The sequence below is a fragment of the Sminthopsis crassicaudata genome, chromosome 3, assembly GCF_048593235.1.
Source record: "Sminthopsis crassicaudata isolate SCR6 chromosome 3, ASM4859323v1, whole genome shotgun sequence".
In the NCBI taxonomy this organism is placed as follows: domain Eukaryota; kingdom Metazoa; phylum Chordata; class Mammalia; order Dasyuromorphia; family Dasyuridae; genus Sminthopsis; species Sminthopsis crassicaudata.
The window spans coordinates 501,757,446-501,901,624 of NC_133619.1; the positions used below are offsets into that span (position 1 = coordinate 501,757,446).

A 144,179-nucleotide genomic window follows, 5' to 3' on the forward strand; every position below is an offset into this window, starting at 1 on the left:
TTCTTTGAAATTGATCTTTGATACTGGTTCTTATATGTTAAATTTTCTAGTTAGTTCAGATTTGAGTGATAGAAACTGCTGAAAATCTGAAAATTCATTGAATGTCCATTTTTTTCTCATTATAGATAATTTTGCTAAATATGATGTTTTTGGCTGCAGTTGATTGTTGATAGATATGATTCCAGGATCTACAGTCTTTTATTGTGTCTGCTGACAAGTCCTGTACGATTCCAATTGTAGCTGCAATGTATTTGAATTGTTTTTTTCTTATTTCTTGCAAAATTTTCTCTTTGATCTGGGGATCTCAAAATTTGGCAATAATATTTCTTTATATTTTCTAGAGAGGATCTCTTAGAGGTGGCGATTGATGGGTTTTTTTTGATTTCCTCTTTCCCATTTGTTCTATCACTCTAGGAAAATTCTTGGATTATTTCTTGAATTATTGCGTCAAGGTTTTGTTTTTTTCGTCACAACTTTCAGGCAGTCCAAATATTCTTATGTTTCCTCTTCTTATCTGTTCTCCAGCTTATGCCCCATATTCTGTTCTATTTCTTCATTCTTTATAATCTGTTTTGCTATTTTCTTAGTCACAAATAGCTTTCTGGCTTCTCACAGCCCAATTCTGATTTCCAAAGCCTGTTTTCATCTTTGTAACTATCTCCTTTTCTAGTTAGTGGACTTTTTTTTCATAATCTTGTTTCTCTTGGATGGTTTGTTTATTTATTTTTAGTTTTTCCTCAATGTCTCTCATTTGATTTCTCAATTCTTTTTTGAATTCTATAAATTCTCTCTGGGTAGGGAGTCCTTTTGAATGAGATGAGGTGAGATCTTTCAAGACAGTTGTGAAAATCGAGTGGGGCTTCATCTACTTCAGAGTTCGAGTAGGCCTGAAGGACTCTGAAGGGCATTGCCTTCCCCTCCTATGATATCTCCCTATTTCATCCAAATATGGGCAACTATGTACTTATTGGTCAAGTTCAATTTCATGGGTAGATCTCGCGTTTAGAATGTAAGACTCTCAGCCAATGAGGATGAGGGTCAGTGGTGGGAGGGGGCGTTTTGCGTTAGGGATTAAAGGTGCTGTCCTGCCCACAGGAGGCACTTCCTCTCTTCGATAGTCTACTCGAAGAGTGGGACGCCCTTCTCGCGAGAATGTACAATAAACTTTGCTTTTCTCTAGAGCTCTCTCCAGCTTTTTTATTAAATGGTGTTCCCTCACCATTTCCGTACCACACAGTTTGGGGGCTCGTCCGGGATCCTTTACTCGGTGAGTAAGTGAACTCCTGGGTGCTAGTGGGGTGGCGCCCTGCCTTGATTTAGGCAGCCCGCCAGCGTCCAGGGGCTTCTCTTTGCTCCCTGACGTAGAGTGGACCCGAAGTGGAGAAACTCAGAGAAAAGCAACGGAAACTCCGCGGTGAAAATCCCAACCGGTTGGTGGAGGACAGATCAGTCAAGAAATTTGCTGCGCAGCAACCCAGTGGAGGTAAGCGTCCTGTGAAGCCCCTTGAGTCTAGTTATAGATTCTGGAGGGGGCTGTAGACGGTAGACAGGAAGAGAGCTAGGCCTTCCTGGGTGACTGAGTTAACTGGTGACAGTTAGCGTGTTTGGGCGTTTAGGAGTCTGTTAAACTCCTTCCAAATTCAATGGGTGTGGCCTAGTCCCAGCCAGCCCTCGCGGAGAGAAATGAGAAAAATGATCATAAGATACCGGTAGATATTCCCTTGGGAGATAAATTAAGTAATTGGAACAAACTGCCAAAATATGAGGAAAAATAAAAAGCAAGAAAAAGATGATAAGGTATTGTTGTTTTGTTGCAGACTGGTGGTACCAAAGGATTAAATGGTACCTGAAAGGAAGGACCTGAGAGGATTTAATTCCATTAGCCCTTCCAGGGGCCTTCGGGCGGGGAGGAGAACTAGGTCTTTTGAAGCAGGGTTCATTTCAGCTGACCAGAAATAGCTGTTAGTAAATCCCATTTGGGATCAGAAACCCTGTACACGGGGAAGTTTGTGGGATTGAGCGAGTGAAGATGGTGGCTTCCTTCCTCTTCCTCCCACATGTCCTGACTGCAGCAGGGCCACATGGGCCGGGGGAAAGAAACCTTTAAGTTTTATGAAATTTGGGTCAGTTACGTGCAAACATTGAAGTGTAAAGTTTAAAAATATATACATATATATTTACTTAAAGGCGGGACAGGAAAGATTGATTTGTAAAAGTAATTAATAGTTTAAATGGAGCTATGATATATTGGGTCGGGAAGCATGGTGGTGTGGGGGAAGGGTGACCACGTGGAGAGGTCCCTCCCATTAAGTATAGTGGGGTTTTTTGTTTTTAATAACTGCACCTCCTTGCTGATTTAGATATTAATTATTTCTACTGTTTAAAGGAAAAGCCTACATTTATATGGTGTTGATAACTGAATGTTTTATTTTTATTTTTCAAGTCTATAACTGTTCTAAGGAGTTGGAACTGAAGTTTTCTGAAAACAAGTTATTCAATATTTATTTACATGCGTGATAGTCTCCTTGTTTAAAGATTATTTTAATCTGATCTGATAATTTGATAGGGTTATTTGCAAAAATTTTAATCCTGCTTCCTTTTTGTCCCCTGGAGAACAGAACTATTGCTATGTTTTGGGAAATTTACTAGTCTGTTGTGTATAATATGATAATTTCTGTAAACAGGGGGGGGAGGGAAACTGAGATTTCAACTGGTCAGAAAATTGGGAAAAACTGATGTCTTATTTCAGTTCAGGCCTAATTGGAAACTACTTACTCTTTGCTTACCTCATCATTTTGGTTCCCTGATGAAGGACCTCGAAAATAGACATAATTTGGGTACTGAATGGAACTCTGGAAAAGGTAAAAGATTTTTTTTCTTTTTTTGCACCGGACATCCAGGCTGCTTTTGGCCTGGATCGTTGTTAGAGCTCTATGCTCAGCACAATTCTTTTAAGAATTGCTGCGATTGACAAAAGGTCTCCTTTTGTCTCGCTCTCTTGTCTCTACAGATAAGGGAGAGGCTGCAAAAAGTTGAAAAAGCTCTTTACCTGTCCACTAGCTAGACACACCTGATTTTAGCAGATGCGGGGTTTGGAGAAGGCTGCAGAGACAAAAGGCCTTTACAGGGGACTCTAGCTGAAAATTTGCTAGACTATGATTGGCTAGCTTATGTTTTAATTTTGAATTATTGAGCTGACTCAGTCCTGCCTCAGTTTCCTTGCCTCTTAGTTCTGCAAACCCCCCCCCCCCTGCCTCTATCAGAATACTTGATAAGACCTTATGTTTCAGAATAGCAGAATGTCTCTCCCATTACAAGTTAATGGGAATCTATTATCAAAACTTCTTGAATTCTCTTGTGTGGAATTAGACATTCTGTATATGATTGTATTTGCATTGGATGTTTTTAAAAACAAACTGATTTGTATGAATAATGTTCACTTATGAAAGATCTACTTGGATATAAACTCATTGGGACAAATTCCTTATTGTTATCAACACAAGGTTATGATAAATATTTGTTTAGAATTTATGTATGGTTCTTCTAGGATGGTAAATGGGAAAAGAAATGGGTTTGTTAGAACTTACACTGTTACCAAGGGCAGTCTACCTGCCCATTGGTCTGCTCAAACTTGTGAATTGCTGTGAATTGTATGCTTTAAATCAAGCGTTAAAATTAATGTGTGACCAAGATGGGAATATATATACTGATTCTAAATATGCCTGGGGTGTGGTGCATGGATTTGGGAGGAAAGAGGATATGTAAACAGTAAAGGTAAAGAACTGGTTCATCATACACTAGTCAGAGAGATACTAGAAAATATTCTGACTCCTAGGAATATAGCAGTAATACATGTAAAGGGACATCAGATGGGAAATTCTTTTGAGGTAAGGGGAAATAGATTAGCAGACCGGGAGGCCAAGGGAGCCGGAGATCAGGAAATCTCTCATATAATGGCTTTGATACCTGTACTTCCCCCTAGTCTACCCTCTCCTAGTTTTACTCAGGAGGAAAAAGAGAAAGCCTCAACTCTCGGAGCAGTTGAGAACTCGGAAGGACGATGGCTCTTACCTGACAGCAGAGAGGTACTGACCAAAGCAAGTATGAGGCAAGTCCTTCAGCAACTGCACCAGGGCAGTCACTGGGATGTCCAAAACCTGTGTGATGCTATACTGACAAGGTATGTTTCCCCCGGCCTATATACTATGGCTCGACAACTGGTGGACGGTTGTCTTGTTTGTCGAAGGACTAACAGGGCTGCCCAACGCCAGCTTCCAAAAGGGGGACGACCTCCTGGAATCAGACTATTCCAAAGCATCCAGGTGGACTTTACTGAGCTGCCACCAGTGGGTCGAGTTCTTGCTGGTCATAGTGGACCATCTGACCTCATGGGTGGAGGCATTCCCGTCAGGCCGAGCAACTGCCTCGACAGTAAGTAAGGTCTTATTAGAACAAATTATTCCTAGATATGGAATGGTGGAGAGGATAGACTCGGGTCAGGGAACACATTTTTCTGCCCAGGTATTGCAGAATCTGATTAGGGCCTTAGAAATCACTTGGGTTCTTCACACCCCTTGGCATCCTCCCTCTTCTGGGAAAGTAGAAAGGATGAACCAAGAAATAAAACGGCAGCTGACTAAGTTATCTTTAGAGACCCAATTACCTTGGACGAAATGCCTTCCTCTCGCTCTGGTTAGAATCAGGACCAAGCTGCGTAGAGATATTGGGCTTTCACCTTATGAATTATTGTATGGTCATCCTTTCCAGGCTTATCCTAAGGGAGACTGGGACCCTATTTTAGAAACTAAGGATTTGTTTGTTAAGAGATATGTTAAATCATTGCTGGAACATTTGCAAGGACTTCAACAAAAAGGGCTAATAGCTCAGACTCCTCCTCTAGGTTTCCCTGTTCATAGAATTCAGGTTGGTGATTGGGTGCTGATCCGTTCCTGGAAGGACGAGAAGCTGACTCCGTGCTGGGACGGACCCTACCAAGTGATACTGACTTCAGATACTGCGATTCGCACCCAGGAACGAGGCTGGACACACCACACCAGGACAAAAGGACCTGTGGCGCCACCTTTATCAGAGTGGACAGTTGAAGACAGGGGAGACCTCCAATTACATAAGAGGAGGGGACCTCCACTGAATGGGAACACTGATTCTGAATCCAGTGCATTGTAACTGTATGACTTCTCTTTTCTTACTTTGGGTCTCTTTGCCTGTTTGTGATTTGATATATTTTCCTTTGGGAAGTTCACCTTAACTTCACGGTGTTATAATAGTTGAACATTATGAGGCTCTCCCTAAGCTTTGGGTTTATCTATTTCCTTATGACCTTCTAGAGATGAGAACCAATTTCTCCTGCTCATGCAGAATATAGGGAGCACATTTAACTTATCAAATTGTTGGACCTGTGGTGGATCCCAACAATTGAACCAATGGCCATGGGTACCTGTCCCCCTAAGCCCAGCCTGGATCCTTAGCAACAGATCCCAAATTCATAATGGGACCGGTTTCTGGAATTTAGAAGAGAAACATCAGTGGTCATTGACCAAAGATAGGAAAGGGAAATGCTGCTTAAATCAGACAGGACGAGGTTTGAAGCTGGGAAATAGTGTTTGTGAGTGGACCTATTCGAGAACAGACCTGAGGCCAAAGACAATTGACTGTACAAAAATGTCTAAATATTGGCGGGATACGGGGAGGAATCCTCAATTGAAGTGTGGGAAGGACTAGAAAGACTGTACCTTGGATGTTCTCCCAGAAATAGGAGAGCAGGGATATTGCTATCAACAAGTCACTACTGCTGAGTGTAGTGAAGTAGAATGGGATGTATTGAGATGTATAAAAGAGAATAAGAGGAAAAGGAACATATACATTGGGTACAGTTACCAATGGGGTTGGTATAATGTCACCCCAGGGACACCCGGGCAACATGGGACTCTGTTTTCCACATTTTGGAGTACCTCTAATCTAACAGGCCAGTGGCCAGTTGCCAATTGTAGTTGGAGAAAAGAGCAAGGTTTATGGAAATGCCAGTATGACCCCTTTGTGGGGGAAGCCCCCTAGGGACGAGAGACCAACAATATTACCCTTTTACAAGGAATAGCTCAGACATATTTCCAAGGGAACAACCTGCTCTAAAGGGTCATTATTGGATCTGTGGTTTAACTGCCTATACTCATCTGCCTCTTAATTGGACAGGGAATTGTTATATTGGACTAATAAGGCCAAAAGTTTTCTTTCTTCCCGAACAGGCAAACCAATATTTAGGGATTCAGTTGTATGATAATTTGGGAAGGGAGAAACTGAGTTTAGATAACTCCATCACTTGGACTGGAGATGCAAATGGTTGGGGTGAGGCCTGGCCTCCAGAAAGAATAGTCAAAGAGTATGGGCCAGCGACCTGGGCTCAAGATGGAAGTTGGGGATATAGAACTCCAATATACATGTTGAACAGGATAATTAGGCTTCAGGCAGTTGTAGAGATTATCACCAATCAGACAGCTGAGGCATTACATCTTTTGGCTGATGAAGCTACTCAAACCAGAGAGGCTATTTTACAACATAGACTTGTGCTGGATTATTTGTTGGCTGAGGAAGGGAGAGTTTGTGCTAAAACATTAGGAAACTTGCTCATGTTCCTGTACAAACTTGGACCTCACTGTTCAATACTTCTAGATGGTCCTGGTTTGGGAAGCTGGTGGAAGCAGCTCCTTTGGTTTGGCCTTATAGCTCTTAGTGGTGTTATATTATTCCCTATCTACATCCCTTGTTTGATCAGATTAATAACCAGAATTGTCCAAAACTCATCATCTGGAATGATCAGGTTGGAAGAGAAAGCTGAAGGGTCTGTTAAATAGATGCTATTAAAAGGGTAAGGGTGGAGCTGGTGGCCCAAGGCCAACAGGAATCAGAAGGAAGTGAGGAATTAATAGGGAATGTGAAATTATGTTAAAAAAAATTTGAAGAGATCTCAGTGTACAAAATAAGAGGAGGGACTGAATGAGATGAGGTGAGATCTTTCAAGACAGTTGTGAAAATCGAGTGGGGCTTCATCTACTTCAGAGTTCGAGTAGGCCTGAAGGACTCTGAAGGGCATTGCCTTCCCCTCCTATGATATCTCCCTATTTCATCCAAATATGGGCAACTATGTACTTATTGGTCAAGTTCAATTTCATGGGTAGATCTCGCGTTTAGAATGTAAGACTCTCAGCCAATGAGGATGAGGGTCAGTGGTGGGAGGGGGCGTTTTGCGTTAGGGATTAAAGGTGCTGTCCTGCCCACAGGAGGCACTTCCTCTCTTCGATAGTCTACTCGAAGAGTGGGACGCCCTTCTCGCGAGAATGTACAATAAACTTTGCTTTTCTCTAGAGCTCTCTCCAGCTTTTTTATTAAATGGTGTTCCCTCACCATTTCCGTACCACACACTTTCGCATTACTCTGTGGGGTAGGAGGAGGTTTTTCTGTTTGTTTTGTTTTTTTAAATTTCAGTTTCCTCCTCTGAAGATGAACCCGGATCTTCCGGGTTCCCATGGAAAGTTTCTGTGGTTAGCTTCTTTCTTAGATGGTTAATTTTTTTAATGAGATGTATTAGTGTAAGTACCTTTAATTGTGGGGGAGGGGGATGGCTGCCTCTAGCTTCACTTGCCATTCCCCTCTGACCTGGAAGCTCAAACAGAAAGCCCCTCCCATCGACAAGGGCCAGCTGTCGGCAGCTTTCCTGCTCGCATTGCCTCAGCACTCCCCAAGGCTGCTTCTTCTCTCCTCAGTCTGCGTTTCTGCACAGCCGGACCTGGCTGCGTTCCCACACAGTCAGTCCTCCCCACTCAGGCCTCCAGCCCCACCCACAGTGTGGGAGGTGACAGTTCCAGCGGCTCCTTCTGGGGCTGCCGAGGAGCCCAGGGTTCCCTCGGGTGATTCTGGGGGGCCAGCCCAGAGGCGTTTGCACTTCCCCAGCTGGGGTCTATTTTCGGTCTCCTTGGGCTATACCCGGAGGACCTAGGTTCTTCATTTTTCACCCGTCTATGCCTGCCCTGCGGCGATGTATTTGTAGGGGAATAGGGAGAGCTTGAAATTAACCTCCTCCGCCATCTTCCCAGAATCCTCCCCGACCCGCATTTATTGTTTCCGGTGTCCGCTAGTACTACACGAACTAAGAGCTAAACTCCGGAGATATCAAGAAAGGTTAAACTACTCCCTGCCCTCGAGAAGCTCCCACTTTGGTGGGAGGGACATCACACAAATAACCGCACAAACAAAATCTAAGGTGTCGATAATTACGGGGAAGGCATTGATTTTTAAAGGGGACTAGAAAGGGCTTCTTGAGACTTGACTGCAATTGAAGGAAGCCTCGACTCTGTTTCAGCAGAGACCAGGAGGGAGGACACTCCCAACTTCCGGGAATAATCCGCCCGGATCCGGCCCGCGGGGCTCTGCAGGAAAGGGCATCGGGCTCCTCATCACTCAGGAAGCCCCTCGGCCTGAAGCTCTGAGCGTCTTATCTGTATACTTTTGTCCAAAAGCTAGAAAGGACATGAAAAAAATTTAATTAAAAAAAACCCTGGAAAGCAGTGTAGAGGGTCCTTCGTTTTACAGATGGGAAAACTGAGGCCGAGGCCCGGTGACGATGTTTGATTCGCTGACAGGGCTGCAGAGGAGTGCCTGAAAAAGACGTCCAGTGCAGATCTGCGCGGCTTTTCCTTCGGCTCCGGGCCTTGGAAAAACATTTCCACCCCTATGAGACTCCGCTTTGTAATATGTAAGATGAAATAAGTGGCTGGCATAGAGGAGAGGGCACGTCGCCACACCTACCATCAGGAACAAGTCCCTTCTCAGTCTCAGTGTGTGACTGGGCTTTTCCCTTAACCGCTCAGTAAAATGAGGGGGCTAAGCCCCTCCGGGTCTCTTCCGCCTCTAAATATTAGATTCTAGAACTCATCTTAAATGTACCTTCTAGTTCAAAATCTTACATCCTAAGAAATGAGTGAAATAAAATCCTGGTGACAGTTAAAATGAGAAGTTTAGGTCTGAAGTAGCTGAACCCCAAAGATGGAAGGAGAATTAAAATGGTTTCTTAAAAATTAACGAGAGGGTGAAAGCAAAAGGCCAAGACTGATTGTTTTTGTTTTCGCTTTCACTCTTCACTTTTAGCAGCCAGAAGCTTATTAAGGCCCGATAGCCTAGCATTTTGCAGAGCCACTTAGGCATCCGAAGCAAGCAGGGGGGATGTTTAGCCCATCAGGGGGCTCTAAATGAAGTGAAATGTGACTTCCAAATTTATTGTGTGATCTAAGATGGTCTAAGTTGGGGGTCAGACAGTTGAAGGAAAAACAGATGCTTGGACATGCTATCTCAGAGAGGGGAGGGTGGGGGAGCGGGCTTGGTACTCGGTAATTTTCTTAGGGAGACAAAGAGACTGGATATATTAACATATTTACATATTAACATTATCCTCACAATGAGATGCCTATTTGTACCCCACATCAGGCCAAACAATAGACTTGGGCAAGCGCCAGACCTTTGTGTGTCTCAGATTTGGAGGAGGGAAAACTGGGGTGGGCAAGGTTTGGGTTCAGATTCCTCTGGCAAAATGAGGTCAATCACTCAAGATTCAACCTCCCATCCTTCTTTGTCCCCTTCTACCTCTGGGGGGGGGGCGGTTAGAACTGATTGGTCCCTTTTTCTCTTTGGTAGGCATGATTCTACCCTTGGGAATGCAGCAGCCCTTGCTCAGTTACTATGGGAACCCTATTGCCATGGCAACAAGGCTGCCATGTGAGAAGCAGAAGCAGTGTGAGCAGTGAGGTGGGGGGGGAGGGTTGGGAGAGCAGCAGAGTGGAGGAGGGAAGCTGCCATCCAGCTGAGGGAAAAGGAAGAGGAGAGATGGCCAGCTGGTCCCTTATCTCTCTGGATGGCCCCTTTGAGGAGCCCTGGTGAGTTCAACTCTGTGAAAATCTCTCCCAGCTCTTTCCCCCAGGATGTAAGCAGCCCAGGGCAGGACCAGTAGTTGCTTTTGTTTCCCCCTTGTCCCGAGCCACTGGGAAGGGTACAGCCACAGTGGAAAAGCTTTGTTAGGGTAGCAACAGAAGCTTGGGGACAGGAGTGAAAAAGAACTGAAGAAATGTGGGTGGATTTTGACATTAAGTTTAAATTATCATCCAAACCAGATAACTTAATTTTTTTGAAACCGATATCTAGGGCTCAGAATGAGATGCCCATATATAAAGTGGGAAATACTGAAACAAAAAAGCAAATCTCTAAAGCAGGGAAGAATGAGGTAGGAGGAGGAGCCAGAGATTCTGGAGGAGAAGCCATCCAGGGTAGCTGAAGAAGAAACATGAGTGATTAGGAAATCAGGTAGCGGCATTCTCCTTCATGTCTGCTAGAATTTATATAATGACTCAATTCTTCTGGGAACCAGGAGGTAAGAAAGTAATTGCCCTCATGTGCTCATTGGAAGGCTGTGCTGGAAATGGATAGCTGTATAATATCATAGAATATTAGAACTAAACAGGAACTTACGGATCATTTTGACTTAACAGATGAGAAGAAATGAGGGGTCAGAAATCTTGATCTGCCCAAGATTACACAGTAGCAGAAGATATGGGCAAGCCTTCCTGTCCTGGCTCCCAGTTTATTGATTTTTCCATTCTGCCTTTGTTTCTTGGGGCACATCAAAGACTAGAATTTGGAAGTGTAGAATCCAGGGGAAGAGGTTCTCTGCCGAGTCATAGGTTTCTTTATAATGTAGTTGGTTAAAGGGATGCAACATGATGAAGTTAAAACTGTACTAATCAAAGGCCTTAGGCTCAAATCTTTCTCTGCCACATATTATCTGCATGATTTGGATGAAGTCCCTTCAGGCTTCTAGGCCTCAGACAAAGCTCAGCTTTTAAAATGATGGCATTGGCTAGGCATCGTCAGAGGTCCCTTCCAGCTCTGAATCTTTGACTCCAAGGAGTGACAAATATCAAAAAGATTAATAATAAGATTCAAATATAAGCAAGTCCTAGGTTCTTAGTCAGAAAGTATACCAGATGGACTACAGTAAGTTCTTGAGAACTTTTTTATGGAAATGTATTGTCACCTTGATGTATGTGATGCAATCTGCTAAGAGTAAAGATATGCCGGCTTTGTGGATTGACTTACTTTTTGATTTTTATAACAGCTTGTATATGTATGTATGTGTGTGTGTGTGTGTGTCTGTGGGTGGATACTAGGCCTTTAATTTCATTGCTTTAAGAAAGTCCCTCTACTATTGTAGATAAGTATTTGCTCTGCAACTTAAAGTTTTAAAAAATCACTTAAACCACAGAGGCTAATTGACTGACCCAGGGTCATATAGACAGTATATGTTAGAAATAGGAATGAAGTCTTCTCCACTATCCCATACTTATTTTTGAAAATTTTTTTTTCCTTAATGAACACTTATTATCTCTCTCACACATCATCTTCCATCCCTGTATTCCCAAGTAGGAAAACACAAACTTTGTAACCAGTATAAAATAGTCAAATGAAACATCCCCACATTAGCTATGTCTAAAAATAAGTATCTCATTCTGCAGTATATCACTTTTCCTGAAGTAGGAAGTTTGCTTCTTCATTGGTCCTCTGGATTTATGGTTATCTATTGCATTGATTAGCATTCTTAAGTCTTTCAAAGATTCACCTTCACATTCTGGTTTCACTCACTTCACTCTGCATCTGTTCATACAAGCCTTCCAGGTTTCACTGAACCCGTCCTTTTCATTATTTCTAATGCAACTCTATTACTCTATTACTATTTCTGATGCACTCTTATCATATTTATATGCAATAATTTGTTCATCCTTTCTTCAGTTTAAGGCTACTCCTTTATTTTCCAATTCTTTGCCATTTATATTTTGCCAAAAACATAAATATTTTTTGTATATGTGGGTCCTTTTCCTCTTTCTTTGGCCTTTTTGGTGTATAAGCTTATAACTGGGAAAAAGGTACACAGTTTAATGATTTTGGAGGCAAAGTTCCAAGTTGATTTTCATCATGGCTCGATGATTCATACCTTTATCAATAATGCATTAAGTTACCTCGTTTCTTACAGCCCTTCCAGTGTTTATCATTTTCTCTTTGGTCATCTTTGTCAATCCACTGAGTGTGTGATAGAGCCTTAGAGTTGTTTTAATTTGCAGTTCTCAAATTATTAATAATTTGGAGCATTTTAAAAGATACAGCTGTTGATAACCTAGATTTCTTCCTTCAAAAACTGTTTGTTTATATTTTTTGAATATCACTTAGGGAATGGCTCTTATTCTATAAATTTGAATCAATTCCTTATATATCTTGTATTTTTACTAGAGAAACTTCATGCGTATTCCCATTTTCCCATACTCCCTCCAAAATTGATTATTCCCAATTTTTTGTCATCCTACCAATTGATTGAAAACTCAGTTATTTTGATTTGCATTTTTCTTTTTATTAGTGAATTGAAACCTTCTACCAGATGGTTAATAGCTTGCAATTCTTTTGAAAACCATTCCTATCCTTTGAACACATGTATTGAGAAATGGCTTTTAATCTTCTATATTTTTATTACTTGTCTGTAGATGTTAGATATCAGTCCCTTATCAGAGATATTTTTACAAAGATTTTTATATACAAAGATTTTTTTTTCCCAGCTACCTCTTTTATTCTTATCCTTGTTGCATTAATTTTGTTCATGCAAAAGTTCTATACCTCACTCAGATTAAAAGCAAGCAAACCTTTCTTTTCAAAATCTTCTTATGATTATATTGAGGTTGGGAAAGGGTGTCCCAGATTGGTGTCTCGAGGTGTCACAATCAAATTTGCAGGCTTGAACCCATCTCCTTAGCCAAAGGAAAAAGTTTTATTATAATTGCAATGCCATTACAGAATTGTAAGGAAATTCAGCAGAGAAACAGAAGCAAGGAGAGACATTTATCCAGCTCTACCATTGATATGCTAATTCTGTGGCTCATAAAGTAGGAAGGAATTTGGTTCTCCTTGACCAGATTATTAATGATCAGATTATTAGTCTGCAATGAATTGAGGAATGGCCTTATTCACCATTATCTCAGGAGTTTGATCTATGGGCCTATCCTGAGGCCAGAAACTATCTGACTAAGGAGTAGTCAGAACAATAACATTCCAAGGGGGGAGGGGGGGAGACACTCAAAGCCAGAGGACTTTGAAATCAGATAAATTGCTAAAACAGAAGCCCCCCTAAAATCAGGGGACCACAAAATCATATTACATTAATTAGACCTTCTTTGAAATGTTCATACATGTATTTTGAACTAGGTTCATCTCCAAATCTATTACAAAGCACACCATCTTTTATTCAGTGAAGAACTAGAATTACTTCTGAAAAACTAGAATTACTTCTAAGAGATAATTGGTTCTTGGTAAAAACAAATAAAAAAATTGATCATTCTCCTGAGGACCACAAAAATTTGAGTTTTCCTGTTAAAGTAAGTCTTGGCTGTTAACAACCATGTGCAAGAAACTCCTTTGCTTTTATAGCATGCGGGCTCTAAATTCACTCTCCCAATTCCTCACTCAGAGCTCAGTTGGCTGCATTTCTCCTCAAGATTCTACGGGTACTCCTGGATATGTGGGAATAAGTTGTGTAGGACTGTTGCTTCTCCTTCTGTCCGTTGTTTTCCTAATATAATTCACCAATTAATAATATCTCTCCAGTGTCATTTAACCAAATGATTATTCTTCATTTTCGATTAACCATTTAGCATCATTTAGCTTTTTACAAAGGGATATTTACTCAGTTTAATACAAACTGACGTACTGCCATCTCATTTTCAGGAGCGAGTGGACAACTTAAAAGTGATAATTATTAATCATTCAAGCTACCAAGTTTACTTCTGGGCAAAGCATAGATAGGGAGTAGTGGTTTCCTTGGTAGCAGAATTCATGTCTCAGTTGCTGCATTAGTTTTTTGTTGAACTGTATCTAGTAGGTTTTTCCTCAGGGGTGTCTCATCATTTGATTCAGCTACAGTAATGACTGGGAGACTCCAATATAGATTCCAGTTGTTGGACCTCTGATGATTCTTTTGATCTTTCAAAGCTTTTAAGGTCAAGTTGGTCTCTAATACCTTTGTATCTAATTTATCTCAATATTTATTCACTAAATATTAAGGAAGAACACAATAATCAATCAACAAACATTTATTAAGCAACAACTGTGTGCCAGGCACTGTGTTAAGTGCTAGACAGGGGTAGAAAAGAGTTGGCAGCATGTATTCATGGCTATATGGTGCCTGGAATGGGGGATCTGCCAGCTGCTGTAGCAGATCACTGTAGTCACCACCATTACATTTTCCCTTCTCTCCCTGCCCTCCCCAATAAGACCCCAGCAAAATCATAGGGAGGGACAATTGACAGAAAAGGGCCAGAATTAGTGTCCAAGCTACGCCTCCAGGAAGGCAGAAGGATTGACTCCTTAAATGAACCTTTTGTTCTTAAGTGGACCTTTTGTTCCTTCTGAAATCCTTGCATTGACCCTATACTTACTGTATCCAATCAAAAGACCAAGTTATGATATCAACCCCTGGTTATTTTTCTCCTATGAAATAAGCTATCCATACCCCAATTCTTTGTGGGTTCATTAGGAACGACCCATCTTGTGGCAGCAAGTCCTGTAGGAATTTGCCCTGACTTAAGGTGGTTTTCCCCTTGTTGATGACTAAAACTTCTTTCTGGAAATTAGCCTGCTGTCAGCAGCATAATAAAATTTTTGCCTCTTAGTTTGGAAATGATCTAAACCTATAAATTGCGAGATATCTTGCAACACTTCCCCAAAATCCTAATGTATTTTGAGGGTTTAGTCCCCACTGACCACCATCTTCACCCACATGCTTATAACATTTTTTTCTCCTTACTTGAAAGCTAATTAGAAGGAAGATAATCTTTCTCTTTGTTCAAGTCTTTTTTAATTATGCATAGTCAATTCCAGTACTCATACCCAGTTTAAAAGACTTTTTATCACAATGTAGTAAATTAGCAAGAAGCAAAGCATCTGAGGATACCTGTGTATCCTCTCTGTCTGGGAAGGGAAGGATCTCTCTATCACACACTTGTAGAAGTAGATTCAGCTTCCAGGTAGATGTTCAGCACAAAGAGACTATAGTACATGCTGGGCTCCTCATTGGCCAATCCCTCCATTATTTCTAAATTAGACACTGTGGTTGATAAGAGAGAATTATCTCTCCTATCTCACTCTCATTGACTTGGTTGTTGATAGATTTATTCAAAGTTGGAGACAGTGTATCCTTTAAGGAGCAGTCATATACTCTACAATTAGACACAGATATAGAGAAGCAGTATTTAAGTAGTTTCAAGGAATAGGACCTTACAACAAAGAGAACTGGTATAAATTGAAGAGAAAGTTAGCTATGGTATTTGAAAGTAAAGTAGGAGAGAGGTGCAAACCTAGTTGGGCAAATTTCTCAGCAGTGACTTCAGTACAAGAGAAAGGATAATGAGATCCTGCAGTACCAGAAACCTAAATTGCTTTAGCCCATAAGTTTCCTGTACTTGTACTTAATCACCATTAAGTCCATCATTGGGCTCAAAATATATTTCCACTTTTCCACTGATTTATGGTTTATGGGGGAAATGTTTTAGATCTATTTTTCATACTGTAACTATCTTCATAAATACCTTTGTTTTTAGTTAATCATGTCCTCTTACTGACTGGTAAAGGAAGCATATCAGATGGGAGTTTGTGAACTATAGTGTTAGGAATTCAGTAGTTTCCTGAACCTGGGAATATTAGTTGTTCTTTGGGGACCTACCTAGTGAGCATAAGGGCAAATTGAATGAGTGGCCCAGAAATAGGGATACATCTATTTATATGAGGCAAAATTAAAAGGTATTAAATTTTTTTAGAAATTTTCAAATCTTCTAAATCTTTTAAGTTTAGCTGTGTTTTTTGACTTTTTTCACTATGGCTATTTCTAAAACAGCTATGGTATCTTATGAAACCTCATTTTTTCCTCACATATTTCAGAGATCTGATTAATCTCTCATCTCTAATAGTTTCTGTTCTTTCAATTCTCAGAAACACCAACAAAATAACATCAGCAAAAAGAGCAACAGCAGCAACAACAAGAATAGCTCATTTATAGACGTAGCTTCTTAGTTTACAAAGCACTTCCATTTCTCAGTGGAAAGTAGTAGAAAGAGTTCTAGGGAGAGATTCTTAACTTTTTCTGTCTTTGGAATTTTTGGTAGCCCAGTGGAGTTATGAATCCCTTCTTAGAATAAGATTTTTGAATGCATAAAATAAAATATGTAGAATTACAAAGGAAAACTGTTCTAGTGAAATATAATTATCAAAGTATTTTTAAAAACAAGTTCCTAGACCCTAGGTTAGGAATCTCTATAAAAACCTAGGTTTGTACTTCGATTTTGATGTTTATCAGTAGTGTGATCTTAAGCAAATCACCCTAATCTCTGAGGATCAGTTTTTTATCTGTAAAATGAGAATAATAATACCTTTATTACTTATTTATTAGGATTATTATGAAGAAATTTCAGTAGAGTGAAGGGGCATGAAAATAAACATAATTTAAAGAATTTTTGTGCCATATATCATATATAGGATACCATTCAGTAAATTAGTTTAGGAGATTATGGTGGAAAAAGAGGAACTAATCCCAAAGCAGTGTCTAAATTCAGTGCCCAAAGAAAAAGTTCTGATCTCCTTGCCCAGGTTATGGCTCTGTTTAACATTTTAATTTTCAGAGTAGAAAAGCTGAAATGACCCAGGATGCCTTTCATGAAGAGAATGAAAAGAAGAACTCAAGTTCAAATACCCCATTATCTATGTCTTCTGGATTTAGGGGTTTTTGACAACAATGGCTTTTTTCAGGCTAGAAGAGCATAATGAAGTGAAAACTAACTTCTTCCCATTTCTGACTCATCAAATCTATATAAATTAGTCCCCAAAAGGGCAAAAAAGTAAGGGGCTTAGAGAAAAAAAATCAGTAATTTCATTGGCAAATGGTGTAGCCATGTGAATTTACTATTCCAAGATGAACAAAAACATAACCCAGAAATGAACTAAACATTACATAAGTGTCATGTGCTCCCTTCTCACTTAGCTACCTTTATTCTTCCTTTTGAAAGCACTGATCTAGTCACTCTGGAGATTTTTTGAAATGTTATTTGCTTGAAGACTTGGGAATGACAAGATATGACAACTACCTCTTCATATTAGACTTTTTCTTGCTAACAACCATACTCTGAATCCATCCATGTAAGATAGTGCAGGTTAACAATTCATTTGGTACTATGTTCTAACCTCTTGATTCCTCCATATTTATTTCCCAAAACCTACTTCTCCAATTCCAACTCAGCAATACATAGAATGACTTTACACATGATTTTTTCATCAACCCCAACTGTTTGACACTCATGCTCATGAACACTAAAATTCCTTTATCTGCTCATAATCTGTTATCATTCCATCTCTTTCTCTGCCTTTCATCATTTAAACCTGTTCATCTTCACCAAGACCTCCATTTCCTTCAAACTTGAATTCTTTCCCCAGTCAGTATCTGTGCACAGGATATATACTCTATTCCCTTACAACTTTTGACTCCTTGGGGGACCAGTTTTCAATTCTACACTATTCTCTCCTTTAGAGAATCTTGCTACCTTATTCTATTGTTGATTTTGTTGTATCAAGCCTCTAGCTTGGATTACTCTCACCATCTAATTACTTTTTCTTCTGGGTCATCTTTGATCATCCTAATATGTATCTTACTTCTAGTCCCAGGGGGCTCTGAAGGAGAGAGTGAGTCTGAGGACTTTCCACAACTTTCCCTCACTTAAATCCAATTCCCTTGCAAGTCATGACATCACTTTCTGATGTAGTGATTCTCTTTGAGAACTAAGAACAGTTTATGAGTAGTAATAGTTGTCCCACTGGGGACCCAACTGGTCAATTCCAGTTAAGCAAAGCAGCTCTCCCTCTTTCCCTCCCTTCCTTCTTCTTTTTTTCCTCCCTCCCTCCCTCTCTCTCTCCCTCCCTTCCTTCTCCCTTCTTTCTTCACTCCTTCCCTCACTTCCTTCCTTTCCTATTTTCTCTCTGTTCTTCCCATCTTGTCTCTCCTTCCTCTCCCTTTATCCATGTAGTGTATCATATCCTTACCTTAGGGTGCTCTATCCAAAGGAATATAAATTTAGATCACTGAAACTTCACAAAATATCTTGGGTTTTATTGCTACTTTTAGTCCATAAATTCTACTGTAAGTAGTAAGTAGTAAGTAGTAAGTAGTAAGTTTAATCCTTAAGTCCTCTGGAATTGTTGTTGATCACTGTGCTAATCAATTTCTCAGTCTTTAAAAGTTAACTATCTCTAAAATATTATTGTTATTGTATAAATAGTTCTCCTGATTCTGCATATATCACTTAGCATCAATTCATACAGATTTTTCTGAAACCATCATTTTTGTCATTTTTTTTATAGTATAATAGTATTCCATCAAATTTATATATCATAATTTATTCAGCCATTCTCCAATGGATGGACATTCCTTCAGTTTCTAATTCTTTGCCACCACCAAAAGAATTACTTTTATATACATACATACATACATATTGTGTGCATGTATATATGTATGCATGCATATATATATACGTGCACACACACATATATGGTGGATATATGGGTTCTTCTCTCCCTTCCCATTGCTTTTTTTACATCTCTTAGGAATATTAATCTAGTAATGGTATCTCTGGATCAAAAAATATGCAGTTTTATAATTTTTTGGACATAGTTCCAATTGCTTTCCAGAATGATTGATCTAGTTCACAATTCCAGCAACAGTACATTAGTGTGCCTGTTTCACAATCCTTCCAGCATTCAGCATTTTTATTATTATTATTATTATTTTTGTCATCCTAGCTAATATGATGGGTATGTATTGGTACCTCAGAATTGTTTTAATATGTGTTTATAATTATTAGGATTCAGAAAATTTTTAAAAATATAACTATTGACAGTAGGGTTTTTTTCTTCTGAAAACTGCCTATTCATATCTTTTGATCATTTATTAATTGGAGAATGACTTTTATTCTTGTAAATTTGATTAATTTCCCTATGAGGTGAGTATCCCAGACCTTACAATTACTTCAGACTATGAAGGACTGATTTATGGTCAACTCTTATGAAGTTGCATGTTTCCTGCTGTGGTAACAGAAATTCATTCACATTACTGCTGGAAATGCTCTCAGGTATGAAATAATTACCTATAAGCTAGTTAGATGACGGCAAAGATGTTTCAAATCTCATGGAATTTGCTGTTTTCCCTTTGGAAAGAATTCAGTGAATTTGCTGTTTCCCCTTTGGAAAGAATTCAGTGAGGCTAATCAACCCTAGAGTTTAGAGATGGAAAGGAATATAGATATGAATTAAATGTTGGTTTGTTTGAAGAGTAGTGGCAGAAAAAAAAAATCTATGGCAGTCTTTACCTCTTATATAACAGATACTGGGTATTTAAGTACTACACAGGATATAACAAAGGTGCTCAATAAATTTGCATAATCTCACACTGAACTCTAAGATTTTGTTAAAGTTTTATTAATGCTTCTAGCTTTTTATAGCAGTCATTTCTTGATATATATTTCTACCTCCCTCTGCCACTGAATCTTCTTTTTGTAACCAAGAAAAGCAATCATATACCACACAATAGCCATTCCCTAATTGATGCACATCACCTCAATTTCCAATTCTTTGCCATCACAAAAAAAGAGATGGTAACGAATTTTTTTTGTACAAGTAGTGTAATCCCTTTCCCCATCTTTTAAAGAAACTCTTTGGTATACAGAGCTAGTATTGATATTGCTGAATTAAAGGGTTATGTATAAATTTAGAGCCCCTGGGAATAGTTTCAAATTGTCTCTAGAATGGTTGGATCAGTTTACAACTCAACCAACAATGCATTAGTGTTCCAATTTTCCCATAATCCCTCCAACATTTAATTTTCCTTTTCTGTCATATTAGCCAGACTGATAGGTTATTAGCTCAGAATTGAATATATTATTATAGATAGCTTTAATGACTTTGTCTGAAAATTGCCTGTTCATATCATTTGACTATTTATTAATTGGGTAATGACAAGTATTCTTATAAATTTGATTCAGTTCTCTATGTATTTAAGAAATGAAGCCTTTATCAGAGACATTTGCTGTAAGTTTTTTCTGCCTACTTTCTGTAGTTCAGAAGCCAATCTAATCTTGGCCACACAGATTTTGTTTGTGCAAAACATTTTTAATTTATGTAGCTAAAATTATCCATTTTATATGCTGTACTGCATCTGTTTCTATGTGATTATAATTTTTTCCCTTATTTATAGGTTTGACAGATAAACTATTCCATGCTCTCCTAATTTGCTTGTGGTATCACCCTTTATATCTAAATTATATATTTATTTTGACTTTATCTTGGTATATGGTATAAGAAGTTGGTCTCTACCTAGTTTCTGTCATCCTGTTTTCAAGTTTTTTAGTAATTTTTATCAAATAGTGAGTTCTTGTCCCAAAAGCTTTATGTCTTTAGATTCATCAAACACTGGATTACTATGGTTATTTACTATATGTATTGTGTACCCAATCTATTCTACTGGATCTACCACTCCATTTCTTAACCAGTACCAGATAGTTCTGATGATTATTACTTTAAAATATACTTTAAGATCTAGTACTATTAAGTTACCTTCCTTCACTTTTTCTTTGTTATTCTCAACATTTTGTTCTTATTTTTTCTAACTCTATAAAATAATTTTATGGTTTTGATTGGTGTGGAACTGAATAAGTCAATTAATTTAGGTAGAATTGTCCTTTTTATTTTGTTGACTTGGTCTACACATGAGCAATTCATATTTTTCCAATTATTTAAAACTGACTTTAATTGTAAAGTTTTATAATCAGGTTATATAGTTCTCAGATTGGCCAATAGACTCCCAAGTATTTTATATTGTTTGCAGTTACTGTAATGAGAATAAGCTGCTTGCCCCAATGGATAATGTCCATTTGCCAGAGGGCATTAGGATGGTCACCACGGGATTCTGTGGAAAGGGAACTGAAGGAGGGGGGCAGAAGGAAGCACATATAATACACTGGTGAATTAATGTGGCTGCCTCTCTCTGCTAAGACCATACAATATTCGCAGGGATCTAGCAGATAAATGGTACTTCTCATGAGTGGCCTGAGCTGAAGAAAGAGAAATATTTTCTACTGAAGAAGAATATAGCAGAGTGTCTGCTGCTCAGTTGCCTGAAAAAATGGGACCAAGACCATCAGTATGAGATTGAACATGCATGATAAACACAGGAGAGGTTCGGGCAAGGAGTGTTGTCGGAGCTGTTTGAAGCAAGGAAGATATATTAGTATTTCTATCTTCAATGAAGGCAGAAAGCAGATGATGAAGAGCCTTTACAGCATAGGCACTGTCCAAAACATGCCTGAGGGAAGAATTCTAGGGCTTTAATTATAGCAAACAGTTCATTCTGTTGAGTAGACTCATAAGAGGTGTAGAGAACCCATTGTTGATTAGTACTAGGACATGCTATCACAGCTTTCCCTGATTTGGTGGCCTCAGTGAACACTGTTGGGCCCATGACTGGTTCTGTAGATATTATCTTAGGAAGGCCCCATAAGGGGGCCTGGTCATCTGATACAGACTATTATGGGTAGGTTTAAAGCTTACAACAGACATCATGGAGGCCCACAACAAATTGTCCTGTACAATAGCTAAAATGTGTTGTTCTGGTATGGGAGAATGCACAGTTGGGTAGGTCCCATTAAGCCATAGTGTCCTTTGTATGCAGAACCAAAGAAATTCAGCCAGCAAATCTGTCCAAGATACTATGACCTTCGTGATTCTTCGAGGGTACAACCACTTGATAGGGTCCTGTCCTTGATGGAGCATCGCATATATGGGGGCATCTTTTTGTATTGTTAACTCAATTGGAAGGATGATCTATACATGTGAGTCATTTAGACCATAATTGTTGAATAGAGTGAAGTCTATCCCTGGCTGCTGGAGTCCACTGACATGGGGACAATAGTGAAGGATCACCAGGGCTTCATTAGGGAAGGTGGAATAAGAACTACTTACCTCATCCATTGTATCAGCCCAATCACTTTTTGAAAATCATTCAAAGTTTTTACCTTGGTCATATCTAATTGAGGAGGTCGTAAGGAAACATACACTCTGTTCACTACATAACCTAGGTAGGAAAAGGGGGGCTGAGTGAGTTTTATCAGTGTCAGGCCATTGAGCTGCAGTGCAGTGAGGATTGCTTGATGCACATGTTGTAACTGAGTTTCATTGATAGATGCCAGAAGCAGATCATCCATATAGTGAACAATCAAAGCATTGGGAAATTCCTGCCTAACAGGTTGTATTGCTCTGTTAACATACCACTGACACAAGGTTGGACTGTTTTGCATGCCCTGGAGACTGACAGGATGAATAATCATGCTCATTGAAATTGTACAACCCTGGGGGGAGTTTTAACTGATGCTTGCTGTAAGAAAGCTGCAAGGTTCCAAGCCTGTCTATCTCATCTGTTCCTCCTGCTCCCTTATGCTTGGGCCCTCTAGTTTCTGTAGAAATCTTTGGGATGCTGGGAGTGGGATACTCATATCTTGGCATCGATGGATACAATCGTGCCAGTGGGGGAGGAAAAGGTGGAGGTGGAGGCAAGGTTTGTAACTCTGGCTCTGCCACAGCTTCTTCCCCACTCAGGGATCTTCCAGGGTGGCATTGTGTACTCAGAGTGAGGGGACAACGGGTGGGGTCTTTAAGAGCTGCTCTGACTGTCCCAAAGATCATAAAATCTGTGTCTTCTAAGACACCAGGAGCTGTGTCCTCATAAGAAGTTATTTGGTACCCTATGGTGTCAATTTTGTCAGGGTCAAGTCTCGTGTATTCCAACCATGGGATCACTGTCAGGAGGGTTTTTACAAACTTTCTGCATTGTTTAAGATGTACCATGATGTGTTTCTGTTTAGCCAATTTATATTCCTGTTTACTGTACACATCAACAATCAAGGGTGTCATTAAAGAGAAACTGAAATGAGACCTCATACAGGAAGGCTTATAGTACTTCCCCCAGCCTCTATCGCCCCACTTAGCTTAGGCTAATCGACTACTCTGTCTCTGGTGCTCAAAACCTGGATTCCCCTAACTTCAGTCCCTGTTCGGGTGCCAGTTGTCGGGGTCCTCAGCTAGTGCAGACCTGCTGACACCAGCTGGAGTCTGAGCACTTACCCACATCACCTCTATGACCTTCGGACATCTCCATCTACAGAGTAGACAGACACCACTTATGCAGTTACAGAAGCTTTATTGCTTAGTTACATCATCTTGTCCCTGTCTTCTCTCTCTCCCTCTGCTGTCCTGTACTTATACCCTTCTCATCTGCTCTTGCCCATGTGCCTCAGTAACAAGTATGTGTTTAGCTTGTGTATTCAGGAGCCCAACTCCTGAGATGGTGGGGGGCGATCTCGGTCTGGTGTGAGCTCAATGCCTGTCCTGGCATGTCCACAGGATATGCCCCCGACCTGTAGACAGTCAGGCAGAACATACATCTGAGGTCTCAACATCCATTCCCAAGAGTGAGCTGACTGAGATCCACAGACCACAAGGGTCAGGTTTGCACAAGACTTGTTTTTGCACAGAGTTGTTGCTTACGCAAATGGGGCATTGTGTGCAAGGTACAAAATGAAGGGTTGCAAGATTAATGCAGACTCTTGTTATTCTGTTCCCTAGCACTCTTGTTGCTAGGTTCCCTAGCAGGACTCCATTGCTTATTTTTTCTAGATAATTAATATAGTGTTAGAATTTATTAATTTTTAAATGTTTAATAGAATTTACTTGTGAATCCATCTGGCCCTAAGAATTTTTTTTTTTTAGGGAGTTCATTGATGTCTTGTTCAATTTCTTTTTCTAAGATGGGACATTTAGGTATTCTATTTTCTATTCCATTAATCTGGGCAATTTGCTTTTTTTTTCTTTTTTTTTTTTGGTATCTGTTTCATTTAGATTGTCTGATCATAATGATTGCTTTAATTTCATCTTCATTGGTGATGAGTTCCCCTTTTCATTTTAAAAAATATTGGTAATTTGGTTTTCTTCTTTCTGTTTTTAAATCAAATTACTCAGTGGTTTATCTATTTTATTTTTTTCTTCAAAAAACTATCTCCTAGTTTTATTTATTAATTCAAAGGCTTTCTTACTTTCAATGTTAGTAATCTCTCCTTTGGTTTTTAGAATTTACATTTTAGTGTTTGGAGATTTTAAATTTGTTCTTTTTCTAGTATTTTAAAATTGATAATTCATTGATCCACTTTTTTTCTATTTATTGATGTAAGCATCTAAAGATATAAGTTTTCCCCTAAGTACTCCTTTGGCTATGTCTTATATATTTTGGTATGTTTTCTCATTGTTGTCATTTTCAACAATAATGAAATTATTATTTGTTTCTATGATTTCTTCTTTGACCCACTCTTTCTTTAGAGTAAATTTATTTAGTTTCTAATTAATTAGTTTTCCATGGACCTTTATGGGTCCGTGCATGATAAACGCAGGAGAGGTTCGGGCGAGGAATATTGATTGAGCTGTTTGAAGCAAGAAAGATATATTAGTATTTCTATCTTCAATGAAGGCAGAAGGCAGATAATGAAGAGTCTTTACAGCATAGGCACTGTCAGAAACAATGTTACATGCCTAAGGAAAGAATTCTAAAACTTTAATTATAGCAAACATTTGGGATGTAATTTTTGTTGTATTGTGAACTTAATTTCTGCTTTTCTTCATTTAACGACCAGTTTTTCTGTAGGTATAATGTAGCACTGAAAAAAGGTTCTCTTCAGATGTCTATCATATCTAACTTTTCTAAAATTCTATTTACCTCCGTAACTTCTTTCTTATATTTTGTAGTTAGATTTATTTTGTTCTGAGAGGGAAAAGTTGAGGTCCCCCACTAGTATGGTTTTACTATCTATTTTTATCTTTAACTCATTTAACTTCTCCATTAGAAATTTAGTTATTGTGCCATTAGCTACATGTATATTTAGTATTGATATTACTTTATTGTCTATGGCCTAGCTTCTTAAACTATCAATCATGATCCATATGGGGTTTTGTAACTGAATAGAAAGGGGTCACAAATTGTGATTTATTATCAGTAAATGCTTGATTTGTATACCTATTTTAAAAACTTATTTAACCAAAATCATATAAAAATTTCTCAGGCAAAAAGAGGTCATTAGTGCAAAAAAGTTAAAGAAGCCCTGGTCTATGATACCTTTTAGTGAGATGTATCTTCCACCCTTGTATTTTTTATTAACCTCATTTTGGTTTTTGTTTCATCTGAGTTCATAATTGCCCCTCCTGGTTTTGTTTTCTGTTATTACTTATCTGTATTTATTCAAACATAATGGAATCTGATTCATCCCCTTATTTTTATTTTATATGTCTTTTTTTGCTTCAGATGTGTTCCTTTCTTCCTTCTTCTTCCTCCCTCCCTTCCTTTGTCTCTCCTTCTCTTCCTTCCTTCCTTCTTTCTTTTTAAAAAAGAAAACAAAGCGAAATAGACAAAATAAAACAAAACAGAACTGTTGAGGGCGGTAGCCCCTTGATATTCCTTGTTTGATCTCCAACTCCATTTGGGACTTGGACTTTGATGTGGTCAAACTAGTTTGGGCTATCTGAGCTGGTTGGAGTTTTACAGCCCCCCATTCTAATCTGCTCAAACAGACCAAATGCCATCAGGAAATTCCTTTTTGGGAAGAGACTTCTGTCTGTCCCCAAAAGATAACAAGAGAGTCCTTATCTTATTTACATCACTCTCAGGCTGAATGATTGTGCTCTGGTATAAAAGAGAGAACTCAAAAATCTACTCTTTGCAAAAATGGCCTTGTACCATGCAGCCATTTTGCCTACCGGCTCTCCGGTGTTTCCATTCTAATCAATAAAGACTATGTTTCCATATGGCATTAAGTAGCAAATTCCTTTGCTGCCGAACCCACCCTTGGTTACTTTGGGGAAGGAAGGAGAGAGAGAGAGAAAAGGAACTGACCCATCTTGGTTTAGAACCACAATTTACTCCTCCTCATTTACTCCTCATCAAGAACAGAATATTGCCATGTGCCCAGCAAAACAGTGAGGATTCAAAATACGTAACAATGAATTACCAGTTCAAAAAAGGATATATAATAGTAAAAAAAAAATTATATTCACAAGTACCCATCTTTTCTTTACTTCATTATAGGTGGTTCTTTTGTTCTCTGATGCACACTTTTTTCTTTACTTTTCCCACCTTTCATCCCCTCACCTCCCCCAAGCAGGCTATAGTTAAATAGGGATATATTTATGTATGTATATATACATACACACACACACACATACCCTCCCCACAATAACAAATGTCTCTCCTATCTTTGTTTACTCTTTGTTTTAATTCTGATCCTTAATTTATCTTGCTATTACTTAACCTCCACCCACCCATAGATTCCCTCCCTTGTCTTCTTCCCCACCCTTTGTTTTCCCCCTTCTCTCATCCCTCCCCCCTTATTTCTTTATAGATTTTGGAGGGTATTATAGATATATATGTACAGTTGCCTAGTTTCCTGATTTGAGTAGGTTTTCAGATCTACAAGTCTTCATCCTCAATCTCATTAATGCTTCATTGTCTTTTCTTTCTCTGCACCAAATATGTTTAACATAATTATTATTTTTTTCCTTAACTCTGCTTCAATCTTTCTTTTGAGCTACTCTATCACTGATGTTAATCTTAAACATATGGTATATATTTATCCTATCAAACATTAAGAGGGATTGATTATAACCTGAGGCGGAGTAACTGAATAGGACAATTAGGAAAACTGGGTCAGGACATTAAAAGAGAACTGTGGCACAACATGATAAGTCCTATACAATTCTAATTGTAGCTTCAGTGTATTTGCATTGCTTCTTATTTCTTGCAAAATTTTCTTTTTGATCTGGGCTTTTTGAAATTTGGCAATAATATTCCTATGTATTTTCCACAAAGGATCTCTTTGAGATGGTGATTTTTCTATTCTATTTCTATTTTTTCCTATTTTTCTATTTTTCTATTTCTACTTTCCCCTTCTGTTCTATCACTCTAGAACAATTTTCTTGAATTATTTCTTTCATTATTGTATCAAGATCCTTTTTTTGGTCATAGCTTTCAGATAGTCCAATTATTCTTATATTTTCTTTTCTTAATCTGTTATCCAGATCTATAAGATGATTTCACATTCCATTCTAATTTTTCATTGTTTACATTCTGTTTTGTTATTTCTTGATCTCTCATAGCTTCACTTATTTCTCCTTGCCCAATTCTAATTTTCAGACTTATTTTCATCTTTGAGACTATCCTTTTCTAGTTGGTTAATTTTTTTTTCATAATCTTGTTTTTCTTGGATGATTTTTGTTTTTGTCTTTTTATTTTTCCTCAATGTCTCTCAATTGATTTCTAAATTGTTTTTTGAGTTCTTCTATAAATTCACTCTGGACAGAGAGAGTCATTTAATATTACTCTTTGGGACAAAAAAAGCTTTTTTCCTTCTTTTAAAATGAACTCCCATCTTTTCCTATTGCCACAGTAAGTTTCTGTGATTGGATTTTTTCTTCTTGGCTGGTTCACTTAAAAAAAACCAAAAAAACAAACAAAAAAAAAAAACCTCTAAGTGTGGGATGAGATGGGGAGATGGCTCCTCTTGCTTCACTTCAGCTCTCCCCTTTGACCTGGAACTCCAAACCAAGACCTCTACCCTCATGCAAGTGCCCACAGCCAGCAGCATTCCTGCCTCACTGCCTCTGCTTTCACTCATGGGCTGTTTCCTTCTTGCCCAGGGCCACATCCTTGCAGCACTGCTAGGCCTGGCATTCCCAATCAACCAAGGTTCACTCAGTCTTCCCAGACTCAGACCTCTCTCCACACATAGTCTGGGAGATGAAAGTTCATTGTTCCTGCTGAGGCTTCAGCAGCCAAATCCCAGCCCCAGAGGTTTCCACTTGGTGTTTCTGTGGAACTGGCCTGGAGGTGTTTGCACTTCATAGGGGTTAATCCCCAACCTAGGGTCTTTCTAATCCCCTTCCCCTACTACATTTCTGTACTGTAAAATAGATTTCTATATTTAACTGAAATTTTATGGATATTCTCTCTTTGAGCCAATTCCAATTAAAGTTCAAGAACTTCCTATTTTCTCCATTTCCCCCTCCATTGTAAAAATTCTTTTGTCTCTTTCATGTAAGATAATTTATCCCATCCTGTGTCTCCCTTCTCCATTTTCTCTGTGCATCCTTCTTTCTCACCCCTTAATGTTTTTACATCATCCCATCATATTCAATTCATACTTATGAACTCTTACCTATGTATCCTTCTAATTGCCCTAAAAATGAGAAAATTCTAGGCATTATAAGTAATTCTTCCCATGAAGGAGTATAAATAGTTTAACCTTATTGAATACCTCATGATGTTTCTTTCCTTTTTATGCTTCTCTCAAGTCTTGTATTTAAAAGTCAAATTTTCTGTTCAGCTCTGGTCTTTTCATCAGGAATAATTGAAAGTCTTCTGTCCATTTTTTCCCCTTATCCTGCCCTCTCCATCTGACAGATAAACTTTACCTTATTGGGTAAAGTGGTACATGAATGTAATCTTAACTCCTTTGTACTTTCAAAATGTCATATTCCAAGTCTTTTGATCCTCTAAGGTAGATGCTGCTAAATTTCTTTAAGATGTGGCTACATAGTGCTTCAATTGTGGCTCCACAATATTGGAATTATTTCTTTCTGGTTGCTTGCAATATTTTCTCCTTGACTTGAGAGCTCTAGAATTTAGCTACAATATTCTTAGGAGTTTTCATTTGGGGATCTTTTTCAAGAGATGATCTGTATATTCTTTCAGTTTCAGAATGGTTTCAGAATTCAATATCAGAATGCTTTTCCTTGATAATTTCTAGAAATGTAATGTCAAAGCTCTTTTTTTATTATGATTTTCAGGTAGTCCATTAATCTTTAAATTATCTCTTCTTGATCTATTTTCCAGATCAACTGTTTTTCTAATGAGATATTTTTTTCTCTTTTGATTTTGCTTCATTTCTTTCTTTCTTTCTTTCTTTTTTTTTTTTTTTTTTTTTTTTTTGAGGCTGGAGTTAAGTGATTTGCCCAGGGTCACACAGCTAGGAAGTATTAAGTGTCTGAGACCAGATTTGAAATCTGGTCCTCCTGAATTCAAGGCTGGTGCTCTATCCACTGCGCCACCTAGCTGCCCCTGCTTCATTTCTTCTTGATGTTTTATGGAGTCACTAGCTTCCACTTGCCCAATTCTTATTTTTAAAGAATTATTTTCTTCACTGAATTTTTTATCTCTTTTACCATTTGATCTATTCTGTTTTTTAAGATATTTTTTCTTTAGTTTTTTTTGTGTGTGTGTGTGCTTCCTTTACAAAGATATTGACTTTTTTTCATGATTTTCTTGCATCACCATAATATTTTAAACCTATTTTCTTTCTACCTGTCTTATTTGGTTTTTAAAATTTTTTTTGAGCTCTTTCTGGAAATCTTTTTGGCTTTAAGACCAATTTATATTCTTCTTTGAGACATTGGATATAAGTTTTGACTTTGTGGTCTTCTTCTGAGTTATCTTAATTTGAGTTGATCTTCCCTTTCACAATAGCAACTTTCTATGGTCAGGATCTTTTTTGTTTGTTTGTTTTTTTTTACTCATTTTTTTCAGCCTATTTCTTGACTTTTAGCTTTATATTAAAGTTAAACTCTGCTACCAGGGTGGAAGAGTTAACTGTCCCAAGCTTCAGGTTTTTTTAATGAAGCTTTCAGTTTTTCCAAGTTGGAATGATTCAAGAAGTGTGTTTACTATTCTCCTGACCTGTTCTCTAGTCGATGAATGACCACAACCACTCTTTTCTGCCCTGGAATTCTGACTAAAATCTCCACTCCCCTATGGCTGCAAGCTCTGGTGTGATGGTGCTTTCTTCATCTTGGGACTGCTACCTTAGAACTTTGACCAAGATCTGAGTATAGGTAATGCAACAGAACTCTGTTCTGCACCTGCTGCCAGAAAAAGGACCCTTGCAATATCCTTCTGATTAATTCTCTAGCCTTCTTATCAACTGTGGGCTGAAAATTCTGGAGGCAATTGCTGCAGCTGCTGATTCAGTCACTCTAAAAGTCTGCATTTAGTTTCCTATGATAAGGCAAATAATGGTACAGCCTGTGCTGTTCTGCATTCTACTCTTACCCTGTTATGATAGACCTTTCCTGATGACCTTCTAAATTGTCTAAAGTTGAGAAATTATTTCACATTGTCTCTTTGCAAATTCTTTTATTCTAGAATATTTTGAGGCATTATTTAAAGTTGTTTTGAGGGGAACTTGGGGGAGTTCAGGTGAATCCTTGCCTTTTTTCTCTGCCATTTTAGCTCCATTCCCCACCCCTATTCCTGGTTTATTGTTTCTTTATATTTCATGGAGTCATTGGCTTTCGCTTGCCCTATTCTAATTTTTAAAGAATTATTTTCTTCAGTGTGTTTTTGTACATATTTTTACATTTTTCATGCTTTTTTTTTTTTTTACCAAGTTGTTGACCCTTTTTTCATGATTCTTTTGCATCATTCTCATTTCTTTTCTTCTATGAAGCATTTACCAAGGACAGAGAAGAGGAGGGCAAAGATCCATATATGTAGTTTGAAATAACGAATTAGGGAACCAAATATCTGACTATAGGTAGCTCCTTTGGTTATATGCATAAAGAAAACAAAATCCAGGATTTTTTTTTTTTTTTTTAGAAGTGGATGTGATTGGCTTATTATTTTTTTTCTGCATTTATTTATTTTTTTAAATTTTTAAAATTTTAATTTTAATTTTTTATTATATCTTTATTTACAAGATATATGCATGGGTAATTTTTCAGCATTGACAATTGCAAAACCTTTTATTCCAACTTTTCCCCCCTTTCCCCCCACCCCTTCCTCCTGATGGCAGGTTGACCAATACATGTTAAATATGCTAAAGTATAAGTTAAATACAATATATGTATACTTGTCTATAAGGGTTAAAAAGCCTCTGGGAGCAAGGAATGTGGCTCACAGCATGTGGGAGGACCTGAGGGATGAGAGGTTCTGAGGCGCTGGGAGTCAGTACTACGTGGAGGTGGGGCATAGCGCCAGCCAATCCCATTATGCCAGGTTCCCAGAGGACCCTCCTTTTCTCCCATATCATCAGTGGGGTATAAACATATGCTATCTAAGAATAAAGCTCTCTTTCGCTTCACCCCTACCTCTTGGTGATCTGTCTCTGTGGGATCTGGGTTGGTGCTGGAAGACCAGTAAGTGTGGCCTAGCTGTGCTGTCGATGGACAGGCATTAAGAGTAGCTCAAAGGGGAGCTACCAGGTTAGAGTAGTCCATAGGGGCGTAACACTTGTCCATACAGTTATTTTGCTGTACCAAAAAAAAAAAAAAAATGGACTTTGAAATAGTGTACAATTAACTTGTGAAGGAAAACAAAAATGCAGGCGGACAGAAAGAGGGATTGAGAATTTTATGTAGTGGTTCATAGTCATCTCCCAGAGTTCTTTCACTGGGTGTAGCTGGTTCAGTTCATTACTGCTCTATTGGAATTGATTTGGTTTATCTCATTGTTGAAGATGACCACATCCCTCAGAATTGATCATCATATGGTATTGTTGAAGTGTATAATGATCTCATCCTGCTCATATCACTCAGCATCAGTTCATGTAAGTCTCTTCAAGCCTTTCTGAAATCATCCTGCTGGTTATTTTTTACAGAACAGTAATATTCCATAATATTCATATTCCATAACTTATTCAGCCATTCTCCAACTGATGGGCATCCACTCAGTTTCCAGTTTTGGACCACTACAAAGAGGACTGCCACAAACACAAAATCCAGGATATTAAGATCCAGCTCAGGTAGATGCTACTCCTTATGCCGACACATAGTAGCTGCTCCAGGAAATGAAAGTTTACATAACCTTGTCTTGTTTCACCTAGGGACTTTTTCTCAGAATGCATTTTTTAAATGTGTAAAATGAAATATATAAAATTACAAAGGAAAAAATTACAATAAAGTGCAGTTATTATTTTGTGTGTGTGTGTATGTGTGTGTGTGTATGTGTGTGTTCATGGATGTCAGGTTAAAAGCTTCTGTTCTAGAGGAACTTTTATGGAAAATCTAAGAGGGTATGGAACTATTGTATGATACTATTATCCAAGTATCTTGAGAAACATAAAGACAAGACAAGGTTATGTAAACTCTCATTTCCTGGAGCAGCTACTAAATGTCTGCATAAGGAATAGCATCTACCTGAGTTGGATCTTCTTATTTTGGATTTTGTTTTCTTTAAACATATAACCAAAGGAGCTACCTATAGTTAGATATTTGGTTTCCTAACTCATTGTTTCAAATTACATATCTGGATCTTTGATTTACCCTCCTCTTTTCTATCCTTGGTAAATGTTCCCCAGTTTCTGTAGTTGGGAGATGAGAAGACTTTGAATGAAATGCTAGAGGGTTCAGAATGTAGGTAGTTCCTTATTAGTTAAAATAAAAAATACTCTGACATGTTCATATTATTCAATTTCACAATGAATATTTACATTGAGTTGGAACCAATGACTTTATTTTATATAATTATAACATCAAATATCTTAAATTTAAATACATATGACCACTTCAGGAGATTAGTAACTCTTAATAATTAGTACCTAATTATAAATTCTTATTTTTATTTTTTTTAAAGTCTTTTTCCATAAAACTATCCTCTACAACCTACACTTAGGCAACTGCACCTTAGGAACCACTATCCTGGGGGCTGAGTCCATAAAATTTTAAGTCAGTGAAATGTTTGTTTTCAATACCTTTCTTCTCATACCCTTTCCATTGCCTTTTGTGCCCAATGCCTTTGTGCTATTCAACTGCCCATTTCCTCTCTTCTATGTATTTTTGGGTCTGATAGATTTTCAGCTCCAGTTTGAGACCTATCTATTTGAGACCTATAATATATACATACACACAAACACCCCATCAGTATTTATCCAGCTTAAGTCATCCTCTCAACTAATTTTTCCCTTAGGTGAATTGGTTGAGAATCAGCCATAGAATTATATATTCCTGTACTTTGTATAGAAGTCCTTATCCCAATTTCAAACCTACAAGAACTCTTTTTTTTCCCTTAGTCTGTGCTGGCCAGCATGGCTTCAGAAAGAGCTGAGGAACAGTCATTATGGTGTTTGCTACCTGGAGAAACTCCAGGAGAAATGCCAGAAGCAGAACCAAAAGTTTGTGTATGTTTGTTGATCTGACCAAGGTTTTGATAATGTAAGTCATGAGGGTCTGTGGAAGATCAAGGCAAAATTTGGTTATTTGGAGTTTTCATGAGTATTGTACGCCAGTTCCAATAGATAATGGATGATACTCTTCTGCTTTCCCAGTCACCAGAGGAGTGAAGCAGGGCTATATGTTTTTCCTCATGTATTTTATTTATTTTTTCCAACAAGCATTTATTTATTAAGCATGTGAGATGTTAGAAATCAAAAAGGAAAGATTAAGTAATCCTTTGTCCTAGCCCTTAAGGAAATTACATTTATCTGGGAATGCAATAGAAATCAATAACTATATGGAAAGAAAGAGTATTGACAACTGAGTTAATCAGAAAGGGCTTTTATAAAAGATGGCTCTCCCATGCTTTTAGCATAGTGTTTTTGCAATGTTTTCAGATGCCTTTAATGAGGATAAAAAATGCATCAAGGTCAGCTACTGAATTGATGATAAATTATTTAACTTGAAAAGGCTAAAGCTAAGACTAAAGTGGAGAAAGAGTTGTTATGTAATTTTTTGTTTGCACAAGATTGCACTCAGTTATTCACTCAGTGCAGCCTCTGAAGCTGATATCAACAGAATATGGATCCATTTTGTGCTGTTTGTGCTAATTTTATCCTGACAATTAAAACCAAGAAAACAAAGGTTTTTCACAAAGAAGTACCACACTATATATGTAGAATCATTTTAAAAAATTAAAATACACATTTCTTTATGAATCATGTTGGAAGAGAAAAAAATTAAAACAAAAGGGAAAAATCATGAGAGGGAAAAAAAAAAACCAAGAAAAAAGGGAAAAATGAACATAGCATGTATTGATTTACATTTACTCTCCAGAGTTTTCTCTCTGGATGCAGATAGCATTTTCTGTCCAAAGTTATTGGAATTGCTTTGGATCACTGAACTATTGAGAAGAATAAAGTTTTTCATACATGATCACTGCACAATTTTGATTTACTGTGTACAATGTATTCCTGGTTTTACTTGTTTTGCTCAGCATCAGTTCATGTAAGTCTTTCTAGGTCTTTCTAAAATCAGCTTGTTTATAATTTTTTAGAATAATATTCCATTACTTTCATATACCATGACTTGTTCAGCCATTCCCCATTTGATGGACATCTACTCACTTTCCAATTCTTTGCTACTACAAAAAAAGGCTGCTACAAACATTTTTGCACATGTCGGTCCTTCTCCCTTCTTTATGATTTCCTTGGGTTACAGACCCAGTAGTACTACTGGATCAAAGGACATGCATAATTTTATAGCTCTTTGGGCATAGTTGCAGATTGCTCTCCAGAATGGTTGGATATTTTCACAACTCCACCAACAATGCATTAGTGTCCCAGTTTTCCCACATTCCCTCCAACATTTATCATATGGAACCATTTGTTATAGTAAATGGAGAAATTTTTTAAATTGCGGATAAGTTCAATTATCTTGGCTCTATACTTTCCAGGCACATACACATAGATGATAAGGCTGATACACATATTGTCAGAGCTTGTTTATTGTTTGGGAGGAAAGTGTGGAAAGGAATAAGAGTTAGGCTGCCTACTAAACTAAAGGTCTACAAAAGTCTACAGAGCTATCATACCTCATAGTTGCTTGCCTATGGAACCTAGACAATATACCAACACCATGCCAAAAAACTGAATAGCTTCCATTTGATTTATCTTGGGAAGATTCTGAAGATAACTTGGCCAGATAAGGTACTAGACACTAGCTTATTCCTCAAGCTGAACTGCCAAGCATTCAAGTTCTACTGCAGAGAGTACAGTTTCAATTGACTGGCCACGATGTTCAAAAGCTAAACATATGTTTGGCTAAAAGACTATTTTATGGAGAATTCACACAAGGCAAGTGCTCACACTGATGCCAGAAAATTGGTACAAGGACACTCTCAAGGTTTTTGTGAAGAACATTGGAATCAATATGGAATCAAAGACACACAGGACCATCCAGCATGATCTTCTTTAGCTTTTTCCTTTCCTTTTCCTTTCAAGGGAAACTGATTCCTGTCAGGAAGGGAATAAAAGAATGGGACAATGAGACAGTTATTCTGCTCTCTTCAGAAAGAAATTACTTAACTAGAAATATAGCTATCTGTCCCTCTTAAATGTTGTATTCTAAAGGAAATAATTTTAGGTTCAAACTGTGCTTCTGATTGTTTTCCTTAAATGGAAAAAAAATGCCCCCAGAAAAGCCTAAGACTTGGCTCTCTTTCCACCAAATGCCAGTTATACAAAGACCACATATAGTTATGAAATGAATCCATTTATCAAAGCCAATAAGAAACAGAAATCAGAGAAATTATACAGATGAGAATATACCATACACAACACAATGTGAATTAACTTTCTCACTGGGAGAGATACCTCAAGCTTGGCTAAAACAAAGTTCCATATCTCACCCATGGGAGATTCCCCAAAGTCATTAGAATGGTAAGCTAGAAATATTCAAGTTCTAGCTGATATGAGGATTTGCTGAGCACTTTTCAAGGCTGCCATCTATTTTTGGTGTCTACCTGACATTCAGTGCTCACCTGTGGCTCCAAGAAGCTGGTAAAAACATTTCAGCAGATGGAATGAACCAGGTGGAGGATAAGTGACAGACCTAGGGAGTGTATATCCCAAGCATATGAAGATAGGTGAAGGCAGAGGAGAACAGTTTGTTCCAAAAGCCATGAAGGTGGCTGAAGCAGGTTCTATGGTCAGTCTTCAAAGATACCAAGGTGATCCAGTGCCTCCTGCATAATCATCTTTCATTCTGACTTTTATCTTGCCACTAGACTCTCTGAAAGAGAGACTGTGACTGGATTTTGTGCAACCCTGCCTTACTTTAATCCAATTTATGGGTAAATAAAGACATCACTCTGTGACATCATTGGTCCTCTTTGAAAATGGACAAAAAACAATCCACTGTTAGCATCTAGCTATATGAAGGATAAATTGCAAATAATCTCAGGGGGGAAGCACTAAAATTAGGAAGAATCAGAAGAGCCTTATTTTAGCTGAGATTTGAAAGATAATGGGAACATTATGAGTAGGAGATAAGAAAAAAAAGAATTCCAGGCATGGGGGACAGCCAGTGAAAATGCGCAATTGAAAGATGAAAAATGTTCAAAGAACAGCAAAAAAGCTAGAATCTCTGAATCTCAATTTACATTGGACTATCTGAAATTAACAATATTGTATCTGTTTCTGTCACACACACATACTCTTTTTTCTCTCTGTCTCTCGCATTCTCAATTTTTTATACATTAGTGTATACATGAGGGCAAAAACCAAAATTTATTTTAAATTGGACACAGTCTTATTGCTAAACATGGGCAGCACTGGTTGATTCCTGCTCTTGGTGAGTATTTGTAGAACAGTCATGAAGATATTGCAGTTATATGCCAACTATATTGCAGAGTATTTAAAGGTAGAAAAATTCTTTACAAGAATTTTTACAAATTTTACAAGACATTTTGAATAAGGCAAGACACTAAAAGAATAAAAAAAACCATGAATCATATCATCTTAATGAAACAATTGAGAGAATAACAAGTCCTGATCCATATTCTTACTTTTTAAAAATAAATTTTGTTCTGATACCAATATTGCATAACCCCCCCCCAAAAAAACTTATAATTAAAGTTCCTCTGATGTGCAGTATTTATGTGGTTGGGAGATCTTTCATCAGAATTTTGCTATGGATTTCTTTGGTTTCTTTTTAGTCTAAAACCATCATTCCCCCATACTTGCCAACTTCTTAAATGCCACTTTAATTTACTTGTATAGTACATGAAGAACTGCAGTGTTGGGGTCCAAATCTGATGGTTTCACTATCACTGATGATTAAAATAGATAGTTATAAAAATATATACAGATTTGCTCCACTTTCCCTCAAGATTTTGTTCTCTTGCCAGTTTCATCTATGAATGCTCTAGGATAATGTGGCTCATTTGGATCTTATGCCAAGCTTGCTGTGGACATATTTTTACTTCAACTACTTTTTTACTGTTTTATGAAATGATAATGGTTATAATTTTCTGCAGTCCTCCTCTGCAATGTTTTCCAAGTAAGTTTGTACGCTAAACTGATGTTGCCCTTGACTATTGTTTTTTTTCTCTCTAACAAAAAGATTAAGTGGTTGAAAAAAAGATTTATGGTTGAAGAAGGTTACTGGCTATTTTGGTTTCTTGTGATAGGGATTCCTTTGTACCAGTTCAACTGTTGCAGGAAATGGGGATAATCAAGATCAACCTCTTTGCTTTTTTTCCAGAACGGTTGGATCAATTCACAGCTCCACCAACAACATATTATTCTGCCAGTTTTCCCACATCGCTCCAACGTTTATCATTATCTTTTCCAGTCATCTTAGCCAATCTGAGAAGTGGTATCTCAGGGTTGTTTTCATCAGTATTTCTCCAATCAATAGTGATTTAGAGCATTTTTTTTATATCACTAGCAATGGGTTTAATTTCTTCATTTTACTATTGTCTATTCATATCCTTGACTATTTAGGGAATGGCTTGTATTCTTATAAATTAGAGTCAATTCTCTATATAATTTAGAATTGATCCAACCGTTCTGTAGAGCAACCTGCAACTATGCCCCAAAAGCTATCAGATTGTACATACCTTTGATGCAGCAGCGTCTCTACTGAGTCTGTATCCCAAAGAGATCATAAAAGAGGGAAAAGAAGCCACATGTGCAAAAATATTTGTAGCAGTTCTTTTTGTAGTGGCAAGGAACTGGAAAGTGAGTAGATGCCCATCAGTTGGGGAATGGCTGAATAAGTTATGATATATAAATGTAATGGAATATTATTGTTCTATAAGAAGTGATGAGCAGGTTGATTTCAGAAAAGCATGGAAAGACTTTCATGAACTGATGCAAACTAAAGTGAGTAGAACCAAGAGAACATTGTACACAGTAACAAGATTATGCAATGATCCACTTAGCTCTTCTCAACCATAAGGTAATACAGGGCAATCAATTCCAATAGAGGAGTGATGGAAAGAGCCATCTGCATTCAGAGAAAGAACTATGGAGACTAAGTGCAGATCAAAGTAATTTCACCTTTTTTGTTTGCTTGCTTGTTTTTTCTCTTTCTTGTGTTTTTCAAATCTTTTGATTTGATTTTTCTTGTACAGCATGATAATATGGAAATATGTTTAGAAGAATTGCATGTGTTTAACCTATATCGGATTATTTCCTATCTAGGGGAAGGGAGAGAGGGTAAGGTCAGTGTTGAAAACTATCTTTGCATGTATTTTGGAAAAATAAAAAAACTATTATTAAAAAAGGATATTATCTTTACATGTATTTGAAAAAAATACTATTGAGGAAAAAGAAGTTCTTTCCCTCAAAGAGTTTACATTATTATTATGTTTAAAAAATATATTATGTTATTTTTTGTTTTTATATTGATTCAAATTCCCTTTGTAGGCCTCCTCTAGACTAGATGGGGGTCAAAAAATTTTATTGTCCTGATTTCAAATCTTGCCTCAGACACTTACTAGATATGTGATCTGGGGCAAGTCACTTAACCCTCTTTGCCTCAATTTCTTCATCTATAAAATTAGTAGGAGAAGGAAAGGACAAGCCACTCCAATCTCTCTGCCAAAAATGTCACAAAGAGTCAAACATCACTGAAAAAATTATTAAACAACAACAGTCCCTTTCCTGACCTCTCTCTGAGGACCATCCCTTATTACAAAAAGAATTTTTAACAAGAGAAAAAAATTGGCAAATTGATCAATAAAATTTTAAAAAGTCTAACATTACATGCAATGACCCATATCTATGGATTTTGCATCTCTACAAAAAAGCAGAGGAAGTTGCATTTCTTCTTTAAGGATAATTTTGTTTATAATTTCATAGCATTCATTTTTGAATGGTTTGTGGTTCTTGTTTTTCTTTTAATTTAGATTGAAGTTGCCATTGCGTATTATCTTCCTGTTCTGCTTACTTCATTTTACAACAATACATTTAAATCTTTTTATGCATCTTTCTATAATGTTCATTTCTTAAAGCACAGTAATAAAATATTCCATTCATATACAATGATTTGTTTGATCATTTCCAAACAATGGGCAACTACTTGGTTTTTATTTCTTTTCTACCACAAAAAAGTACTGCTTCATATATTTTGGTGTCTATGCAAGCAAAATCTATGTACTTACAAGATATATATGACATAAAGCAATAAAAGAGGAGAAGGCATTGGGGTTGGGGACATGGGCTGGATGAAGCAGGACCAGAAAAGGTCTCCTTCAAGGAGGTAAGATTTGAGTTGTCTTAAAGAAAACCATGGAAACTAAGAGGCAGAAGGGAAGGCAGGAGTAGAACATTTGCAGATGTGGAGATTAGCCAATGAAGGGCACAGAGATAAGAAGTAGAGTGTCATGTTTGAGAAACTGCCAATATTAGTGGGTCATGGAATACACATGTTTAAGAAGACTGAAAAGGTAGAAAGGGGGACAGGTTATGAAGACCCTTTAAATACCTAAGAATGAAGTTCATATTTGCTCCTAGAAGTCATAGGGGTTAACTCACTGAGCAGTGAGTGACCTATTCAGGTTTTTATGTTAGAAAAAATCAACCTGGTGAAGGTGAGTGGATGGACTGGAGAAAACAGAGATTGGACTATTGCTTGATGACAAGAGCTTGAACGAAGAGGCTGTGTCTGTATGACTGTAGAGATGGGGATATTAAGGCAGAAATAACAAAATATGATAACAGCTTGCTGATACAGAGTAATAGAGGTAGGAGTTGAGCACACCAAAATTGCTGGTTTGAGTTACTGGAAGGATGATAATACCTTTAACAGGATAGATAGAAAGAGTGAAGGGTGGAAAGATTTGGGAAGGCAAAATAATGGAGTTGTTTGGTACATGTTGAGTTTCAAATATATACAAAATATCTAGTTTGAAATGAGTAATAGACAATTGATGATGTATGATTATATCAGTAGAGAGAATAGAACTGGCTTAATAATAATAATAATTGACTCAGTGTGCTTGTAAATTTTTAAAAGCTGGTGGCAAGACACAGTTTAAAGTTCAATCTGCATTGGTTACACTTTATTACTTTCTTAAATGTAAACAATCAACAAAATAATAAATCGAGCCTTGATTTGTAACTCTGGGGTATTAATACTCCCACTGAAAATGTAACATTCAACTCTCCGGCATGCCCTGGCTAGAATCATTTGCACAGAAGTAATTGAATCCATGGTAACTGATAAGATTACCATCTGAGGTCAGAGTGAAAAAAGATGGCCCTAGGCAAAGCTCTGGGTGACAGTTAATGGACTTGGAGTGGGTGAAAATTCAAAAAAGGAGAATGAACAAGAATGGTCAGATAGTAGTAGAACCAGGAAAAAACAGTATTATGAAAATAAGAGGGGAAAATATGAAGGAGGAGATGTCAAATGCTGCAGAGAAGTTTAAAAGAATTGGAACTGAGAAAAAGCCATTAGATTTTGGCTATAATATGTATATATATTATTTTATATATATTATATATGTATAGTATATAATATATAAATGTATATGTAAATATATAAAATACATATTTATTTATATATTTATATATTGTTTTATATATATTATTTATATTTTTTATATATAATATAATATAAAATTTTTTTTTTAAAAGACAGGTTTTTTGATTTAGGTCTGGATTTAGAAGCAAATGAGAAGAAAGGAAGTAGAAGTGACAAGTATAGGTGGATATCTCTAGATGGTTAGCCAGGATGATAACTAATGGGCATACTGGAAAGCTTCTTTTCTTTTTTTTAAAGAATGCATGGAATATGGGCATATTTCTATAATTATAGCTCATGGAGGGAGGGAGTTGATGGAGACTGAAGATGAGGGGAAGAGAGGAGGAGAGAAATAATTAGGGGAGAGAGACTCAGAAAGAGAGACAGAGAGAAAGATAGAGATAGACATAGACACAGACAGAGAGACAGAGAGAGAATTCAAGGATGATTCACTGAAGATGCTGGGAAAGAGGGAGAGCAAGAGTGCACATAAGAGAGTCTGGCTTTGGCAAGAAGAAGAAAGATGGGAGAAGTCAGGTGTGAAATAAGCAGAAAGGAAATAAAGGGGGGAACTTTCCATGTATAGCCTAATTTTTAAATTTAATTCAATTTTTTTAATGAAGTATGAAATGATATCATTGGTTGAGAAGCAGGGATAGGATATAAAATGGAAGGATTCAGGAGAGATGAGAAGGTTTAGAACATCTGTTGTAGGAAGGGGGAATAGAGAACTCATTAATGAGGAATAAAATGTTTGCCTTGCTGTGGTGAGAGCCTAGTTGAGATTATATAACATATATTTATAGTGAAATCAATGATAATTTAGTAATATCTTCTACTTCTATTTAGCAGCATGTGAATAAGCATGTAAATAATGATTAATAATCCACAGTTATATTTTGTCAAGGCATTTTTTGGTGATAGAACCAGGGGGCAAAGGATTCAAGACTGGGAGGCTCAAGAGTAATAGAATAAAATTGAGTTAGTTTCTCAGGTTGAGACAGGGGAGGGAAGAGAGCATTACCTGTGCAGTAGTAATGACCTGAGAAAGAACAGAGGAATGGAAGGAATGGATATCACAGTGAGGACAAAGAATAGAGCTGGGGATTATATGATAGAGAGAAAGAGGGAATGATAAAATATTGTGATCAGATAAAAGACTTTTGTAGTTTCCAAAAGGAAGTGGAATCTTTGTAAGTGATGAAAAGATCAAAGCTATAACCATCTATTTATATGTGTAGCTGAGATCAAATGGAAACTGCACAAGATCAAAATATTTTTTTTTCTTTGTTTCACAGATTGCCAAGACCACATATTTCATCTCTTTCTACTTACCAGTCTACTGGTGATGAAATGCCTATCCTTAGTAAAGAGAAAGGAATAAGCAATTATATAGCATCTTCTAGGTACCAGGCACTGTGCTAAGTGCTTTACAAATATTCTCCCATTTGATCTTTGAAACAATCCTGACAGATAGGTGCTGTTATTAACTCCTTTTTACAATTGAGGAAACTGAGGCAAATGTGGTTAAGTCCCAGAGTTCTATTTATTGCATCACCTGCTGTCCTACTTTAAAAAGTTGGTTTTCAGACAGAGACATATAAAGCCTTTCTTAAATGGCAGAACCTGCCAGAGCTGGGGCTCCACTGGCTTATTGATGGATAACACAGGGTCACCTTCAAAGCACAACAAAGCTTTGGCTAGGATATTGTGAAGATGGTAGTATAAAGAGCTCTAGGTATAGAGCCAGAAATCCTGGCTTTGATATTCTCTGTGTAATCTTGACCAAATCACTTTACTTGTTTCCTTGTTTGTAAAATAAGGAAAATAACAACTATATCACCTTTACACAGTGTTATGTGGAAAACATTTTGTGAATCTTTAAAGTATTGGTTATTATCACAACTATTATTATTGTGGTGTCCTTAGCTATACAGCTGACTCTTGCTGTAGTTGATGGGTCTTTAATTTGGGGTTTGTGAACTCTTTAAAAAATGTTTTGATAACTCCCTCAGTTTCCTTTATATGTTTTATTTTTTATATTGAAAAACATGATTCTAAGAAGGGTCCTCAAGCTTCATTAACTAAAGGATTCCGTGACAAAGATTAAGAATATCGGCTCTCCTTGTTTAACATATCATAGCCAGGCTGATCTGTCCTTGGGGATATCTCCCTTCATTGTCTTCTTGAATCTCCTTATATTATCTCCAATCTTCCTTCTCAGATTTCCTTTTTTTGACCTGAAGGTTTAGATTTTAAGGTCTGGATCTTTAACTTGAATTCTTCTTTGTGCTTCAGGGTGGCCAAAATCAACTTGACTTAGCCTTTACCTACTGAATAACTTTTGACCTTATTTGAGACAGAGACAAAGAGAGACAGGTAGAGAGACAGAGAAAGATAAACAGAAAGAGACACACAGAGAAACAGAGAGACTTACAGCACACAGAATCATCGGTTCAGTTTAATTTTTTTATTGGACCAAGGAGATAGAGATGAACATTGGAGGTTCATTGGGCAGTTGCTCCCAATTTTTTTTTTTCCCCAAGGAGCAGAAGAGGTGAATTACCTGTTATTAAACTAAAACTTGGATTTTGTGTAAATGCTAAATATGCACTAGCGAAGCTGAGTTTCCAACTGAGAGGGAAAGCGGGGCTCCGGAAAGTTGATAAATATTAATAATGAGGCAGCCCGGGGCCAGGCCGGGTTGGAACGTAATTGCGCGCTCCTGAGAAGCCGGCGCCTGCTAAGGAGAGGGGCTGGGGCCGGCCCAAGCTCGCGCGCGCGTTCCTGGAAGCCGAGTGCGCGCTGAGGGCGGGGAGGGGGAGAGAAGGGAAAGGAGGGGGAAAGAAGGAAGGGAGGGGGAGAGGAGCTACTGGTGCAGCTGGGGGGAAGCGCTCGCTCCGCTTGTCACCACCGCTTCGGCCGCCGCGGCCCCCGTGGATGGAGGTATCCGGCTGAGCCCCGGGATCCGCCTCCCTCCGCCAGGAGCCTCACAGGTGCCGTCGCCAGTGGGGCCGCCTGGAGTTGGGACCCCAAGCTGAGTTCAGGGATGGGTGGGAAGAGGGGGCGTTGGGGAAGCCGAGTGGGAAGCTGAGCCTGGAGGGGGGGGGCTGTCTCGGGTAGGACCGGCCGGGCCCAGCATCTGCGCTTCCCCCGGCATTCTGGGTTCGCTTGGGAGGCAGTGGTACCCTCCTCTCCCCCCTCCTCGGGACGCGCTTCTTGAGGGTCTCTGTCCCAAGAGATGCGCCAGGGGGCGGCTCCCAGGGCTTCGGATATCCCCAGCGCGCCCGTTATGCATGTGCGTGCATGTGTGTGCGTGCATGTATAGTGTGTGTGTGTGTGTGTATGTGTGTGTGTGTGTGTGTGTGTGCGCGCGCGCGCGCGCGCTTGGGGACAGGGGGAGGGGAAGACAAGGATAAGGGGAATGTCACCCTAAGCAGGGGTGATTTGGGGAGAATGGTAGGGAAGCAAATCCGGTACCTTTATCTCTTTCCACTTAACACACACCACAAGGTTCCATCTTTGCTCTCTGGTCCTCCAAAATTCCTTCGCCCACTCATTCTTATGGCTGGCGGAGCATCCCCCGATACCATACATTCCTACAATGTCAGAACCCGCAGCAGCTGCAGCGGCCGCGGGGGTAGCGGTTGCTAGTAGCGAGTATTCAAAAACTAAAACATGTTAAGGAAAGGTCCGAGGATGTTTAGGAGGGGACTGGTTGCCAGGACCTCCGACTGGTGAGCCAGGGACCATGCTTGCACTGGCCAGAGAGACCCAGCTTTGCAAATTTTACACTCTAGTATTCCCTTTCCTTTTTCCCCTCATCCTGTCCTCCACCCTCTAGTCTCCACCTTCTCATTTTTAGTTGCTTCTGTCATATTTGGCAAAGGGGACAGTTGAAGCTGTATAGCTTATGCAGAATCATGCTGTATCTATTTGGAGCTCCAGCCATTGTGCTGCTGCTGGAAAGGGACTGTACTCTAACCAGACTGAAGCAGAATAGGAGATGGGGAGGGAAGCAAACTGGGAGAGAGAAGGGGAGGTCAAAGGAGGAAGAAAAAGAGAGAAACAGAACCAGGGAGGGGTTGTTTTGCTCATTGACAATGAAATGCTCTCTTCTGGTCAAAATGTGTAGCTGTCAGATGTGAAGTAAGGCTGCTAAATACTACATGAGCTTTAGTGAGGAGCCCTGGGAAATTTGGGGTTGGAGGGGATGAAGGCAGATTTTAGAGAGGGATTGAGAGTGATGGACATAGGCCCAGGGTCAGGGGTGCTGAGGATCTTGGAGGCAGTGAAAGAACTTAGTGGAGCTCCATAGGCTTAGCAAGAAACTGCTCAGCCATGCTCCATTCTGGGGAAAAGGGCTCATAATTGGTGCTACAGCTCCAATGTGCAATGCATTGTCAAGAGTGCAGAGAAAAGCCCACATTTTTCTTGCTTGCTCTCTGAAGAACTCTGTTTAACACTTTGTGTCTTGGGTTCATGAGGAAGTGAATCAATGAATCTTTTTTTAAGACTCACTAGTTCTCCTCCTTCCTTCAATAGATTACAAAGTGTTTGACAGGTAATCTGTATTGCTTATGATTACATTGCAAAATATATTTTTTATTTATATTTCCCCACTAGGTAGAGAGTAAGACAGTCTTCCTCTTCTTCTACCCCAAGACCATATTGAGGATAGGAAGGTGGGGACAAATGAGTGACAGAAGGGACAGAAGGGGGAAAAAAAGCCTAAATCAGTTTTATAGAGCATAACCCAAAGCACAATTTTGCTAGTTATTTGATCTTTCTAAGAGGTGGGGGTTAGGGAGAGAGGAAGATGGCCATCTTTCTTCTAGTTATTCATCATTTATTTTTGTTTGTGGGAAATATAGGGAAGAAGGAAGCTCTGTCACTTATTAACTTTAATTTGGGTAAGGGGAGAGCTTTAAGGTGAGCTCTGAATCCAGAGGAAGTAAATCTTAACAGATCAAAAGTGGGAAGTTGATCCTGGTATTTTAGATAACACAAAAACACTGAAGCTGGGGGTGCAGTGGGAGGTGGGGGTGATTTAATTGAAAATAAAGCAAAGATGGCTGAGGAAAAGGTTGGTTGGTGAGAATGAAGGGTATTCTGCATGACAGGCTAGCATGAGAACCCAAAGGTCTAGTAATGAAGCTGTGACAGAGAGAGAAATGGAAACATGAATCTTTGCTTTCTGCCTTGGTTCCAAGGACCTCCTGAAAGCATTAGTTTGTGTACTGAGAGGTTGTGTGGCATGGTGGAAAGAGGTATGGGGAGAGCCTGGATTTGGAGCCAGGAGACCCAGATTTGAATGTAAAGCTGGGCCCTTTGCCATTTAACATTTTTTATTAATGACTTGGAGAAAGGCAGAGATGATGAGCTTATCAGATTTGCAAGTGGCAAAACTAACACACTGGATATGTTAAAATTCTAAAATGTCTTGCTAAATAAGCATGTTGAACCAAATCTAAAAATTTTGGGGATTCTAGAAATCTACCTCACAAGTACAAGATGAGGGAGGTGTAGTTAAACAGAAATAATTAAAGAAGGAAGATACCAGATGGTAGGCTAGAAACTCCTTCCCCACCCTCTTCTGCTCACTCCCACTACTTCTCAGCAGTCTCCCTAGTAGTAGCCCTTGTGGAGGGGTTTCTGTGTCTCTTCCTCAGCAGCAGTTAGGCCACTTGCTCTAGGCATATTTTGTGTTGCTTGCCCTAAGCACAAAAAATTCCTAGTTACTAAACTAAGATTGAATTTGAAGAGAGATTAGATTATTTTTTTTTTTTTAGTTGCAGGGGTCAGAACGAGGCATAGAAGTTAGAGAGATAGATTTGATATGAAGACTTCCTAGAAATCAGAAGAATGATTATTGAAAAGAGGGATGAGTTATGAAGACAAAATGAGATTATATTTGTAAAGTGCTTTGTAAACCGTAACGTTATTATAATTACTGTTATTATTATAAAGGAATATCTGGCTCCAAACTGGTCATTCACTAAGTGTTGATTGGCTCCTATATAATGAGTTCACTAAAACAATAAAAATATATTATAGTTTAAGTTAATTAAAGCAGTTATAGATAACACTGCTTTTTAAAATCCAGGGTATTGGGATAGATTTCTTCTTCATTCATAATTTTACAGATGAGCTAATTTTTCTCGTCTGGAACTTCTTGAAATTAAATCCCAGACCTGGATGTTAGGTAGTTGGCCTTTTGTGGTGTCACTAATATTTTGGATAGTGTACAAGAAATCCCTTTTTGATTCTGGCTTTTTCCCTAATACAGACTTAAAGAAAGTATGAATACCTTGTTAACTTTTTGAATGGTTCTAAAATAGACTGGTTTTTGACTGGTTCTAAAATAGAATCAGTGATCTACAGGGAACTGACTAAAGGAATTTAAAAGAATGGGAGCTTCTTAATGAAAAAAAAGTCAACATTAATTTGGCATTAATTAATTCAATAAATCTTTTATGAAATGTAATTGTGTGTCTTGCATGAATAATAAAGTATCAATCTAAATGGAAGCTGCCCCTTGTTCAGGAATTCATTCCTCTCTAATTGCCTGTCCAAAGCCTATCCATTCCTCAAGGATGTAGCTTTTCTTCCATAAAATCTTCCAAGCTCAGGAAATCTATTCATTTTGAATTCCAAAAGCATTTGTTATTTGTATCAGGCTTCTGCTATTGATCTTAAGACAATTTTGTGACATCTGTATTGAATTATTATTTAAATCTTATATTACTATTTTTATCTTTTTACTTGTTTTTTCCATGTTTTCCATTAAATTATAAACTCCTTAAGGGCAGGAATTATGCCTAGCACAGGACATAACTGCTCAATAGCCTTGGTTAATTGCTTGAGGTTCAGAAGGTAATAGAATTATGCCAGTGTTTTAGAATCTTTTAGCATTATCCCTACCCTAATCAGACTATATCTGGAGTATGATTTCCTGTTGTGGGAATCATAGTTTTAGGCTATTGATAATTTAGAAAGTATCTCAGGGAAGGAATTTTAGATACCACAACTGAGATGATGGTAGAGATGGGAGCCACAACTAGAAATGTGGAGAAATTGAAATGAATTATAAAATCACAAATACTTCCTCTAGCAATGGAGAATGCATCCTGTTGACTTCTCATCCTGCATTTTATCCTTGTTACATTCTCATGTATACACTGCACAACATACAAGGCCCTATTTCTAGGACTTTTAACTTTATGTGAGTATGAGTGTAGCAGTCAGGTTGTCAATCTGTGATCCCTTATTCTTATTCCATGCTGAGTCCATCTCTTTTCCCAGTCATCATCTTTTAGATTTCTTTTACACCACTTCTTGCTCATAAGTCATGGGTAATATGCTGCAGACCATTTATGTTCACCATTACCCTTTGGGTGACCCACAATTTTGATACTTCAGAGACTGTGTGTTTCATGATTCAGAGCCATCTAGTATCACCCAAGAGCCATCCATGTTACTGATCATTTCCTTTGACCAAAAAGTAATTTGAGTCATTAGTATGCTGATAATTGATATTCTATAAATAATTATGAATTCTGATTAATTAAATCTGAAGCGAGAAGCAAAATATAATATAAAACATTCTGAATTTGGAGTCAAAGGACTAAATTAAAATATTGACTCTTATTACTCACTATCTATATAAGATTAGGCAAGTTGCTTAACCTCTGTGGGCTTAAATAGATCCACCTCTGCCTGAACAAGATAAACTAAGGTGTCTTCCAGATATTAATATAATGTTTTATGATTATCTAGTTCAGTCCTCTTATTTTACAGATGAAGAAACTAAAGGCAAAGAAAATAATCTCCCCAAGGTCACACACTTCAGACCCATATGATTTAGAAATCAGATTTTAGAATTATTTTTCATCTTCTGTGGTTTAGAATTCAAGTGTTCTTTAATTTTAGGACTCTTCCCTCTTTTGAACAACCCTCAATTTGTAGACTAAAGCATTAATGTAGATACAACATGCAGATTACTATTTCCATGCCTTTGTCAATCCTGTTCCTTCTGAAATAATGTCCACTGGCCTTTCCAATTCTTTAAACTGCTACCCTTTTCCTTCAAGAATCAGCTCAATTCCTCCTTCTATGAAGTTTATCCTGACTTAATTTAGTCTATATTAATGTCCTCTTTTTTTAAACTATGGTAACTTTGTTTATCTTTCGTTTCAATGCAGCAAATATTTGTTAAATACTTACTGTGTTTGAGGTACCATAATAGATCCGGGGCACACACAAAAAAATATTTCTCACTTCAAGGAGATTGCATTCTACTGGAAAGAAATAATATATACACATAAGTTAGTTAAAGTTAGTTTGAGATGAGAGAAAGTACTAAAAACTAGGGGATTTCAGACTTCAGATAAGAGGTAGCATCTGAATTGATCCTTGAAAGAAAGTAGAGGTGAGAGCATTTAGAATAAGGAGGACAACCTGTAGGATAGCTTGAAAACGTAAGATGGAATTTTGAATTAATGACTAACAAAACAAAGAAGAACATATCATGGACTTAGAACTGGAAGTAACTTTAGAGAATAGCTGGACCAACTCAATCATTCTACAAGAGAGGAACTGAGGTCTAGAGAGCTTGAGTAATCTTTCTCTACATTTTTGTCTCCCCATTTGGACTGTAATTCCTTTGAGAGCAAAAACTTATTCATAGATGCAGTACTTTAGAACTGAAAAATATCTTAGATTTTTTTTTTTTTTTGAAGGCAGGTTTAAGTGTTATATAGCTAGTGTGTATCTGAGTCAGTAAGTATGTGAGGTCCCATTTGAATTCAATTCCTCTCGACTCCAAGGCACTATCTAGCTGCTCTATCTTAGGTTTTCCAGTCTTGTTTCCTTATTTTATCTATGAAGAAATTGGAACCTGTAAGGGACAAGTGGCTTGCTTAAGGATACCTCAGATAGTTGATAACAGACCTGGGGCTAGTTTATAATGCATAAACTACTTCCTTACTGATTGCCCAGTATTTTCCAATGCAGTAAGTGCTCTATAAATGTTTGTTACAGATGACAGTGATATGAATTTAGCTCTGATAAGAGAATATCCTTGTGTTTCTCCTTGATAATAGTAATAAGTAGCATTGACATAGCAATTTGTGGTTACAAAATATTTTGTGTATCTTTTCTCATTTGATCCTTATCACAACTATGGGAAATGGTTAGTTCAGGCTAATTAATTGGCTCTGTTCAATAGATAACTCAATGACATTCAGACTCTCCACATAGACAATTCAGAGATGTTAAAAAACTGACTTAAAATTATAGGAGTTGGTGCTTCAAGAATTTTCAAGATTTCGAGTTTTGATATTTTTTCCCCTCTCTCCCTTCTCCTCTTCCCCAAGGCTGCAAGCAATTGATATGCCATACATGTACAATTATTTTAAACATATTTCCATATTTGTCATGATGTGAAAGAAAAATCAGAATAAAAGAGAAAACCATGAAAGGAAAAGCAAACAAACAAAAAAAGATGAAAATAGTATGCTCCTCATTCAGTCTCCATAATTCTCTCTGGATGTGGATGGCATTTTCCATTCCAAGTCTATCACTGTATTGCTGAGAAGAGCGAGTCTATTATAGGTGATCATCATACAGTCTTCCTGTAATTATGTACAATGTTCTCCTGGTTCTGTTCTCTTCACTCAGCATCAATTCATCAAACTCAGGTCTTGTGGGGTCAACTCTAGGACTCTTTCCATGATCTCCTAGCTGCCACACTTGCCCTTGACTTTGTCTGCTTAGAATTCTATAGTTCACAATTGGAGCCTCTGAGAACAAAGCATATGATTGTTCATGAATCTGCTTAGTTTTTCTGTAGGCTGTGACTACCTACAATTGTATATATCCAAATAAACTAGTTAAGTTGGGAGCACATATGTAGGCCAGTATGGATTTGATTGCTATACTATATATCATAGCAGGGGAATGGAGAGTTTGAGATTGTTACAATAAAAATCTGTTATGCCTGTGCTGCTTAATTCAATTAAATTTATTGAACATTTTTTTTTAAGTATTGAGTATGTGTAATGCATCATGCTGGGGTAGGAGAGAAAGATAAATGAAAAACAATACAGTATCTCCCCTCACTGTGGAGACAGTAATTATAGGTTCACTGGAGAGGTCAAAAAGAATAACATTAGAAATTCAAGTATTCCTTTTATTTGGATGGATCAGGGAAGGCTTGGGGAAGAGATATCTGAGCTTTAAAAAAAAAGAAAAGGATTTTAGCAGGTAAAGTTATTGATGTGGAGAGGGGGTTGCTGTAGATATAGAAGAGGCCATGTGTAAATGCACAAAGGTGGGAGAGGACAGGATCAAGGAATAGTTAGCAGTCTATAATAGTTGAGACTAGAAAAGAATGGTAGGAAACAACTTTTCAATATCTTTGAATAATTAGCTAAGGAATTTTATATTTTCCTTTGCCAGGGGAAAATATTTTTTCTCTCTCTCCCACCTCCCCCAATGAAAAAAAAAGAAAAACAAAATCCTTGTAACAAATATGCAATTGTTCATTACTTGAATTGCCATCCAAAGAAAGAATAGACCACAAAGCTAGTTAGGAGATTGTTACCATAGTTTTCGTAAGAAATAATGGGAGTCTGAAATAGGTGCTGATGGTGGGAGTAGAAAGGAAAAGGTATGAAAGCAGAATTGACAGTACTTGGCTACTGATTAGGTTAGTTTTAGATAAGGGAAAAGAAATAGTCAAAGTGGTGTTCTCATAGCCTCTCACACATGATGATAAAACAGTGATACATAGCACATGCTCAACGAGTAGTAAAGAAAATAAGCCTTTAGCAAAGTAAAGATACAGGTTTCCTACAAAGTACTTTGTCTGTATATGATATTCAGCATGACTATGCGAGGATTTTATGGGGAGATTGTTGATAGCTTAGACTGCCTCCTTACTGATTAATCATCAATTAAGGGCAACCTTAAGAAATTATCTAGTCCATCTTTTTATTGGTGTTATTTACAAAGCCCAGATAAAGAAGTACCCAATTATCTATGGCAAAAGACGGTTGTTTTTCCCATAAGGGAAACAAAGCTATTTTGCAGATGGATGCTGATAATGCTCTAAATATCTCTTTATAGTCATAGAGAACAAGGTTGGTCCTGGATCATATTGTTTCTTATTTTTTTTTAATTTTCATTTTCAGATAAGGTCAACGTAAAAGTTGCTCTTGATCTAACCCTGCACAAGATGGAGGCCCCTCTGGTCAGCCTAGATGAAGAATTTGAGGACTTGAGACCCTGCTATTCAGAAGACAGGGACGAGAAACCTCGATGTTTCTATGGCTCATCTCCTCACCACCTAGAAGACCCCTCTCTCTCTGAGCTTGAGAATTTCTCCTCCGAAATTATTAGCTTCAAGTCCATGGAGGATCTTGTGAATGAGTTTGATGAAAAGCTCAATGTCTGCTTTCGAAACTACAATGCTAAGACTGAGAACCTGGCCCCTGTGAAGAACCAGTTGCAGATCCAGGAGGAAGAAGAGAATCTGCAGGATGAAGAGTAAGAAATCTTACTGTACTTTCCCATATCTCCCTTGTCTCAGATAACAGTCTTTAGGCTGAGGCACCCTCATAAAATATTCTTATATTCTTCATGGTTAGTCACATACACTCCCAGACCTCCCCAAAAACCTGTGCTGCAGTCATTGGACAGTTGTTCATCCCACTCTGTTCTAACACCACTGCCCACTGTTGCTACCTTGTAGCTGTTCTCTTTTGGGGTTTATCTTTTCCATAGTTGTAACCTTAAAGAAATGAATTGATTTTTAATAAATAGAGGGGTTTTCCTAGCTATGAAATACAATATCAGGAGCATTACATTCAGAAGCCGTGTGGTATGATAGAGTGATAGACTTGAAGTTAGAAAAATCTGGTTTTCAATCTGACTTCACATACTAATTATGTAATCCTGGACAAGTTATTTAATCCCTCTGTGCCTCAGTTTCATTATTTGTAAATTTATGCACTTAGACACTTTGGTTTCTAATGTCCCTTTCAGCACTAAATCTATGGTCTTATTTTCTAGTCACATTATGACATTTCTAGTCACTGTGACTATTAGAATTCTTTACAGGACCATTTTTTTTCCCAGAAATTATGCACTTCTTTCTCCCTCCCCAAATTCATTATGATGAAAGGTTTGTCATTTATGATTTTTTTTTTCTGGAGAAATGCCAGCACTGTGAATATTCTCAAGTTAATTAAGACCTTTAGGGCAAGAAGTCCTGGGATGTTATTAAGACAACATTAAAACAAAGTGATAGGATAGGATACTATGAAACAAGGTATAGAGGAGTCAAGGAAAGGAAAGATTTGAAGGAGAAGAGGAGGTAATGGAAACAAGAAAAAAGCAGTAAAAATATCAGTTTTCTTAAATCATTCAAGAAAAAGCTAAGTCATGAGTCAGAGGAGATGAGAGCTAATTTTTCTTTTTTTTTTTCCTATGGCCTTAAGTTGGAAGAGTGTGTCCATTCATAGACTGCCAGGTGATGGATTGGTCACATGGAGCAGAAGTTGTGGAAATTATTTAAGTGATAACATTTCAAACATAATTGATCCACATACTATTTGCTAAAATGGTAGCATCTACCTTGCAGATAGATCAGTAAACTAATAGTGGTCTTCTGGGGATAGAAGGCTGAACCTGGAGTCAGGAAGCTCTGAGTTCAAATTTGGCCTCAGGCAAGTCATTTAACTTCTGCTAGATTCAGCTTCTTCATCTCTAAAAGAGGGATAATAATTGTACTTACTTCCCAGGGCTATCATGAGAATCAAATGAAATTAAAATTGTGAAGTGCTTAGCACAATGCCTGGAATATAGTAAGTGCTATGCAAATGATAGCTTTTATCATCATCATCATCATATCCAGGCCTACAAATACTTTCCCCCAAACTTCCCATTTTAATGAAAATCACTGGGCTCTGAGCCTGAAGAAGTTCAGTACTAAAACTGTATGCTGTATCTTTTAAAATTAAAATTATTTCACATAAATTTTTCTTAGACCTTAAGCTTGCAATAATTTACTTGATTTATCTAAGTGAGAAGAATCACTGGGGACTTTATTATTATTAGGAATTTCTTTATTCCAGTACATCAGGCAATGAACTAGAAACACAAAAAAGTGATTATAATTCTTGTTCCATTACTCATTTGCTGTGTGACTTTGGGCAAGTCACTTAACCTGAGCCTAGAGTCTGACTATGAAGCCTCTAAAAGCACAACCTTGGTGAGGCAGGTCCAGAGACTTGCAATGACAGAAACTTCTGACTTCACCAAGACTGTGCTCCAAAAAATGATACTAGAATATGCCAACTTCCTCTCACTTCCAACAACTAATCACTCCTTCCTTTTTCTAGATTTTAATCTGCTTTTTTGAGGTGGTAGAGTCTTATTCTCTTCTCTGGTCTGACCTATTAGCAGAGGTCAAGAAATATTCATTATTGTCATGTGAGGCTATTATCCTCCTCCGGCTTTTCCTGCCTCCTCAGCCTCATTGACTTCTCCATCCAGGAGAATGAAGATCAAACTAGCCTAGCAGAAGTTAAAGCATGATTATGGGGTACAGTATATAGGGAGGAAATAGGGTACAGAGAAGCTAATAGTGTCTTTTCACAGAGATTTGCTTTCTAACCATTCTCAGAAATGTCTTCAGGAAAGCTGAATCAAAACTCTAATGCACTTTTGTGGTATAAAATAAGTACAATTAAATACCATTTTATAGATTTCTCTTGGGCTAGCTTGGCTATAAAATGACCCCCAGTGACAAAGGCAAGCTAGTGGTACTTTTCTCATTTTTCAACTCTGCCTCTTCCTGAGTGAAGGCTTGATGTTGTCATGGCAATCTCTGTACAGACTCAATGTTTGGGGAAATGAATTGAATATCTCTGAGTAGATCTTCAGGGATAGAACTAAATAACGGGTATTGTAGGACAAATCAGTGAAGGGCCTTGATCATTTGGTCAGTAACTTCCTTGAAGAGAACATAAAACAGAAGCAAAAGAGAGAGGCAAGTTTCAGAAGAACTGAATTTTGGAACTTGCATTGGGAAAGAAATGGGACATGAACTTATCATAGTAACTAATGATAATAATCACTAGTAACTAATAATAATGATGATAATAAATAACGAACATTTACGTATCACTTTAAGGAAAATGAGGCTTCAAAAAAGTTAAGTAACTTGCCCTGAATCATATAACTAGGCAGGATTTAAGCTTGTCTTCCTGTCCAGTACTCTATCCACTACAACTACACTATCAACTGCTTAAGAGAGCCTTTAAAGGCCAGTCTTTATCTGGGAAAGGCAGAGGAGTGATAGGCATTAAAGGACAATCAGACTGTAGTTTTGAGTTCAAAAGAGATAAGACTTCTGGGTGCTCATTGCTAGTACATCTTTGAACTTCTCTGCCAGGTAAGCAGTAGGAAGAGGACTCTGATAAGGTATCAGTGCAGCTTATTAAAAGTTCTGAAGAGCCAGCCTCCTTCTGCCTCATCCCATTTCTAGCAGTCATAGAAAGGTGAGAAGTTTGAAACAATGGCTAGTGACACACAGTTGTTCTTTCCTTGTTTAAATATAAATCTTGGGTTAAAGATTTCAACCTACCTGAGTTGGTACAATGGTACAATTTTAAACCTTAGTAACAGTTTATAGTTAAAGTTAAGCTATACAAGCATACAACTGCTATTGATCATAAACCATAGTATCCACCTGTGGTTTAGAGTATGATCTGGAATGGGCAATTCTGGACAAAGGGATTTTTCTCTCTTGCCTCATTTTGTGACATTAAGAGAATTAATTCTCCATTTATAGGTTCGATTTTTCACTATGCCAGGTGAAAATAATACTAATCTGTCAAGAATGGAAAAGATTAAAAAAGTTATTTTAAGGCATTCATTCATTTGTTCATTTGAGGAACATTTATTGACTACTTTCTATGAGATAAGTCAGTATTCCTGCCCTTGTGTAGCTTATTGTCCAAGAGAAGGGTAAAAGAGCAATGTAGTTATATATGAATTAATATATGTAATCAGCTCACAATGTAATAGCATTGACATGACATTGCATCCAATCACACATACTAGTGTTGGTGCTCATTGAATTCTAACATGACTTCAAGATTCTAAACAGAGGATATTGTCTATATCTGGGAGATCAGTCTTATAAACCAAGTAGACTAGCTTCCCCAGGACTCATCCTGACAGACACCAAATTAATAGGAGTAGAAGTTTCACAAAGCTTCTTGGTCCACACTTGGGCAAATTGATGAAATTTCCTAGAGTGGGAAGAAAAAGTTACCTTAGGATCCATATATATATATCCATTTTCATATTCCTTTTCTGGTTCTCCTCCCCCACCCAATACATCCCATTCTGTCGTAGCCCCTAGCCCCTTTTTACACACAAAATAAGGTATCTGAGGTATATGGTATCTCAAGATCTAAAGAGCAAACATGATGAGCCTTAGGTAATAGGATAAAGATAATGGTTCAGCTGAGGACATCAGTTTTGTCTTTGTTTTCTATAAGTGGTACAGTGTATAGATGTTACATAATGAATTACAAGATAGTATTCGAGGTTCCTCTCCCTCTGACAGTGCTTAAGTGACTGATCCCTTCTCTACAAAGCTCAGCTCCACAGTCCACCTTAGGCCATCTTTTCATCAGGATAACTCCACTTTCGGAAGTTCTGCCTAAGAAGCAGTAAAAGCCTCTCAAGGAAGCTAAATACTTCCAGTTTCTTCTCTCACAAAGAAAAGCTTTGTTTTTTTTCTCGCAGCCTCTTTCAGTTGGCCTTCCTTCTGCCTTTCCACCCTCTCTTCCCCTACCCCACCCCCAAGGCCTATGTTATTGCTGCTGCTGACTGCCTGATTTGCTACTACTGTCTTTGTTTCCTCAGTGACCCTCACTCATTGTACTCTTGTAAAGCCAGTTGCACCCATGAGGCTTTTGCCCTGCCTTTAATAATGCAATTTGCTCCTGGGGGCCAGTGTTAGTGGCTAATGTCTGGTATATAATCACATGGGAGACCCAGGTTAAAAGCTTAACACATAGGTTTGCCAACTGTGTACTTGGGTTTTTCTAGCCCATACAGAATTCTAGGTTTTGATTTGCCATTTTAAAATTATGTCTTCTGAAACTACAGATATATGCAATATACTTATGAAAAAAATGAGGCCGTGTGACTAGGAAGCCCTTGAAAAGTTAAAAAAGAAATTTTTAAAAAATTTTAGCTCAACAGAATCTAAGGCCCAAATGAAAGCATATAGGGGAAGAGGGAAAGAGAGTGGGGTGGAAGGAGTGTTGGTAAAAAAGGAAAACTTGACTGAACAAAAATTTAAAAATCTAAAAAAGATGGAAATGGCTAGATGCTCTGGAGGAGAAGGCTTAGAAAGCATCATTGAAAAATCAGAAATTGGAGAAGGAAGATATCTGAGTAAAGCCCCAGGAAGGAGAAACACTCCCCAAAGGATCTGAGAGCTCTCTTGGCTACTATCCTAAGGAGGTGAACATTTTCAAGGTGAAGTGAAAGTTGATGCAGTATAATAAGGGCTTCATCTTCCTTCCAGTCCAGAAAAGAGACAAAAGATTTCTGCCTTTTTAAAACTGGACTGAATTTCACTTTTTGGGGGTTTTTTTGCACTTTTTACAGGGAAAATTCTGAAGGTCAGTGTATTGCCCACAACAAACATATCTCTTGTACAATCCCAATAACAATTTGAATGGATTTGAGAGTTAGGATTTAGAGAAAGGCCTGGAGGACATTGCTGATTTTTAAAAAAAATTCTGTAGAATGGTCAAGAATGGAATTCAGATATATGAGTGAGGGAGCCTGCGTTAGCACCCTAGAAGGAGTGTTTTTAGTATAGTAGCATTATATGAGAGAGAAGATCATTTTGGTTTTCCTATACTGGAATACTAATGGGACTCATGGATTAATTCATTTGAACAAGAACTGATAGAGATTAGGAGATTGTCAATTCCATAACACTACTGTGTTTAAAAATTCCTTCCTGAAATTCTTCTGAATAGTTATCTAATGGTCTCTTGAAGAGCTCTCTTCTAATGACAGAAAAACAAAGAATAAATAGACATCCTAAGCACTGCCATTATATTGTTATATTTTCTGGGATTCCTGTTTTATTTCTTCACTAAATATGGGCTATATGCACCAGGAAGAACTCTTTGTTTATATATTATGCATATATGATTCCTGTTTTGCATCTGCACCACATCAAATGTTTGTGCTGCAGTTTTTCCTTTGTCCTTGGTTGTTATTGTTCTTTGAATATGTAGCACATTTTTAAGTGTTTGTATTGAGTATTCTACATGTATATTTGCAATTGTGCATATAGTATACTATGTACATTGAAGCCTGCAAAATGCATTGTACAGTCACATCTTCCAAGATTACTGTGTATGCAATACTTACACATATATAAAATCTAAAACATTTTATGGCTACATGGCACTCTTGTGTGTTTAGGCTAGGTAACACTTTTGTGGCACATGTTAGAAGTTTAGAGGCATGCCTTAATCTTACATCATTTAATAAAATCATCTGCCTCTTCCTTATGTACCATTATTCTCAGAATTTGGTGTGTAATTTTTCACATTTAGATATTTTGGTGTTGGCTTATGTCTGTGATGTTGGGACTGACAAAGATCACACACACACATACACACACACTATTTTGTGCCAGGAAAGGGTTATCTGTGTGCATATGAATGAATTATTATTAATCATGTGTTTTTTGACTTCATTATTTTAATTTATATTTAAAACCTTCCTGAAATAACCAACTTTTAAAAGGCTATATTCTGGATTAGATGTATTAGATAAATAAGAACTATCAAAAAACAATCTTTCCATATAATAAGTCAAAATTTAAAATTAGCCAACAAATGTTTAAGTATTTCTTATAGGAAAGACACTGCTAAATGCTATAGAGAAAAAGCAAAAGCAAAAACATAAAAAAATACAAAAAGGGAAGAGTTCCCTTACTCCGCACTTTATGTGCAGCTAAAACAACCATGAAGAGATAACTGTATCTATTAGCTGTGTACTTTTTGTGATGTATTGATACCCTGTGTGAGGTATACAGGGCCTGCTGCTTGAGAATATTAACTTGTAGAAAGGGCAGGGTCATACTATTCCTGTGTGTCTTGGGGGCAAGCCATTAATATTAACCAAGAGTTGGAGGAATCTCAATTATGCAGCTTGGCTTCTGTGAGGCAGTTAATTTTCTTGACATATTAGATAGTAGATCTCTGGGGACCCATGCAAACTGTATGAAGGTCCCCGACCTCAGTGAGAGAGGGTCATTCATCCAGGAAATCTTCCTGCAGTTCTTTTCAAACTTCTTCCTACTAATAGGAAAGGAAACCAAAAAGTCAACACTTAGGGCCACAGGATATGAACCACGCACCTGCTTTAGGGATAGATTTATTTTCAGGTCTAAATATAAGTTGCTGTTTATCTATAGTTTTCATTGTTAGTGATTTATGATGAGAAATTGCTTTGCCTTCGGGTACTTCAATCCTTAAATAGCTGACCTGGCACCAGTGTGTCCTGGGCCCTTTAGCATTGTTCCTTCTTGCTATGTTTGCCTTCTAATGTGATTTCTAGGTTGTTTTGAACAAGCATGCTGGAAGGCAGATGATCTCAGCCTGGCACACAGAGGATCCTCTCTCCTTCTCTAGCCGAGTTCTTCCTTCCCCCAGGCGGAGCCAGGCCACAGATGTCTGCTAACAAGAAGCTTTCTTTGTTTTCAGAGTTTGGGATGCTCTGACGGACAATTACATCCCTTCACTTGGGGAAGACTGGAGGGATCCAAACATCGAGGCTCTGAATGGCAACATCTCAGACACTGAGGTACCTCTCTGGGGCCTGACAATTGTGCTGCAGTGAATGGGGTTTGAGGAGATATTGGTTTCATTAGGTAAAATGACCACCAACATAAGTAATTTATATTATTAGTAAACAATTTCTAGTAAAGATTGATAATCATTACTTGAAGGAAGGGGCAGAATGGGAGGATGGGAAAGGGTGAGAATGAAGAGGTGTCAGATCAGGAATGGCTGCTAGTTATGAGGGTTAAGCTATTTTTAAAAAGTATGTATCCAGAGAGCTAACATTTTGTAACACAAAACATGAAGCGCATAGCTCTAAAGTGTAAGAAGTTGGACGAGTGTTACAGGCTATTTTTGTTCCCAGGTAATAGCATTTCCTGGCAGAAGTTGTAATGCCTCTAGTTCTCCCGTGTAGCAGAACAGATGTTATCTCTTTTCCCACTTTTCCTTCAAAAACATTGCTGGTACTAATTGCTCACAATTACTTTGCAGGCATGATCACAGTCCTAGAGCGAGTTCTCATGGCCAGATAGATATAGGATATGTTCTTGAGGAAATCTGGCTGGAAGGCATTTGAGTGGCTGAACCAGGATTAGCTATTTTGGCACTGAAGAGGAAGGTGGCTTGGCAAACTGAGATGGAAATCTCAAGAGAGTTGGGAAAGTAAAGCACAGGAATCTATTTTGAGTCTTTTGCACAGATAGCAAGAAGTGAAATCTATCTGGGTCCAAGGTGAACATCTCAGCCAAAGCTACATATAGAAAAGAAAACCATTTATTGGTCTTATTCCTTTGATTCACTGGAAGAGGTCACTTTTCCTTTGGCTTGTAGTCTCTATTTTGCCATGAGGAAAAATGGATGTGACAAACTTGAAATGAACTGAAGAGTTTCATCCTGGTCCAGGTTTCCCAATGTTATATCAATGTGAAATCCATCTGTAAAAATGCCCCTTGCTGGTCTACTATTTCTAGCAATTATCTGTCCAGAATGAATGCTCAACTAGCAATAGGAATGGTTCTGTTTTATCCAGAATTTTCTGGTTCTTTCTAGTTTACAAGGTTCTTTCCATACCTCATCCTCCTGAGATAGTGTAAATATTATTATCCCTATAATCTGAATGACAGAACAGAGATTTAGTGAGGTTAAATGACTTGTCTTAGTTTGGAGGGATCCAAACCTCCAAACTCAGTAGGTATTCTGACTGTGAGTCTGGTGTACTGTACCACAGTAAATATGTTATTGGGAAAGATTGGAATTCGCTTAACTCCTGAAATGCAGAATAACAAGAAACTCCAGATCTCAGGAAAGTTATTTGGTCATACTGGGGGGGCAGGGAGTAAGGAAGACTGGCTGTTGGGGTTAATGATTTCAATACTTCTAGGTTCCTGTTAATCTGTTTGGTAAACATCCTAAGGAATGAGTACTAAGTCCTGTCTTGAGAGCTATTTGTGTGTCTCTTGGATACTCGCTTCCTTATTTTAGGTTATAATTTTTCAGTGTTACTAGAGAAAATGTAAAGATATTTTGTGTTCATTAGCTGTCCGGTGCCAAAAACAAATCCTTTATATGAGGGAGCTTAGAGTGAATATGTAGTGTATTTCTTTTCTGGGATTAAAATCAAACCCATCCCAGTACTAAGGCAAATTCTGCTTTGTTATCTCTTTTGCCACCTTTCTTGTTCAGCCCTGGGTCGAGGGCAAGGAGGTACAAGACAGCTCTTTGAAAGAGCTCTAATTTATACTCATTTGCAGATTTCCCTCAGGAGTGTTCACATTTCAGGATGAATGGAATGACCCTGAGAAAGATGAGACCCACACAAAATTCCTTCCATCTAGTGTAAAGGAAAAGGTAGTTTACATGAATAGAGAAAGGCTGCCCTCTTCTTCATTACGTGGCTGTCCCTGACCCTTGTTTAAGAGAAAGCAGAGATTCACCTAGAAGGCAAACCAAAATGTCTTTTATCTGTTTCAGGGGATTTTGCAGCCAGCTGAGCCATTGGAGGGCTGAGGTTGGAGTAGAATGGGGGGTCGGAGTAAGAATGAGTCTAGAAAGTAGCAATGCCATCTTTAAGGTCCCTCCCTCTGGTGTGCCATTCTGTTAGGACAAGATAGGTATCCCTTGGCTCACCCTCTTCAGGTATTCTTGGGTCAGTCACCAGTAAGAGAAAAAACATCGCTCCTTCCTGGGGCTGTTTATTAAATGACACAAGATGAAAAATAGATCTTGGGCTGAATAGCGCTGTGGAGCCAAACTGGTAGCTTTCTTTTGTCACTTTTGACATTTTTAATATAAAGATAAGAATTGTATTTTTTTTTAACTTGGAAAATGGATGTGCCAAGGGACTTGCTATTTGTGGCAGCGATATAGGGGAAGGGAAATTTTGTGAAAAAGGCTAAATGTTCTATAGAGATGAATTCTTCAATACTTTTGAAAATAAATTCATTTAACATATCTATTCTTTGAACACAAATACTCAGCACAGGATGATTTTATTTGTCATTGTGCATCAGGCATTAACAAACATCAGAACCATTAGTATAATTATCCTATGTAGAAATTTTAATTCAATTCTAAATCTCCCAGACTCCAGAGTCTTAGTGGGGCTCCCTTAATCAAAGAAAGGAAAGGAAAATTTTTTAATAAAACAGACAACTTCCCCTCAGTCAGACAGCCTGGACTTGCAGACCCAGTTCTGGGAAGGCATTACTTAGAAGAGTATAAATGATTTCCCTGGAAAGAAAATAGTTTATTTTAAATTTTGACTTTGGACATTGTGGAAGCAACTTATAAGACAAGACTCCTCCCATTCTTTTTTTTTTTTTTCCCCTGAGGCTGAGGTTAAGTGACTTGCCCAGGGTCACACAGCTAGGAAGTGTTAAGTGTCTGAGACCAGATTTGAACTCAGGTCCTCCTGAATTCAAGGCTGGTGCTCTATCCACTGCGCCACCTAGCTGCCTCCAACTCCTCCCATCCCAAAGAAAAGTGCAGAGTCTTAAATTTTTTTTATTGAGCATTTTCCTGTTTTAATATCTCTTTCATTTCCATATTAGCCTTTCATCTTTCTCTAGCCAAAGTTATCCCTTCCCTGTAACAAAAAAATTTTTAAAAAAAGAAACAGCAATTCAGCAAAACTAAACAGCATACCAACCAAGTCTTAACAAAGTATACAAAACAAAAATAAATATAAACTTAAATGTTTTCTTAAATGTTTTTTAGATTAGTTCCAGTGATCTATTTTGGGGTAGCACAGATGAAGCTGAAAGAATTCCTCATCGCCCTTTGCACACTAAAATGACAATCTGATTCAGAGTACCTTAAAAACCATGTTTTTATACATGAGGCATGTGGTCACATATTGGAATCATCTCATTTCCCAACTTTATACCTTCTGTGAAAGAAATTGCCTCAAGGGTCCAGCGAAGCTGTGGAATCTATAAGGAAGTGAGTGAGGCAAAAGCAGAATCAGATTGGAAGCTACGGAGATAGTCCAAGGCAGAGTACAAAGAGCAAGGGAATGAGAACCAGGCTGGAATTGGAGAAGTACCAGAGGAGGACTGAGGTAGAAGCATAGGGAGTATAATAGGAGCAAGGGCTGGGAGTAAGTAAGAAGTGGTAGAACACAATAGAATGAGAGCCTGGATGTTAAGGAGGGTAGTCTGTTCTGAAGTCATGTTCTGAAGGGTAGTCTACATAAATCCTATCCCCTGGATTTTTAAAAACAATGCTAGAAGATTAAAAAAAAAAAAGTTCAATACCACTTTATTTTTTTACCAAGAGCTGCAAGTACCTTTCACAGAGTCCTAGTTGATTTTTGCCTCTTTTCCTCAAATCTTACAGATCAGCCCAGACAGGCTTTGTGTGTGAGAAACACAAAGATCATCCTTCCTGCTGCATAGCACCAAGTACATTAACTTGTAAACCATGAGAAAGACTCATCCTGAGAAGCTCCCTCCCTGCCTTCAATAGGAAATGTAGAAACATAGAAAGAGCATCTTATGGAGGGGAAGCAGCTTATTTAAAAGCTACATCATTAGTAGCCAATTATGTAAAGTCACTATAATTGGCCACATTTAAGAAAATATTGCGATTATTTATAGATATTTTGCCAAAAGTTTTTCAGCATACAAAACTGCAGCTGCTGTCACAGAGATATGAGAATCAAACTGTACCTCCCAGCACGGGTCTGACTTTCACCACAGGACTTTCTGGCCCCAGGAAAGCTCTACTATGTGAATACAGTTCTGAACAAATCATGGTCCTAAGAAGTGCTGTTCTGCTTGATGGAGAACTGCTGTAACCAAGAAGCTAACACAGGTGGTGGGGTTGGCAGAGAGAGAAACATATGGGTTAAACAGCAGAAATAGATGTCACCATCTGGTTCCATGATACTTCCATCGTGGCTCCTCAAAATTGGCCTACAGTCTCACTGTCCTGCTTGTTAGCCATGCTAGATACTAATAGTGTTTAAGGCAAAAACTATTTATTTTTGTTCACATAAGTTGGCCCTGAATTTAAATGAATCTTTTTTTTATAGGGCATTTTGGGAACTTAAGGAATTCTCAGGATATATGGGTGGGATTTTTAGGAGATCAGAGATACCATACTGTGCCAGATGCTCAACTTAGGATGTGATGGGTATCATCCAAAAATGTCTAAAAGTGTGGGAGACAAATAGTCGGTTTGCTATCAAGTTGGTAGGTTTCTAGCTCCATCAATTTTAATCTCTGCTTGCTGATTGTGTGTGTTATTTAGAAAGTCATGATTATGTTTGTGTTCCTTTCTGATCCATCCCAAAAGAGTGACTAGAAATATGGATTAAGGCTCTGGGGAGCTAAAATGAATCCATAAGAAGAGGGAAGAAGTATGTAAGTCAAATTTCTCTGTGGCTTGCATAGGACAATGAAATAAAAGGAAAAGGGAAAGTAGTTCTAGGGAGGATGGGAAAAATCTAAACTCTAGGAAGAGGCAGAGGAACAGGTTGCCAGGTATAAAGGTGCAAGGGTGAAGTACCACCTGAATTGGTACCTAGTGTGAAGGTGCTTTTCAAGGAGTTGCCTATTGGGACAAATTTTTTTAAAGAACTTAATTGTTAATGTAGTTACAGAAGGTGGTAGTTTAAATAATTGGATTTGAGTGGATATTAAAAAAAAAAAGCTATGCATATAGAGATTGGAGGTTGCTGTGCTGTGACTATTACTTTCCCTCTTCCTTAGGAATTCCAATGTTTCATTCTAGTAACTGGAAATAAGGATGAGAAACTCAAATTGGAATAGTAATATATTGGCTCCTTGAGGTCAGGAACTCTTTCATTCTATCTTTGGATCTCTATCACATAGTACAGTGTACCTGTAGTAGGTACTATAAAGCCTATACATAATAGGCATTTAATAAATTCTCATTGGATTGAATAGGAAGTAGTAATGAGTTGGTAATTAGTATAAAAAAGAGCTCTGAGAAATATGTTGGCCATTGGTGAATACTTGATCTGATTCAGCTGAGCTTTGAGTTCAACCCTTTACAAAACTAGAGGACACTAAAGTGCCATGACTTTTCTTAGGATTATGTGATTAAGAGCTTCAGAGCAAATAGACTAGGTAAGCTTTTAAAATGTTATTTTTTAGTTTAGTTTAATCAATGGTTTATCTCATGTGGATTCTTTGCATGCTCCTTCTGTCATGACACCACAATTGGAATCCAGGAAAGCTATGGTGGTCATCACAGCCTAAAAACACGAGGACTTGGCCTGGGGCGATTCCTTTCCTTTCCCCATTTCTCTTTAAAAATACAATAAAAATGAAATCTGATGAGAAACTCTCAGTTTGGAATTATTCAATAAGATAAGTAGTAAGGCCCTGATATAGGAGGTAGTTACAGCATCATTCACTTTGTGATGACACTTTGGGCTCTTTAAAATGCAGCACCTAACGTTTTCAGTTTTTATTTTTAAGATGTTAAGATGATTCAAGCTTTGTTATGGAAGAGGAATCTGATAGCCTCAAGTCATCACCCAGGAAGGAACTGTCTGTAGTAAAAAGAAAAACCTGTCCATCCTCTTTATCAGAATGGCTTCAGACCCTCTCTTCTTTTTGACTGGAGTCAGCCATGCATGCTGCATGATGGGGATCCCTTATTAAAGACTTCCCAAGTTGGTTAGCTCTAAAAATCAAATGGAAAAATGCACCCCACCAATGACCAATCAGAATTCTATTCTATTTCTTTAGATCCATGAGAAGGAAGAAGAAGAGTTCAATGAAAAGAGTGAAAATGACTCTGGTATTAATGAAGAACCTCTACTCACAGCAGATCAGGTATATGGGTCCCTTTAAAGAGATTCCTGGGGGCTTCTTGTTCTTCTGAGAGAAACTTGCTATATTCAAGAAGGTCAGAGGGGAAATTATGCTCCGGTGATACTAGCAAAACCAAAGAGTTTTGGTCCTGCTTCCCTCCCAAGTAGATTAGGTCTGAGTATATAGCTTTCTCTTTTACTTTAAACGTTTTCCAGCCTCTTAAATGTACCAGGAATATTTCCTTCAAACACTACAAAGTAATGGACTGAATCCTCCCTGAAGTTGAGTGTGTAATATATTAGAAATAAAATGCTCAGTGCTTTGAAGTAATTAGATTAAAAGATCTAACTTTAATCAATTAGAGATCAATTAAAGATCAACTTCAAAACTTCTAACTCTTAGACCCTGTTAATTGGATTTTGGACAAGCTGTTTAAATCAATGACTCAACTTACCCATCTAGTTTGCAAGATCCTTTGAGAGTCATGAAATAAACAGAAATACAATACTAAAACTTGACTCAGAATTAATCTTTCTTAATAAGCTTCCCTTTCCTTTAATACATTTTCTCCTCTCCTTAGTGAACCTCTGAATTATAAATCATTGCACTGGGTGTTGGAGCTCTTAAGAGCAAGAAAAACATCAGGCATCTGTTCTTGTCCTACGATGAAAATGGAGATATACCCAAGTATAGATTAGTCTTTCTTTGGATTAAAATTTTCTCATAGTTAATTATAAATGTATCTTTCAATAGCAGTAAAGAAAGAGATTACTAAAGGAAATTCTCAATATTTGTTGAAGGAATTTTATTTTGGTTATAATAATTTAACACTTAGTAGAAAGGCTAGTGATTAGCTTCCAGAATCATTAGTGTATACTATTGTTTCTGAAAGTGGGGTCTGATATAAAATGTGGGTCAGAAGCTATCCTTTAAGATAGAGGTACAGAGACTATGGGGAAAAGGTAGAAGTTGTTTCTACTTTTACCTGTGGTAAAAAATAAGGATGGATGAGGACTAATTAAGGAGAGAAAATACAAACCTATAGTTATTAGGGGGAGAAGTTAGATCCTGAAAGATTATGGAATAGTTAAGGAGATAATAAAAGTATAATAATGGAAAATGGGGCTGTAACCATTGATCAAATGCCAAAATAAGATCTTTGTTGGCCAAAGAGCAGATAACTTCTAGAGAAAAAATAACCAGAAACAGTTTAGAGAAAAATATGGCTTTTCCCTTCTGGGGATTTTTTAAAAAGCTGGTTCTTTCTCCCCACATGCTCAGCTGAACCCCTACCTCTACCTTGGAATGTGTCTAGGTTTTTTCTAGGCCAGCCTCCTTTTTTGCACATTCTCCTACATTTCAAAAAAGATTTCAATGATTTTTTTTTTTTAATGTATTCTAGCTAAAGCAACACATTACCAAGTCATTGTGTTATCTTTAAAGGATGATTTGTAAAACTTATGCCTAGGGTTCACTGAACCTTGAATTTTGAAATGTACTTCTGTGTTTGGGTCATAGATAAGTGTGGTTAGCTTCTCTTCCTATATATTCATGGCAGTCTTAGGTTACAACTTCTTAGGTTACAACTCATAGACCTGAACAGGAACATGAATTGATCATCCATTTTAACTTTGAATGTAACACTATTCATCAAAAACAATCCCATTGTTTTTAGGCCATGAAAATCCATTTGTTAGAATAATGAGTAGGAATAAGTAATCCTTGTTTCTTTTTCTTGACTTAGTGAATAATTCTCATCTCTGAACCTTACTTCTTGTCTTTAAAGCAGCGGTATGTGTCCGGTTTGTATTTATTTTAGCTCTCCATATACAAATTGCCAGACAAGGTATTATTTAATAAAAGGTTTTTTTTTTTTTGTTTTTTTTTTTTGCCTCTCCTATTGAGTTCTATATAGTATATAGAAATAATGCCCACTGATTGCATGGTACTCTTATTTACTTGGTTTTTGAAACTTTCCTTTCCTCTTCAATTCATAAACAATTAATATAAAAGTATTCCTTCCTTAAACTCTTGGAGGATTCCTTAGCTTAAACTCCTAAGTTTCATTTAAACTCACAAGGCCTCAATTTAACTTTTCTGGCTCTATTATCTTTACTTTTAGTTGTTTTTGAAAGAGTTTTGGTCCTGCTTCCCTCCCAAGTAGGTTAAGTCTGAGTATATAGCCTTCTCTTTTACTTTAAATGTTTTCCAGCCTCTTAAATGTACCAGGAATATTTCCTTCAAACATTACAGTAAGTAATGGACTGAATCCTCCCTGAAGTTGAGTGTGTAATATATTAGAAATAAAGTGCTCGGTGCTTTGAAGTAAATGGTTTCTTCCAGGCAGACCTGTTTGGTTCCTGAGTAGTGTAGTTCCAGTAAAGCACTCACCTAAATGGTCTTCTTGGAAGAGATTATTATCCCAAGTGGACAAGTGCTTCATGTTACAGGAGCAGTGTATTTAACTCTCCCTAGACATGGAGCAATTGTTATTATTCTTTCATATGAAGCATCAATAATACTTTATGAATTTTCCAGACCGTCTAATTAGAAGCCTCTTGGACTCATCAAAGTTCAGATCAGAATGACTTTCTGTACAAAGCTGGATCATTACTCTCAGCTCCATCAATAAATATACCAACCTACTAACTTCTATCTGTGTTCTGGCTCCTTCCTAGGTGATTGAAGAAATTGAGGAGATGATGCAGAACTCCCCAGACCCTGAGGATGAAGAGGAGGTTTTGGAGGATGATGATGGAGGGGAAACTTCATCCCAGGCAGATTCCATACTCTTGCAAGAGATGCAAGCATTGACACAGACCTTCAACAACAACTGGTCTTATGAAGGTGAAGGCTGCAAGTGGGTTGGAGCAGAGGTCTGGGGTTCAGAAAACTAGGGTGTTGTCACAGAGGAGAAATCTGGAACATCAGAAGCCAGGTGTGACAGGAACGTCTTATCCTGCTTCAAGAAATAAACCAAGATTAAGATACTTGAAAAAATAAAAACAACTAAACAAAATAGAAGGGAAAATACTGGAAGAGGAAATTAACTAAAGGGTGATTGGAATAGTGTAGTGTAATAGAAAGAACAGTGGGGTTGGAGTTAGAGGGCATGTGTTCAAAATTGGGCTCTGTTATCTGCTACTTTTTTGACTGTGGGCAAAGATTTATTTCAGAGCTCTTCTTTCATCTATAAAATGAACCCTAAGGTTCCTTCCAGCTCCAAATCCTATGATTCCATGAATTATAGAAGCAAATTAAGTAGAACCACATAAATTATAAGTACAGCATGATCTGCTACCACTCTAAAACAGCTAAGTTTCAAGTAAATGATATCAGATAATAATAATTAAAAGCTGACTGCAAAGGCATCATAATTATATTATTTGAAAATAAAGTCTGGATGAATCATGAAAAAGTATGAAACATAGAAAAAGTGTAAAATACAGGAAAGGGCACATTTAAAAATAAATACATCTATTTTTGGAGGATGATAACAGGATGACAAATTCAGGAAGGTGGATTATAGCAGCAGGTGGCACAGTAGACTGCTAGGCTTAGAATCAGGAAGACCCAAGTTCAAATTCAACATCTTATGCTTACTAGATGGGTGACTGATCCTAGGCAAATCACTTAACCTCTGTTTATCTTAGTTTCCTCCTTTTTAAGTGAGGGTATTAGACTCTATGGCTTCTACTATCCTTTCTGACTCTGATTCTTTGTTATTAGTTTTTAGTAATTTTTATTTATTTTGGTAAATATTGTCCCAGTTATACATGAAAAAAAATTTAACAATCATTTTGCAAAATTTTGAATTCCAAATTCTCTCTTTCCTCCTGCTTCTTCTTGATCCTTTGTTAAGTGCAAATGTGGAGATGACATAAATACTAATTGGAGAAAGAAAATCAGGTATATGAAAATGATTTGGTGTAGTCAGAATGAGAAGAAAAAGTGCTCTGGCAAATGTGATCATGATGGGCAGATTCATTTAACAATGACACTGACTGGCTGACAAAAGTGACCACTACAACTGTCATATTTAAAATCAAGTCAGAAGTCTGAGAGATAAAGGAACATAACCCCCACACACACACATCAAAATCAATAACTCTAAGCAGCAGGAGCCAGAGAACTAACACACAGAAAAACTATTCAGATGAACAAAGCAATTTTGTCTGCAGCAATGCTGCATCAAGAACCAACTGCCTGGCATAATGCCCAGGCACTCAGATATTGTAGCAAAGGTAAAAACACTAAGCAAAAGAACAGGGAAACAGCTGAAATACACAATTAAATGACAAAAACAGAGACCAGATGAGGACCTAGAATAGCTGGATAAAATGGGGGGAAATGAGCTTGATCAGCAGGAGATTCAAAAATAAAAACTGAGGATGAATTTAGAAAGAGGCAAGTTGGGGAATGAGGGTAGGAAAATGACTCAAAAAAAAAAAAACTTTACAAATGAAAAAAATTACATTGAAATTAAGTTTAGCTTTCTCCAGCCCCATTTTTTCCAAGAAGATAGCAGAATTTGTGCCACCTACTGGCTGTTTTTTTGTTTTGTTTGTTTGTTGTTTTTTCTACTTGGAATTTTAACTCATAAAAGAGGAAAAAATAAATGTCAACAGTCTCTCTCTGATGTTGGCTCTATGCTGTGAATTTCTCTAAAGATATACAAAATATACTATGCAAAATATCGACATATACATCTATATCTATTACCTATAAAGATATATATGTGTATGTGTATGTGTGTATGTGTATAGATCTATGTGTGTGTATATGTGTGTCTGTGTATATATATATATATTATATATATACATATATTTAGAGAGAGAAAGAGAGAAAAGGAGAGATATACAGAAAGAGACAGAGAGAGTGGGACAGAGAGGAAGAGATACACACACACATACACACAGAGAGAAAAATAGAGCAAAAAATTAGACCTGTTATTTCATTGGTAAAGGAAATTCCCAAGTAAAGACACTTCAATAGGACAACCCCTTCTCTGTAATTTATAGTCTGAGTTGAATAGATAATTTATACACACACCAAAAATATATACACCTATGGTTTAAAGGCGGCTTCGGGGTATCATGTGGGTCACCACTCAAGTGGGTTCTGTGTGTTAGGCTAAAGCTTGGTCAACCCTGGGAATAAACAGCCCTCCCACATTCCTTCTTAATACAGAGCCTGGATTGTTGTTCATTTGGACATCAATGATGCCCATTGATGAGGAGGCTATCTCAAAAGATTGTAGCTCCCCATTATTTAATCTATTCCCCTTACATTGACATGGCCTCAGTTCAGGCTTTTATCACCTTTCACCTGAACTACCATAACAGTTTCCTACTTTCTAGACACTCCTGTCTCTGCTCCATTAATAAGCATTTATTAAATTCCTACTGTGTGTCAGGAACACGCTAGGCACATGGGATGGATACAGATAAATATGAAACAGTCCATCTTTGATTTAGTTGGCAAAACCATCATCCTAAGGCACCAATCTAATGATGGTACCACCTTGTTTTAAAACAACAACAAACTTCAGTGGTTCCCTATATTCTCTAACATAAAAATCTTAATCTGGTATTCAAGGCCCTCAACAATTTGACTCTAAACTGTCTTTCCAGACTTATTTCATATTATGGGATCTACCTTCTACTTAAACTGTATTATTAACTACTTTCAGCAGCTTCCCTGTATTTGCACAGGCTCTCCCTCCAGAATTCCCTCTCTTCTCACTTCTGCCTCTTAAAACTTTCATCTTTCTTCAAGACATAACTCAGATGCCACCTCCTTCATGCACTCTTCCCTGAAGTACACAGTGTCTGGTTCTCTCCCTCAAATGACAAGGCATTTATATGTTTATGTCATTTTGGTATCTCCTCTCTGTAGCCTTCCCTTCTTTCTCCCTTCCCCCCACCTCCTTCCCACCCCAGACCCTCATACAAGCTCCTTGGGAGAAGGGACAATATTGCTTTTGTACTCCACGTGCAACGCTACAAGCCTAGTGCCTTACACAGAGGCACTTGATCAAGAACTTGAAAGCCATGCAGAAATATTCATTTTTGTGGAGGGTGATCCCTCTAGGAAAGGTGTGGAACTAGGCTCTGTTCCTGGATCTCTCACTTCTAGTCTCAGAATTAGAAGATGCTTCTGGGTCATCTCATCCATCACTCTCATTTTATAGATGAGAAAGCTGAGAGATTTAGAGACTTCCCTGAGGTCCCACACGTAGCTATTTAGTGTCAGACTCTTGAATGAAGATCTAGGGCTCCTTCCATTGAAGTACATTTCCCTCTTCTGCAAATGATGCCAGTGGACGGTATGGTCTAGTAAGCTCTCCTGCTATAGATTTACTCAGCCAGTAGTGGTTTTTCCACCTTGCCTCCATTGGGGCTGGTTTGGGAAAGGTGTAGATTGTCTTGGGCTTCTCTCTTACAGGACTGAGACATATGTCAGGGTCTGAGCTGGGGGAACTATTGGATCGGGTAGAAGGTGCTATCCGCGATTACTCTGAGGAATTGGTACAGCAGCTTGCCAGGCGTGATGAGCTGGAATTTGAGAAAGAAGTGAAAAACTCCTTTATCACCGTGCTGATTGAGGTCCAGAACAAACAGAAAGAGCAGAGAGAGCTGATGAAGAAGAGGCGGAAAGAGAAAGGCTTGAGCCTGCAGACTAGCCGAATAGAAAAAGGAAACCAGATGCCCCTCAAGGTGAGTGACAAATCCCTGCAAGGGAGAGAGATCCCTGGCCCTAGCAAATGTAGGGAGTTAAGCAGCATCCAAACTTCCAATAAATCTATTATTAGCAAATATTCATATGCATTATGGGTACAAAGAACAAAGTATAGTCTCTGACCTTAGAGGACTTCCAATCTAGTTAAAAAGATGGTATGAAAAGATAAGATGAATAACATGTAACATGTAATGCTCTTTACAAATAGCCTTGAGAAAAATGAGGTTCTAAGATCTGGCATTTTTATTTAGGGGAGATCTATGCAGGATCCTCAATCAGTATTTCTGGTCTTGGGGCAGATAATAGTCCTGATAGGGTATGAGTTCATTCATTATCAGTGTTCCCTTGAGATCTCAAAGGTAGGAAGTGAACTGAAGGCTGATCAGGTCCTTGACAGGATTTTTTGGTTCAATGTTTCCTGTCAGTGCAAGTGTATGTTGGAAGCCAAGGCCCTCCTTGTATAACAGTAGTTCTTGATTCTATTTTCTGTCACAGAGTCTTATTTCATCTGGCCAAATTTTATGGAACCATTTCTTCTTCTTCCTTCTTCTTCTTCTTCTTTGTCTTGGAAGATCTAAAGAAAGTGAAGGCAGAGATTCAGAGTACCTAGGTACCCACGGAGATTGGGGGATCCATCTCTCTGAGGGTCCAATAGTTATTCTTACAGCACATAGTTCTACTCAGGCTTGGTTTGTAGCCCTAGAATGATCCAATGTCCTAGTTTACTCATTCACAGAACAACATGTAGACATATATAATTCTTAGTATTCAGGAAGGACCCTTGAGGACAGGAAGCTCCAAGGCTCAGAACAAGCTTAGCCTATCTAGAATCTCTTTCTTCTCTTTCCTAGCGCTTCAGCATGGAGGGAATCTCCAACATCCTGCAGACTGGTATTCGGCAGACCTTTGGCAACTCAGGAACTGATAAACAGGTATGAGCATCATCTCTAGCACCTAGATTTCTTTTCTGGCTCCAGCAGATCAATCTCTCTGAAGAAAGGGTGAGAGCAATAGATGATTTGCACATTTCTCCTTCCTTTAAGAAAGAAAATATTCCTTATCAAAAACCTGATGAAAGTCAAAAAACATAGGTGTCATAACATGACATTCAAGATAACTTAAGTGATTCAGTTGATTCAAAAATTTAGATTCTGAGATTTAGATTTCATATGAGACCTATTCCCTACTACATCCTCTGAAGCTTTCCCCCATGGATCCTATGGGGCTTCAACCCACTCTCAATGTATTTAAAATCCCCCAAATCACAAAATACTTCTTTTTCAACTTCATTTCAGCATTTTTTCCTACTGGAGGGGACAATCTAGATCTCTTTCTGGTTACTAAGGCAGGGGATAGGATTAAAAAATAGAATAAATCCTTGCTAGTCTTATTTTTTTTAAATTAAAGTTCTTATCTAACTTTCTAGAAATTAGAATAATTTATTTGCCTGATTTTTTAAAAATTCAAATAAGTTCTTATTTTTCTAAGTTTTTAAAAAATTGGAATAAGTTCTTATTTGTCTAGGTAATGAACCCAATGGCTTCTCAAGTTTTCTACTAGCCTTTAGCTATTAATTAACTGGGAGTTCTTGGGATGCTTGTTTTGTTGCAGAGGCACCAATAAAAACCAGCAGAGGGAGCATATCCAATACTTTCACCTTATGCATTGCTTTCCTATCATTTTTGACAAAGGAATCATAGGCCATAGAACTTTAGAAATGGAAAGAACCTTAGAAAGGATCTGCCCTAATTTCCCCTTTACAGGTGAAGACCCTGAGGTTTGTAGAGGAGAAGTTGCCTGTTCAAGATTATATAGCTAGTCAGTCAGTGTCAGGGAAAAAAAGAGCTGTCTGTCATACTGCACTTCGAAACATAAGGAGTTACCTCTAGCCAGAAATAAAGCATTAAAATTTCTAAATGACTGAAGGTACCTGGGAGAACTATTTTGTTTTCTAATTTAATTAAAACCATTTGCTGCCTAGAATATCCATAGCACACAGTATGTACTTTGGATTCTGAGAATCTTGGTTTTAATACCCACAATAACATTTTAAAAACTTTGTAAAACCTAAACCCAAGACTTCATCTCTCCAAGTCTATTTCCTCATCTGGAAAAGAGGGGATCAGAATAGTTACATTGCTTTGCTGGGGTGCTATACCTTATGAAACTTAAAGCATTATAGAACTATTATAGAATCATCATTATTAATAAAACAAGTCTGCATTTATCTTTTGTGTTTATAGGATAGACATCTTCCACCTCTCACTATTGATATATAGTTTAGGTGCTGTGGCCACCTCCACCAAGCTGGAGGATTAGTTGCTTTATGTTCAATCAAAAAGACCTATATGACTATCACTGATAGTAGCTGAGTTCTCTGAGCAGCTCTTTTAATCTCTCAGGTCCTCAGTTTCTTCATCTGTAAAATTGGGGGGGGATTACATTAAAAACCTTTTAAACTCTAAACCAATAATCTCCCGATACTCTTTCATGTACATTTTCTTTTGTGTTAAAGAACTTATACTATAAACTACATTTCCCACTCAGTTATAATCTCCTTAAGGTCTCTCACTGTTATTTTCATGTGGAATCCTAGCCAAGAGGGTGTCTAGAACATAGTATAAATGGATATTGAATTTAAATGAAGTAGAGATTTTAGCTGTATGAGTTGACTTGTAGTCCCCTGAAGATAAGGAATGAAATTGTCAAGGAGACTTCTGAAAGGGGGATCTGTCATTTTATTACTACTAGGTTTGGGGTTAAATCTTGACTGTGATTGAATCACCTGTGTGATGTTTGGCAAATTACTAAACTTCTCTGGGTTTCCATTTCTTCATAATATGAGGGAGCTGGATTAAAAACAAAACAAAACAAAACAAAACTCAGGTTCCTTTCCTCAAAGCTCTAAATCTCTGATTCTTTGATCCACTTGTGAGAATGCTATATTCCCAAAATACTAGACCTTATCTAGGAAAAAGAAAGACATCCTGTTCCTGAAAACAAATAGTCCTGGTACTAAGAGACCTTCTCAGGTCTCATTCCTCCTGCCTAAATTCTCCTCTTCACTGCCTTTGCATTTGCTTTGCAGTATCTGAATACAGTCATCCCCTATGAAAAGAAGGCCTCACCTCCATCGGTGGAAGATCTGCAGATGCTGACAAACAGTAAGCTCTTTTGTCCCCTCTTTGTGACCCCTTATTTCAGACACTCCTTCTAGAACTCTAGGTGACATCCCTTGGAATCTGTATTCATTGGTCGGATAGTATTCCTGATAAGCTTCATCAGCTGACTTCTTGAATGGATAAAATTTGAATAATCAGAAGAGCTCAAGACTGTTTTCATCCATTCCCTATACAGAAAAAAAGTCCTGCTTGGGGAGTCTTTTTCTACTAGTAGTCCCCTTATTTAGACCAGAGCAATCAGTGGCTGAATTGTTTCTTAGTACCTGGAAATTCTCTTCTTTGCCAACTGTCCCTTCCTGTTAACATTTAGTTGATCCATTTCCAGCTTTCCCATCTCTCCTCCCTAAGCCCTTCCCCCCCGAAAAGGGCAGGGAACTCAGTAAAGAGCTCTCTGTTCTGATGGAGGAGCTGTCCATCTGGGAAGGGGCAGGAGAAGAATAGAAAGGAAAGACTCATTTTTAAGGAACACAGGGGAAAAGAGTGCCTTTATTTTCCTTTTCAGCAAATGGCTATGTCCTCTCTGGGTCTACTTTCAAACATTCACAAACATTCTGAGCTGCAGGAAGAAACAGTATGTCATAAACAGTCTTTTGTAGGCAAAATAGATTTATACACATCAAACATTACAACCCTCTAAAGGGCTTGGTTGGGGGTTGGGGAAGGCATAGTGTTAGCCACTAAAGCCAGCTCCACTCTTTTAAGAATAGAAAAACCCAAGGCTGAGATGCTGTGACAGGCTGGGTGGATTCTGGAGAGCCCTCATCTCCCTGGCAACGGTGCACTGCAGAGAATGACACAGAGCAGGCTGCCTCCCCCATTGAGGCAGTGAGCAAAGTGGGAGGGGAGTGAGCTTTGTGATGGTTTGATACCCCAGGGCTTTCTCAGGAGGAGAGGAAGAAAAGAGGAGCTATCTCTTCAGCAGAGGAAGATGCCTGCTGGGACCTAGTGCTAAAGGTGACCAAACGTTTCCGATTATATCAGTTTGGAGACCTAAAGCAGGAGGCTCCAGTGTGAGGGAAGCTCCGATATGGAAGAAAAATAGACACATCTTCAACTGGAGAGAAATCAACAGACATCTCATCCTTGAGAATTTGGAATTTTCATTTCAAAATACATTGTTGTTTTCTTCTATAAAAACTCTTTCTTCTGCATATGTATTCATATTTAAGAGGCAGGAGTATAAACTTATGTATGGATGTGTATACACATTTGTGCTTTTAGAAATTATTCTATTTTGGATAATCATAGAATCTGAATTGGAAAATCTAGTCCACCTCCTTATTTAACAGGTCTGATAATACATAGACCATTGCACAGAAACTTAGGTCAAGTCTCAGTTCAGTCCAAAAAGCATACGGTAAAAATCTACTGTGTACTAGGCACTGGGAACAGGGACAAAAATTGGCTCATATCCTTAAGTCTTATATTCAACTACAGAGAATTCCCAATTTAATATTCTTTCCACTACACCCAAGAGTATAATGGTAAATGATTAACCGCAGACTTTCTGAAAAGCATGAAGCATTTTTAGGTTTATTCTACACTATTTACTTTTTCTCTATCACTTTTTTTTTTTTTTTTTTTTTTTTTCTGTAGCAATTGGAGTTAAATGACTTGCCCAGAGTCACACAGTTAGGAAGTGTTAAGTGTCTGAGACCAGATTTGAACTCAAGTCTCTACCACTTAAGTCTAGACAGTCAACAAAACAATATCTTAAACCATTATTTGTGATGCTTGTTAATTTCTGAGTGTAAATGGTCTTCCCTCTCCTACTGGTCTAACTAAGCTGGATCCAGCACTGTTTTGACTATACCTATTAACAGGAGCTTAATATTTATGGTTTGATCTTCCTAATGACTTAAAAATAAAACAATTCATTATAGATAGTAATGAATAATAATTAACTTGGAATACAACATTAAATCCCTTCATTTTATGAAGTTGTATAGGTATATTTGTATTTCTAGCAAGGTCCTATGTGTTTAAATCTCTTATAGATTATAGGATCATAGATTTAGAGTTTAGATGGAATCTTAAAGACTAGTAACATCGTAGTAGCAAAGTCAAACAAAAATAGTGCCTTGCAGACTCTTAGAAAACAAAAAATTAACATTTTATATATATATTCCCCCCTGAGGCTGGGGTTAAGTGACTTGCCCAGGGTCAAATTAACATTATTTATGTTGAATTGTAGGATAGTTAGATGGCTCAATGGATAGAGCCCTGAGCTTAGAATCAGGAAAACTCTTTCTGAGTACAAATCTGGTCTCAGATACTTATTATGTGACTCTGCCCAGCCCTGTTTGCCTTAGTTCCTCTTCTATAAAATGAGCTGGAGAAGGAAATGGCAAACCACTCCCAATATCTCTGCCAAGAAAACCCCAAATAGGGTCACAAAGAGTCAGGCATGACTGAAATGATTCAACAACAAATGTTGTATTTTTATTTATAAACACTTATTTACATAAATTTATATAATTTGTATATATAATTTTATTATATAGATTACATTTATATATAACCAGTGTTTAATTATAAACATTTTCCAATCACATTTTAATCTGGGGAGTTTGATACCTCTGATCTAGGCCAATTTCCTTTTTTCCTTTTACAGTAAGGAAAATGAAGCAGTTATGAAATGATATTGATTTGATGATTGTCACCCTAGTGATAACTAGCATTTATATTTGAATCAATTGTGTGGACCCCTCTCCTTTGAGCAGCTTCCTATTGTGAATTATGTCTCCTCTCTGCTAAGAATCAAAGAATCAGAGGCCAAAGATTTGACACATCTGTAATGATGGTACAACTCATCTCAATTTAAAAATTTAAGATGGTCAGCTCTGACAATCATTGTTATCTAAATGATATCTCTATCAGTTTTAGTGGAGATCCGCTTTATTTCTGCCATGCATTCTGCAAATGCTCTCTTGACAAGCATTCCCAGTTGACACAATTGAATAGTACACTTACCTGACAGCAGAGAGCAAAAATTATATAATAACAATAATAATATAAAAGTCCCAAGTTCGATCAACCTGCTGTAAGCTCCTTAATAGATGTGGACTTAGCTCACAAGTTCACAACATGCAGTTAGCTCAAAGACCCAGTTTCACCCTATTCTAGCCACTCCTGCTTCATTCTCACTTGGAAATTCTCCCTTCATGACCCAAATTTCATTTTCTTTCCTTAAAATTCTGCCAAAAAAGGAAGCTACTTATTGAAAAAACAAATACAATAGTTAGGGAATAAAAGCAGGAACTTCATCATTATTTTTGTCCTCTGTTTCCATCCACTTTCTGTCCCCCTCTTCCATACAGCCAATTTCCTGAAAGATTTTCTGCTATGATTTTCTTTGTTATGAAAAACCTAAGATATTTGGTTTAGTAGGATATCTTTCTCAATCACACAATCCTCCACTTACTAGTGTACCCCCTCCCAAACCACCTCGTGTTTAACAACTTTATATTTATTTTGTATTTGTTCTCTTATTATTTATTCTTTATATATTTATATATGTATTTGTTCTGTCCTTAGAATGTAACCTTTTTAGGAGTAGGATTGTTTCATCCTTTTCATTTGCAACTCTAGTGTCTGCATAGTGTCTAGCTGTGCTGATAGGTACTTAATAAACGCTTATTGATTGATTAAGTACTACAGAAATGAAAGTTATCAAAAACATTAAAGCTAAAAATTCCTTAGGTCATAATCATCTCACTCTTTCGAGGAGTTCTCTCTCCTTAAAACACTATGTGCAACTTGTGCAGAGGGAACCCTGTTTTCAACTTCTCTTATTATCTCATGAATCTAGCCCTATGCTAGGCATATTGTAAATGCTTAATAATTTCAACATGCTTTTTAAAAAAATTTGATGTCTTTTTGTATAACATTGTAATTTTTCCTAGTGTTCCCAAACACTTGCCTAAGATCCAGAGATCTATCTCCTATAATAAATAGCATTTTTTTTTGTCTGAGGCAATTGGGGTTAAGTGACTTACCCAGGGTCACACAGCTAGGAAGTGTTAAGTGTCTGAGACCAGATTTGAACTCGGGTCCTCCTGAATTCAAGGCTGGTACTCTATCCACTGTGCCACCTAGCTGCCCAAAAATAGCATTTCCAAAGATAAAAGGAAAAAAGAGGGGAGGAAACCAGCTTTACTGATCAATTTATGGAAAAAATATGAAAATATATACCATATATTTTTCTAACATTTGTGGATCCCCACTCTCTGCAAAATGAAGGAGTTGGCAAAGCATCATCTAACAATTCTTTGTTCAAACTATGATGCTTAATACTTTGGTTAAACCCCTCTGCTATTAACGAATATGAAAAAAGAATTTCAAAAATAACTTCAAGTAACTGGTCTAATCTTTGAGAATGCCTGCTGATCAGATTCTAAGTGATTTTGAATTTTATTCTTGTTCAGAGCTTGGAAAACAACATATAAGCTTGGCCTGAGTACCCATTTTTTTATTTTTAGTTTGTTTTTGCTTATTAGCATGAGTGGAAGAATATATTAGAATTATCAGTTTATTATCTTTGATTTGTGGCTAACATACTGCCTATATATATATATATCTTTAGCCTTAATTAATATATGCATGTTATTTCATAATTTTTTTTTCACTTATTTAACCTACATATCTCTAAGTATCAACATAGTTTACATGTTTGCCATTTGGTAGTAATATGCTATTTGTGTTAATACACTATAGGAGCAAATAGGGAACACAATAAATATAGAGCTGGGCCTAGAGTCAGAATGATCAGTGTTCAAATTTGGCCTCAGGTACTAGTTATATAACTCTAAGGAAGTCCCTTGACCTGTTTCCCTCAGTTGCCTCAACTGTAAAATGGAGAAGATAATATCACTTACCTCACATGATTGTTGTGAGGCTCAAAGGAGATAATATTTGTAAAGCTCTTAGCACAGTACCTGGTTTGTAGTAGGTGACACACACACATACACACCCATTCACATACACATACATATATGGATATATCTGTACCTAGATATCTCTTTCTCCTTTCCATAGTTTGCATAGCCATTCCCTTGTAGCTGGCCACTTAGATTGTTTTTATTTTTTCTAGCTATAAACAGCATTGCTCTGGATGTCATTTTAGATAGGGTTTTTTCCCCTCTTTTGGATTATTTCCTTGGAGTATATTCCCTAAAATGGGTTACTGGATCAAAGGGTGTAAGTCCTTATAACTCCCGGTTCATAGTGCCAGATCACTCTGTAGGAAGCCTAAACTGGGTTACAGGGCTGTCAGGCGAGTGTGATGGATGTTTCCTTGAACCCCAACTTTGGTTTCATCTTGCTTATTTATTAGTGCTAGTGTCCCAAGTAGATGATGGCACCCTGAGGGTCTTTGAATTTGCATTTCTGAGCCTGTACATTTTTGCATTTTAAAGTTCTAAGTGAGCCACTTATTCCTATGCTAAGCATTTCCGTCTCTTTTAACAACTTAGGTTAGCTGATTTGTGACAAAGGGATGGCCTTTGGGCTTGGGTGGTTATGTACTCGGGCACTTCTGGGGTTTTCATAATCACCGGTCTGTCAGCCAGGGGTGGTTGGTCAGTTTGTTGCTTGGATAATTGGCTTTAGCACATAAACTGCATGCCGTAAGTCAATGTCCTGCCCCATTTCTGTTTCCTCTCTCTCCTAGTTCTCTTTGCCATGAAGGAAGATAATGAGAAGGTGCCTACATTGCTGACGGACTACATTTTAAAAGGTAAGAATAATAGTTCCGTGTCACCCTCAGCAGAAGAATCCCTCTGGGGACTCCTCATGGCTCCTGTCCCTGGTCTTTGAAGCTAATCTGAGGTTTCTCTAGAACTCTGCAAGGTGAATCTATGCAGGAAGAAAAGTACTGAATAAACAGGTTTTACAGAGACAAAGCAGGTTTCTCTGGGCATTCAGGCTTTGGGGGAAGTGAGAAATAGATCCCAGCCCCTCTTAATTACCAGAAGGATGCCAAATAGAGGAAATAAAACAAGGAATAGCTTGGTGAAACTGGTCAGAGGAGGACAGAAAGACTGAGCGCATTCTAACTTGAAAAAAAGACTAAGAGTGATTTTCAAGTATATAAGAAAAGCAAACCTATAGTCAGTCATAGCAACATTGTTTCCATGGTGAGAAATGGAAAAAAATTAATTTAGATTTAGGGAAAAGTTTCTGCAGGGGTTGTAAGGCAATGGAACAACTTTTCTGAGATTTTTATGGGCGTGGAATCTTGCAGAGCTGGTTAATACTCATCAGGGGTTAGGAGTGGTTGTAAGTTAATAGCCTAGGGGACCTCTTTAGGTTCTTTTTGACCTGTAATCCACTGAAATGATAAATTTAACATTCACTTTTTTGAACTCCTATGCTCAATTGATTATAAAATTTGCAGGTGAGAGGCAGAATTGTGTGCCAAAAAGTTAGTCACAGAATGGAATAATAGACTGAACCTAATAAGATGACATTTAATCACAATAAAATTGGGTTTAACTTGGGTTTAAAAAAATCAACTTCACAAGTGCAGAAGACACACAGCAAGATAAAATTCCACATGAAAGAGGAGGAGAAAAAAAATATGGGAGCTGAAAAAAAATCCAAAATGATCTTAAACTGCATTAAGTGTGGAAGTGACAGTCCCATTGTATTCTGTCCTGGTCAGAAAAAAGCTAGAGTACTCTATTTAATTTGGGCACCATGTTTTAGGAAGGACATCAACAATCTGGAAACACCGGGGAAAGGTAACAAGGAAAGTTATGGGACTGGGGGAGACTATACTGTTGTGAGAATTAGGTGAGGAACTGAGAATGTTTCACCTGGACAGGATAAGACTCAAGGATTCATGATAGCTTCCTTTAAGTATTTCAAAGGCTGTCTTATGGAAAACTGGTTTGATTGATTATGCCTGGTCCTTTAAGGTATACAAGGGCCAATAAGAAGACATCACAGAGAGGCAGGTTTCAGCTCTTATCAAGAAAATTTTTAAAAGAAACTTCCTAATAATTGGAAGAATGTCCCAAAGTAGCATGACATGAACCCAGAGAGTTAGGTTTTATTTCTGTACCCAAATCTAAATTCTAGGTGTCATTCGTAACTGGAGGTCTTCAAACAGAGGATGTCAAAGAGGAAATTCCTGTTCAAAGATCTTTTAATCCATCTTATCTACAAGTTCCTTTCCAACCCCGAGATTCTGCTATTGGGATTCAGTTCTCCTGTTGGGTTGGAAGGGTGGTTCTCTAATTAGGAGGGAGCAGAATAAAGTTCTCATGGCTGGTGTTGGGCAGGTCCTGTTATGTGTTCTGATTGATCTCCTGTTTTCTTTTCCAGTGCTCTGCCCTACTTAACCTTGCCCTTCGGAGCACCCCAGCTGCAGGAGGTAGCTGGGCAAGAGAGTCATTCCATCGCAGGGACTGCATGACACCATGTAACCTCCGACGTGTATTTCAATGTGTATAGCTTAACCTGGATTAAACATGAGCAAACGCGGGATCCTTTGCTGTTGGCTTCTAGTCCTCGTGATCCTTGGATGCATGAATGAGGGGCAGGGCTAGTGATGTCTATTCCTCTCTGCCTGGGTCGGAGGAAGACAGATGCTTTTACCACTGACTATGTATTCTGGCTCCAGCCCTCAAAACACAGCTTACACTACAAGACTAATTTTGAAATAAATACTCATTTAATTAACCCTTGTCTCATTTATTGAAGCATGTTTCAAGTTTCCCTCTTTCTTTCCCTCCCATCCATGCTAGGATTTCCATTCTAGGAAGGTCACACAGTTGACTCCTCATCCTGGACAAAAGATACCAACGCTGTTTTTAGAAACCAGGAAAATATAATTCAGTGCTGAACAGTCAGTGGGAAGATATGTGAGAGACATTGAGGTAGAGGCAAGTGAAGGCAAACACCATTTTAGGGTAGCCACAAAATCACAAAAGAAGTAACATACGATAATATTTCGCTCCTTGGTGACATTGTTGGAGAGTGGCACCCCATATTTTTCAATACCTCATTTAGAAGGCAGAGAAAAGGGGAGGGTTATCACCCAAATACCCTTCCCTGAAGGCTTTACCAGAAAATGGCAGTCCCATATGAAACATGGCAGCACCTTCTGATTCTGTCCTTAGGTAGTTGGTAGTTTTCTGTTTGTAGTGAAGGCCAAATACGCTGACCATCTCTACAGTACCGTTCTGGAAGCCATCTTAGAGGGGATCATTCCCTCCTCAGCCAAGACTATGAGCCATCAACACCTTTTTTTTTTCTTTTCCTTCCTCATAAAAGATAGTTACATCTTCCCCAAAGTGCAGATCCCTTCCAAGCTGCCCTGGGGCATCTCTAGAGAAGCAGTTTCCTCAGCATTGTTTCCTTCCTGTAGTCTGCCTCTCTCCCTTAATTGCAATCCTAAAACTTCAGTCTATTGACTTCTATTTGCCCCCTATAACTTCTACCAGGATAGGACACTGCTAGAAGGAAGGATTAGTCACAGAATGGAATAATAGACTGAACCTAATAAGATGACATTTAATCACAACAAAATTGGGTTTAAATTGGGTTAAAAAAATCAACTTCACAAGTGCAGAAGACACATAGCAAGACACACAGTACGTTCGTACTGGAAATGCAGATCTGACTTTCATCAGCATCTTGATTCCATACATCTAGTTTTCCTGACCAGAATCATCTCGATAGAACAGCACGAGCCCAGAGATCTGGTTTTCATGTCTATACCTGTCACTGATTTTACTGTAGGCAAATCACTTTACCTTTCATTTCCTCTTCTGTATAACAAAGAATGGGATTAGATAACATGCAAGTCTTTTCTACGTGTGCCATTTGATAGTTTTTTTCTATTTCTAGTTCCTATTTCTACAACAACCAGATTAAGGTTAAGATGGGTGTACGTCAAATTTCTACAGCACAATCTCCAGAGAAGCCATTGTGTATATCACACCAAGCCTCCTAAGCAGAATGTCATAGGTTACCCTTATCTATCAGGTAGCCTGGCAGTCCTGGAAAATCGCCCGAATGTCCCAGTTTTACATCTCCCCTTGCTGGAAACCCTCTTTGCTTCTCTCAGACAGGGGGGCAAGGTAGCCATTTCTGCTCCTTTCCCTAGATTTTCCATTACTCCCCAGCAAAATCCAATGCACCCATAGCAAAGCTTAGAGGAGGAGCTTCACACCCTTCCTTGATTTCCCCAGGGACTTTGCAAATGAAGGCAATTCGGTGCTATGGAAAGAGGACTGGCTTGGAATCAGAGGATCTGGGTTTGAGTCTCAAAACCTGATGCCTATTAGCTTAGACTTTGAATGTTTTTGAGGCTCAGTTACTTCACCTTTAAAGAGGACTAGATATCGTAAAGTGGTGGTGGGGAACTTTTATTGTAAAGAAGGATATGAAGGAAAAATATTTGAAAAGCTAGATGCCATAGAGAATAGCTCAATTTTAAAAAAAGAAAATAAAAATAGGAGAAACTCTCAGGAAATCAAATTTTAAAAGGATCCAGGCACAAAATCTCTGGCACAATGCATATTGCCAAGAAGTGTGGATAAAAACAATCATTTTTATCAGTGAATTCTCTCCCCCTAATCTGCTACAGACTAAATACACAAAACTTGTTTGAATGGCTTCCTTTCTCCCATTCTACTGGAGACTGAATACACAAAATTCAGCTACCTTCATCCTGCTTAGACAGAATTCACAAAGCCCAGCTACACAATGCACTTTTTGTGTCTGCACAAGATATCCTGCAGATGTTACACACCACTCACAACTAGTGATTAAAGATCCAGACCAACTTACATTAGTTTATTCAGATGCCCCCAAATGCTGCTATTTTGTTATATACTCTGAACAATCCTGGAAAAAAACTATATAAGCCAAAAATTGGATCCCAAGATGCTGAAATTTACCAGTTGTGCCCATCAGTTTATTTTTCTTTCTGTTTGGCTTCTCTTTTTATTTAACATCCACATTTGCAAATCTGCTGGTGATAAAATTGTTCCTGAGACCTCTAGGAAACTACTCAGAAATATTCTTTCAACAGAAGCAAGTTGAATTTAGGAAGCTACTATAAGGAAGAAAATTTATAGATATTGCTGTGATTTGATAGAGTAGTATCTGTGACCCTCTTTAGGAGGGCATATTCATTTTATTCAAAAGGAATGGTAAGGTGTGTGGAGTAATATTACCTAAGGTGTCCATCCCCAAAGTTCTGGTGCAGCTATAAGAATCTTAAACTGCCCCAAGACATTTGGGACACTGTATCTTGAGAAGATATATGAGAAAATCTTGAAACCAGAAAAGGAAAGTTTGGTGGAGGATATCTGGGCAAAAATCAGTGAATGCTGACTTAATATAATAAAAAAACACCCAGATGGAAAGAGAAAATAGATGAGGAGTTTGGGAAACAGTTCACAAGCCATACATGGAAACAATAGACCATAGTGATGGATGATGTCAATAATCTGGACTAAATGGAGTTCTCACTTTGCAAAAGTAAAATAGATAATTCTTTTCTAGCTTATCTTAGAAGTTATTTTGTCCTTTGAAAGAGAAAAAATTCGATTCTAGGAAAAAGATTCTTATCAACAAGGAAGAATTGCATGCTGGTGTGAAAGGGAATAAGTATTAAACACTTACTATTATGTGCAAGGTACTGTGGTAAGTGCTTTAGAAATACTGTCTCCTTTCATGCTTGCCACAACTCTATAAGAAAAATGCTATTATTACCCCCATTTTACATTTGAGAAAACTAAGGTAGACAGGTTAATTGACATGACTTAGTATCACACAAGTAATAAATATCTGAGGGTAGGTTTGAGCTCAGGTCTTCTGACTCAGACCAGCATGCTATCCGTTGGGAAATTTCAAAGAGACATGACTACTTCATTTTAGAATTTGTGATAAGGGAGAAAAAGAAATCCAGTCATAGTTTGAAACGAACACTACAGTTTTGGAGATCACATTTCAAAATAATTTATAGAAAAGAGGTGAAACCTAGTGGATGAATTCAATCTAGATGGGATGGGAAAATTTTAAGGAAAAATTCTGATATTGCAAAGAAAAACAATTCCAATGATAGAAAAGACAGGTGCCTAATGAGAACAAAATGGATGCAGAGAGCTTATACAACAACTTGGATTTTATAAAATTAATTAATTATCTTAATTAATTAATTTTTACAAAAAATTTATGCATAGGTAATTTTCCAGCATTGACAATTGCAAAACCTTTTATTTCAACTTTTTCCATCCTTCCTCCCATCCCTTCCCCAGATGGCAGGTTGACCAATACATTTGTTAAATATGTTAAAGTATATGTCAAATACAATATATGTATACATGTCCAAAAAGTTTGTTATAAAAAGAATCGGACTTTGAAACAGTGTACAATTAGCCTACATCAAAAATGCAGGCAGACAAAAATAAGGGGATTGGGAATTCTATGTAGTGATTCATAGTCATCTCCCAGAGTTCTTTCCCTGGGTGTAGCTGGTTCAGTTTATTACTGCTCTATTGGAACTGATTTGGTTCATCTCATTGTTGGAGAGGGCCACGTCCATCAGAATTGATCATCATATAGTGTTGTTGTTGAAGTATACAACGATCTCCTGGTCCTGCTCATTTCACTCAGCATCAGTTCATGTAAGTCTCTCCAGGCCTTTCTGAAATCATCCTGACCAACTTGGATTTTAAAAGGCCATTATAAAGGGTGTAAAACACAGGAAAGGGAGGGAATGAGCATTTATTTAGTACTTACTTTGTGTCAGGCACTGTGCTCCAAAATTCTGATTTTTTCATCAGGAATGTTTGGAAAAACTATTTCATTAAAAATCCATTTTTCCCCCTGTAGCATAATGTTCAGTTTTGCTGGCTAAGTTATTCTTGGCTGTAACTCAATATCCTTTGCCATCTGCAATATTGTATTCCAAGTTCTCTGCTCTTAAATAGCAGTGGCTGCTAAATCATGTATAATTTTGACTGTGGCTCCTCTGTACTTGAATTCTTTCTTTCTGGCTTATTGCAGCATTTTTTCTTTGACCTGGAAATTCCGGATTTTGGTTAAGAAGTTCCTTAGAGTTTTCACTTGGGGATTTCTTTTAGGAAGTGAATACAGGATTCTTTATATTTCCACTTTGCCCTCAGGTTCTAAAAACTCTGAGCAATTTTCTCTTTAAGATTTCTTGAAATAGAATGTTTAGGTTTTTCTTTTCTTTCTTTCTTTTTTTTTCTTTTTCATTTTTTTTTTTTTTGTCATGGCATTCAAATAGTACAATGATTTAATTTTTTTTTCTCAATCTGTTTTACAGATTAATTGTTTTTACTACGAGACACTTTAGATTTTCTTCTATTTTTTTCAGTCTGATTTTGTTCGAATATTTCTTATTATCTTGTGGATTAATTGGAGCCTTTTTGGTCCAGTTAAATTTTAAGGGAGTTTGTTGCTTGGGCAAGGTCTAGTAACTCTTGAATCGAACTATTTTCTTTCCATTTTTTAATAGTTTTCATTTCTTTTCCAAAAATTTTAAAAAGTGTTCTCACTCCATTTATCAGAAATATTTTTAAATTCTTTTGTTCCCTTTAACTGCTGCTTCATCTCAGAATAATCATTGAATTCATACACAAGCTATATTTTTTTCCAAAGACTTTTTTTTTTGTAAATGTTTTGTACTAATTCTCTTCTTTTGGGTTTATATCTTGAGTTTCTTTGCCCTATATTACCTCTTTATGATGGGGTTCTTTTTTGGTTTGTTTATTCCTTGAAGATAGCAATTTAGACTTGAGTAGCAAGCAATTGATGAATGAACTAAGAGCCTGTTGAATGACTCAGAGTCAAAGGGTGATCATTATATCATTCAATATTAATTAGAAAAAAAGTTTTTCCCAGGGATTTGTGTTTAGTCTTATACTTAAAAAATTATCAATAACTTGAATAAATGGCATGATTATCAAATTTGCAGAGGATACACAGTTGGGAGTTGTTTTTCAGTTGTATCTGATTCTTTGTGCCCTATATGGGGTTTTCTTGGCAGAGATACTGGACAGGTTTGCCCTTTCTTTCTCCATCTCATTTTACAGATGAGGAAGATAAGGAAAATGAGGCAAATAGGGTTAAGTGACTTACCCAGAGAGTCATGCAACTGATAAGTATCTGAGGCAATATTTGAATTCACAAAGATGAATTTCTTTACTCTAGGCCTGGCACTTTATCCACTATGCTACCTAGATGCTCTTTACATAGCTGGGAAGGCTATATCTAATTTGTTGGATAACCAGTCATCATTCCAAAATATCTAGAACAATTTAGAACATTGTGTTACGTCCAGTAACATGGAGTTTAACAAAAGTAAATGTGAAGTTATCCCTTGGGCTCAAAAAATTATCTTCATATGTACAAGATAGAGGAAAGATGGCTTGATAGAAGTTTATATGAAAAAGATGTTTTTAATGAACTATATAATATATGTATGAAGTCCTTGATATACTCGCTAGACCATAGTAGGTGTTATAAAAATGCTTATTCCTTTTCCTTCCTTCCTCACTACAAGTTCAATGAAAGCCAACAATGTAACATGGCAGCCAAAAACATTAGAATATTCACGTCATATGAAATGTGAAATGAAAAGGGATGATCCTGTAGATCATCAGCCAGATCCTATTCTTCATCCTGTATCACTCAAATCCTCATTCCCATTCCCCTCAATTCTCCCACACCAAAATTTCATCCTAACTCCATCTACCCCTTCTACTATACTCTCTGGAATGCCTGTTTCATGGGCCAATATTCCTTCTCCAACTATCTTTCGGACTTCTGGAACTGGATGTCCAGTGGACATCTTAAATTCAATATGTCCCAAACAGAACTTAATATCTTTTCCCCATCCATCTCCCTCTCCTATCTTCCTGGTTACTTTAAAGGACAACCCAGTCCCTTGGGTTCACAACCTAGGAGTCATCCTGGATTCCTCATTATCTCTCACCACCCATATCCAAGCTGTCACTAAGGCCTGTAATTTTTGGCTTTGCAACATTTTTTGAATATAATACCTTTTCTTATCTGACATTGCCAGCATGCTAGTGCAAATCCTCATCACCTCATTTCCTTGACTATTGCAATAGCCAGCTGGTGAATCTACCTCCTCAAGTCTTTCTTTCCACTTTCTAATCCATCCTCTCTCTATTCAGCTACCAAAGTGATTGTCCTAAAATGAAAATCTGATGTCATCAATATTCAAAAAATTCCAGAGCAAATACAAAATATTTTGCCATTCAAAGACCTTCATAAGCTAGCCTCCTCTTATACTTCCAATCTTACACTTTATTCTCCAATTTGCTCTTTGATCTAGTGACACTGGTCTTCTGGCTGTTTCATAAACAAGACACGGATGGAGTGTCCATAGTCCAGTTATTCTCTCTGGCTGTTCGCCATTCTTAAAATGTTCTTCCTTTTCCACTTATACTACTGACCTCCCAATTAAAATCCCACCTTTCCTATGAAGCCTTCCCTAGGCTCGCTTTATCCAAGTGCTTTCCCTCTATTATTTCTAATTTATCCTCTATATAGTTTGCTTTGTATTTATTTATTTGTCTCCTCCAAGATTGTAAACTCTTTAAGGGCAGGGACTGTTTTTTGCCTCTTTTTGTGTTAGTACAGTACATCTGGCACAGTAGCTACTTAATAAACATTGATTGATTGATTTGATTTGAGGAACAATTAATTGATGGAACAGAAGTTGAGTAGCCTAGAAAAGATCTGGGCAGATAGATGATAGTTGTCTTCATGCATTTAAAAGGTGATCAAATAAAGATTCTTTGCTTGGTCTCAGAGAGCAGAGTTAAAGAACAATGAGGTGGAAGATGAAGAAAAGTAGAATGAGGTAAATGAGGTTTTACATGAGAAAAGAGTCTCTAATAATTTAAGCTCTCCAAAAATGGAACAGGTTACTTTTTATGGTAGTGTTTCAATTCACTAGAGATTTCCCACTAAAGGTGGGATGACCATTCATCAGATATGTAATGGAGTGTCCCAAAGCTCTTTGTAAGGTTTGGTCTGGTTGCATCCACAGTTGAAAGAAGTGGGAATGTAGTTCACAGTGGGTGAGGAGAGAATAACCTTGCAACTGGATTTAGGGTTGTTACTATGATTTCTTATCCCCATTCACATATGAAAATGAAAGTTTGAAAAGAAACTAAGGTTTTGAAACATAGACACCCTGAATCTCAGAGTTATTTGCTAGTTCTTGGGCAAATAATTGTTTCTGATTTCAATTATTGCCTTCAGAGGCAATAATTGAGAAGTATATGAAATGCATATCATAAGACAGTGAAGTCTTTGGCAGAGGGATTTAGGCTCCAGGAACTGAAAGAACAATCCTCAAAATTCAAAGCAAAAACTAAGGCTGACTTTCTGAATGATTAATGGAAATGGGCAGTACTGTAGTTCACTAGAAAGACCTGGTGCCTGGGGCTGAGAACCTCCTGCTGGGGAAATGAGAAGCTTTAATTGCCATCAGAGGTATTGATCTTCAGAGTCAAGACTCTAGGGAAAACCAGCCTGAAGAACTGGAGGGAAGGCCTTTTGCTGATTCCATGCAAAGATTTTTGCCCCTTCTAAAACAGGTGTGGAAAAAGCTTGTGTATTTTATGCCTACAAGATTCTGACAGCCTCGACCCATTCTCTGAAGAAAAGGTGGATTTGAGCTAAACCAGAAGCTAGGATGGAAGCTAGGATGGAGCTCCAGAAGAGCATTGGAGACTGGAGCACAAGTGGAGAATTATTTCAGTGGTAGCCACACAGCAACATCATCTGAATACACCAGAAGCCCTACAACATTTAGGATGTGATCCCTTGCACATGTTCTCTACATGAGTGCTCCACCAGAGCCAGACTTATCCCTAAATGCACAGCATAGTGCCTAGCATTGGTAGGCACATAATAAATGCTGATTGATTAACTGAAATGTACATTGGCTAGATGTTACCTAACTGTGCATTTCTCCATATACATTCTCTGAGGTCATTCTTCGCACTGACATTGGGTGCATTTGTGGAAGATTGTACCCCAGGCTTATGAGGGAAATGTTTGTCTTAATGTGTCATTTAATTAAATGCTTTTGCTTTGAAATAATTGGTGCACATCCTATGTCAAGAGTGGGAAGGGACCTCAGAGACCATATCGTCCAAGCCCTTTATTTTATAGATGAAAAAACTGAAATGCAAGAAGATTAAGTGATTTTCCAAAAGTTTTATAGGTAATATCTTCAGAAGCATTATTTGAATACATATTTTCAGACTACAGAAAGAGTGCAGTGCTGTTGTATCATCTGACTAATACAAGTAAATATATTGGTGGGATCTCACGAGTTTTATCAAGGTTTAGGGGATGTTGGCCCACAGGATATTTTAGACCTGGAGGAGCCATTTCCTGGGGGACTTGCCCAGCAAGTCCAGGGAGAGACATCTTTAGTGATGCAGGATATATTCTTGTTTTGAACTAAATGGCCTTTCTGGTCCTTTCCAGTTTTGTGATTTTTGAAATGGTAAAGCACGATAGAAATGAGGTCTTTTTTCATTATTATTGAGACCCTAACAGCATAGAGTATTCAAGCTGCCACTGTGCTGGAAAAAGACAGAAGCAGGGCAAACTACAGTGCACCCATGCAAATTCTCAGGGACCCAATGATTAGCGTAGACATGGACCCTTAGGCAAAGAAGAATTAGAAAAACAGATGAAAAGGCCACCCTTCGTTCTTCAGGCTGCTGCCCTTCAGTGCCCACCGATTCATCATCCCTGGGACACTGGTGAGTATAAAGTCAGTGTCACATTTTGCCAGCTGTTAAATTGTTAGCGCCTCTTAGGGAAGAAGGAACAGTGAACCCCCAAGAGTCTTCCTTCCTTCCTTGAGTTTTTCAAATCTGGGTCAGCCACCCTCCATTTATCCTACCAGCAGGTGTCTGAAGAGGCAGAGACAGGGTAATCAAAGCTGCTGGCAATTTAAAAATAAATCTGGACTGACATCGAAGAGCCCAGAATAGGGAGAGGTGAGTGCAGAGTGCTCTTTCAATGGCTTCCCTTCTCCTCACTGGGAATGTAGCTGAGATGGGGGTACAGTTCACCAGGTCTTTCTGTTCTCAAGTATAAACTGCTAGGGCTAGAGAGCTCTTGAAAGGAGGAAGCTTCTAAGGTCCTGCATACAATTTTTATGGCAAAGACAATTTTATTCCCTTCCTCCTCCTTTCTTCCCTATATTTCCCCAGCCGCTGTGGAAAAGATGCTAGATTATAGTAAATACCCAAAGTGAGCTGAGGCTTCAGTCTCTGGTCTTTATTTCAGTGTATTGTCTTAGTATTTACAAAGTCTATCTACTTAGATAGGGGGTTGATTTGGGCTTGCTTCTTTATTTATGATTCTTCCATTAACTAGGAGACTTGGCAGGCGATTGAGTAGATTTCCCCTAATTGAGCAGTAGAGATTTAGGCCCAGTGGCCCATTGCAGTTTCCCAAGGCCAGTCTTTGACTAAGTTCAAATCTTTAGAAAGCAATTCCATACCCCTGCCAAACTGCTATTACCGAAACATGAATCTGACCTGCCACACCCCTACTAAAAAACTTTTAATAACTTCCCATTGCTTCTATGTTAAACGACAAAATGCTCACCTTGGCCTTTAAAGCCCTTCACATTATGGCTCCAATTTCTTTTCTAGTCATTTATCATATTATTGCCCTTTTGAGAAGCTGCATAGAGTAGTGGCTAGAATGCTGAACTTGGAATCCAGGAGGCTTGGGTTTTAATTTCACTTCAGGCACTTAATAGCTGTGTGACCCTGGAAAAGTCATTTAATTTCTCTGAGCCTCACTTTAATCATCAGTTAAGTGAAGATAAAAATAGCATCTGTCTCATAGGGTTGACAGTGAAGATGAAGTGAGATAATATGTGGAAAGTGCTTTTGTAAACCTCTCTCTGTTTCTCTCTTTCTCTCATCTCTTTCTGTCTCTCTCCATTCCTCTCTCTTTCCATCTTTCTCTCACCCTCTCTGTTTCTCTCTCTCACAGTGTGTCTCTCTGTCTCTGTCTCTCTCTGTCTCTCTTTTTCTCTCTCCTCCCTTCTCTCTTCTTACAAATATCTCATTTTTTAACAACCTTAAAACAACCCTATGATGTAGGCACTATTATTATCCTCATTTTACAGTAGAAGAAACTGAGGCAAACAGAGATTTGACAACTTTCAAAGGTCAAACAGCCAGTAAGTGACTGAGTTTGAATTCAGTTATTCCTGACTCCAGGCCCCAGATGATCTTTTTTTACTTATCCCTATTACCTACCATACTGCCCACAATGCCTGCTATACAGTAGGCACTTAATAAATGCTTGTTGAATTGAATTGAATCCTAGACATGCGCTAAGGAAGCAAGATTGTATCCAATATGCATTTAACACCAAATTACATTGCTGGGGGGAAAAGAGATCTTGGGCTAAATATATCAGTCCCAGGCTTTAGATCTCTCCCTGCCACTGTTGCCTCCACCTCTTCCATTCCCCACCTTGCCCCCTTTCCCATGCCATTTCAAAATAGGGAACAAAGATGAAGTCTCAGAAGGAAAAACTCTCTAAACCTCTTTTTTAAAAAGCCTTTAAATCTTTTTTTTTCCTAACTATGCCAGTGATATTATTATTATTATAAATAATAACATGGAAAATGACTGGGAAAAGAGAGGGAGAAAGAGAAGGCAAGGGAGGGAGAAAGGGAGGGAGGGAGAATCATTTCCAAGTTAGCAGGGAGAAATGAATCTCATCATTGCCAGCCTCCATGTGATTAGTATGCACAGAGATGAGAATAATTAGTTGCTACTCTTGGAGAAAAGACATTTGAGATCTTGATGGAGCCTGATTATTTACTTCCTTGTGAGGATGAGGGAACATTCATTAGGGTTTCTCTTTGATCTCCCCTGCTTGTCGATCCTCCCCATTCTCCTGTTCTCTGCAATACAGCCAAGGAAGCTGAGGCAGCTCTCCTGCCTGGTCTTTGGGCTCCATATAAGTGGCTTTCTTTTTAAAAGAACTGCACACTCCCTTAGCTGGTACCCACATCCTAGGCCCAGAAACAGTCCCCACCTTTCCATCCTCCCCGGCCCCCCCTCAAACTAATGCATATTCATCCTGCTTGAAAGAGCACAGCATGAAATATGCAAATTGGCCAGGCAGGAGCGGGTTTGGCATTTTGATAGCTGCTTTGTTTGAAGACCCCAGAGACACACACATTCAGTCACTGGCACACTGGAATCTCTTCTACCTTTGTCTCCCCTCCCCCCCTACCCACCCCAGCCCCTTCCTTGGCCCTCCCTGTCCCAGCCTGCAGGAAAACGAGACTAGAATCTCAGACTCCCAGGATCAGGTTAGGGGCACAATCCAGGACTAAAGCCCAGCTCTTCATTTGTACCCAGCTCTTTCCATTGTACTCAGCCTGTTTCCCCTTCCCTTCTTTTCATTCCATTTATCATTTGGGGAATTTTAAAAGAATACTTAAAAATTAAACCCACATTCAAATCAATACAAATTATTGAGCACCTATTATATACTTGGTGATACCATGCATAGAGGCTGGGCCTAGAGTCAGGAAGACTCATCTTCTAGAGTTCATATATAGCCTCATTCACTTACTAGCAGTGCAACTCTGAGCAAGTCACTTAGCTCTATTTGCCTCAGTTTCCTCACCTGTAAAGTGACCTGGAAAAATACATGGCAAACTATTCCAATATCTTTGCCAAGAAAACTTGGTCCACCCACATGCAGAACATTCAGTCCCATCTGCATTTCTTAAATGAATTCCTTGATATTAGTGTACTGGGCTTTTGTCACGATGTGGCAAGTAGTTAAACACTGTAAATGCCCCAGAACTCTTTAAGGGCTAGCCCAACCTCAGGATCTCTTTGTCTTGACAGGTTGAGGTCCAGACCTTAGCCTGCCTGGAAATTGTGCTCTTTCGCAGGGCTTTTCCTAATCTTTGACAGACAATAGTTTGCATCATGGCAGCTTAAGGAAAAGTCTTATGGATTTGGAGGTTCTAATCCCAACTGTGCCACTTACTAATTTGTGATCTTGTGCAAGTCACTTTTATTTTACCTCTGAGGCTCTATTTCTTTTCTGTGAAATGAAGGGTTCAGAGACGATGCTCTCTAAGGTCCCTTCCAGATCTAAATATAAGATCTCCAGGATCACAGAGCCACAGCCAGAAATCTTAGAGCCTATTTAGCACCAACCCCTTAGTTTTAAAGGTGAAAAAACTAAAGTACAGAGGAAATAATGATGGTGATGGTGATGATGGTGATGATGATGATGAAGATAACTAATATCTGGCACTATATTAAGCACATTATTTTTTCATTTGTTCCTGTCATTCAGTTGTTGCCATCATATCTGTCTCCATAATCTCATTTGGAATTTTCTTGGCAAAGATACTGGAAATGTTTTACCATTTCCTTCTCCAGCTAATTTTACAGATGAGGATATTGAGGCAAACAAGATTAAGTGACTTGCCCAGTTTGTCTGAGGCCAGATTTGAAGTCAGAAAAATGAATCTTCTTGACTCTAGGTTTGACACTCTATCTACTGAGCCACCTAAATGGGTGTTATCTCAGAAGGTGCTCTTAGTATTCCATTTTACAAATGAGGAAACTGAGGCAAACAGAAGTGATTTGCCCAGGGTCACACAGAGAATTTTAAGCAGGGTTTGAACTGGCTCTTTCTGATTCTATGGACAAAAGATGTACGCTATCTCCTGGTACTTAAAGTGAAAAGCTCCACTTTTCCTTTCTCTCCCTCTCCCTTGCCTGAGGTTAACTTTCCAACCTGCTTTGCACTGAAGATTCTACAACATAGAAGGCAGAGTCCACTTGAACCCTTGTTTAGTACTGAATTAACTAGAAGGAGAGAGATTCAGAAAAAGAAAGACACACACACACACACACACACACACACACACACACACACACATACGCAGAGACAAAGAGACAGAGAGGAAGAGAAAGAGACAGAGACAGAAACAGAGAGAAACAGAGAAGAGAAGAGGAAGGGAGGACACAGAAATAAGGGAAAGGGGAAGAAATAATTAGATGAAAAATTAATCAGCGAAGCTAAAAATATACAAAGCCCTATTGCTCTATCCTCAATCATCACCCCATTTTTTCTTCCTTCATTTCTCCCTTTTTCATCTATCCATTCTGTATTCATCACACAGACCACCCCTTTCTGAAAATTTAACAGTACAGACTCCTGAGCTTTGAGAAGCTGGTTCAAGCACACACCTGATACCTGAGAACCAGAATCCAAATTGTGGCTATTACCATTAGAAAGTCACCAGTTGGTGATTTTAGTTCTCATCTCTGTCTCTAGCTCTAAAGCCAAAGGCTCCGCACCTATGGTCAGATGCAAAAGGGACACATGAGGTGGAATTCAAACCAGTGACCAATATTGGACTTTGTGGCCCTTTGTTCAGGCTTAAAGTGGAGAGACTGATAGTTCCTGGAAAGTACCCTTTATCTGTTCAGTCAGTATAAAAAATACTGACTTTGGAGACTGAATATCTGATTTCTAGCTTTGTCTCTACCATTTATAAACTTGTGTGTCCATGACCAAATCTCAGTTTCTTTTTGTTATAGACCATACAGTGTTATTGGGAGAAAGGAATTCTGTGAAATGTAAAGAACACTCTAAAGATGTGAATTATTATAATTGCTACCCTTACCCAGCAGCCTCCCATCTCAGCCACCTCACATTGGACTACTCTGATGAGGAGAGACTGAAGCAGGGATAAAGAGGCAGAGAACTGGACTGGTCAGGTTTTACTGACTTGCATAGAAAAGCATACAATGCAGAATCCCAATACATATTACCTTTGTCATCCATGCCAGGAAACAGAGAAAGAGCAGGGGCTTAGACACAAATATGCTCTTGGACATTTTTTCCCTTGGGACAAACATAGTTCAAAGAGAGTTCCATACACAAAGGATCATCTGACCAGGCATACCTACAGCTGCCCCAGGCAAGAAGGCCAACTCATGCTTTTCTCCACATCCTTTGCATGTCAGAAACTCTAATTTTTCCTTGTTAGTATGTCCATTTTCCTTGTCCCAAGGCCAGCTTTCCTTTCACATCTCCATAGAGGTGGAGACTAGTCAATCTCCAAAGGAGGGTAGAGGACAGCATTCTTTGGACAGCCAAAGAGTGTTTGACTTCTAAATTATAGATTTAGGGCTGGAAATCTCTGATAAGGGGTTACCCTACATCAGGTTCTGTGTTAACCTGTATACCAAAGAGATCATAAAAAAGGGAGAAAAGCCCACATGTGCAAAAATGTTTGTGGCAGCCCTTTTTGTAGTGGCAAAGAACTGGAAATTGAGTGGATGCCCATCAATTGGAGAATGGCTGAGTAAGTTGTGATATATGAATGTTATGGAATATTATTGTTCTGTAAGAAACGACCAACAGGATGATTTCAGAAAGGCCTGGAGAGACTTACATGAACTGATGCTGAGTGAGATGAGCAGAACCAGGAGATCATTATACACAGCAACAACAAGACTAAACAATGATCAATTCTGATGGACATGGCTCTCTTCAACAATGAGATGATTCACAACTGTTCCAATAGACTTGTGATGGAGAGAGCCATCTATAACCAGAGAGAGGGCTATAGGGACTAAGTCTGGATTACAATAGACGATTTTTACCTTTTTGTTGTTGTTTGCTTGCATTTTATTTTCTTTCTCATTTTTTTCCTTTTTGATCTGATTTTTCTTGCACAGCTTGATAATTATGGAAATATGCATAGAAAAATTGCACATATTTAACATATATTGGATTAGTGGCTGTCTAAAGGACAGGATGGGGGGAAGGAAAGGAGGGAGAAAAAAAGTTTGGAACATAAGGCTTTGCAAGGGTGAATGTTGAAAACTATCTATGCATATGCTTTGAAAATAAGAGGCTTTATTAAAAAAATAAAAAAGCAAATGCTGACCAGAACCAGGACTTTGATTCGGGCCCCATTTCTTGAGGAATAACATGAAATATCTCTGAAGTAGAAATCAAGTGCTCAAAGAATGCCTTTTTCCAACAGGGAAAAATAAAGGGCCTTCCCTTTATTTTTAAGTGACCAACCAGGGCCACAACTAAGAAATCTTAACCTATGTATATACCCTGATATTTGATATTCCATAGATTAACAAGCAAGAGACTCATCTATTCTGTTTCCCCCCACATTTTTAACTTGGAATCTGTGTTGTTGTCTTGGGATATAGGAAAAGAACTGAAGGTAGTCTCTTCTACATGAGAGGTTTAAAAACCTCTCTGTGACAGTCTCTGAGAATAGGGATTCTGAATTATTGAATTGTGAGTAGCTAACAATGTCAAAATTTTCTCCATTCTCCAAATTTTCATTCTCAGGAAAACTCTAAGTCAACAATAACCAGATTGTGGGAGTTTTAATTTAGACAAATTAATCTATTTAAAGGGTTTATGGAAGTTTCCCATTCTAAATAGGATTGACTCTTGGTATCTTTATGACAAAAAGGATATATAATTTGGAATGGCAGGCACCTTTGAGAGCATCTTGTCTAATCTCCTCACTTGTAGATAAGTAAACTAGGGCCCCCAAAGTTGAAATGACTTATCCAAATCCATACAGATAGTAAGAAAAAAAGTCAGGATTTGATCAGATCCATTGATTCCAAAACTGTGCTCTTTCCACTACACCATTATTTTTTCCAGGACCTCATAAATTAACCAGGGAAGCACCTGCCAATTGGCTAACTTTTTAAGGCTTACTCTAGTATAATCTTTTGAGTAGAGGCTGAGAGGCATCTGATAGCTTGCTTAGTTTCAATGCTTCCTCTCATCCAATATCTGCAGAAAATAATAGGAATACTAAAAGAATACTCTGTCCAATGCAACTAAAGTCAGTCCCTCACCTCGACTATAAGCCACCAAAGCCAGGTTAGTGGGGCTCCAGTGAGTTTTTCATCCCTGACTATAGACCCAGTTTCACTGGAGGTGTCACCAACAGGTCTCACATTGGTTTAGGTATACCACGAGGTGGATATCTATATGACATTACAAGCATTTCAGTAAGTTCCCCTTGCATACCATCCACATCCCCAAGATACCACTAGTTAATGTCTGAAATCATACAATCAGAGGTTAACTGTTTTAGAATTACACTGGCATTGTCAAAGATTTGGAGTTTGTATATCTGTATTAGATTTCTGATTCTGGCATTTTCTATGCCAATGATCTAGGGTCATTAAATTTTAGTTTCACCTGTAAAATGGACGTATTAACAATTGGACTACTACCCCACAAGGGTTTTGTAAAGAAGTTAAGTCAATATAATTATTACAATTAGCTTACCACTTTAATCCCCATTAAAATGAGCATACTCAGATCATTCACATTTTAGTATGAATCAGCATCCATTTAGTTGGATCTAAATCTAGTTCAACAACCACATTTTATAGATGAGGAAACTGGCCCAGTGAGATTAAGCTCTTCTTCACCCAAGGACATAAACAGGTAGTAGTAATCTGAAGAGTTGGAATTTGAAATCAAGTTTTCTGCCTCCAAATCCAAGGCCAGATCTTCCTAAGAATAGGTTTGGATGAGATGGTATAAGAGGGCAGGAACTAAAGAGAACAAGATGGTACTGATTAGGAAAGTCCATAAAAACTGGAAGAGGTCTCAGATCTAGAATAGGAAGTCGAAAGCAAACCAGTTCATTATACTAATTTATGTCATTGCTGTGTGATAAGCTGGAGTTAGCTTATCTGAGGTTAGTATTCACCTCCCACCCCCACCCCCTCACTTTCTTTGAAGTTAACCAGAGATTCAGGAGTTAAGTGAGAGGTTGTGTTTAGGAAACTACCAGCATCCTACACAGGAGAGGAAAAATAGGAAAGGGAGTTTGGAACTAAGAAATTTGCCCAGGAATATGGATTCTCTGATTTCCCTCCCCACCATCATTCCTAGGGTTAATCTTAGATGTCTAAAGAAAAGATCAGCATCCCAGCAGGATCTGAAAAGCTGATGGACTGATGTGTAAAGCAACTCACTGACCTGGTCCAGTGCTGCTAACTAAAGTATCAACTTGCATGCACATCGCTAAAAAGTGCTGGGTTACTCTGGAAATAGTGGTAGTCTTCTGGGGACACAAAGCAAGGGCTCCTATCTCAGAAGTGCCATGCTATAGTAAGTGAGCAATTAGCAAATGTGGGATTGAGGGCAAGCACTTACGATTTAGCAAACTACAGACAGCCTCTTCTCGGCCTCTATTCAGAGGACAACACCAGAATAGGTTCTAAGAGTTAGACAATTGACAGACACCCACCTGGATGACTTCTGAGGCCCTGGAAAATGTTGTGAGGTAGAATGGAAAGTGTAGAGGCTTGGGATCAAACGACTTGGGTTCAAATCCTAGCTGGTTTTTGCTCCCTGTGTGATTTTGAGCAAATCTTTCACCTCTCTGGAGACTCACTTAAGCAAAACCAGAGCTTGCATCCTACCTCAGATTCTTACTAGCTGAAGGAACTCGGACTACTCATTCAATGTGGTAGCCTCAGGGCAGTTAGATATCACAGTGGATAGAGCACAAGCACTGGCATCAGGAGGACCTAAATTCAAATACTGTCTTTTAACACTTACTAGCTGGGCAAGTCACTTAATCCCAATTTGCCTCACAATCAAAAAAAAAAAAAAAAAAAAAAAAAAAAAAAAAAACAACCCAAACCCCCAAACTGCATAATCAATGTATTATCCTCACTTTCTCCATATGCAGAATAGGAATAATAATAATAATCTCTATTTCATAGGGATTAAAATTTTAGAATTAATGTTTTTAGGATTAAGTGAGACATGTAAAACTCCATGCAAATTTTTAGTCATTATCATATCTTGAGCAATGATATTTATTGTGTGACCTTCTACAATTATTTAAACTCTCTGAGCTTGCTTACTCATCTGTAAAATGGGAGTAATAATACTCCCATCATCTATTTCATAGAACTATTATAAGCAAAGTACATTATAAATCCTTACAGTATTACATTAATGTTATTTATGCTATTATTGTTTGAAATGGTTGCTTGTGATAAAATGCACATTATTTTGGAAGAGCTGTAATGAGATGCAAAAATTCAGATTTGCTTGAAAATAACAAGTGAAAATGAGATGTGCACACCTGAAGGGAGTTGTCCAAATTAGGCTTGGGGTGTAATGAGATGCACAAAATTTTCCAGGAGTATAATAAGATGCAAAAAGCCACAACATTTGTCTGAAAAAGAAAGGGTGTAAGGAGATAGTGCACACCTGAAGGGAATTGTCCTAAGTGTCTAGGTGTAATGAGATCCAATTCTTGCCTGATAATACAGGCTGTAATGCAGACACCTGAAATAAGTTGTCTCAGTGGACCAGTGTAATGAGATGCACATAATTTTCAAGGAGTGTAATGAGATGCAAAATAAATCAAACACTTGTCTGAAAAAGAAAGGCTGTAATGAGATGCACACACCTGAAGGGCATTGTCCTAAATGGGCACAATGTAATGAGATGCATTGAATTTGCAAAGGAACAGAATGAGATTGGTCCAGGGAAAAGCTGAAAATAGCAGCATGTGATTAGTGGCAGACACCGGAAGGGGGTGTCAGGCTCCTCACATACTTTAGAGGTTACGGGAGATGCCAGAATGCAACTAGACAGAGTTCTTTCCTATTGACCTGCCAGGTCTGGCTGCCCATGACTCTCTGCAAGGTCACTGAGGGCTAATCTTGGGTGGGCTGTGCTCCATGTGACAGCTGTGAAGAAGGCACAGTACCTAAACAGGGATCAAAAAGGTTTCTGAAACTTGTTCTATAGGAAGAACTGAGAGGATCAGTAGATTGTTTTGATGATGTTAGAAATGTAAGCTCTGAAACAGATTGAATAGGTTAGTTCAGGTGGAGATCCTGACCACAGCAGAGGCAGAAAAGGGACACAGAGGTGAGGGGCTGCAATAATCTTCCCAAAACCTATGTAAAGATTTCAAGCTTATAAAGGGGAGAAACCAGTTCCCAAGGTCATCATCATCAGTACTACCAGTAAAACTATTGATTAGAGAGCTTTACATGTTACAAATAGGAGCAAATATTTCTGTTGGACTCTTGAGGGCCTTTAGGCAAGGGCTGTCTTTTGCTTCTTTTCAAATCCCCAGTGCCTTAGTCTAATGTCTGGGGCACTCAATAAATGCTTACCTACTAACAATAAATGCTTATCAATTGTCATTTTGAAGTTCACAAAACACTTTCTTGTGAGGTAAGTAATGTGAATATTATGATCTCCATTTCACTGATTGGATCTTAACACAGCCAAGTGACTGACAGCCAACAAACTCGTAGGCTTTGAAGTCAACTTCTTATCTGCTGTGTTGTTAGTTTTTTCTAGGAATGGAAGGGAACAGGGTAACCATTATCTCATACAAGGTGAGGTGCATATGGCACCAGACATAGGCCGATGAGTGTTGAGGAAAAATTAAGGCTTGAAAGAAAAGCATGGGGTAGGTGGTGGCCAGATTTAGCAACACCCAGGTGGTGTGGTGGGCAGACTTTGTGGGAGCTATTGCTAGGAATAGTCACCTGAGTTGGAGAGGTTGGCTGCCATGGCTATCCCAGATCCTTTGAGATTGTTGTAGAAAAATGGAATCTTTTTTCCTCCTAAAATTAGGGAACAAAGCAAGCTGAGGAATCTTCTTCCCAAGATCTACTCTTTCACCAGCTAAGGAACCATTTGTATCTCTGAAATTGTCCTCCTAGCACCTTGTTGGGAGATAACTTCTTAGGGTGGATAGTGTACATTTTATTACCCTTTAGAATTTAAGTGCTCTTATATAAAGCCGTTCCTAGTCATGTGAAAAAAAATGCTCTAAATCATTGTTTAGAGAAATATAAATTAAGACAATTCAGGTACCACTTCGCACCTCTCAGATTGGCTAAAATGATAGGAAAAGATAATGATGAATGTTGTAGGGGATGTGGGAAAACTGGGACACTGATACATTGTTAGTGGAGTTGTAAAAAATCATCCAACCGTTCTGAAGAGCAATATGAAACTATGCCCAAAGGGCTATCAAATTGTGCATACCCTTTGTTCCAGCAGTGAATCTACTGGATCTGTTTTGCAAAGAGATCATAAAAAAGGGAAAAAGACCCACATTTGCAAAAATGTGTGTAGCAGCCCTTTTTGTAGTGGCAAGGAACTGGAAACTAAGTGGATGCCTATCAATTGGAGAATGGTTGAATAAATTATGGTAAATGAATGTAATGGAATATTATTGTTCTGTAAGAAATGATCGGGGGCAGCTAGGTGGCGCAGTGGATAGAGCACCAGCCCTGAAGTCAGGAGAGTTCAAATATGACTTCAGACACTTAACACTTCCTAGCTGTGTGACCTTGGGCAAATCACTTAACTCCAATTGCCTTAGCAAAAAGAAAATAGAAATGATCAGCAGGATGATTTCAGAAAGGCTTGGACAGACTTACATGAACTGATGTTAAGTGAAGTGAGTAGAACCAGGAAATCATTGTATACAGCAACAGGATTATGTGATGACCAACTCTGATGGACATGGCTCTTTTCAAACAGTTCCAATGATCTTGTGATGGAGAGAGCCATCTACATCCAGAGAGAGGGCTATGGAGACTGAGTGTGGATCACAACATAGTATTTTCACTTGTTTTTATTGTTTGCTTGCTTGTTTTTTCTTATCCCCCCCAACTTTGACCTGATTTTTCTTGTGCAGCATGAAATGTAGAAATATGTTTAGAAGAATTGCTCATGTTTAACCTATATTAGATTACTTGCTGTCTAGGTGAAAGGGTGGAGGAGAGGGAGAATAATTTGGAACACAAGATGTTGCAAGGGTGAATGTTAAAAACTATCTTTACATGTATTTTGAAAAATAAAAAGTTATTAGAATAAAAAAAAACCAAAAAGAATGTAAGCTGCTTGAGAGAAAAGACTGAGAATTGCATCTTCATAATTTTGGTGCCTTGCACACAGTAGGCATGTGAGAAAAAAAATTAAATTGAATTGAGTCGGATATACTCTTACTTGGAAGTAGAGAACATCTTGGAAGGTAACATCTTGAAGGTCTTAAGATAGTAGCTTTCACTGTGCTAATGTTATAAGTGGTGTAAAGCGAGATTACCTCTAGTCCAGTCTTAGTCCCAGAGGCACAGGATATCCAATAAACTCAGTATCACTGACAATGATCTCCTGTAGGTAGACCTTGGATTTGTGGCTATGAATGATTCCTGTTACAGTACTATTCTGCCTCCCCCCCATACGCTATAATATTCTCCACCCCTCTCTCAGCAGCAGAGGACAATGGAGACCAAGAAAATCTCTCAGATGCCCCTCTTCCCTACCCCAGTAATATGATGCTGATATACCTAGAATGACAGGTGTACTCTCCATCTTTATCACACAGAATAATAGCAGCTCACACTTGTACAGTATTTAGGGCTTTATAAAACTCTGTGGTAGGTGGGGGAAGTATTATTTTCTAAAATTTTACATGGTGGGAGGGAAACTGAGTCTCAGGGAGGTGAAATCACACTTGCCTAGGGATCACACAAGTACTTGGAGTTCAAAACCTCCTGATTCCAAGACAAATTCTCTTTCCACCAAATCACAGAGTTTATAAGAAATGACCCCTTTGTATAATCACCCACTTATCACCCCTTCATGTTCTGGAGTCTTTGGAGAAAGGCAAGAAGAAATGGGAAGTCACAGTGAGGCACAGAACTGAACCTCCATTTGTGTGAAAGACAGAAAAAAGTTATCTAGTTGGTTATTGGGAGAAAAAAAGGAGCAGGTAGTTGCTGTGTCCCTAGGGGTACTTTTCAATTGTTGAGGAAAAAGAAAGCACATCTTAAAAGGGTGGAAAGTAATTTTAGGGAAAACTTTCAGTGTTTGAGGTGGAGCAGGGAGAATTGGAAGATAATAGTCTTATTGCTCTGGCTTTTTTCTTCTCAACACACATTAAGCACCCACAAAGTGCTGGACTTCAGAAGGAGTTGTTTTAGCCTTTCTTGCATCCTCAATGTTTCCCCAGACTCGTATTAAGCTCTTAATAAATGCTGTTGACTGACAGACCCACCAGATAATAGTTTCCTGATATTGGGCAGTGTTTTTGCCAACAGGGATAACAGTAATCACCAGACCCCTCTTCCTTCTTTCCTCCCCCTCTTTCCCCCAACCCCTCCCCTCCCTCCCCCTTCCCAAGGTTCTACATGCATTAGATCAAAACCTGCCGGTTTTTCCTCATTTCAAAGGCCACTGTGGTGGGAGGGAAGACAGGAAGCAGCAAGCAACAATAGACAAACAAAGCTGGCCACCAAGGTTAAGATAGGTATTAAGATTTACTGAAAACTCCGCCTTCATGTCCAGTACTGGTTTGGTGGATACATCAGAAGAGGGTTGCATAACAATTAGGCAGGGAGTGGGAGGAGGGGCAGGGTTGGGATTATGTATGTGTGTGTGCATGTGTGTGAGAGAAAGATGGGAGTGTCTGTCATGTAGGTGGGAGGGTATGAGAGTGTGTGTGTGTGTGTGTGTGTGTGTGTGTGTGTGTGTGTGTGTGTGTGTTTAACAAGGAATATGAACCAGAGAAATGTATTTTATCCCACTGCACATTGCAAAAGTCTCACTCCAAAAAAGCTAGACTTTCTCTACCTATGGCATCAAAAGGGAGTAAAAAAAGATTGTTCGGATCACCCAGATTATAAATAAGGTTATTTGTTTTTCAAAAATCCCTATTAAAACATTAAATATCAGCTCTTCTGGGGGAGAAATACATTCATTTCGGGGCGGTCTCAGAGAAGTGACCGACCATCCTACCAATCCGCCCCCCCTGAAAGTGTATGTGTGGGGGAAGCTAAAGGCCCAAGTCCCCTCAGGCTGAGCAACAACACAGCCAACCACATCCTGCTGCTGAAGATGTCTTAATGCACAATTTACAAGTGTAATTGCAAGTCCATTAAATTAAATCCCATGGAAAACACACGTTATGTTCAGTTCTGCCATTCACAACCATGGGGGTAACAGGGAGGAGAAGGAGAGGGCCACACTCACAGGCCTGGAGACTGGGAGGGAGGGTGTGAGGAGCAAGGGAGAGAATGGGGAGGTGAGCAGAACTTGTCCCCCTGAGAGCCCCAGTTTCTCCAGGTAAGTATGTATGATTTTGGTAGGGGTAGGGAAGCGGAAGGAGCTGGGCTGTGGCTCTCAACAAGCCTGGAGACAAGGAGGGACAGACAGCATCTTCTGGCTCCTTCAGACAGATCCTTCTGCTTTTGTGGAGTGTTAAGTAAGGGAGACAAGCCTGATAATGTTGGGCCAGCCTATGGAAGGGGGTCCCTTCTTGAAGAAAGCTTGGGCTGAGTGGAAGGTATGAACAAAATCCAAATCAAGCTCATCCCACCCCATGGAGGTCCACAATGAATCGGAGTACTAAAGAAACTGACCAGCACCAAGTCGCTGTGTGAGACCCCCCCATGTTTCTGCTGGATCTGGAGTCTTCGGTGCCCATCTGGAAATGGTCATGTGCCCTACCTTCTTATCTTCCTGTGGACCCTGGCCTGGGTTTTTGCTCACTCCTTTTGTCCTGGAACTAACCCAAGCCAAAGGGGGCTGTTGTTTTTCCCTCCGTAATTTGACCCTGTCTTTTACTCCTATGCAGTTTTCATAGGGTAGATGAGTCCCCAGTGGGTGAGTCCAGAGCTAGAGCTTGCACTCACACAAGGGTGGGAACCCAGCCCAGGGGAAACTACCCCCAATTCCATTTGCCTTGTTCAATTCTGAGGTTGAATGATTTGTGATTTCCAATTAAAGCTCCCACATCCCCCCAATTCTAACTATCCCCTTGGATTAATGCCATCCGTCTCTCCTGATCTCAGGGGAGTCAAAATATCCTTGAAATAGAGTCCAAATACCCTTCAGTCTCTTCACACATCCCCTCCCCTCAATTCCTTTCTGGGAATAGCCATTCATAAACTGCACAGGGAGAGAACAGGAAAAAAAAAAAAAAAAAAAAAAAAAACCCAAAGCAGTCCCTGAGGCCAGGGCCTGTAAACATGAGTCCTTCACTTCAGTCCAGGAGTCTGTCATTGCCCCCCAGTTGCCAAGGCTCCATTCAGGTCCACTCTCTCGGCTTGCTTTTTCCAAATGGAGTCCTCTACAGTTCTGGGGAAGGGGGGCTGGGGTCTTTTTGAAGCTTGCTGGCTAGGCAAGAGCAGGGGAACTTGTCTGCAATTCCTCAGGCTGCTGATTCTGGGAGGTGAGGACCACACTTCTGTTCTGCTCATCTGTTCCTCCCTCCCCATGCCCTTGCCCCAGTGGGGGAATCAGCGCCAACTAGCCCCCTTGGCTACTCCAAAGAGTCACTGTGTTCCAAGCCCAGGTCACTGACATTCGTTGTCTGTAGCTCATCAGTCTCCTCCTCCAGCTCTTCCTCCTCCTCCTCTTCCTCCATTTCATCCTCATCCTCTTCCTCCGTCCCATCCAATGAATCTTCATGTGCTGCCATCATTGCCTGCTGCATGGCTATGGTGGCGTTGTCTGAGGACAGGGACTGCAGATTGTCCAAGCTGATCGAGCCTGTGGTGGAGTGGAGACAATGGTAAAGACTCAGGAAGATGCCCATTTCATTTTATCATCACACACACATACACACACAAATGCATAACAGCAACACACTTCTATAGCATTTTTTCCCCTGAGGCAATTGGGGTTAAGTGACTTGCCCAGGGTCACAGAGCTAGTATTAAATGTCTGAGACCAGATTTGAACTCAGGTCTTCCTGACTTCAGGGCTGGTGCTCTATTTCTATAACACTTTAATGTTTACAAGGTGCCTTACTCCACAAAATAGGTAGGGTCAGTGTTGTTAGGCCCAATTTTGCAGTGAAAAAATTAAGGTTTGTAAAAGTTGAATGAATTGCCCGGGTTTAGTGTCAAAGCGAGTACTGGAACCAGTCAAGAAAGCTTCAGACCAGTAAGTGATTTTACACTACACTATACTGCTTTTATCTTACATGCATCCTTTTAAGAGGATCACATACATACATGAATGCCACATAGACACATGCATTATAGCAAACACCCTGTTTCCTGCAAAGGATCATCTTTGTATGTTAGCAATAAAATTTCTGGTTCATTGAATTATTCATTGTGTACTAGTGATAAGCAATTATGTGTGTATGTATGTGTGTGTGTGTGTGTGTGTGTGTGAGAGAGAGAGCGAGAGAGAGAGGGAGACAGAGAGAGAGAGACAGAGAGAGAGAGAGACAGAGAGAGAGACAGAGAGAGACAGAGAGACAGAGAAAGAGAGAGAGAAAGAGACAGAGAGAGAGAGACAGAGAGAGAGACAGAGAAAGAGAGACAGAGAGACAGAGAGAAAGAGAGAGAGACAGAGAGACAGAGAGAGACAGAGACAGAGAGAGAGAGAGAGAGAGAGAGAGAGAGAGAGAGAGAGAGAGAGAGAGAGAGAGAGAGAGAGAATTTATGAAGAGAATGATGGAAATAACTGGAAAAACAAAGCTCTTCCTGGCCCCCATTCATAAGCTTGCTGCCATACTATTTTAGTTTTCCAAATAGCTGCTTGGCCACTGAGAGTGCTCAGGAATTTCTGACCTCCAAAGTGTCCTTTACTTTATAGTGATGTTATATACATCTGTATTCTCTCACTGGATCCTTTCAACAAACCCATCTGACAGATTGGAAAAGTAAAGCAAAGAGGAAAAGTGACATATCTAGATACATGTCATTACATGTATTGTGCATGTAATGTACATGTCTACATTATATGTAGACAGCAGTTTTCATAACTTTTAAGCCCTATGTACTTTTAATTAAACAGTCCCCATATCAAAATTTTCAACAGGCAGACAATTACTTATTATAGTCTGAAGTATCTAAGCTCAATCCATCTTCAACCAAAGCATCCCCCCATGGGCTTGATCCCAACTCCTCACCATCAGGATTTGTTCCTGGGGCCCCTCCCTGCTGCTGTAGCACACCGGCAGCAATTGAGTTGGGCCAGAATCTTTGGGTGGGCCGGTGCTGAGACTTAATCTTCTTGGCTTTGGGGGCAGGGTCCGGGTTGCTGGCATCAAGCATGGGTTGCAGGATACGCCTTCGGGCATTGATGAACCTGTCCAGGGAGAGGTGAAAACACAATTCCTTGATATTTGTGTGTGTTTATACATAACCATTTGTACACATGTGTAAGCACATGGTATAGAGAGAGCTTGGGGTACAGAGAGAGGGAGAATGATTACTAGCTTCCTTAGAATAGCAGAGGGGAATGGGAGGTAAAAGGAGAGTATTATTTGAATCCAAGAAGAGACTGAGACCCAGAGAAGTTTGGAGTTTGATAATGGAGAGCAGAGGGAATAAGAGTGAGTCTCTTAAAGAGCCCAGGGTGCCATCTGACTTTTGGAACTCCAAAGGGGACAAGGTGAAAAAAGAGAAGAAGGGGGATCAGGGTGTACTTGTTTGTTACATTTCAGTCCTTTGGGGAATTAGGACTCTGGAATGCCTGGCCTAGACAGAGATTGAAACAGCTTTTGGCTCAGGGAACACATGGCAGCCTACAGTGCAGCTCACAGGTCCCCTTCACTGATTTCTCTTCATTTGTTGGAAATACAAGGACCATGACTCCAGGACTCCATTTCTGTAGTTAGGTCCAGCCCAGGAAACAGAGAAGGCCAACAGGGGCAGAATCTTAAAGTTCTTGGTCCTATCAGATCCACAGAGAAATCACTTTCTTTTATATTCATTCTCCGGTGTCTGCTGTATTTTTTATTTAAATCCAGTACTTCTTAGGGGAGTTCCCTCTGGCCCAAGAATTCTTCCAGCCTATTTCTGGTGCTGAAGGGCTGTGGAGCTCAATTTCCTTAGGCAGAACTCTGACGATTTATTTTCTGCTACATTTGCCCAGCAAGGGGCGCTCAGGAGCTATAGATAAACCCTATGGCAGCTGGAATGATTTATGGCTGTTTTGGGTTTCTGGGTTGGATCAAGAAGACTAGAATGGCAACAGTGCAGGGGCTGGGGATACAAGATTAGGGACTGTACTGGGTTGGATTAAGGTGGGGACTAGAGTTAAGGATGACTCAGAATATTTCTGAATTCTGTGGAGGAGACTCCAATTTTTCTGTGCTGGGCAAGATGTCCCTTAGCAGGTGACAGCAACTCACCAGTTATTGACTTGCAAGAGGGTGAGGTTCGTCTGGGCTGCAATCTGCCTCTTCTCGTCCTCTGTGGGATAGGGATGCTGAAATGAGATGTGCCAGATTGAAGAAGTCAGCACATATTCAAGTTGAGAATGGTAGTATGAGCAAGCCAAAATTGACTGTAGGAAGGGTGGCTGGTACCACATGTGGCCAGGAGCCAGTGAACTAGGTACTTACTTCCAAAGACTCTAAAGGCTGGAGGTATTACCAATTATTTTCTGTCCTTTTGCATGAGATCCTACGCTGTTTGCCATTAAGTACCCATACTGCCGTTGATGGGGTTCCAGTGGTTTACAATAAATCCTTACTCTGGTGACCACAATGATTCAGGGACAAGTCCCTGTGGGAGAGAAGAGTAGCCATAGAATGGGACCTAGGACCTAGATCAATTCAGTAAATGGTTTGATAGATATGTCTCCTGGGGAAGAGACAAGAGAAGTAGAAGAGGAGTCTTATAAACCTTGTTTGCTGGGAGATAAGTTTCACATACACGTAGTAGTAGATGAAAGTCTATGTCACCTACTGTGAGGTGCAGGCAACAGAAAGCCAGAAGAGGGAGAGGTTGCTATGGACTAGTATAGACAGATGTTCTCTGTCTCTTTAGAAGGCTTGCCCACCATGCAACCAGGTACCTACAAGGTTCTAATGTCACAGCTACTCAGGATCAAGAAAAAAAAAAACTTTTTGCCATCAAAGTTCTTAGCACTGTCAAAGGGCTCAACTGACACCAGAAACTGATATAATTTTATCAGTGAAATGACATGAAAGATGTGTCTCTATTTGCTTTGCAACTGCACCCTAAGAATCATTAGTTTTTTTCTTACTTGGAGGCAAATGAGCTTATAGAATGAGTTCCTTAAGAACAGGGACTGTCTTCTCTATGTGTATCTGTAGTGCTCAGAACAATACTTTACACATGGTGATTAATAAATTCATTCATTCATTCTTGCCTGGAATGCTCTGCCTCTTCACCTCCACTCAGTAGAATACCAAGGGCCACCTTCTCCTATACAAAGCCTACTCTAATCCCCCAGTTGCTAATGGTCTCCTATCAGAAATTATTTCCTATCTCTTTAGCTGTATACATTTTGTTTTTCATGAATAGAATGTAAGCTCTTAGTATCCTCGATACCTAGCACAGTGCCCAGCACATAGCAGGTGCTTTAAGAAGTACCTGATGAATGAATGGGGTTAAGATTTGGCCAGACCTTGACAGAAGTGTAAAATTTGTTTAGATTATTTCTGGATTGTAGTTATGGATCTTCTAGGGAATCTTCCTCAGGGAAGCTATGAGGTAGGGTACACAGACTGTTTCAGTCTACCTGCTGTCCAGGACTAGATTGACATTAGGTTAGTAACAATTTGAAGAGCTCTGAACAAAGGATAGGAGATCAGTCACCCTATTAAAGCTCTCCTCACTAGAGACAAGGCAATGACATGCTCACTTGCCCTTAGTTTCTACCTGATGGGAAAAATCAGGACTTTGTGTTGTTTAATTCACAGCTCTGATCCCGACAGCCTCACAGATTGAGATGACACTTATGATTCATACAATATTAAGGCTCTAACAAGGAAAAAAATCATAGCGATGTCACAGGAGCCAATTTCTTTCTAATTGGGAAGGAACAGCTCTAGGGCCCCAGAGGAGAAGCTTCTGGCTCTCCTGGGGAGCAGAGGAGACAGAGGCAGCTGCTGAACCCTACTGAGTCCCAGGCATGGGACTTATTTGCTACGAACTGGGTCATGTTGTGCTAGAGCCAACATGATATACACACTGAGTGACAAATACACTTTTCTGAAGATGCTGCAGTCCTCACACCAATGGGAAGCCTACACTCACAGACAACCAAGCAACTTTAGAACTGCAGAAACAATGAAATAGAACTATTCAAGTAGTGAAAGCTGTGTTCTAGAATTCTACTGTGAATTTGTAAATTGTCTGCCTCATCATCACCGACTCCTCATATCATCAGATAGTTACAGAGTTGCTCCCTATGCAAGGCACTGGGCTAGACACTCAGGACAGTGCTCTTTACATAGTAAGCATTCAACTGATGCTTGTTGAATAAATGATACAAACATATAGCTGAGGATACAAACATGGCCTTGAGCACTCAAAGAACTTACAATTTAGTTAGCGAGACAGTATATAGATGTTAAAATGGCAACATAAAGCAGTGTACACAAAGTAGTTAGAGTTTGTTACCAAGTAACTGTGATAGGAGTTCAGAAGAGGGAATTCTAATAGAGAGCTACTGAAGGTTTTACACAGAAAGTGGGACTTAAACTGGACCTTAAAGGGTAGGCAGGAATCACACAAATGAAGGTAGAGCATTCAAAACATGAAGAGTATCAATGGCAGAAATTCCCTGTGTGCTTGGGAACTCAAAAGAATAAAAAAGTCTCTTCTACTTTTAAAGAAAACCATTTCCCAGCCTCCCTTGAATGAATAATGCTTGGTATTTTAAGGTGGATATGTGCGTACATACTTGCACAAACATACATGTATGAGAAGCAGTATTGAGTCATGGCTAGAGAGCTGGACTTGGAGTTAGGAATACCAGGGTTCCAATCCTGCTTTTGGCATTTACTATTGTATGAGCACAGCAAGTCATTCAATATCTCTGCACCACAGCTACCTAAGATTTATTTCCTAAGTCACAGACAGATGGTAAATGAAATCAATTTACACAATGAAAAAAAAAAAAAGATCTTGACCTATTGATACATGAAACACATGCATATATAATAGTTATATATAAACACACACACTTGCATATATATCACAGAATCACATCTTAGGGAAATGCAAACTTGGTTTACACAGATTTAAATAAAGCTTTTGGAAAATCTCACAGTATTCTTATGGAGAAGATGAAGTATGGGTGAGATGTGAATATAATCAGATAGATTCAGCACTGCTTGGATGGCCAGATTCAAGAGAATAGTTTTTACTGATTCTATGTCAGCATGGCAGGAGGAATCCAGTGGAGTACATCATGGAACTGTACTAACATATTTGTCAATGACATTGATAAAGATTTAAGAGGTATGCCTATCAAATTTTTCAGGTAAGAAACTAGGGAGGGAGAGTTAACACACTGGAACACACACACACAATGCAATGGAATTGCATTGAATCTATTAAGAAATTCAGTAGGGATAAATAAAAAGTCTTATACTAAGGTAACAAAAAAAATCAACTCCACCAATTTAAGAAGGGAGAAGCATGTTTACATGGCACTTCATCAGAAGATGATTTGAGAGTTTTAGAGGACAGCAAGTTCAAGAGGAATCATTAGTTTGATGCGATGGCCAAAAGACCTAATATTATTTGGGGCTGCATTAGAAGGGACAGAACTTCCAGGAACAGGGAAGTAATAATCCCTGTACTATGTTCTATTAGACCCCATCAGGAGTACAGTGCTCAGTTCAGGGTACCTTGTTTCAAAAAAGATATTGCTTGGGGAGTGTGCTGAGGAAGGAAAGAAGGCTGGTAAAGGGCCTTGATCTCATGACATATGAATATTAGTTAAAGGAATTCAGAATAGCTGTATTTAAGTATTTGAAAAGCTATCAAGGAGGGATCTGACTTTGCCTCTAAATGGCAGAAATAGGAAGAAGGAGGGAAAGATTCAAAGAGGCAAATTTAGGCTTTGATGTTCAAAAAAACTTCCTAACCACTAAAACTACCCTAGAATGGAATGCGGACCTTGAATGGTGGTGTGTTACTCCTCCTTGGAAGTTTTTAGCAGAGGCTGCAAAGCTCTTAGTGGAAGCTATGGAATCAGCAGGGAATAAGCCTATCCAGCAGAGAGTATAAGTATAGTAGCAACTTTTATCACAGTAACACAATGATATCACTGATAAGTAGCCTGGAAAGAATTAAAAGGTAAGCTGACACTGCACATACATGACCTGAATATATGTTGCTTATATATCAGTTTCTCTATGTGTCCACCCCTCTTTTTCTTCCTATGCCATTTCATTAAGTGACTTTGCTTCAGACTAACTGGGTCTTCTTGCTACTGAAGATAAACACATCAGTAAGGACTCAACTCTAGTTTTAAGGATGCACAGATTCTTTGAAATTGAGGTAGCTGTACCTGAATGACTTGCCTTGCAAGGTGCCCCAAAGCACTAAACGATTAAATATTTAAAAGTTGTCAAAGAAGAACATAGTCAGATCTCATTCCCAGAATCAGTATTACGTAAGAAATAAGTGGTAAACCAGTTGGGATAGAAAAGTTGATCAGACACTCTTAGTGTTGCAAGACATCCAAAACAATCTAGACTTGATTCTAAAGACAAAGTCAAAGGAACTCCTGGTCTTTGGACTGGGATGAGAAGGTTTGGGGAACAAGGAAGGGAAGAAAATTTAAACACTTCTATGCTCTTCTTTGAAAAACTTTATTGTCCATGCTTTGGTGTTAGTAGGGTTAAGACACCGAGGGAAGCTTCTGGGATGGAAAGAATCTTTTTTTAGCTCAAATCAGAGAAATATAGACATCTCAAGCTGTAATGATTTAAGGAATTATTTAATTCAGGAAATAGAGCTCTGCCTTTCTGAATCTGTGTGTGAGGGCCCCTATCTTCCCTAGACATCTGTGTATTCTATTTTTATAGAGTTTTTTGTTTTGTTTTGTTTGTTGAGGCAATTGGGGTTAAGTGACTTGCCCAGGGCCACACAGCTAGGAAGTGTTAAGTGTCTAAGGACAAATTTGAACTCAGGACCTCTGACTTCAGGGTTGGTACTCTATCCACTTTGTCACCTAATATATTCTATTCTTAAAAGTATGGTGAGGAGACCTTGAATCCAGCAGTAGCCTGAAATTCTAATAAAAGTTAGTTTGTTTTATTATGTGTACCTCCAGCACACATACAATCCCCTCACCTCCCCATCATCACCTCCCCCTCATCTTGTTCAAGGAAATCCTCAACATGAAGAAAACTTATCCTGAGAGCAACAAGTTTGACTGAACATCCCTATTACCCTATGAGACTGAATCCTTCAAGTGGACTTCATCTTAGAAGTTAATATCCAGATATATCCTGTGGATTTTGGTAACAAGTTTTGGTTGTTGATTTTAGCGAGTCTTTATATAAAGATGACAATCTATACGATGCATCAGATGCCCAGGACTGACTAATTTGAGTTTTGACGATTGGCAAAATACAAAAAATATAGAAACCTCCAGTTGAGCAGCATCATGGCTCTGTGTCTCATGGGGGGCTTACCTATGCAATTTTAAGGAAATGCTAATAAACTACATGGTTTTGAAGTGGACTCCAAAGTTTATCAACAGATTAAGAAATTGGCCTTCAGAATCTCATAGGCAGCCAGTTTTAATACCGATTAAATTTTAGCTATTTATTTACATGTGGAGCATGCTGTATTGACTTATGTTTCAAAATCCTTTCTGATTTGTGCTGTCGAAGGCATTCCTTTCAACTAAGTCTTACTCGAGCCTGAATAATACTTGCTCTTTTTAGCATGCTGTTCAACTTGTAAGTAAGGTGTCTACTACTTGACAGAAGTGATTTTTCACTCATCTTAAGGACTTGGTGTCTTTCTTGGTTGGTTTAAACGAAGTGAAAAACTGGCTATGTACCTGAATTTGAAATAGGATTGGAAGAGTTCAAGATAAGCTTGAAGGTACCTTGTATAGTTTTAAAATTAAATGTTGCTTGTTTTGGTAAAAAAAAATTGAAAGTTTGAAGATACTTTCATTATTGTCCCTTAAAACATGATGTGTGTGTGTGTGTGTGTGTGTGTGTGTGTGTGTGTGTGAATGACTACTGTTAGGAAATTCTTTTTTAGCATCTAATCTAAAGTCTTTTTTGCTGCACCGTCAGTCTCTTTGTCCTTACTTAAGGTGACTGCTTCATTATAATATATCTTTATTCCACATACTTCCCACCACCATTTACATCCCCCCCATCCCATTTCCCTTTCTTTTACCTCCCATTTCCATGTGAACTCTTACTCAGGATGAAACATGATTAAATTTGTCTTGTTTCTTCCATTTTCCCTTTCCCTTTCAATGACTTCATGCTGCCCAGAGGGAAAAAAAACTTTCCAGAGGAAATGAGCAATTTGTGCTTTTTGCTCTTTTCTGAGAAATAGTGAAACTTTATGCATGGTATGTATATAAGATGGTATGTAGGGGAGAGGAAAAGGGGGAAAGGATTTTTCCAAATAATTTTGGAGAAGTTTTCCCATCTAGGAGAATTCAGAATCTACATTTAATTGTTTAAATTCTTAGTGACCCTGATAGGCAGCCATTGGTCCCACTTCCAGAATAAGGAAAACAAAATCATGTCTCCTTCCCTGGGCACTCACCAAAGGTTAATATGCAAATAAGCAAAAGTGTCAAGCACAAGATTTGTGGGTTTCATGTAGCCCACAATATTTCCAGTACAACCTAAACCAGATTAAAATGTGATTGGGCAAAAAAAAATGTGATTCCAAAATATTTAATAAAATAAATTAAAATGCAATAAAGCATAGATAATATTAATATGTGGTCTACAGAGATGCTTATGTATGGTTTGGTGGCCTTTGTTTCTTTTTGAGTTATAGACATCCTTTCCATAAGCACACTGTTAAGCAGAGAGAGGAAAGGCACCTGTATGTACAAAAATATTTTTCTCAGCTCTTTATAGGAAAGAATTGAAAACTAAGAGGGTGCCAACCAATTGGGGAACAGCTGAACAAGATGAATTAAATGAAAATAATGGAATGTATATCATACATTACATCAAATAGAGAAACTACTACCCTATTTCTCTATTTTCTCTACTCTACTCTCTACTTTCTTTTATTTACACTTTTTTCCCTTCAAGATCAGGAAACAGCTTTCTTATTCTTAATAAAATCTTTAAACTGAAATATAGTAAGTACTGTCTCTACCTTAGAAAGATATCAAACCATAAAATCAGAGTTGGAAGGGATCTGAGAGATCATTTGGATATAGTCTAACACTGAATTGAGCAGGAGCTCTTCAACATTCTCCACAACACTGTTCTCTAGGCTCAGCTCATAGATTTTTAGAACACAATACTATAGATATGGTCTGCTGGAGGAAAGATTATGGTGGAGTACAACTGATATGGTGAAAAGAATGATGAATGTCGGTTCAAATCTCAGCTTTGCTCTGTATTATCTGTTTGACATTACAGAAGTCACATAAACTTTCTGGGCCTCATTATTTTAATTCTGAAAAATGTGGGGAGTTGAACATTATATTTAAAGTTTCTTCTAGCTCTAAATGTATGATACATACTGAACTTGAAAATCATTGGGCTATTCTTGAATGGATAAATGGACAAAGACTATGAATAGGCAGTTCTCAAAAGACAAAATCCAAGCTATCAAATGCCATGTTTTAAAAAAATGCTTCAAATCATTAATAATTAGAGAAATGCAAATTAAAACAACTCTGAGGTTCCACTTCACACCCATCTAATTGGCAAAGATGACAAAAATGTAGAATGGCTATTGTTGGGGGATTTACAGGAAAACGAGCACATTAATGTATAGTTGGTGAAGCTTTGAATTAGTACAGCCATTCTGGAAACCAATTTGGAACTGTGCCCCCAAAGTCATAAAACTGTGCAATTCCCAATGATATACTCTGAAGAAAGCAAAGAGAGAGAAAAGGCACCTCTATGTACAAAATTATTTTTCTCATCTCTTTATAGAAAAGAATTTAAAACTAAGGGGTTGCCAACCAATTGGGGAATAGCTGAACATGATGAGTTATATGAAAGTAATGGAATATTACTGTGCTATAAGAAATTACAAAAAGGGATGGTATTCGGAAAACCTAAGATTTTCATGAAGCTATACAAAGCAAAACAAGTAGAACCAGGGGAACAATTTATACAATAACAACAACTTCGAAAGACATAAGAACTCCGATCAATGCAATGACCAACAATAATTCCAGAGGGCTGATGAAGCATTCCAGACTATCTCCAGACAAAGATGTAATGGGCTCAAGATGCAGAATGGGACATGACTAACAAGGGTCTATATTTTATTTGACTGTGCATATTGGTTACAATGTTTTGGTTTTTCTTTTTTTCAATGAGGACTGGGGGAAAATGGGAGGGTGAGGGGAATTAGCAAAAGAAAGGGGAATCATTGAAGATTTTTTTTTTTTTTTAAATGCATAGAAGAGAACAAAAGGAAATACAGACAAACAGGAAGCTTTGTAAGCTACATGTTGAATTGATTACAGTTAAAAGGAAAAGGAATCTGTATGACATGGAAATTTACAGCCTTATATGCAATCCTCCTTTTCTATTTTTCATACAGACATGCTCCTTTTCTTTGTCATTTAGGTTCACAATAAGAAAAAAGAAATTTTTATAAAGGAAAAAAAACCTTAAAGTCACTGGACTCTGGGATAGGTCTGTAAACTTGTAAAATTTTCATACCTTTTATTAGCCACACTATTCTCTGATAAATGATGATGGCCTTCCTGTACCTTTGCTTCCTCTACCCCCACCTTACATACAAATATATTCCATTTTTCAAATGGACTTCATTTCCCTAACACCCTGGGATCCCTCTGTCTCCTGTGCAAATACACCAGGGACATTTTCTTCTAGTTCCTGTCACAGACTCTGTAGACTAATGGTCTCTCTCAGATGCTACCGTGTGGCCCATAAATCTTGATCTGTCCATTTTTCAAACTGAGTCTTCAAGGGCTGCAGCCTTTCCCCACCTTCCTATCCTGCTTTAGACTACAACAGGGGCTGGAATGTGGTCTAGTTGCTAGATTAGGGCTCATCTCAGTTCTAGCAGTTCCAGTAGTTTAGGAAAGAATTAAATTCTCCTATCTGAAATGGAGTGGAAAAAAAATGTGCCTCAATCCTCAGAGAAGGAGAGAGAGGGAGAGACAGAGACAGAAAGTTAGAGGCAGAGAGAGAGAGAGAGAGAGAGAGAGAGAGAGAGAGAGAGAGAAAGACAGATAGCAGACAGACAGTGAGAGAGAGACAGAGAGAAGAAAAAAGGGACACAGAGAGAGGGGAAGAAGAACAGAGGGACAGAGGGGAGGAGGGGGAGGAAGAAGCCTTGCATTGTCTATCTTTAGAGGTCAGAGAGCATTTCCAGATATCATTTGAACATTTGGATGAATAAAAGCTAGTTTTGCCTTCTGGGATAAAAGAGAATACATCTAATTCCTTTTTCTCTTCTTCAAATATTTGAAGACAGAGATCATGCCACATTGGCATTCTATTCTCCAAACTAAACATCACAATTTCCTTCAATCTTTCCTCATAGGACACAATTTCTAGACCCCACCCAGTCCTAGTCACATTCTTCTAATGCTATCATAGTCTTCTTTTAAAATGCAGTACCCAGAACTGGACACAATATTGCAGATGTTGTCTAACAAGCCATACAGTAGTATTGCAGATGTTGTCTGACAAAAACAGCCATGTAGATTGCACCAACCATATTTATTTCTCATTTATCTGAATTTGTAGAACATATTATCTGTACCATGTCAATTAGCACTTGATTATATACTGTTCTTTATTGACTCCTCATTGTTTCACAGTTTATGTCTTTTCTGCTCAATTACATTATAAACTCTCTGAAGGCAGGATCCATATTTATTATACAGGTAATCTCCAAGAAGCCCATTTGGCAAGTTGTTTGTTTGGAACAGATCTTATCTTACCAAAGAAATTTTTAAATAATAGTTAAGTTCTATTGGTAGCCAAAATGAACTATTTACTCTTACTAAACTCAAGTATTTACAGTATAGGCCTCAGTTTTTATTTGGGGGGCTACACAGTCTGAAGACAGGATGGATTGAAAGAAATGTTTTCTCCCTACCCCCCTTCCTTGGAAACTCAGCCATTAGCCCGAGTGAAATTTTGGAAATAGACAATTTATCTTTGGGATCTTTCCACTTCCTTTTCTGAATCTCTTTCTTTCTTATTGTGCCCCATTCCACAGTTGCCTAGAATCTCCAGGCTAGCCTAAGAACCTCATTGTGGCAGTCCACTCATTAATGTGTATGTAAGGACACACACACACACACACACACACACACACACACACACACACTTCCATATAAGAATATATATACATGCAAAATATATGAAAATCATATGTTGTCTGTGCCCTTTCTGCATGTCTTCATTGTATTAATATTTCCAAATACTAATGGAATTGAAAAATATTTGTTAATTAACTCATAATCCTTGCCCACTGAAATGTTTTAAGGCTGGGTTAAATATCAGGATATACTTAATATTCATTTGGCACTGGGTTATATTAAAGAGGGGTGAAATGTTATAAATATAAGCAGAGGTGTGCTGGAGCCAGTTTAAACTGACTGGAAAGAGCCAACAGTTAAATTTTCAGTGTGGGCAGGTATATGTTGGAAATCTAAAAATGATATAACATATAACATACATTGTTTTATGATGGTCTAAACTTAATAATGCAGATTAAGTTTAAGTATAGTGTACACACTTTTACTTCCAAAGAGTAGGTTATTAAACACTTACCTGCAGCTTGGAAATAAAAAAAGGGCAGCCTACTATAGACAAGACAGAATGGCGTGATTCACAAATGTGCAACAATGTCTAACCTGCTTGCAGCTGTTTAAGTTGCAATGAGCAGTTGTTAGATCTAGACAGGTTGATGCTACCATCAAAATTCTGACAAATAAAAATGAATATACATATAATTTATTCCTATTTTACTTGCTTGTGCCACCTCTTCTCCCAATATCACCATAATTAAAACAAAGTAATAAACCACATAAACTCTTCAAGGTGCATGTTATTCTTCTTTGATGTTTTCCTCCCTTCTTTCAAGGTTGCTGTATATATTCATTTAAAGCTGATTTCTCAGAGTGAGAGAAAAATAATGGAAGGAATGATGGCCAGATTTAGAAGACATTCTGTTCTTCCTACTTCTTGTGTTATGATCCTTTATCCCTAGTTTGTACTTATATAATGCTCTAGAGTTTAAAAAAAATTACATTTTACATTAACCCAATTTTATTGATAAGGAAACTGAGAGTCAGAGAGATTTAACTATCAAACCAGACTACTACTTTTAGTGATTTATGTAGGTGTAAATGACACTGCCAAAAAAGAACTTAGAAAGCATTTCTAAAAATTATAAAACCTTGAGCAAGAAACTAAGAACTTGAAATCTGTAAGGAATGTTTTCCTTAAATGTTCCTCAGCTATATGACCCTGTGGCAAATAACTTAGTCTTGTTTATCACAGTCCCTCATCTGTAAAATGAGTTGGAGAAAGAAATGTCAAATCCTGCAGCATATTTGTCACAAAAATCTTAAATAGAGTCAAGTTTCTCAAGAAACAAAAAATCCAAGGAAAGAGTCAGTAAGGAAATACATGGTCTAAGATTCTTTTATAAAAACTGACAGTGTAAGCAATAAGATAAACCAGAGATCCTATTGTAGATAGGAAAATTCGACCTTAGTGTTATCAGTGAGAAATAACAGTGTAATACCCATATTAGGATGTAACTTTGGAAGAGCATTCTCTACTCAAAAGAATAAGGATATGTGAAATCAGGGGTACTAGAGTAGCACAATATTTTAAGATTTATTTATAGGTTAATAAGAGGTAAAATGGACAATTTCAATTACACAGTATTAAAAATTTTTTGTTCAACAAAACCAATATAGCTAAAATTAGAAGAGAAGCAGGAAATAGGGAAGCAGGAATCTTTGTAGCAAGTTTCTCTTATACTGGTTTCATTTCTTTCTTTCCTTCTTTTTTAAAAATGTGCAATGCTTTTAGATATATTTCCATATTTGTCATATTATGCAAGGAAAAAACATTCCAAAAGGGGGAAAAAACCATGAGAAAGAAAAAGAAAACAAATAGACAAAAAAGGGTGAAAATACTATGCTTTGAACCATATCCATATTTAGTTTCCATTGTTCTCTCTCTGGATGTGGATGGCATTTTCCATACCAAGAATTGTCTTGAATCAAATGGTCTAATTTCTAAGAGGAATTGAATTCAATTTATAAGAATATGAGCCATTCCTCAATTGTTTAATAGTCAAAGAATACGAATAAGCAGTTTTCAGAGGAAAAAAAATCCAAGTTATCAATAACCATAACCATAATAACCATATGAAAATAATTAAGAAAAATATAAATTAAAACTGAGTTAACATCATATCCATCAATAAGGTAAAGTTGATAAAAAAAAAAAAAGACAAATGCTGGAGGAACTGTGGGAAAAGAGGCACTTAAACATACTATAGATAGAGCTGTGAACTAGCTCAATTATTCTGGAAAGCAATTTGATACCATCCTCCAAAGCAATTATTTTGAGCCTAATCTTTAACTTCTGCAAAACTATTACTAGGTCTATACCTCAAATGGAAAAAACACGTACAAAAATATTTATAACAGTTCTTTCTGTGGTATAAAGAATTAGAAACTGGAAGGGGATACCCATTAATTGGGGAATGATTAAACCAGTAATGGCATATGAATGAAATGGAATATTATTATGCTAGAACAAAAGATGAAGGGAAAGCTTTCAGAAAAATTTGAGAAGGCTTGTAAGAACTGATACAAAGTAAAGTGAGTAAAAATAGAACAATTTATACAATAACAATAATATTGTAAAGTAAATAAAGTTCAAAAGATTTAGCAACTCTGATCAATACAATGACTAATCACAATTCCAGAAAACGATGAAACATGCTTTCTGTTTCCAGACAGACAATTGATAGGCTCAATTAAACCACAATTTCATCTATTTCTTTTCTTTTTCTTGGAGATATCTAACATAGGAATATATTTTGCATGACTATACATAATGAGTTGCTTTTCTCTCATCTCAATAAGTGGGGGAAATAAAGAATTTGGAAATGAAAATAAAATAAAATTGAATTAAAGGGGAAAAAACATCCCTTTGAAGAAATGAGAAAATCAGGAGAGAGGATTTTGGTAAAGATGAGTAGAGGCAGAAATGATATTATTGTTGATTATAGGCCAACTGGATGTAAAATAAATAGATGACAAGTTCAGAGAACCATCTCAAGTCTGGCACAGAGGCATGGTATTGTGAGATGGGGGACATCAATGATAAAGATAAACTGCTATAGACTCATGTCTGTAAAAAGCAGAACAACTAAGAATTTCTTAGCTTAGCACCTTAAGTTCAATTTAATCCTTCAAAAAGGGTGAACCAACAAAACAAAAGGACCAACAAGGATAAATTCTATTCGAGTAAACATTCTTACCAATAAGGAGGAACTGATGGAAGGTGTGGAGATGATAGAAACTTTGGTGATAGTTGAACACTTGATAGTCCAATTTGGAATTTGTAATAAAGTAGGAAATAATTTGATTTGTAGTCTAAATTTGGAGGAAGCAAATTTCAAAAGTTTCAGAGAAAGGATCACTAGAGGGCCAAAAATCCACCATGCCATTGGAAAGCTTACTGACTGAGAGGAAGACAATTACTATTTCTAAGGGAGTCAATGAGGTTGATTCCAGCCAAATTAAAGTGTCCAATCTCAAAATCTGCATGAAGATGCCATTGTTGTCTGGGGACCAGGTGAAGTCTAGATGCTTCAGTCTATAGGGAATAGTAATAAGTCAAATTGGCCAAGGTAACTATAGCTAGACTGACTAGTTTAGAAGCCAAGTGCAAAAATAGTCTGGAATTAGGTAGTTTGATTTTAATTGTGCTTCTAATTATCATTCCCTGCTGTATTATTTCTTAATTTGTACATTATTCTTTTTCCTTAGAAAGAAACTTTGAAAAAAACATATTTATGTGGTCTAGAGTCTGTGGAAGCAGGAAAAAATTAGGCAGTCTGTGTGTGTATGCATGGATATATATGTGTGTGTATGTGTGTGTGTGTGTGTGTGTGTGTGTATGTGTGTGTGTGTGTGTGTATGTATGGTCAAGAGAATTTAAGCTTCTGAAAGGTAGGGATTGCTTGATTTTGTCCTATGTCCCCAGCACCTAAGAGAGGTAGGAAAAAGCAAGGGTCTCAATACATTTTGTGGTCATTAGTAACAGCATCAATGTCAGGAAAATTGGAAAAGGGATTCAGATGTGGCAACTATTTGGATTCAGGGAGTCAAAGTAGATGAAGGACCAGTGAGTTCCATGAGACATATATGTTCAATAATGTGAGGCAATTTAAAATGTTGTGAAAGGCTCTAGGATCAGTGGCAAGTTTTCATGGACCTGTTCTGAGAAGTTGAAATGTTTAGGAAGTTTGAAGCATTTCGCAGAATTAAGACACAGGGTTGACTCTGTTATTGTAGCTTTCCAGTGTTTTCCCCTTTCTTTGAAGAGGGAAGGGGGCAGGGATCTAAGGGATTATGAACAAGAGGAAAAGTATTCATCGGAATTACAGTGTAAGTAGATAGCAGAGACAAGAGACCTGGAAATTCCAGGCTACTGCTTTGCCTCCTTTTTTTCCCATAAGACTCTTCCTGGCTTACCGTTTAGAAGTCAAGTTCTCTTCCCAAGTCCCTTTATTGTTTAACTCCCAGTTAATTAGCTCCCTCAGGTTGTTATGTTTTCTTTTTCTTAGAAGGAAGCAAGAAAAAGGGTCAAGGATTTGGAGTTTAGATCTGTCTAGGCTACACTGACGAAGTTTCCTTGTCTATATGGTCCGACAGAAGGCAACCCCTCTCATCTGTCTAGGTCAAGCCAAACCAAGAAGCATTTATTATGGGTTGACTATGTGCCAGGTATTATGCCAAGTGCCCAGGCTATCAAAAAAAAGGGCAAAAAGAATGTATGCCTCGAGGAAATCATGATCCAGTGGAGGAGACAATATAGAAATAACTATGTACATAAAAGATATATACAGAGTAAATTGGAGTAAATCTTAGAAAGAAGGCATTAACACGGAAGGGGACCAGGAATAACTCCTTATGGAATCTAAACTAAAACTCAAAGGAAACCAGGGAATTCAGGAGGATAGGAAATATCTAGTATAAGTTTATAAGCACATATAAATATAAGTAGGAAACATCATGTGTGAGTAAAGGCAAGGAAACTGGTATCAATGGATTATAATCTACATGGAGAAGAGTAAAGAATAAATAGACCAGAAAGGTAGAAATGGATCAAGTTATGAAGGCTTATTTTTATTTGATCATGAAGATAATAGGGAACTACTTGAATTTATTGAATAGTAGAATGGCATGATCAGACCTGTGCATTGGGAAGATCACTGGACTGGAGAGAAGAAACTTGAATTGTGAGGTGATGATGGTCTGCTTGCCATTGAAAGCCTTGGGAAGGAGAACTACATATTCTCTCATGCCTAATTAAAAGTTATAATTAATGCCTGATTAAAAGCTATAATGACTTTAATACCTGTGACCAAGTATGCTATAAAAATGGAGCACATCAGAGAAGTGGTTATAATATTTATATGTATGTTTGTGAAGCTACAACTTGGTCTTCGAGAATCATCTTTGTTACTTTAGCCCCTTTCTTGAGTCAGAGGAGCTCAAGGCAACTCTTCTGTCTTCCTTACTGTGCTGGCACATGTGTATAAGTGCATATGTTCACATGGGCATGCACATACTCAATCTTATTTCATTAGCACAAAAATTCCTTTACATGGTCTCTCAATCATTTGCCTCATTTTTAAAGCTTTTTATTTTACATATGCATATAGTTTTCAACATTCATACTTGCAAAATCTTGTGTTCCAAATTTTTTTATACCCCCCATGGCAAGAAATCCAATATATGTTAAACATGTACAATTCTTATATATATATCTCCACAATTATCATGATACACAAGAAAAATCAGATCAAAAAGAATAAAAATGAGAAAGAAAACAAAATGCAAGCAAACAACAACAAAAAAAGTGAAAATAATATGTGATGATCCACATAATCCTCTCTGTAGGTACAGATGGCTTTCTCCATCACAAGACCATTGGAACTGCCATTAGTCTTATTTTAAAATAAAGATAACCGAGAAAAGGTATGGGGGAGGTAGAGAAGGAAAGAGAACAAAAGAACTATCTTCCAGAGCTTTCTCTTTTCCTTTTCCCCATCGGTAGGTGAACACAAAAGGCTGATTTTTTTTTTTTTCAGTTAAAAATTCTCTCTCTCCCTCTCCTCCATCCATTGAAAAGATAGGAAAAACAAAACCCATTACAAATATGTAGTGTCATGAAAAACATATTTTCATATTTAACCATGTCAAAAAGAAGAAAAAGAAGAGAAATGAAATGAAACTTCAATTTGCATTCTAAATCTCTCTATGTGAAGATAAGTAGTATGTTTTATTGTAAGTCCTTTGGAGTTCTGGTCAATCAATGATCAGAATTACAACTCTTTCAAAGTTGATAAACTTTACAATATTGTTGTTATTGTAGAAATTGTTTTCCTGGTTCTCATTTCACTTTGCATTAATTAATCAAAGTCTTCTCATGTTTTTCAAAAATCATCCCCTTCATCATTTTTTATACCACAATGGTATTACATAAGATTCATAACTTACATTCAGCTATTCCTCAATTGGTAGACGGTGCCTTAATTTCCAATTTTTTGTCACTTCAAAAAGAGCTGCTAGAATATTTTTGTACACATATTTTTCTATTTTTTTATCTTTTGGGAGTACAAACATAATAGCAGTATATAAAAGAGTATAGTTTAATAGCTTTTTGGGGAATAGTTCCAGATTCCAACAGCTTATAAATCTGAGGATACCTCTAGATATACAGGGCAACAGCCCAACAAGTCTGGGAGAAATTGGGTGACCCACTGAACTTAATCCAAGAATTTAACCAAAGATAAGAGTCGTATATGAGAAACTACAAGTAGCTGAATATGGCATAGCATCAGGCTGGAATATCCAGGGAACATAGGCCAGAGGAAACAATGGGGACTAGAGGGCTAGAGTGCAGGCATCATGGCTAGTCTTCCTTTTAACGCTAATGTATCTTCAGGTGGCTAATTATTAGCATTCTCTGTCCCACAGTAAGAGAGCAATGAAATCCTAATCCCTACAAGTGAAAGACCAGTGGCTATGGTTGTTTTTTTCAATCTATGTGCACAATGTATGGGGGTACACTGACATTATCCTAATATAAAATCACAGATATAGAATTAACAAGTTATCAGATGGGAGAGCCTTAAAATCCTAGTCAAGAGTCTTCTCTTCTATCTAATACATTAATTCATAGAGCTATTGATGCCCTCACTAAAAAGTCTTCTCATCTTTGGTTGACTTCAAAATGCATGCTGTATATACTCAATTCTAATTAGAATCTCCCGGTTCTAATTTCAAGATTTTCCTGTATTAGTCTTGGCTTTGTGTCTCCACCCCAACACATAAGAATTGGCTTATTACAAGATAAATATTAGAACTCCATGAAGAGGAAAATTTTCTGTCATTGTTAGTCAGTAAATAAACATTTATTAAGCACCTATTATGTGCCAGGCAGAGTTTAGTAAGTACTGGAGAAACAAAGAAGGGCAAAAAGAGTTCCTACTCTCAAGGAACTTCAGTCTAATGTGAGAGAAAATATGCAAGTAACTATGTCCACAAAAATGTATGCAGAATAAATTGGAGATGATCCATAGAGGGAAGTTACTAGCATTAAAGTGGATTGGAAAAGTTTTTTCTGGAGTATTTTAGATAGGACTTAGAGGAGCACAAGGCATCCAAGAGGCTGAAATGAAAAGGAAGAAAATTCCAGTTATAGGAGACAGACAATGAAAATATTGGCAGTTGAAAGATAGTGTTTTGTTCAAGGAATGACAGAAGGGCCAGTATCACTGGACTGCAGAGAATGTGAGAGTGAGTAAAGTAAAAGAAAACTGGAAAGGTAGGAGGAAGCCTGTTTTCTAAAGTGCTTGAACGCCAAATAATACATTATATTTGATAATGGAAAAGATAGGGATCCACTGACATTTACTGATTAGGGGAGAGGGGAAAGTGTGACATGATTAACTCTAATGGTCATGCTTAATGCATGACTACATTAGGAAGATCAATTTGACAGCTAGTTGAGAATGAACTAGAACAAAGAGAGACTTTAAAGAGAGAGACTAACCAGCAGGCTGTTGCAATAGGACAGGTGTGAAGTAATGATGGCCTACAAAAAAGGTGTTGGGGAAGTATATGAGAAAGATTTCAAATGCAAAACTGACAGGCTTTGGCAACAGATTGAATGGGTGTGGGGAGAGAAAAGTAAGGAGCTGAGGGTAACAACTAGGTTATGAACTTGGGTGAAGGTAGGGATTTTTCAGTTTTGGATATAGCTTTGTGAAACATCCATAGTAAGTATAACATGGGATTTACCTATTACACTCATTATGATACAAGGAAAAGGACTTATTCATAGTTAGTGTGTGTGACATGGATGAAAAACTAGCAGAAGAGAGTGTGAGGGAGTTATCAGATAGAAAGAAAGCCTAGGGTGAGCAGTGTCATGAAAAGCCAGAGAGGATAGAGCATCCAAGGAGATGATTAACAGTGTCAAATACTGCTGAGAGGTTAAAAAGGATGGGGATGAGAAAGGCCATTAGATTAGGCAATTAGAAAATCGTTGCTAATTTTGGAGAGAGTAGTTTCAATAGAATGAAGATGCATACAATCCTATTGAAAGGGATTTAGAAAAAAGTGAAAGGGAAAAAAATAAAGGAATGGCTTTTGAAAAAAGTTTGGTTGAGAAACAGAAATGTGGAGAGTGATGATGAGTAGGGATGATGGGATCTAGTGATGATTTTTTTCGGGCAATTTTTTAGATGTGTTTGCAAAAATTAGGAAGGGAATCGGTATATATCAAAGGAGCCAGAGGAATAGTCTCAAAGAAAACAAAATAGTATCCTGAAAACCTAGAGAGAATAGTTATCAAGGAGAAGATGGTGAGCCACAATGTCCAAGGAAGAATGAGGACTGAGAAAAGGTCATCAGATATAGCAGTTAAGAAATTATCAGTATCTAATATCTTTTTTAAAAAATGATGAAATTAAGAAGTGAAAGAAGAATGTACTGAGAGAAAAGTAAAGGGAGAAGTGAAATGGTGCAAATTACCTGTCCCCTCCCTGCCCCCCCCCCCAAAAAAAAGAGGCAAGAAAAAGCTTTTACAGTGGAGGGGAAGAGAGGGAGGAGGTGAGTGAGTAAACCTAACTATTATCAGAATTGGCTCAAATAGGAAATATACATACTCAATAGGGAGTACAGAAATCTATTTTACCCTGCAGGAAAATAGGAGGGGAATAGGATATGAGAAGGAGCGAGGGTGATAAAAGAGAGGTCATGTTGGGGGAGGGAATGGTCAATAGCAAAACACTTTTGAGAAGGGGACTGGGTGAAAGGAGAGAGAGAATAAATGTGTGTGTGGAGGGGAAATACAATTAGCAATGGTAAGTGTAAAAAAAATTTCGAAGCAAGTTTCTCTGATAAGGCCTCATTTTTCAAACTTAGAGGGAACTGAGTCAAAAAACAAGAGCCAGGCCTCAATTGATAAATGATGAAACGATATGATCTGTGCCCATAGGCTATAAATTCATGCATATCCTTTGATCTTACAACAACACTACTAGGCATGAATACCAAAAGAGATTTTTTTTTTTTGGGGGGGAAGAGAAAAACAAACAAATGAGCAAAGGAAAATGACCTATATGTACAAAAAAATATTTATAGCAGCTCTCTTCTCAGGGAAAAAAAAAAAAAAAAAGAGGAGGGGGATGGAGAATTGAGGAGATGCCTACAAATTGAGGAATGGATCAATAAATCATAGTATGTATTTGTGACGGAATATTACTGTTCTCTGGAAATGAGGACCAGAATGCTCTCAGGGAAAAACAAACAAACAAACAAAAAAACCTGAAAAGTCCTCCATGAACAAAGTGAAATGATTGTCCACAGAGTAATAGCCATGTTCTGAGATGACCAGATGTAAATGACTTTGTTTTTCTCATCCACACAGTTATCCACAACCACTCTGAAGGACTTAATGACAAAAATCTTATCTATACCCAGAGGAGGAACTGATTGTGTCTGAATACAGATTTAAGCATTTTCTCTTTCTCTATCTTTTTCTTTTTAACTTAATTTTTCTTGAAGGTTTTTATTTTCATTAAGGTGGGAGATCTATGTTTTCCTTCACAGCTTGATTTTTATGGAAATGTTTTGCATAATTTCACATATGATTTCTTAATTGTGAGTGGAGATAAGGGGAAGAACCTAGCACTCAAAAATCTTAAAAACAAATGTAAAAAAAAATTGTTTTGAATGTAACTGGGGGCAGGGCAGCTAGGTGGCGCAGTGGATAGAGCATCAGCCCTGAATTCAGGAGGACGAGTTCAAATCTGGTCTCAGACACTTAACACTTCCTAGCTGTGTGACCCTAGGCAAGTCACTTAACCCCAGCCTCAGGAAAAAAGAAAAGAAAAGAAAAAAAAAAATGTAACTGGGGGAAATCATTAAAAAATTAAAAAAAAAAAAAAGAAATTATCAGTATCTTTGAAATGAGCAGTTTTTTTGAATGATGAGGTCAGAAGTCAGATTGCAAAGAGTTAGCAGGAAAGTAAGAGGAAGAAAAGTGGATGATTTGCTGTAGACAATGAATTTTGCTAAAAGAAGGAAAGATATAGTATAGCAGTTAACAGAGATGGATAAATCAAGGAGGTATTTTTTGAGGATGTGGGAGACAAAGGTAAGATTGTAGACTCCAGGAAAGCAGGCAATAGACAAGGAAAGATTGAAATGACAATAGGGGTAATAGAGGGGACAATCTGTTGGAAAAGCTGGGATGCAGTAGGGTTGGTCACTTGTACATGTACAGAGATATTTCTTATCAAGAAGAAAAGCCAATTCATTATGTGAGACAGGGTAAAGGTGGGGACTGTGTCAGGAGGCATCTGACAGGTATGACAAGGAAGTGAGAAGGGGAAATCCAGTAAATGGCTTCCTTCTTTTTTTTTTTTTTTCTCCAGTGAACTATGAGACAATATTTTTAGTTGAAAGGGGAAGGAGAAAGCACATTTGAGGAGTGATAAAAAAGAGTTGTGATGAGTGGGATAGTAAGTCAATTAAGGAAGTGTAAAAGGATTGCCTTGTAGCAATGAAGACCCAGTTGAAATTACATAATAGAAATTTTTAGTAGGACTAGTCAGCACAATTTATCTCTGGCTTCATTTGTCAACATGTGAATAGGTTCTCAGGTGGTGGGAATAATTCAGAACTGTGGAATGTCAAAGCAAGACTGGCAACAGCATAATGGGACAAGAGATTCAAGAAAACAGCACAGTGTAGAATTGATTTGGTTCACTAAGATTTCAGAATGGAGAACAGAGAAGAAAGTAATCAGTGCAGGGATGATAGCCTGAGAAAGAACTAAGGGGTCTAGGGAATGGAAGTGAATTTCAGAGTTCATAAATATGGAAGTTTGGCATTTGTAGGTGACAGCAAGATCAAGAGTATGACCTCTCTCTATTGTAGCTGAGGTGGGGAAGGAGTAGGTCATAGGAAACGAGCATGAGCAATCTAAAGGCAAGGGCATTTGAGGTAGTTTCAATATATATATTTTGAAATCCCTTAGTTTGGGAAGAAGAGAACACCTATGAGCCAAGCACAGAGCTCACTCTGTGTGTGGGGGGTGTGTGTGGGGGGGTGTGGGGGGTGTGGGTATGTATAAAATGGGTAGATATAGATTGAGTGAACTTCAAGGGAAGAGAAGCTACCTAAGAAAAAAGGTAAAGGGAGTATCTCAAAGTAGTAATGAGATGGAATTTTATGAACCTAAAAAGGTATATGTTTTCAAAATATATTGTTAAAAATTGGCCCCTGTCATGCTTTCTGTCTTTTATACCCTAAAAATGGTTAATTCAAGTTCCAACTACTAGGCCATTCCCAGATTAAGATGCTTACTTGCTTTCTTGGACACACCAGTTTTTCTGCATTTGCCAACCAACTTATCTCCTGGATCCTTTTCTTTAATCAAAGATCTTCTTTTGTTTCCTCCTCCAATACTTACACTGGCATTCTGCTCATCCATATTTATGCAGACTGACAAACCATTTCTAGAATTATAGGATTTACAAAGGGACAATAGAGTCCAACCATCCCTGTATTCCATACCCCGACCTACAGGTGCAGACAGAATCATTTACCCTTTGCTTTAAAATCTCCACAGATGTCTGTCTGAATAAGATGCACTAGGGTCTTACCCCCCTCAAGTCATTCCTAATAACTAACTTGAATTCTTCTTAGGCAAACAAAGCCTCCACAGCTGTGTGTATGTTCTACAGGGCAATGAGCATTTGGCTGTCCTAAAACAGAAGGAAGACGGGCACAGAAAGCCCTCTACTCAATGCACTGAGGCTTTTCTCAGTTGAAAAAGAAGCTTGGTTGGGGAAACTGTTGATACTGTTGTCTTTCCTTAGGGGTACATGGGAAAGGAAGGGAAAATGATGAAGGGAAGAAGGGAAAATGTTATTTTCAGATCAAAGATCTCCATACAGTTCAGTATCTTGCTACTACACCCTACATTTGTATAAATGCCTTTTAAATACTTTTCATTGGGTCCCCACAACAATCTAATGGGATAGGTTATTTTCATTTTGCAGATGAGGAAGTTATGGATCAAATGGGATAAATGACTTAAGGTTACAAGTTAGGTTAGAAGGAAAGCTGGAAGGTTTGTTCAGACGTTGTGTGTTGTAGTAGAAAAGTCACTGGGGTTAGGGGATCTGGGTTCAAGGACTGGGTCTGATTTACTAACTTTGTGATTTGGGGCAGTCACTTTAATTTCTCTGGGCTTCAGTTTCCTCATCTACAAAATGATGGGGTTAAACACAGCCTCTATGGTCCCTTTCAGATCTAGATCTAGGACTTTTGAAATGGACCTTGTGGGACTTTTACTTAAGATAACACTACCATTGCTTAAATCATCCTTTCTCCTCTGGCCTGACTCACAAGAGAGAACATCCCTAGAAACAGATTCTCTTTAAAGTTGCTCCTTCTCAGAGAACCTGAGAATGACAAAAAGGGCTAGTTCACTGGTGTTCATTCCTTCCCCTCCACCCACAGACTTCACACTCACCATGAGGTGCTGGAAGAGCCAGGAACGCATTATGTTGGTGGCGTGCTTGGGTAGGACTCCCCTTTTGTTCTTGGACTTCTTATCCTCGTTGTCCAGGAGGGAGGTGAGGTCAAGGTTAACCTTCAGGGCAGGTGGAGAGAAAAGCCGCATCAGCAGCCACACAGGGAGCGAAGGACCTGTTGCCATGGTGATGGTAGGCATACAAAGCCAGCTCCCTTTCCTGACCCATTCTCCTGCACTACCTGCTCATGTCCCCATGATGGAATAGTCACCCTCCCTCCAACTCCCCCTCTTCTTCTCCCATAATATCAATTTCTTCAAGTTAAAAAGAAGGGAAAATATGCAGAAAGAGAGAAAGGGGGGAAAGGGGGGAAAATTTGTAGAATCTGCAGAATCTGTCTTTTGTCCTAGTAAGACTAGAAGGATCTCCTGCTCCTACCTCATGTGGCAGAAGGGCCCAGGGAGACTTAAAACATTTGCTTACTGGGTGGCAAAGGAACTATCATCAGTGCTTTATTGTTCCAGGGAAACAAGTGTGTTCTGGGCTCCTGAGACATCATCAGTGCTTCCTCTGTGGAGAAGACTGTCCTACTCTGTGTAGGAACTGGGAGGGAAAATAGGCAAATCCAGGAAGGAGGAATTTCTCCCATTAGAGCTCTTCCCCACCTTGCCCCTGTCTCTGGATCTTTGAGACACAAGTTGCCATATTTTCCAAAGCAAACTTGAGAACTTCTATTTCTTTTGTAGAGTCTCATTTAAAGTTATTTTCCTTTTTTTTTTTTTTTTTTTTTTAAACATCAGGACTCTCTAGAAAATCTGGGATGAATAACTGGTATAACTTATCTAACTCTCTGGAAGTATCTTTGCTTGTTTACTCCAGCAGTATAGGAAAACTGGACTCAGGACAAGATTGCCCTGCACATAGCAAGTGATAAACAAAGATGTGTCTAATGATGATAAAGGAAAGTAGATGGGGAGGAGGGAGAGGACAGGATGCATATGAGGAAAGAAGCAGGGAGTTTGAGGCTTCAAAAAACTTACTGAAACATCAACTTGAAAATCTCCACCACCACCCACTCCTCTTTTCCCCAGGTTTCATCAAAACATTCCTTCAGTATGAATAAAACATCAGGCTCCAGCCCCATGCCAGGCAGGGAGGGCTCCCTCTGGCCCAGACTATGATATAAAGACTGGGGCTGCATACATTGTGCTGGCATTGGAAAAGGCCTTTGGCCAGATTTGTGCCCCTACCCTTGTGGTCCCCAAACTCCCTATTAACTAAAGAGTCCAAATCTCATTTAGATGCAGTGAAGAATGTGTTATCTACATGAGGTGGAGATAGTGTAGGGGAAAGGAAAGAGATTGTTTTTGGATCCCAGAACTCCTCAAAGGTTCAAAAAGCTAATCAAGGAATCAGGAAGAAAGGAAATTGGAGGATAGGAAGATAAGATAAGAATCGAAGAATGAGAAGTGTCCCTGGCTATCAGAAAGGGAAACAGTGTGAGATAAGAGAGCTGAACTTGGAATCTCAGGACCTGAGTTTTTATCTCAGTTTGGCCATTTCTGGGGGCAAAGTGATCTTGCAGATTATTTATCCTCTCTGGGCCTCAGCTTCCTTACCTGTAAAATGAGAGGGCTGGACTAGAAGACCAGGTAGGGCTAATCCATAAAGTGATTTTAAACAAATCATTTAACTTTTCTGTGCCTCAGCTTCTCTTTCTACAAAGTGGGAAGGAATATTTCCAACCTCATAAACTTGAATGTTAAAGTGTTTCTGAGATTTCAGAACCAATGATGCTCTAAGAATTAAGTGTTCACTGCCCATCCCACCTATACCTGCCTGGCACTGGGGCAAGGTACTGCTTCCTTTGAGGGAAAGGATTTTCTCAAGCTGGAGGCTAGTAGTGACATTATGGAGGATTCTGGGAGGTTCAGACAACTCCAGAGAAATTCCAGGGCCTTGTCCAAGTGAATAAATCCAAGTACCCTGATTCAGTTTCATAGGCCTCAGATTCCTGTCACCTCTGTCCCTTCACTTTCTTTTTTATTGCCCAAAGTACTTTTTTTCCAGAGCTTCAGGGTTTAAAAAAAATTGCACCACTGTAAATACCTCCTCCACCAAGGCAAATTCTACCATGCCTTGACAGAAAAGCAGTAAGTTTTTATGACAAAAAAAAAAAAAAAAGTTCAAATTAACCTTGACCTTTCCTCCTGGACAAAAGGATATGAGGTTGAAGTCCAGGCTAACAATAGGAACAAAAAAAAAATTCATTAGGGATTCATTAGGGAGGGGAGGAGTAGAATATTCTGGTGATATGCCTCCTAGGACCCTCAGTTTAGCAAGGCAGATCCTGAGAGAAAGATGTACAATCTTTTGCTAATCCTTGACTCCATCAAGGTAATGTCATCTTGGTACTCTTTGAGAACAAAAGACAACAATCAACAATCTATCATTGCTAGCCTGCTCAGTGTTTGGGCCCTGCTGGTGTGCTCCCTGGTTCATGAGGAAGGATTCAGTGAAGGAGTCATCACAATCAAGTAGGCATTTTTTCCTCCCTACTCCATTCACAAAACTAGCTGGGAAGAAAATTTCTTTTATTTTTAAAAATTGTCTCCCTCCTTCCCATTTTAAAGGGCTCCCAGGAAGCAGATCAGTCTTGGCCCTTAATCATCTAAAAGGAAAGGAAGTAGAGGTAGCATTTAGTCATTTGCTTAGTCATGCTGGTTGTGATGAGTGAACAATAATATTTCAGGTTGATATCTGACTCCCCTCACTAAGAAGTGAGGGGGTGGAAAACTTCTGGGTGGAAACATATAATAGAGAAAGATCAGGAAGAGATAAAACACTCTACCACAGAACTGATCTCAGACTAGACAATGCTGAAAGAGATAAACCTGTTAGACAGAAAGTTTAGAAGGTGGTACACTCCCTGGGGTAGAGCTTGGCGGTCCCTTTTCCTTCTTATCCTCCTCTTCTCTTATCCAGGATTTTTTGCAGAAATTATATTGAGAGTGTTGGGCAGAATGGGGGTAGTGAAGCAACAGGCAACAGAAATGGATAGTATTCCATTTCTGAGAGTTCTGGGAAATCCTGGGATCATAGAGTTAAAAAATTAATTTAACTTTTTCAATAAGTAAAAATCTATTTTTAAAAATCTACCTCGTACTATTTTCATTACCAAAAGACAAAACTCAACCCAACTCCCTCAAAATACCCCAGGTTTTGTAATGCATAAGTCAAACAAAACAAATTTCTTCATTAACTAGTTCCAAAAAATATATGACTCAACTATGAGTCTATCACCTCACTGTCAGGAAGTAGGCATATTTCATCATGGACTCCTGTGGAGTAGTAACTGGTCACTGTTTTAGGATAATAGATTTGATAGATCTAAAACTAGGATGGACTTTGGAGTCCATCTGGTCCAGCCCCTTTATTTTCCAGATGAGGAAACTGAGATCCAGGTTATTTCTTTAAGGTTTCATAGGTACTAAGTATCAAAGGCAGGATCTGCATCTGTATTAGTACCTTCCTAAGTAAGATGTCTTGACTTCTTTTCCTTTGGGATTTTGCACTGGTGGTAACTTTTCTAGTACACAGAAGATTTCTGAACTGCTTAGGATCATAGATAAACAATATCAGTAAAAGAAAAGGGAGCTTTAGAAACTATCTAGTCCAACCCCTTTATGTTAAAAATGAAAAAAGAGAAGTCTATGGAGACAAAGGAATTTATAAAAATAGATCAAGTCACATAGAAGTAAAAGATGCATAATGTGAACTGAGGTCCTAAGATGCCAAATTAGTGTCAAAAGAAAAGATAAAAAGGACTTTTCAAGTTTTCTAACAGGCAGTTCAACTCAGTTCAACAGGACAGGAAAGGAGACAGACTAGAATCCAGGGCACATGCTGCTAGGAATAAAGATTTGCATTGGGCTTGATTCTCCCAGTATTCTGTTTGGTGATAGAGTGTAATGGGGCTGCTGGTAGGAATTACAAATGACATGATTGAGCTGTCCTGGAATATTGCTGGTTATGCAAAACTCCAACCTTCAAGAAGTTTTCCATATGAAGGGCTCCCCCATCTGAGCCCTCTTTTTATATCCAAGTAGAAATAGCATACGAAGAGGGGTCCAGGTTGAGCAAGGAAGGCTATTGACTGAGAGTTGCCCTGAAAAATGGGCTCAAGGGTATTTCTGTAGCACTGCAGTGTCAGGTCCCCAGTGATTTTTATATTCTATACCAAATGAAAACAGAGGCATAAAACTTTTAGATCAGGAAGCTCCTCCTCTCATTCCTTAAAGTCTTAGGATTCCCCCCAACTCAGCTCAGCTTCTCTTCAAAGGGCCAGGACTCTCTCTGCCAGAGACCCACTTAACCGAGGACTTGTCCAGTTGACTAAAATATGGCAGAGATGGGGGTTGTGGAAAAGGGAGCAAGAGAAGAGCTAAAGAGGGGGATAAAAGGATCATTTAAATAAACACTGTCTAGTTCATCCCTTCCATTTTACAAGTGAAGTATTCCAAGATCGTAGAAGAACAGAGATAGAACATCTAAAAGGGCAGAACTTTGCACAAATTTGGTGCTTAATAAATATTTAGTAAATTCAGTGCTTAGCATAGTATCTGGCACATAATAAATGTTTACTAATTAATAAATGTTTGAAAATAAGAAAGGAAAGATGGATGACCTGATTGAGATGGGAGGGGATTCCTGGGGCACAGGAGAGTACACATAAAGCAGTATTAATTCAAGTCCGTGTCTTCTTCAAGTTTAGCACAAAATCTAGGAAGAGCAGGAAGGGCTGTGCCCAAATGAAAGCACCGTTGTGGACATGTAGGCTAGCTGGTTGGAGGCCAGAGGTAAAAGGAAGGAGACCTGTCAGTTTCCTGTCCCTCCCTCTACCTCAACCCTCTCTTCCCTCTGGAGCCAGGCCAGTGTTTCCTGGCTTAACCAGTAGCACAGCCTGTCTCCCTAGGTAACAGGGGAAGTGAGGGTGAGGAAGGCTTATAGGACAAAGGGGATTGATGTGTAAGGAAATGGCCAGGCAGCTTCTCCTTAGGGGCCCCTGCTTCTAACTCTAGCAAAAGGGGTGAGGAGGAAGGATAATGGAGCTGAGAAAAAACACCAGCAGACAAACCTCAAATCCAATCAAGTCTTGCACTGCAAAATACAAGACATATAAGCTTTTCCAGACAGATTCCCAAGAGAGGGAAGGGGAGGGAATGGTGAACAGCACCCGCTGCATCCCTCTGGTGACACAGGAAGAATGCAGAGGGCTGGACCTGGATTAGACAGGGCTTCACAGCTGAGATCATTCAGAACTCTGGCTTTGGCCTCAAATGACCCTACAGGAAAATGATCCAATCCCAATTACTTGACAATGCTCCCCTCCCCCCATCATCCCCAAATTGCATGGCTATCTCCATCTTTTAGCAGCTTCCATTCACCTTGCTCACATAGGACCTTGCTTTTCCTTTCTATCTAGGCTACTTTTCGGAGTAGGGAGCAAAGGCTTCTGGGGACTTTTCTAGTAAACAAGATTTTCCCACTTTAGGTCAAGATGGTAGGTTAGTCAGGAAAAATACAAATAAAGTGGAATGAAATAACAGGGCCTGGGGATGGAAGAAGGTAGTAGGGGAAGAGAAGTTTTGATTTCCTTGGGGAACAGTTTTCTGGGGATGGAGTGAACATGCAAATACTATGTAAATGTACATCTGTCCCTTTGAAATTGTCAGCCTAATCCTCATTTGTACCCAACCTGTGCACCCCCCCCCTCTCCTCCCCATCCCACTGAGGCAGCTTCACTTAATTATTTTTTAAGAAGGTCCACAGATAGCTTCTCTTCTCTCCCTTAACTTACCTGTGTGTTTTGGATCTGGATAGCTCCCTGGGGGATTGCTTGGGTGACCACCTGACCCTGGGAAGTTACCATGGTAACTGGCTGGTACAAGGCTCCACCTGGAATGAAAACGGACTTTATATCACCAGCAGTGTGCTTCTCTCCTCAAACATAGCTATTCTTTTAGATCCCTGAGCCTACCCTGTATTTACATGGAGAGCCTTTAGCCCAATTCTTGAGTGTTCATGCCCACTATTGACACTATCCTGGAAAATTATAAATCTACAGGATTCATTGGGGAAGCCTAAAGATAGCAGGGCTCAGAGAGCTAAGATGAGGGAGCTCAACCTGGAGTAGGATGTTAAAGGGGAAGTCAGATGGGGGAAACTTTATAGTCAATAGGCCATTTGGGGAAAAGCCCCTCCTTCCTGGCTATAACCATCTTCACTGGGGTTCCATGGGATTTATCTCCCAGTTTCTCCAAAACTGATGTGAGGTTTGAGGAAATTTGGCAATACTGCCAACAGGGCTGCCTGCATAGTGAATACGAAGTTCAAACCAAAGGCAGGTTAGAGAGTATCTCCTTATCAGGAAGTACCTGAAGACTGCTGGGTTTAAGCCCCTTTCTAGTCAGATAATGAACAGTTCAGGAGTGAATGAATGACACAGAAAAATGCTGTAAATGGACTTCAGTTCCCTCTCTAAACTGAGATCTAACCTCCCCTCTCAAACCTAGAGAATAGTCTGTAATCTGCTGAAGCTCCCCATCCTTACCTCCAAACTCAGTTCTTATTCCAAGGAATCTCACATGTCTTTAGACTATACCGTTTCCTCTTCCCTTTTGTTACTCACCTGAAACAACTTGTGAGTTGACTGTTGTCATTGCAATGTTGCCTTGCTGGAGTGCTGAGGCTGGTACTACAATGCCCTGGGGGTTATTGGAGACTCCTGTCATGGAATTGGGGGAATTCTGCAGGAGATCCTAGGGTGAAGGAAGGTATGGTTTGGGTTTACCCTCTTTTCCCCTAGATTCCACCCAACCCACACTCACACAGCTCCAAACTATGGGGAAGAAAAATCTCACCAAGGCCCTCTTCTATAATCCCACACCCTATCCTTATTCTATTTCATGATCCATTTCTGCCCATGATGAGAAGTATGGAAAAGATCAGCTTTAGGATATTTAGGTAATACTGTGATCCAAGAGATACTGGGATGGTGCTAGAGCTAAACTTCAACGTGAGCCCAAAGCATGACACAAAAGTCCAAAGAGCTGATGCTGAATCAGGCTGAATGAATAGAGAGAAGCACAGTGTCCAGGACAGGGGACACTATAATTCTGCTACGCTATGTCATGGTCAGACCACAGCTAGAACACTGGGTTCAGTTCTGGGCTGTGCATGACAAACTATAAGACATATCCAAAGGAGGGTAATAAGAATGAAGACTATGCTTTATGGAAACTGGCCTAAAGAACTGTGAATATTTGATCAATCAGAAAGTACTTACTAAGTATTTACTGTGTTTCAGGCATAGTTTACTTGTGGAGGAGTATTGACTCAATAAATTTGGTCATAATCTTTAAGTACTAAAGAGCTGTTATACTGAAGAGGGATCAGACTTAGAATCCTGACCTTGCAACCTGCTATTTATTTGTGAGTCTTTGGACAAAATGCTTTAATTTCTTTGTGTTGGATTTTCCTTATGTGTAAAGTGGAGGGAGTTGATTATTGACCTTTTAGGTCAATATATTACATCTTATATAACCTATGAAGTAGGATCAATGGAAAGAAATTCTAGAGTTGGATATAAAGAAAACCTTCCTGATAATCAGAGATGATCAATGAGACAATTTAGAAGAAATACTGAACTTCAGGGAGTAGTTATTTTCCCCATCACCAGAGACCTTAAAGCAGTGGTCTTTGATTACTTGTTTTTGGCACTATGTAAAGAGAATCCCTCTTCAGACTAGATAACTTTTGTAGATCATCTAAGATTTAAGGTGAGAAGGAAATCCATTGTTTTTTCTACTATCAGGTTTTATGATTCTAAGTGTCTATGGGATCAGAGTTGGATTAAGATAGGAACTTTCAAGTCTGGGGCAAAGCTTCATTCCTCAATTCCCTTATCTGTCAACAGAGAGAAGTCAACTAGGAGAATAACATATACAAACCAACGACATATAAAGAAAAACAACTCTGATCAATTCAATGATAAACTACAATTCCAGAAACTCACTTTTTGAAAAGCAGGTGACCTGCTTCCTAGCCGGAGGTTTAAAATGCAAAATAAGATAATGTATTTTTTGATCTGGGCAGGAATCTGTTTTTGCTAAACTATGCATATCTGATATGAGTGTTTTTGTCTTCTTTTTTAATTGTTCAATGTAATAGCTGTAATGGTGGGTAGAGCTGTAGGAGGGAGAATATCCTTTCAGCTTATTGCTGGAATTGCCAAAACTTTCTACAGAATTTCCCTTTAGCATGCATTTTTGAGTAGACTCCTCCAAACAAAATCAGACAGCAAGAAAAGAGAAATCAGGCCATAGGTCTAAAATCAGTTTAATGAATCCTGTCCCTCCTTCCTTCCCTTCTTCCTTTCCATTCTTCTCTGAGTGATATTACTGGGCAAGACACTGAATTTCCCTGGGCCTCAGCTTCCCTATATGCAAAATGAAGAGGCTGAAGTAAATGTTGTCTAAAGTTCCTTCTACCACTAAGTCCCACTTCCTTCTCCTTCCCTATACTCTGGACAGATCCTCAGATTCCTCCCTAGCATCTCTTTGGTCACAGGTAAGTGAAAAAAACACATGAAAAAGAAAACTCTCACACAAAAATGTCACCCATCACCCACCCATATTTTTTAGGAGTTCAGATCTTTAACCCATAGGGAAGATTAGAGCATGTGAAGGGATAGGATAGGCAGGAAGATGGAGTGAAAGTTGAGTGAAACCTTAAACTAGCTGTTACACACTGCAACTCCAAACACAAACATTGCAACTGTAACTTCCCCAACCAACACCTTGTAGAACTTGGGCAAAGCCACATTAAGTTACCTCATCCCTGGCAATATGGAAACTAAGGCAGCAGCTAAATAAATAGAAATTACTAACTTAAAATCTTTCTTAATTGAGCTGATTAATCAGCTTGGTTTCAACTGCTCCTCTAAAGCTATTTTTTTTGCCCCTCTCCAAGAACAGGTCTTGGCAAAGTGGCTGGATGAGATTATCCTATAAATAAGAAACCCAGAGCAGAAAGCCTGTGAGTGTTCCTGCCCCTCCACCTGCTTTGGCCCTCTGACTGTCCCCTCTCCTTCAAGGGGGGCTGGAAGGCAGGACTCCTGGCTTCTATTCTTGGCTCTCTGTACTTCCTGATTTGCTGTGACCTTGAGAAAAATGAACTGTCAGCTCCATGCTTTGGCTTCCTTCTCCAAGGAGTATGAGAATGACCTTTTAGTGGCACTGTAAGCATCTTGGAGGAAATAAAAACAGAAGATTTATAATTTGTCAGAATGGAATTTAAGCTCTTTGTGGCCAGGGACAGACATCTGGCACTTTTTGTATCTCCCATAATTTATAGGTTCAAGGGGGTCATGAACAAGGAGATGGAAGACACCTTATAGCTAATTTAATTCAGTTGTCTTTTTACAGAGGAGGAACGAGAGATCCAGAAAGGTTAAGTGTCTTGACCAGCATCATCACAGTGATGAGAGAATTGAGATTAAAACTCTAGTCCTTGAAGCAGAAAGCTAGAGAACATTTTTTCTGATATAGATAGAGAGAATTGAGTCAAATTTATAAGAATACAAGTCATTTCCCAAATGATAAATGGTCAAAGGATATGAACAGGCAGTTTTCAGATGAATAAATTAAAGCCATTTATAAT

General features: G+C 38.4%; 2 protein-coding genes across 6 annotated transcripts in view; one reads left to right on the plus strand and one right to left on the minus strand.

Moving 5' to 3' along the window:
• The first annotated feature begins 9,761 nt into the window (after window positions 1–9,761).
• On the plus strand, window positions 9,762–83,751 carry FEZ1 (fasciculation and elongation protein zeta 1). Of its 4 annotated transcripts, none has more exons than XM_074303890.1 (10): window positions 9,762–9,938; window positions 52,152–52,506; window positions 59,778–59,877; window positions 66,077–66,163; window positions 68,821–68,989; window positions 72,590–72,861; window positions 73,735–73,815; window positions 75,972–76,047; window positions 81,737–81,802; window positions 83,395–83,751. In XM_074303890.1, the coding sequence occupies exons 1-10, from the start codon at window positions 9,917–9,919 to the stop codon at window positions 83,409–83,411; spliced, it is 1,245 nt and encodes a 414-aa protein (XP_074159991.1). In that variant the 5' UTR covers window positions 9,762–9,916; the 3' UTR covers window positions 83,412–83,751. The 4 variants fall into 4 exon arrangements, with proteins under 4 accessions (XP_074159991.1, XP_074159989.1, XP_074159993.1 ...); XM_074303888.1 differs by lacking the exon at window positions 9,762–9,938 and adding an exon at window positions 10,280–10,429; XM_074303892.1 differs by lacking the exon at window positions 9,762–9,938 and adding an exon at window positions 43,776–43,952.
• Window positions 83,752–106,486: 22,735 nt separating this feature from the next.
• PKNOX2 (PBX/knotted 1 homeobox 2) overlaps window positions 106,487–144,179 on the minus strand; it is a 346,585-nt gene continuing 308,892 nt past the window's right edge. For both annotated transcript variants that reach the window (XM_074303895.1, XM_074303894.1), the window contains 6 exons: window positions 141,148–141,277; window positions 140,317–140,414; window positions 134,456–134,575; window positions 111,341–111,417; window positions 110,114–110,292; window positions 106,487–108,738 (listed from right to left, as the gene is read on the minus strand). In XM_074303895.1, coding sequence (XP_074159996.1) covers window positions 108,509–108,738; window positions 110,114–110,292; window positions 111,341–111,417; window positions 134,456–134,575; window positions 140,317–140,414; window positions 141,148–141,277 — 834 coding nt within the window. In that variant the 3' untranslated portion in view covers window positions 106,487–108,508. The remainder of the gene's footprint in view (window positions 108,739–110,113; window positions 110,293–111,340; window positions 111,418–134,455; window positions 134,576–140,316; window positions 140,415–141,147; window positions 141,278–144,179) is intronic.

What these genes read in the sequence shown, in the direction of transcription:
- FEZ1 (XM_074303888.1), top strand. Translation starts at nt 10,381, where the DNA reads ATGTCTGCTAGAATTTATATAATGACTCAATTCTTCTGGGAACCAGGA. An exon ending in GCAACATCTCAGACACTGAG is followed by an intron (nt 59,878 to 66,076) that starts GTACCTCTCTGG and finishes CTATTTCTTTAG; the next exon opens with ATCCATGAGAAGGAAGAAGA. An exon ending in CAACAACTGGTCTTATGAAG is followed by an intron (nt 68,990 to 72,589) that starts GTGAAGGCTGCA and finishes TCTCTCTTACAG; the next exon opens with GACTGAGACATATGTCAGGG.